The sequence below is a fragment of the Cavia porcellus genome, unplaced genomic scaffold (assembly GCF_034190915.1).
Source record: "Cavia porcellus strain 051 isolate PalLab524CR breed Dunkin Hartley unplaced genomic scaffold, mCavPor4.1 scaffold_16, whole genome shotgun sequence".
Lineage (NCBI taxonomy): Eukaryota > Metazoa > Chordata > Mammalia > Rodentia > Caviidae > Cavia > Cavia porcellus.
The window spans coordinates 50,535,527-50,679,705 of record NW_026947499.1 but is presented as its reverse complement, the minus strand read 5'-3'; the positions used below and the strand labels follow the sequence as shown (position 1 = coordinate 50,679,705).

The 144,179-nt window shown below is 40.5% G+C and overlaps 1 protein-coding gene across 1 annotated transcript; it reads right to left on the bottom strand.

Moving 5' to 3' along the window:
- Window positions 1-33,215: 33,215 nt before the first annotated feature.
- On the bottom strand, window positions 33,216-123,326 carry Hs3st2 (heparan sulfate-glucosamine 3-sulfotransferase 2). Its single transcript, XM_003477813.5, has 2 exons — window positions 122,842-123,326; window positions 33,216-34,550 (listed from the first exon to the last, which is right to left on the bottom strand). Exons 1-2 carry the CDS (start codon window positions 123,324-123,326, stop codon window positions 33,932-33,934), a joined length of 1,104 nt encoding a protein of 367 aa, XP_003477861.1. The 3' UTR covers window positions 33,216-33,931.
- Window positions 123,327-144,179: the final 20,853 nt, after the last annotated feature.

Below are 144,179 nucleotides of genomic sequence, written 5' to 3'. Positions count from 1 at the left end.
TTTGTGCTCAATTTGTAGATGAGTTATTTGCATACAAAAGATGAGAAATTTCCAGACCACTTGAATTATTAGAGCAAATAAAAAGAAAATAAATTTCTCAAATCATTTTATGAAACTACCAAAATTGATAGCAACATCTCAAATATGTACATAAAAAGGAAAACTATTGCCCAGGTAAACATCCTTATGATAATGATTTAAAAATCAAAAATTAACTTTCATCATATTGATTCTAATCTAGATGATTCTAACTCTGTACTATGATTGTAGTAAAGGATGGTTCAACTAAGCTTAGTCTTGTAATGCCAAAAAGGCTTAGTATTAAGAAAGTTATTAACATATCTGGTTACACATGTGAAAAGCAAAGCCAAATAATCAACACTGTAGGTTTAATTAGGAGCATGTGATAATAATCAATATTCATTTATCTTAATATTACTAGGTAAAATTGAGTTAAAAGTACACTTTAATATGATGAAGAATTTCTACCCTCAAATAATATTCACTTAACTTAAAGTAAAATAGAGATAATCCCTTATGGGTAAGAGCAAAAAGAGATGCCTGTTATGATTTCTACATCATTGACATTTAACACAGTCAGTTTTCTGGCAAATATTTTCAAAGATAATAATATATAGCCAGAGATGTACTGAGACATGAGAGCTGTTGTGGGTATGTTTTTTCAAACCTAATTTTAAAATTTAAAATATGAATAATAAGAGTCATAGATGCCTGTGGAAATGAGTTAAACCATTACTGCCTGCTATTCAGACATCTAAAATGAAGTTAATAATTGTTTCTTCATCTGTCCAAACGTACCCTAATGGTATGCTTTCCTTCTGTATCTTCCCTTGCTTATATAAACATATAGAAACATTAGTACTTATGCAGGTTCCCCTTTGTTTTTACGAAGTGGAGAATACAAAAGATATGGTAATTCAGCCTGATTTGGTCAGTTATCAGTTTATCACGGGTAGAATGTCTCCCAGTTAGTACACAATACTCTACATTATTAAAACTGATGCTTATTAGATGTTTGCTCAGTAGGTATAAAGCAGAGTGGCTGAGTCCTGGGTGATGGTAGAGAAGAAGGCTTCAGCCTTTCCACCAGTGCCCTAACTATTCAGCTCTGGCCCTGAGCTTGCATACACCATTGAGCAAAAGTGACACCCTGCAGTGATGTGGGCCAGTCTCCTTAGACATGACTTTAATGATTATTTACTTATCTTGTTAGGGGCCTCACCTCTTTTCTGCAAGTGACTCAATAGCATATTCCTTTCAACCACCTAGGAACCTCTTCTAAGAAGAATTGATGCCTCAAATGGCCAAGCATCTTGCTACCTAATCCAGCTCGAAATATACAGAGGATCTGGGGGAGAAGAACAAGCCTTCACATATTGTATGTGGAAATTTGATACAATCTTTGCGTTGGGCATATGCATATCAAAATTGCATACCATTTTATCAGGTAGTTTAACATAAACTAATATAAAGATTTTGTTCTAAAAATAAAATAATTGGAGATATAGGTAGAGTTTTCTGGACAAAGATGTTTACCAGTAATTTATTTAGACCAAAAATGGAAGCAATTGAAATGGTCATTACTGAGAAATGTAAGTATGGTATATGGATGCAATGGAATTCTATGTGGTGTAAAAAATAATGTTATAGAAGAATATTTTATATCCTAAGGAAATATTTATAGTATTTTGAAAATTGACAGTTACTTTAGGGCCTGCTTTTCACCAGGGCACAGAGGTTGGATCCCGGAACACACCAGATAAGAGCACACTCACTCCTTCCCAGGTAGTTTACAGCCCAGTGAGACCTATCTTAACACAACAGTAGCATGAATGGAGGTGGCCTAAAGCAGAGGTCAACTTTCCCCAGCATGGAAGCTGGGAAAACAGGCTGGAGTATCTCTCCTTACCCAGGACCGTCTGGTCCACCACCCTCCTTGTCCCAGCAGCCAGAGCAGGTACCTGGGAAACCACTAGTCTTTTTGAGACAGGGTTTCACTGTGCAGGTCAGGCTGGCCTCGAACTCATAATGATCCTCCTGCCTCAGCTTCCTGAGTGCTAGGATTATAGGCTTATGCTCCTGCATCTGGCAAGCCACCAGTTTTAAATCCTCCATGCTTTGAAGTGCCAGGGAATAGGTAGAAGAAATGGTTTTCCGTTTTTGTCTGAGTACCAGGGGATGAGTAGGGCCTTTGCTAATGTCCCTTTTCACTAGTCAAACACAGGACAATCAGAGCAAGTGTCCCTGTCTAAGAAGAAGACCTTCATCACCCCATGCAGTAAACAAACACGGGAGAAGGCTAAGTAGGAAGAGAAAAGAGAAATGTCCTAGTAGAGGGAAAGATCTTGGGATGATTTCAAATCATCTGCAATTGACAAGTGTTCCATAGTCCAGGTTAGGTCTGTTTGTTTTCCAGCCTCTCCTGAAAATCACAAGATTCTGGCAAAAGTGTTTAAATGTGTTTAAGGTGTTTTCTCAGGTTCTGCTCACAACCACCAAGCACAGCTGCTCAAAAGGTGCACTGCACAAACTCAGAGGATGCCATTCCTTGTAAGCTAGAACGTGAAAGGTGCCCCTCAAAGTCATGCAGTGTGGTGATCCTGCCCTGCTTTTACTTGCATTTTGGGTCTTTGAATTAGATATTTTAACATATAATGTTCAATTTACTCAAAGCCATATTTGAGAAAGTCAAGGATCATCTGTCCTTCTATATACAAGCTAGTGGCTTCATGACTTTTATTCTCTTCCTTTTGATTTTTCATTTTTTCCAGTTCTTCTGCAATGACCACATTTCTTTTTTTAAGCAGAGAACAGGGAGGAAATGACAATAAGCATTACATAAAGAAAAAAGTAAACGAGGTGCCCTCGGCATCTGGCAGACAGCATAGCAGTGGCCAGCATTTACTTGTAAGTGAGCGGCTGGAAGCAGGCAATGAGAGGATTTCTAATGAGGCCAAGAGTCCAGGGAATGCACCAGAAGGGGCTGTGATTACCATCTGAGTCTAACAGGCTTCTTTAGAAATTGCTAAGTGCACAGCGTCCTGGGAACACAAGGAGACACGGAAACCCGCCAGAGAGCAGGGTATGTTGCTCCAGGAATGAGGATTGAGGGTTGCTTTCCTTCCTGCCTCTCCCTGAAAGGAAGTGAATGGAAGCTCTGAGCTGGGGAGAAGATGCTTGATTAATTGCCAAGCTGTGGGTAGTGAATAAAAGTTCAATTAGAATTGTGCTTGCTAATGAAATCCAAACGCCTGTGCAGGAAGCTGGCAGGAGCTGCTCTGTTTTCTATAAGCACAAACCAGGGAGCTAGGGAGAGTGGGCTTGGGGGCACCTGGCCAGAGCAGAGAGTGCGTCCCCTGGCTGGACTTGTTGCCAGCAAGAGAGGTTTCACTCCAGCTCCAGCAGAAACAAAGTGTGTTCAAGTGTGTAAGATGTAAACCACTTTACACTTCATTTTCCTCACCTGCAAAATGAGGATAATAATACCCTCCTCACAAGGCTATCGTAACAATTAAATCAAATTATATTAGTCTCCCTTCCCTTTCTCCACAGCTAATTCACTGTCTAGTGCAAGGCCAGCACCCGCAGGAGGCAGGCACTATGTGGGCTCCAACTGGGGGAGTATTTGAAGGGATTCATTCCAGTACCACATTCTTTATGTATATCTCTTCCCCATCACTATGACCCCATGAGATACGTATTTTTTATAATAAATCCATTTTAACTCTTTAGTTTGAAATAGTTTGAGACATACAGAAAAGTTGAAAAAAATAGTGTTGAGACTTCCTACAGGTTCTTGACCCAAGTTCCCCTCAGGTCAGCCAACATCTGAAACCAAAATCCAGTTTTCAAAACCAGCAAATTAACGCTGGTGCAGTTCTGTTACATAAACGACAGAGCTTACTTGCATTTCACCAATGATCCCCCCAACATCTTTTTGCTGCAGCAGGAATCAATCCAGGATCTTGCCCTTCATTTTAGTCATTGTGTCTTTTTGGTTTCTCCCAAGCAGAGCTGGTTTCCTGTCTTCCGTGACCTTGACACTTTGATGAGCTCTGGTAAGTTATTTTTGTATAATGCTTTTCAGTGTGGGTTTCTCTGATGTTTTCTCCTGATTAAGTTGAGCTTCTGCATTTCTGGCAAGAACACCATCTAAGTGATGATGTTTTTGTGTCAGTGCATCCTACCAAGAGGTTCGTGATGTTCGTATGCCTTATGATTGCTTTTTTAAACATGTGAGTTAAGGAATTATGATGCTTAAGTAACTCCCCTGAGTCCTATAGTTTTAAACCAGGCAGAGTCATGAGCCACATCCCACTGCTCCTGAGAGCAGGAAGGATTAATAGGTGTTAGAAATACAGGATTGAAATTCCAGTGAGAGATCGTGATTGCACTGTGGCCTGTACATATTCATGAGCTAAGCTAAGGAGATGCCCAGGTGAGAACACTATGCTCCTAAGTCCCCTATTCTGTAGCAGAAGTAGCACTAGTAAGTCAGGTGGACACAAGGTGTTGGAAACACCTGCTCCAGCTGCAGGAAAGCTCTACTCAGCTGTGCTGGCTGAAGCCACAAAGGAAGGTAGGCCCTGTGTGGCCCAATCTTCTAATTAATATTGAAAAGAGCATTGGTATTTTGTGTCCCCGTGTGAAATAGCCTGATTACTACATGCTGGACACACATTCAAAACAATAAGAGCAACACTGTTTGGACCAAACGAGACATATTTTGTGCTGCTGAAGGTTCCATGTCACCTCTGGGCAAAGAGCAGAAAGCAGGGCAATGAGTTTTGCGATGAAGAGGAAGTAGGAGAAGGGGAAGGAGGAGAGGAGAAGGGGGAACAGAAGGTGGAAGAGAAGGAGGAAGAGAAGAAGAGAAAATCAATCTCTGAGACCCAAAGTCTTGGCCTGAAGTCTGATCTAGCAGGACAGGGCAGCCCCTTGAGGGAGGGCAGGAGGAGCTAGGGGTGTCCCCTGAACACTGTAGCAGGAGTGCCAGAGGTCCACTCTGTCCTCTCCAGTAATGAAATACTGGCATTTAATGGGTTTCATTGCCAGGTAGGTACAGCTATGGGACTAAGTTGTGATCAATGAGATGTAACAGGGAGTGTTATGTATGAAATTTTAAAATATGGTGAATGTCTAAATTTTAAAAAAATGTATTATAGTCAAAGATATATTGCCATTAATCCTACAAGTAATGTCTCTCACTTCAAGTATGTTTATTACATTGTTTGTGCCACTTTCTGGAGCAGTATTGGAAATTATTTTTTTTCTAATACCAAGAATCAAACTCAAGACTTCACACTTGCCAGGCAGGCCCTGTGCTGCAGAGCTATAACCCCAGCCCCGGGAAATTCTCTTTGGAGGTGTGATCAACAATCACGTAAATGCTGCTGCTGAGTGTTGGCCAATGGAAAGACAGGCTCATAAAAATATTAGTGCTTTCTCACGGGCCTCAGTCACCAGATCTGGCATTGTGTGGCTTCTGGCTCCTCCCCCAAGTCAACATAACATGGAGGTAAATGGTTTGAATTAATTAGGACATTGAAGCAGCACCAACTAAAGACAGAAAAGATTTCCAGAACTGCTTCAGAAAGTGGCAAGAACAGTGGGTTAAGTGCGTTCAAAGCAAAGATGCGTGTTTTGAGGGGATTAGTGGTGGTATGTCTTTTACTGTGACAATTTTTTTTTGTAAATGTGAACATTCACCATGTTTTTCTGTCACACTTTGTAGGAGTTCCAGCAAGTCTCCTTAAAAGGCAAAGAGCCCATCCTTTTTTCCTCCTTTCCTTCCACTGGCTGCCTGCAACATAGATGTGATGGCTAACTACAAAAAGTCATCTTGGGCCATCCAGTGATGGAAAGGACAGTGGAGCATCAGGATAGAAGGAGACTGGGCCCCTGGTGACCACAGAGTCACCAGACCAGTCCTGAACATCTTACCTCAAGGCTTATTCTTATAAAAGAAAAATACATTTCTATCTTGTTCAAGTCACTGATATTTTAAGGGATTTTTGTTTGTGTTCATGTTGGGTGAGAAATGAGAAAATATCATCTACAGGAGCAGTGATGCTAGCAATCTGGCTGTGCCAAGGAGAAGCTACAAAGCTCTTCCTTTAAGTGAAAAAGTAATGATGCAATAAGATATTGAGAGGGTGGTAGAGGGAGAACATTCACACAGCTTTTGCTATAATCTACAGTACTGTTACGATTGCTGTATTTTATTATTAGTTGTCATCATTAACTTCTCATTGCTGTGGTTTAAATGTGCCCCCCCCCCAAGTTTAATGTGCTGGGACCTCATTGTGGCAGTGTTGGAAGGTGAACCTTGTAAGAAGAAATGCTCAGGAATTGATTTAAGACCTTCTTTGCAGACCTGGATTGGTTACAGAGAGAGCAAGTTGCACGGACCTGCTCCCCCACCCCGCCTTCTTGCCATGAGTTACAGCAGTAGGAGGCTCTCTCCAGATGCAGTCACCTGATTAGACCTCCTAACCTTCAGAAGCATGAACTAAAGTAAATCTCTCTTCTTTATAAGTTACCTATTTTTAGATATTCTGTTATAACAATAGAAAATGGACCAAGACACTTACTGTGCCTAATTACAAGTTAAAATTTATCTTAAGAATGTATGTATAATGTATACAGGTTGCAATATTATCGGTGGCTTTGGATGTCTCTGGGGGTCTTGGAGCCTGTTTCTTACAGGTCAGTGGGGCACTGCTGTCCACCCACCTGACTTGCTGAGCTCATGCAAAGCAATGAGATTTGCTTTGGTCAATGCAAGTTATAGCATCTAAGCAGAACCAGTTAGAGGTAGTATAGAGTTTACCACCTCTTAGTAGCATTTCAGGACTATTAGCAGGGGACATGGAAGGAAGATAATATAGAGCAGAGCTCCAGCCAACCCATACTGAATACATGGAGTAAGCAGCAGATAACCTTTGCTGTGTTCACTGACGGGGATTTGGAGGCTGTTACTTCAGCAGAACAGAACCCATTCTGACTGACACTATCTAATTTCTCTAAAGTTAATTCATCTGGTTGCCTGTTCACTTAATAGAAGGCTATTTTTTCCCACTTTTCCTAGGGGGATTTTAAACTTAATTTTTTAGTTCTTTGAAACAGTTTCCAAATTTGATCCATTTTGTGCTTGTGGATGCCTTTTTCTCTTCTGTTTGCTGAATAAGCTTTCTTGAGTATATTTCCTCCGGTAAATATTTTCAGACCTGTAGAATTTTGAACAGGGTTTGCCAAACGCATTTTCATTACTTTTGTCTCCTTGACTTCTCTTTTTCTACTGCATATGCCCAAGTGTACTTCATGAGCTAAACCAAATTAATATGTTGTCAGCGTTCTCTCCTGTTGAAGGCGGCATTGGCACTTTGACAGCAAGAATGATGGCACAAGATAGATGGGTTCAGGATTATATTGAATTCTACTCTGTTTTATTTTTCAAGATATTTAATTCATAAAGTAATTCTGGGATGATGAGACACAATGATACATGCAACATCACTACCAGCTGTATTTATTACTAAATTATAAAACTTTGCAGTAAGTGTCACTAGACAAGCTGGCAAAGAGTCATTAAAGGGTTTAAGCACTCACACAGTCAACACATGTTTATTTTGTGCCTCCCATATACCAGGGATACAAGGAATAGGACAAGCGGCTGTGTCTGAGAAGGGTCCACCAGGACACATAAAAGGTCCCTGAGTAGTGACCAGAAGCAGATTTTAGGGTCACTGGTAAGACTGAGTAGTTTATTTCATCCCTTGACCTCAGTCTCTCTATCTATAAAATGAAAATGATCATCATGAGGTGGCTGTGTGACAAATAAACTCATGTGTCAGGTGACACTGAACTGACGTGCAGAAGATGCATAAAGAGTGGTCACCTTGCTGGGATTAAACAAATGGTCCTGGACAGAATGAGAATAGGGGATGTGCCTAGAAATACACAGTGTGACAGTGGAGGAAAAGACAGCCCAAAGGATGTTGGCAGGGAGGGGTGGGAAAGGTTGCTTGATTAGTTCTAAAATTTATGTCCACTGGCAGAGAAAGAATGAAAAAAACATTGAAGTTGCAAGAGAGAGACAGGACAATAGGAGGAACTAAGCCTTGGCAACCCCAGGCTAAGGCAGAGTGCAGGATACAGGCAGAGAAGTTGTAAATGAGAAGAGGAGGTACTTCTTTCAGGGCAGAAGCCCAGAATGAGAGCTGAAAGATGTTCAGGAACCCTGAGGAGGAGAGGCAGAATGTGGCAGGTGTCAGCTGCCAGGAGGCCCTGGGTCTGTGTGGTGATGAGAGTCTTGGAAAGAAACTGTTCATTGCAGAAAAAGTGAGTAGCCAGGGGGTGGCATTAGCCTGGTCCCTCCACTGTGGACCTGCTCCAGGGACGGGGGTGCCTGTAGACTACTGGGATGACATTGGGCAGAAGTCTCCTCTCCTACTTTGACTCTTTTGGAGCTGGCCTTCAACGTGCACAGGGCCTGTGAAAGGAAGTCCCATGATTTCTTATCTAAGAAGCAGGCATCTGTGGCCCAGGCTTCTCACTAAGCCCTTAAGCTCTTGCTGTTTACTAGGAGCTTGAGAAAGGCCAAGGAGATAACCTGACTTCCGGTACCTGTCATGAGCTGCCAGCTGCAGCCGCCCTCACCCGCAGAATCTCCCAGCTTTCCCTCTCCCCAGGGGGCTCAGGTTTTCCTGTGGAGAAAGGAGGGCTCCTGCCTCAAGCTGTATTTGTAGAACACTTTGCACAAGACTGGGGCAACCTCCACTGTTCATCTCCAAGAAAGGAGGAAGCGGGATGCAGCTCCTCAGTTTGTGTGTGATCCCGGGAAGCCCGACTGATGGCTGGGAGCCTGTGCTCCACCGAGAGCTTCATTCAGGCTGTTCCAGTACCTACCCGGAACAGCTTTCTGTCCTTCTTTTTCCTTTTCTTCTTCCTCCCCCTCTTCCCTCGGTGCTCTCCTCTCTCCACCCTCTCCTTCCTGGGTCTCAGACCCAGCAAGGGCTGAGCTGCGTTTTAAATTTTTTATTCTGAGATAGGGTCTCACTAAGCTGCTTAGGCTGGCCTTAAATTTATGATCTCCTGCCTCAGTCTCCTGGGGTCATTATAGATGCCACTGTGCCTGACTCTGGAACGCACTTCTTGAACCTTCTTTGCTGAGGTGCTTTCTGCTTATCCTTCAAATTTTAGCTCGTGACTCCTCCTCCAGGAAGCCCTCCTTCCCTCTTTCTCTCTTCACTATCCCTTTATCCCGTACTTTAATTGCCTGTGTAAAATGTCTATCTCCCTCTCTAGACTGTAGATATCTTGTGTCTTCTACTCCTCGAAGCCCAGTTCCATGCTTTGCACAGAGGCCCAATCAAAAATTGCGGAATAACCGAACGTCCAAAGAATGATTCAACGATGCCCCCCCCAAACAATGACCAGCACAACCTGTAGGTGGCAGTGTTTGAAAGGCAGATCAGAGCTTGAAGGGCAGTGAGGGTTCAGGTTCCTGCAGTTTTGCCCTTAAACCACGTGCTGCATAATTGTGCTGCTGGAGTTGGTGGCTTATCTACGGCCTTGTCTTTGCTAAATATGGGTGCTGGGGAGACATCGGCGATTAAATTAAGATCACTGGCTTTGGAATTGTACTGTCTGCCTTTAAATTCAGCCCCTGCTACTTTCCCACCTGGAAAGCCGCAGGCAAGATACTTCAGTACCCTGACCCCCGACTTTTCCCTCCGAGTAATGGGCACGGATATTACAGCACCTCCTTCCTAAAGTGGAAGCGGAAGTGGGGCGTAGGCCAGTCCCGCCCAGAGCAAGGGCGCAGCAGCTGCGATGGGCAGCAGCGTGAAGGTCAGGGCTGGGACTTGGTGGCTTCTTCCTTTCCTTTCTGTGGCACGCCCGGAGCTGCCCCGGAACCCACGGAGCGGGTTGCAGCAGAGGTTTCAGGGGTTCGCAGCCCCACCGGGAGCTGGAAGCCCTAGGGCTGTGGGCAGTGGCTTCCGCCGCCTCCCTCCACCGAGGTGCAAGTGGCGCTGCGGCTCTCAAAGTAGCCTTTAAATGGCTTTTATAGCGGTACAAAAGCGCCAGCGGGCGGCCGGGCTCCTCCGCGGTGACCTCTGAGCTGGTGGCAAATTGCAGCTCTTGGCAGAGGCGGCTGCGAGGAGCGCCAGGATCAATATCTGAGTCCTCGCCCCGCGAGGGGCAGAGCCTGGGAGCTGGGCGGCCGCAGCGGGGGGCTGATTGCTGGGGCTGCCTGTTCTGCGAGGCGAGGAGAGGACCCCAGCCAAGGCGCCAGACTTGCTTGCTTGGCCAGCAAAGCCAGGCTAGGGTGGCAGCCCTGTGCCCCTGTGACCACGGAGGGGAACTCTGCCTGGGGTCTCTAGTTCTAGGAACTCTTGGGGTTGGTGAGAATGTTTTGGGGGCACGACAGGCAGATATGGAGCTGTGGCCCCCACATTATCTGCCAGAAGCAGCTGTTCTTACCTCTTTTCTGCTTAGGAGCCAGGCAGGAGCTGGTGTTTAATTGGTGGGTGGGTGCTATAAATAAAACAGTGGTTGCTCCAGCATTAGCCCAGGGCTCCACAAACTTAGGTATGATTCAAGCTTTGCCACTTACTGTGACAGGGAAAATGACTACTTTGTGCCTCAGTTTCTTCATCTGTGCAATGGAATTGCAAAGTAGCTTTCTCAAATTGTTACTGGTACAGGAGTCCCATGCATGGTTCGTTGCCACCTCCGCAGCCATGGAGACATTTCTAATCAACAAGAGCATCCTTTCCAGTGTAGTCCCACTTCTCATCAATCAGAGTTGGGATTCAAGAAGAAATGTACAACTCATCACTGGCCTTGGACTTCTCAGATCCAGGGCTTCAAGCTATGTCACCTCTTTAGTCTCATTTAAGAAGGAAGAACCTACCACAATTGCACGAAAGCATATGCCAAGCTTGTGGCACACTAGAGAAGTGTGTGCTGGGTGGTATATTTATAAATAAATGTGCGTGTATTCTGTGCCATTATTTAGAGGAATGTAGTGCATCTAGGGACATTTTATCACCGGAATCTAATGAGCTAAACATTATCACATACTTACATAAATCTTTCCCAGCTCAAGGGACTACTTTGTGGGAAGCTAAACTATAGTCTAGATTGTCCTGAGTAGGCAACCAAGAGCTTGAGCATTCATCCTTCTAGAAATTTCTAAGGCCAGGTAATAAGAAATTGGTCCTTCACATTTGGAAAGAATAAAGTATTTTACAAAAGCTTCATACAGCGCAGATTGGGAGAATAATCATCCTAAAAATGTGAGAGTGTGAAGCAGAAGAGTCTTTGATTTCTACTTTGTATGGGAGTGAAGATGGATTTTTTGTGGTCTAAATTCTCTAAAATAGGAACAAAGTCTTAATCATGTTGATTTCTTCTTTCCCTTCATGTCAGTATCTTGTGCTTCAGCCTGACCTGCTGTCTCCAACACCCAAATTTACTGTGTGCTGTGAATGTTTATCCCCCAGAATTCATGTGCTGGGAATTTAATCCTCAAAATCATATGTAAAAGGTGTTTTTGGAGGCGTCTTTGGGAGGTAATTAGGGTTAGCTGAGGTCACGGGGTCCCTGTGATGGCACTAGTGACTTTGTAAGAAGAGGAAGGGAAACCAGCCGTGGCAGGCTTGTGCTGTCTGGTCATGTGATACCTCTGCCATGTCATCATGCAGCAAGAAGGCCCTTACCAGAGACTGACTCCACGCTCTCGGATTTCCCAGACTCCATAACTGTCCCCTAAATAAACGTCCATTCTCCATAAATACCAGTCTATGGCATTCGCTAATCATAAAAGAAAACAGAGTAAGACACTCTGAGTGTATTCATTGCTCTCTGTCTCTGCTGTCCGTACCCTGGTCTACTCCTCCAGCTTCCTCACAACAGGGGTCACACATTGATCACTTCTTCCCCCATGACCCATTCTACACACTTGGGTCTGTGAGATTTTTTGAAATGTATCATCTTCCTCACCTGATTACAACTCTCCTGGTTTCTTCTGGCACGTAAATTTGGAATTCCTGCTATGCCTAGAGGCTTTTAGCCTTTTCATATCTCACTGACTTCAACTTCTACCCTCCTGTCCTCAGGACTTATGATCAGCCACTACTTTACTCAGACATTCAGTTTTCACCCAGCGCAATCCCCCTTCCTAGGTGTTCTGTTAGGAACGCTTTCCCCAACCCCAGGATCTTGTCATTCGTGTTGCTGCTTAAAGTCACTTCACCAGAGAGATCTTCCCTGGTCAGCCTGTGAATAAGGACCCCTTCATCCTCCATCCTTTATGCCTTCCATTATTTTCTTCTTGTAACCAACCTATTTGCTTATTTGTTCATCTTATCTCTTCCCCCCACAATATTATTTCCCTAAGACACCTTGACTGTCTCCTTCTCTGCTGTAGCCCCCCAGTTCAGAACAGTGCTTATGGTAGGGAAAGCTTTCAAAAGGTATCAGTTAAATGAATGAAAAAATAAATGACTTTCTACTGTAGCTCCCCTGACCTCTAGCACAAACCTAGACACAGAGCCAGCAATCAGTAATATTTCTGAGTGACTAATGGCTGTGTCATCACTTGGGTTATGGTTGTTTCATGTTTAAAATGTGGTGATTTTGTTCTTCAAAGCAGAGCCCGCAATATGGTGAAATGAGGCACAAACTGCAAGACAAGATCAGTCCGTGTGAGGTCCTGCCTGGCATCCCCCTTTCCTCTGGCCCACCTTATACATACTATGCCAGCATGAACAAGTGATTTAGGCAAGCAGCCAGTGGGCGAGTGAATATCTCCAGGGCTTGGTTAGAGCAGAAAATTACTACTCTGAATGTGTAGGCTTATGTGTGTTCCAGAAAGAGCACACTGCCTATGTAGACAGAACATGTGGTCAGCATTTTTAAAATGCTGCTGCCTGAATACTATTGTGAGATACCAATTTCTATTTTCTCACTTTTTCATCCATGCAAGCAGGTGGTCTGCTTGGTGTTTGATTGCCTTGTGTTAGGTATGGAGGCAGAAGTGTCCCTGATATTTCTGTCATTATCGTGGAAAACTCAAATCTGTTGAAAGTGGGGTTGTGGGAGGAAGTAGAGTGGGCTTGGAAGACTCAGAAAGGAGTGGAAGGTGCTTCTTCATTCCGAGAGAGAGAGATTCTCTGCACGAGGCAGGATGCAGGAGAGAGGCCAGTAGGCCTCCAAAGCAATAGGAAGACAGGAGGACCCGAAGGAGAAATGGGCGTGTAACATGTCCAGGGATATAAGACCACGGAGACTTGGATCCTTAATCTTATAAAGACACTTGTGTCACACTAGGTTAGAAGTGGTAGAGAACCTGGAGCTGAAGTCACCACACAGAGAAGCAGAACAAACTTTCATGGGTAATTGACACCAGAGGTCATGTACTCTATGACTTGGTCTTGCATAAGTCTCCAGGTCCTTGACAGGATAACCTGGCTGAGCTGAGGAGCATGCCAAGTCTGTTCCCTGAAATCTTACTTTCTCTGGCATCTTTGAGGAACTCTAGAGGTGCTGCTTCCAGAGGGCTTTTGCCTTCATGGTTAAGGAAGCAATCCGTGGCTAATAATGCCATAAGCACCATCATACTTTCTTTTGTGTAAATAATGTCTCATAAAATGAGGTGTGAGCCTGCTGTTGCAAAGAACACTTAGCTGTTAAATGCCTTCCTTTCCACTCCATTGACTTTCCCTATTTATAGCTTTTCCAGCAGAGCATTTGTGTCATAATCATTTCCTGCCAGCTGCGGGTCTCCTCATTTTAGCTCTAACAGGACACGTAGGGGCACCTGCCTACTACCACCTATTCCCTATGGGCCTGGCCTCTGCTTGCACCAGGAGTTAACAGAGAAAGTATAGGCCAAGATCTCTTCACTCTTCCTGTCTGGACTTGATTCAGAAGCATCTTCCTCAATGGTGATAGTAACAATTCTTTGACCTGGGTTCACCTGGCCAGAGGTTAGGGCCTTCTACAGACAGGAAAGAATTAAAGAATATGGATAAGAAACGGCCTTTGTCTTGAAAGAAGATGAAGTGTATGAGAGAAACAATGAATGTAAAGACTCCAGTGAGGACGGGGAGAGATTAATATTAACACCAATATTAATATTAATAATAATAGTGGTAGTTATTCTTTACTGAGTTGCTCATTATTTGCTGAGCACCATGCTAGGAACTTAAATGCATTATGCATTTAACCTTGCCTCAACCCCATGGGGTAAGTTTTGAGAGGGCGGTATTGATCAGAGGGGAGCCTGCTTATAGGAGGAATACGATACTGTGGCTGCAGGGAACAAAGAAAATGAATTGCATGAGTGCACTCCAGAGAAACCATAGAGGTCAGCTAAGTGCTGTCTGTAGAAAGACAAAACAGGGGAAGGGGGCAGGCAGAAGTTGGGACATTTTTGTTCTTTGACTTCTAGAGTGAATTTGAATCCAGTAAAATTTGTGTCTCAGTACAGATTAAATTTGCACAAACTCCACTTCTGGTTGCCCTGGTAATAAGGTACTCACTTTAGGACAATAGCATTGTAATTGGAAAATGCAAGTGAAATAAACAGTAATTAGAGAGAGAGCTGTGTGTGGCCTAGTTAGCACTATCTTGGGGAAAAGTAGACAGTAGATGGGGGCAGATAGAAAACATTTGTGTTATGTGTAAAAGTTACCTTGAAAGAACCAGGTAGGTATAGCTTGTACCTCTGAATTCTCTCACAGAGTTTGGTAAAAAATCAAAAGGCTAATAAAGCAGGCACTTGCTTATTTTATTGGGCCACTTTCTTCCAATGGGATAGCTGCCTGGAGAAACATTTTTCCTGGGAAATTGTAAAAGGACATTTTTCTAGCCCTCTGCAGTTCTGTATTTGGCTTCAGATACTGGGGTCACAGCTGACCTGGGGTCTGAGATGGCAATCACCAGGCAGCACCACCAATGTGCTGCTGACATCTTCTTTCCTGCTCTTCAAAACACCACAGTGTCTGGCACACCCTAAAGGAGCAGTGGGAGGTGAATGGAGATCAGTAATTCTTGTAGCTGACATTACTGCATAGAGGAGATCGAGATTCAGAAAGGCTAAGTAATACATGTAGAGTTAAAACTCAAATATTTGATTCCAGTCTAAGCATGTACTCTCTCCAGAATCTTGTCTACCTTATCAAAACTGAAGAGATTTAAGGAGTGCAAAGGAGTGGATTGATTACCAAAATGGTCATAATTCTCATCTCTAGATCTGTTTTTCTTGCATTGACTCTGAAGTTCCTCACATCAAGGAATAGTTCATGTCCTTACTCCCTTGAAACTGGGATGTCCTTATAACTTGCCATACAGGAATGGAGGGCCAGTTTTGACCCCAGGCGTCAAAATTCTCGCTTGGAATCCTGCTATTGTCACACAGATAGCTCAAGGTAGTCTGCTGGAGGATGAGAAGCCCCATGGAGTAACACTGAGGACTCCATCTGTTCAAAGATGCCAGAGATAAGTTTGGCCAAGCTCAGCAGAATGGCTTAACCACTCCAGACTCACAGTGTTGTACACCCCTGGAGTTTTACGACTACTACACACACTACTGTGACCAGGGATACAAATACAAAGGGTTTTTGAGACTCCATCCTGGAAAGAGGCACAGTGGAATTTCAGAGCACAGGAAGGCAAAATAGATTTGGAAGATCACAAGGGCCCCAGGAACCTGAAACCCTTTGAGGACTGTACACTCAGGGATGCATAGGAAAAAGTAGATACTACCTAATACCATTTTCAGAGATGCTGCCCTTGGAGAAGGAAATAGGAAACCAAAATCCAGTGTCAAGTAGTTGAGATTCACTTTTTCATTTTCTCCTTACAGGCAAGGGAGGGGAAGTGACCCACTCGAGGTCATATAGCTAAGAAGTGACAGAATAGGAATTCTCATCCAGGTCTGATGGACACCAAAGAATGTCTTCTCTTAATTGATTCTGGGTGTTCTAACTAGTCATTGAGTAGGCTTTCATCATGTAGGGCCTGGGACTGGGATTTCCTAGTGGGGTAGAAGAGATCTCTACCCACAGAGAATTAGAAATCCAGGTGTTTGGGGGATAATGCAGCAAACTTATTTGGCATGCAGTCTCTTCCCAGAAAGAAATGCTGGGTCAAAGGATTCTTGACTCAGGTAACAGTTAGTGCACACAAGTTTTTAGTAACTTAGTGCTTTTAACTCTTCTCATCTTGAGACATTCTTGGGATTTGGGTCTCAGTGATGAATTTTAGGTAAGACAGAATTCAAGACTACTTTTCCATTGGCTTGACTGTGTTTTAGGATTGGTTTTGGAATGTTATAATTTGGAGTGTTATAATTGAATTATACTTTGACTTGTGCTTCAATTGTCCTGAGAAATGTTAGGTTTTCATGTAGTTTTGGCTTTGGCTAGACTTCGAATAAAATTTCGTTTTCCTTTGGTCTCTGTATTTGTCTTTGGACACTGTGTCTTGGCAGAGCTGGGAATTAAGATAGATAAAACAGGTGAGCTCAGGAGCCCCATCAGTGGTAACATCCTGGTCTGCTGCTTTTTGATTGCCTTTTCTTTCTTTTGTTCAATCAGTCCCTAAAATCTTATTGGGGAGACTTTCTTAGCCACACTGCAAGAGGGCCATACTTTCTCCTTCACCTATAAGTGAAAATAGAAAAAAAACATGTTTTGTATGGTTTCTTAATCTATTTGACACTTCCAAAAACAGCTATACCACTTTATTAACACTTACTATTGATGGACCCTGTAAATCTTATGTCCCAGAGTCTAGAAGAACCCCAAGGATAGATACTGACTGCAGAATGTTGAAGTCCTTTTTCTAAGGGCTCATGGCCACTGGGCTGAAGGAGTCAGGTATTCCTTGTGGTCACCTTCTGAATGGTGGTGGCCACCAGGATGTGCTGTGGGATTCAGTATGTACAAAGTGAAAAAACCAGTTCCTGAGAAAACCCAAGGACTCGGGGTCCTTTTTGGCCAGATGTTTCAGGGAGTGGGGTAAGAAGTTCCTAGTCAGAAAAGTTGATATCTGCCCTCTTTTTTTGGTTTTATTTTGTAGAATTCACACTGGTGATTGGTTGTCCATCTGTACCCACTGAAAAATCCAGAGTCAGAAATTGGTTTATAGCAGTTAATTTTAAGATTCTGGTCGAGGGAAGACAGCAATGACGGAGAGAGCACACAGCTGGGAGCCACACTGAGCGAGAATACAGGAGCAAGGAGATGGGAAATTTAATAATCATATTAAAAAATTAAACACCAAGCCCCAGTGGTTGTCACTTTCCATCCGCTGAGATTCACAACACTTGACATCCAATTATAATTGTGGGTTCCTATAAAACAGCCCATTAACTGCAACTATAAATTATTATTGCTTCTGTAGAGTAGGCTGCTGGTTTAGTGGCTGATAGTGAGGATTATGGAAATTATTAACAAGCAACAATGTCTCTTGCAGTCTTCTTGCTCTGGGGAAGATATATAGACCTGGGGGGTTAAGACAGCTGCTTTGGAGTTTGGACCACATGTTGTGACTCAGATTACTACAGCCTTTGCATTCGATGTTGGGAGGGTTTCTTTCTCAACTGCTCTCAAACTTCCTACATAGTCACTTTCCAGAGATAAAAAGGCCCTGTCTACACTTGATGGCCTGCTGCACAAGTATACATTTACACACACGCACACCTGCACACAATCACAGATGTTATTAGTTACGTTTGTTGTATGCTTTCCATGTACCTGGAAAAAGGCAAGTAACATTGGATATTTCCATGTCATGTCATACCTTTAAGGAATGGTAACGCTATTAATCCCATTTTACAAAGGAGACAGAGAGGCACAGAAGGTTATAAGGAACTTGCCGATGTCACAGAGCCAGTGCATATGAGAGAGCTGATTTAAACCCAGGCAATCTGACTTTTGAGTGTGGCTCTTCACACCTCCCCATGCCACTTGCCAAAAACCTCCTTTCACACATAGCTGCAGATGCATCTGGATAGTAACAGACTTTCGCAAATGTACTTCAAACACTTTCTAAACACATAGACCCCTTTCATAGACACAAACACACTGAAGTGCAAACACACACCCATGTGCATCCCTAAACCACACACACACACACACACACACACACACACACACACAAAAACATACACACACACACACACACTCAGGAAGCCCTGCCAACTTCTGTACCTATGAAAGAAAAAAGTCAGCAGATATGAGGGATCCAAGGACATAATTTTAAATTATTCTAAAAGAGCTAATTTGACTTTTTTTGGTAGTACTGGGGTTTGAACCTGGGTTTTCACACTTAGCTACATCCCAGCTTTATTTCTTGCTGTGAGACAGAGTTTCACTAAATTGTTAAGCTGCCTTGAATTTATAGTCCCACTCTCGTCTCTCAGTGCACTGGGATTACAGGTATGTTAAATTAGATCTGGTTTGCGTTTCATTCTTAGAGACCTCTGCGTGGGCAACTTCTCTCTGCATTCATCCTCTGCAGGGAGCACCACTTCCTGAGAAAGGAAGACAAAACAAGGAGTCTTGGAGACCTGAGGCTGGTCTTGCCAAGGACTTCATGTAGCCCTTGCTTCCTACAATGGAATATTCTGTCGGTCTGACTGCATCATTTCATATCTTCCCATAATTTTCTGGGGCTTCCTGTCTGTTGATGAAACCTTTCTCTCTCTTCCAGGGTTACTTGGGTTGCAGGTTTGTGGTTTTTATCATTTTAGTTGGCATTTGGGGAGAAGGAATAGAGATATCCGGAGTCACACTTAACATACCCTAGATTTCGATGAGGCAGAAACTATATTATCATCCTTTTGTGTAGCTGAAGAAACTGAGGCACAGAGGGGTTTTCTTGGTGAAACTCACACAGCTAAAAGAATGGCAGAGCCAAAATTTGAACCTGGGTTATGTAAAGCCGAAGAAAACCTGTACTTTTAACCTAACTCATGCCTTCTTTCGGCTGAATGCAGTCATTTCTTAAGCATCTTCTTTTTATAAATGCAATATGAAGCCTTGAGAAAACACGCACAAGGAATAATTGCAAAATGCTTTTTCATTTGGCTTAACTTTCAGAGGAATCTTTTAGCTCAATTCTTTTTAAACTCCAAAAACGTAGTTTATTTTTTTTTATTTTCTATTTATCTGCAGTGTTTTCCTCCTTGGGCATCTTCACACAGGGAGATCTTGTCTGTTTCTGGGTTTTAAAAAATGTCAGAGAGTGTGTGGGTCTTTGTTGAATCTTTTTGTCTCAGGCTAAGGAAAGATGGCAAAGCTTATATTTTTGTAGTTTTCTTTTTCTAGACTGGGGTTTAGGTTGCCTGTGATGAGTAGGAAGTGAATTTCCAAGGAGTCAGCATTGTCCAGGAGAAGTTTCCTGCTGGGCAAAGCAGTTTCCTTTCTGGGTTTATTCTGGCAGCAGAAGTGAGTAGGGTACTGGCTGCTGCATTAGGAGCATGCGGAAATGCCTCCGCTGGGTTTGGCACACTTTCCAGGGAACTGCAAGGGCCAGTGGCTCTGTGGGCCAGCACCAGTACCATCCATGTCAATACCCTAAGTCCTGCACTGTGCCCATCTCTCTGAGCTTGGAGTTCTTGGTGGACACCTTTTACTTTTTGGCTAGCTTCTCAGTCTCCTGATTTTAATGGTGCTCCCTCCTCATCCATTTATTTTTGTATCCATTTCTGCAATCATTTCAGTTGGAACTTGTGAAGAAAGAAGAATTGACATCATGAGCTTAAATGATTATAATAAAAATACAAAATTTAAATTTCCCTTTTAAGAAGAAAAAAGACTGAAGGAACAAATATTCAAAGGTATCTCTTTCTGGATAATAGAATAACCAATGATTTGTTTTGCAATTTTTCCTATCTCTATTGGATCTTAATTCATAAAGAGTCAAAAACAGAAAATAACTGATATCCACATACCCACCATAAAATTTAACATGTTATCATTTGCCTCATTGGTTATTGCTCTAATTTTTCTAAGAGTATTGATTCTTTTTATAATCAAAGGCTTCAATACCTGGAGAAAGTTAATTAGGGAACTTGCTAAAGTCCTTCTGGAGACAGTATATTTCTTGACGGTGGACAATGCAGTGAGCATTATCAGCAGGAGTCCTGGTCCCTGGCTTGCAGAATGACCAAATCCGATTCGATGATAGTACTGCTCTTGCTGCATATGTGGGGAGGGAAGTTGGGGTGTGTACATAGGTTTGATGCTTGTGAACCCCCTTCCCCCATTTCTGCAGTCTACAGTGTGTGCTGATGAGTATCCTCTGGCAGTCGTCTAGAAATGCACTGGGCTATCCCACCATAACACCCATATGAATCATCTTAGAAACATTAAAATGCAGATTCTGATCTAGCAGGTCTGGTGTAGTGTTTCAGGCACTTTCCCATCTCTTGATGAAATATCTGAACCTGTAGCTTAAAGGAGGAGAGGCTTATTTTGGCTCACAGTTCACCCCAGTCATTGGGCTCCAATGGAGAAAAGGCATGGTGGGAGAACACGGTGAGGGAAAGCTGCTTTCCCTCCAGACCAGTCAGGAAGCAGAGTGAAGGGAGGAAGCAGGAAAAGAATGCACCCTTTCAGGTCACCCCATCCCACAACCCCAGGACTGACCTTGTACCAGCCCCACCTCCTAACAACGCATTCACTATTGAACTCATGAATGAGTTCAATACTGCAAAGTGTGTAGCACCCCATGATGCAGTCACCTTCTAAACACATGAGATTTCTGGGAGAAGTTTAGATCTAAACCATAACATGAGGGGCCCAGGAGTCTGCGTTTCAGCAAGCTCCCGGGTGCTGCTCTGTAGGGCACACTTCAGGTAGCAGGATCCCAGGAATTTTGTGTTGTCCCAAATAGAAGGCAGCTATGCTGCTTGTACATGTCTGGAATCTAACCCATTGGTCAGTGTCAAGGTTGTACTGTTTTTATTATTTTTAAAAAACTATTATTCTATTCTTGGAGAAAATGTCTGGCTATTAGATTATTTTAGGCTTTGCTCCCAATTTTGAGTGCCCCGATTATTGCAAATTATTTTAATTAACCCTTTGAATAGAGTCCATCAGGGTAAACTTAAAGTAAGATAGAAAGAAAAGAAAAGAGTAAATTTCTATAACTCCAATTTATTACCCATACTTTGTATATCTTAAAGTGAGATGAATTAGCTCATTGTTGGCATGTGAGAAAATCTGACATAATGCATTGACTTTTTGATGTTTTTGAGATAAGGTCTCACTATGTAGTTCAGACTGTCCTTGAACTATGTGGTATAGGCTGGCCTCACACTTGCAGTGATCCTCCTGCCTCAGCCTCTTGAGTGCTAGGGTTATGGGCATGCACCACCATGCCTGGTTGATAATTTTTTAAAGTGTGAATATTTTGTTGGAATTTGACTAACACAATAAAGTAAGACCCTGGTTTTCTTTTTGAATTCTGAATGAATTGAGCAAAAGATAAAAGTTGAGAGTAGACGGGAGATGACAATAATATAATTATTATGATAAAAGCCAAGTTGAGATCTGATTTTTGAGTCAAAAGACCCTACTTATGTTCTGCCATCTTGTCCCCAGCTGGAACAGATGTGCAGGTCTCAAGAGGGAAAGCACAAGCCTAAGCAATAGACTTAACCCAGTACTGCCTGACTGGAGACTGGGAAGGGAGACAAGAGACAAAAACTATGATTTTTAATGTTAGCTCCCCACAATGTGGAAATGTGGCTCAATAACTATCTATACCCCCCAACCAGGTAAATTCTGTGAGAAGGAGAAAGTGCAGGCAGAATCTGACAGCATTTGGGGGAAAACTCCTTCTCTAGGAAACAGATGAGAGAGGAAAAGACATTCTCAGAGCAGTTGTGAGTTTTTTGTGTGTTCTAATTAATCAAATTTAGTGGAACTGATTTTCCATTTATGATAGAAACATAAGGTTTTCTTTTTAAGTGAAACAAATTAAAAAAGATGAGATTAAGGTAGGAATAGTACAAATAGTTTGTGGATGTGTCAGAAGCTTTTAAATGAACCCAGGGCTTTCATACTGAGATACACCCCCAGTCCTTTTTAACAGTATTTTAAGTTTTAAAACAGGTCTTTACCAAGTCAGTAAGCTGGTCAGGCTGGGACTGAGCTTGTAGTGCTCCTTTATCAGCCTCCCTGTGTGCTGGGATCATAGGTGTGTGCCACCATGTTCAGCTCTCACATATAACTTTATTTTAATATTTTATTTTATAGTTTGCAATGCTACGGTCTTAATGTCCTCTGTGAAGGATGCGAGGTTTTAATTCAGTTATTCGATCACTGGACATGGTTTGATTCAGTTTCACTTAATAGAGTGGTTAGAACAAATAAACTCAGACCCTTGATGTAGTATTGGCTTTGATTTCATATATATAAATCATTTATAGATCAAGTCATACAATCTTAACAGTATTGATCTAAGGCTTTTAATTCTCTCTTTTCTTTCTCTCATTTTTCTAAATTCACTCTGAGAATCTGAGGGGATAGGAGAGCAAATTCCATTTTTTAGTGGTATGAAATGAGGACTCTGTCCTTTAATAGATTGGTCTGGTTTGCAGGTGAACTATAAACACATCCTATGGCCATAGCACACTGAGTGTCCTTTTGCCCACTTGTATCAAGGCTATGCTCACAGGTTCCAAAAGGCAATGAGAAATAGCTGAGCCAGTGGCTAACTGGTGCTGGGTAGGATTTGCTATGTGTGAAGAATGCCAAAAAGGAAACCTGTATTTGGGAGAAAAGTCCTGGTATCCAAGTGGCAAATATTAGTTTATTGTACCCCAAAAGTTTATTCACTCTATTACTTGGGGACCATTTTGCTTCCAAATTTTCCCCGAAGGTTAATTGCTATATATCTGTACTCAAAAATCAAAGCTAGTCTCCAAATATGCTGGCAGCCTCTCCCCACTAAAAAAGTCCCTCAGAAAAGATAAGAATCTGTTCTATTTGAGTCCTTATAAAGTTCCCATGTTTAAAGACATTCTGAATTACTTTCTTTTGAACCACGATGTACTGTTTGTACAGCACACAATGAGAAGACTCAATACTAATTCGGGATGTTTATACAGGTTTTTGGATGGGCTTGGTAACAGAACAGAGAAGGCAAAGAAATTTGATTTAGTCCTCATTTGTGGTGATGTGAACTCGTGACTGACTTAATTCTTTCCTCACCAATGTCCAAAACACCAGCTTTCCTAAGGCTTTGGGAATGGGCATATGGGGCTGGGACAAAAATCTTCTTGGTGTCACCATACACAGATTTGTAAAGATGGACTTCCCGGACAATGGTGGCAGAGAACTTCCAGCCAACACAGAACAAGATTCTAATGCCAAAGACTAATGAGCATTTAAATACTATTATGATATAAGATATAAGGGGGGGAAACAACACTTTAAATTCATATATTATCCAGGTAATGTAATTTTCAACATATTCAAGTCAGTAAAATAAATTAGACATTACAAGTAGTTAGTTAACTATGCTATCTAAATTTCTAGAAGTTTATATACTAGAAAGAGCCATAGAACAGTGCCATTTTTGTAGGTCGACACAGCTAAGTATTGGGAATTTCATGTGGTTCAATATCATATACTCAAGTTGGCAAAATGCATTATAAAATATCATTTGGAAGATGGTGGTTAACCTTAACTATGACAGATATTTGTGCTACCAGGTAAAAGTGGAGACTTGGAGCTTTCTAACCTCAGAATCTTCAAAGCGGGGGCCATGATATTTTAGAGACTCAACAGAAGATTTGTTGAATATTTTAACTAACTGGGAACCATTTTTGGAGGCATATTCTTGGTCTTCCAGTAGTTTCTTAGGTAATCCTCATCTTTGTAGAATAGTCAAGCTTTTAATTGTTTTTATTACAAAGTATAATTTTTGTTGACCATATGCCAAATTTCTTTATTAAAGGCATCTTTTCTTAAACACAAAGTCATAGAATAGTTGCCTTTTATATGTTTACCAATGACATCAGTGACAAATCCTTTTGCTTACTGAAAATGCCAAAATCAGATGGTTGAGGTCCTAGGAGGGATAAAACAATCATTACTTTCTGAATTCTACAGGAGCTTTATTTCTCTATCATGCTAGACAGTTCCCAATTTATAATTTCTGCATTGTATCATCTTGATCCTCTACAGAATCATTTTAAGAAACCATTATTGCATGCCCCTGATAATTCAGAGTTATCTTTATTTTATATAGAAAATACTAATATGTGGATTATCTTAGGATTTCCTGTAGAAGTAATTATGTTGACTAATATGTCTTATGTAAAGCTCTCCCTCATGATATTGATCCTGTCTCCATTAACCTCACATCATTAGATCACATGAAGCACATTTTCCATCAATTTTTTTCTTTAACAGCTAGGAAACTCAGAGCTATATTTGAGTGGAATTGTCACAGAACATTTCTCATTATGGTATTTTTGATATGATTCTATCATCTTGTTACTTAACTTTTTAACCTGGAATTTTGTCTTGACCTCTGGAGCAGCAACTCTATTCCCCAAAGGTCAGTTTAGTTTTGAAGAGCTGGTTTAGTCAGATTCCCACACCATATCGTTCAGTGTTTGTCCTTCATGTCAAAAACTAGACACAGTGTTAAGATTTGTGCTAATCCCTTATTATTATCTCAGCCTCTCAGATAACAATATCTGTAAAGACTTAATGAATGCTATGAAAAAGACAATGTATATCTGTTTTCTTTGTTTAGGTATAACACAATTGATGGCCAGTTCTTAGAAGACAATTTAAATTTTAGGGATATAACATAAATCCCTTTATGAAGACGAGGAATTTAGACTTAGAAGTTATAGATTTGAGTCCAGACTGTAGTCTCAGACAATCTACTTAAAAAATCCCTCAGCTTCAGTTTCTTTCTCTGCAAAACATGAATAAAAATCTCAGTTATTACAAAGAGAAAGTGATATAAAGTATGTGAAAGGACTTTATTCCCCTAACCCTGTGTGCAAAATCACATTGTTATTCAAAGACAGGAGTAAATTTGAAGCCCTATCTAAAATATCCTTGTGCTTGAATTCCTTACCTCTGTTATTTTATCTTGCCTTTCTGAATTGCCCAGAATCCCATTGCTGTGACTCTGTCCAAGCACTCTGAACAAATAGAACCTCCACCATGGCACTTCAGATTCTGAAAGTAACATAAGATTACTTTAAAGCCACTCTGAAGCATGTAGAACAGAGCTCTACTACCACGAGGTTTCTCTAGGTTTGGTGAGCTCAGGGTCCAGGCTGGTGTGTGCCACAGCATAAAGGAAAAGCTGGGTCCCAACTGAGGTACAAGCATATCAAGCTATAGATGTATTGTTACATCCTCTCTCTAGGCCTAGTGAAACAGAACCTATTTCAAGAAACTTAAAGGCAGTATGGCAAGAGGTCATCTATATGCACTGCACACTGAGCATATGTCAGTCAGGCTGGTGATCTCACATAGTCTCTAGACTGAGGTGGGTCATGTCCATGACACCTGTCATCCAGCCACAATTCAATTAGCCATGTGGAGTCAATCATGCTCCCATCAGGTGGGCATCAGACAGAAACATGTCAGCCATGCAGATTCATCTTTAGTCCTTCAAGGTACATGGGAATAAAATGTCAGTCACACACACACGCCTGCTGTATGCATTTTCTTCAAACACTCTGTCGAGTGAGGAAGAAGCACAAAACAGGTTCTCCCAGTAGCAAGCAGAAGGAAAGTTTACATAAGAATTCAGATGTTTTAGAAGTTGCTTCCTTTATCTCCTGTTTTCCTCTTGCATATCTCCTTCATGATCCCATTCCTTTTTTCCTGCATTCTGGTGATTACTACTTAAGTCTGAGTGTGCCTTAAGGGTAAAGTGCTAAATAGTGGAGACCAAATGAAATGGAGTTTCATCTTACTCAGAGATGAGGTTCTAAAGTCAACAAGTCAGATGACAAAGGGGCATAAAATTACCCTGAAAAAATCCCCTTAATCCAACACTTCCAGTTTCAGTGTCCATCTTAGTCCATTTGTGCTGCTAAAATAAAATACCACAGACAAGGTATAAGTAATAAACAATAGAAATTTACTTCTCACTCTTCTGGAGACCAGAAGTCCAAGATAAAGCTGCCAGCAGATTCCGTGTGTTGTGAAGACCTGGACTCTGCTTCCACGATAGTGCTTTGAATGCTGTGTACCCAGATGGTAGAAGGGACAGATGATGAAACACGACTGATCTCAGTCCTTTGAGCCCTTTTATAAGACTGCTGATTCAATTCATGAGTAAGGAGCTCTCATGACTCAATCATTTCTGAAAGACTTCATCTCTTAATACTGTTTCATTGGAAATTAAGCTTCAATATCAATTTTGGAGAGGACACCTATTCAAACCACAATTAGGATAGTTCATCATTGCAACAGATTCCTATTTATCCAGTGTGTCTCTGAGGAGTGAGGTGACTTGTTTTTAGGGACCATGGATATAAAAAGTAAGCAGTGATTTGTTAGAATCCTAATTAATGAGGTAAAATGCCTGTACTGTGAAGGACGTACATGGAGTAGGAGAAAAAATCCAAACCTCCTATCTTGTAGTCATTCTATTGTATACACATATTTTATCTGCAAAATGATAGTTTAAATGGCTTATACTGTTTTAATCATCTCTTTTTCTCTGTCTAACAGAATGGAGTTGACTGTAGGTGAGTCAAGGACTTCCTAAGGTGAACTGATTGCATCATCTAATGAAATACAGTGTGACTTAGTGTTGAAAACTTTTTCTGTCCAGTGCCCCCTGCTCAGCATAAGCACCAGGGACAAGCACATACCAAAACTCTGCAGCCTCTGATTTATTCTGCCAGGTATTTCCTGGCAGTCAAGCAGGGAGAGGAGAGATTCTGTAGTGGTGTGCTAGACCTGGCTGGTTTTGTCTCCTAGAGCTGATTATGTACAAATCTTCATAAGTTTGCATTCAGCAGAGCTACTTTGGCAGCCTGAAAATTAGCCATGATGAGCATATTTACACCAGGGAAATTGGAAGGTGCTATAAATCAGATAGATGTCCCTGCTTCTCTTGCCAGATCCTCAGGAAGCCAGCTTACTAGGTGGAGATTAAGACAAAGAGAAATTAGAACAGGAGTACTTACATTGAGAAGCCAAATAAAAAAGGATAGGATGACCAACTGGATATCTCAGATGAGGGAGGTGGTAGAGAAACTTTGAGATGAGCTGGAAAATGTTGGTAAGCTAAGAGATAGCTTTTCCAAACAGTTGGAATTTCATTGTAACAGAGACTACTAACTGCTTTCTAATATTCCTTCTCTCCTTTTCCTCAGCATCAGAATCCTCGGTTGTTAGGAAGGCTGTGTGCTCAGCCAAGAAGCTACATTTTCTGGCCCTCTTTGCAACTAGAGTTGTACATGTACATATAAGTTACTGGTTCAAATTTTAGCACAGTCTCCTCAAAGGTGGTTGACTTGGTTAGTGGCAGTATTTCCTTGGCTTCTTTCTTCCCCTTTTCTTTCAGACTGAACAAAGATGTGGTTATTAGAACCTGTTATGGTTTGTGTTTAAATGTCCCCTCAAAGCCTCATGTGGTCATGGGGGTGGGGTGGGCCAACTGAATCTGGAGTTTGTGATTGGTTCATTGTCTAGCACTGGGATTGATGGTATCAGTGCACCAGCCCAGGGGTGGTAGCTGGCATACAATAGAAGGGCGGGAAGAAGGCATGCTTTCCCCTTTTTCTCTTTTCACTCTTGTCACTCACAGCTGCCATGAACAGCTGCCCCTTAGCCATACCACTGTGCCTTGGAGAAGCTGAGTATAGACTGAAACTTCCAAAAACTGTAAGCTAAATCAATCTTTCTTACCTTCATTTTGGACATCAAGTATTTTGTTTCAGCAATGAGAGAAAAGTAACCAAAAACAAAGCCCTAACAGCCATTCTGGCATGGACTAAGGGCTGTGTAGCAGAAGGACAGAGGGAGCCTGAGTTCCTACTAAAATAATAGAGTTGCTATATCAACCCTGGGCTATCCAAATGCAGTCCTTTAAAATCTAAGACTAATTATTTAATTTCTTTAAGCCATTCCTGCCAGTTTAAGAAGTCAAGAATACAGTTCCTAAATAGCACATTTGTATGTTAATTTCGCACTAGAAAAAAATAGGGTAGGATTTGTTATAAGTTTGTTTGGGGACGTGTATTCTTGCTCCCCTCCCTCTGATGATAGAAATAGCATATTTTCCATATTTAGCGAGAAACTCATTGTCAAGGTCATTGTCAAAATATGAGGAGGCCACTGAGATACCCAGTTTAGTCCATTGGGCTAAATTGATTTTTCAGGTCTGTGGTGCTGGATCCTAAAAGGAGAGGAGATTGCATAAGTCCACTGAGGAAGAAGACTAAGTCAACCAGTAATTCATTTTATCCTGAGAAAAGAGTGGTGTGTATTTCTGTACAGGTAGACAGGACCGAGCACAACCTTGGATATGTGGGAAAACTGAGAGTGGGATGGGAATGTCAAAGAGATGGGTTCAAAGTCAAGTTCCATAACTGGTGTCCTTGGTCCTGATCACATCCACTTTTGAAAACCATACCTGCTGGGATTTTTATACTGTCATGGAACATGTTTCTCCAGAAGATGACAATTCTTACTCATTTCATCTTTTAAGACATTCTTTCTTTCCTGTCTCCTCACCACATAGTTTCAGTTTATTACATTATATAACAATTACTCATTTGTGTGACTCTCACCTTCAGTAATCTTCAAGCTTCATAGACGGGCCAAAATGAAGGCTGACACGTAATGCATTTCTGGTGCCTGGCCAGAACACCAAAGTGTACATTAAGTGTAGGCTGGATGGATAAAACCCTAATGATGACTCTTTAAAAGATGTATTTCTATTTTTATCTATCTATCTATCTATCTATCTATCTATCTATCTATCTATCTATCTCGTCTACTAGATTCTTTGTCCAGGTAACAGAACAAACCACATTATTCTTTTCAGCTTCTTGCAAGATATAACGCTATTTAAATTCTGGTGTCTAAAAAGCAAGCTAAAATTTATCCTCACACTAGAGACAATGGATGTTGGGTTAATTTGGTCAGAGACTGGAGCCTAGAGATCAGATGAACCAGTTGAGAGTATCCAGTTGAGCCTGGGCTATAATTGACTCAAGGTACACTGGAGGAGAAAGGATGGAGGAAATTGCCACAAGCTGGTTTGTTGGAGCTGCAGTTGATCTAAATTGACAGGAAGATGGGATCCATGGTAGATTCTACTGCAGGAACCAAAAAGCAAGAGTTTCCTTTTAAGAACCTACTTTATGCCAGGCAAGTGTTTTCTCACTTAATTGTCACAACAAGCCTCTCACCATAAGTACAATTTTTATGCCAATGTACTGATAATAAAATTGGTTTAGAGAAGTTGCATAATATGCCCAAAGTCATGCAGCTAGGAAAGAGCATAGGTGGGACTTAAAATCCCTCTTGGGCCCCTCTTTGGGCAAACCTCTACAGCATGTTGTATGTAGACAGAGACAGAGAAAGGTGGAGAAAGGCAGGACTGACACAGGGGTAGAATTCCACATGAATGGAGAATTTTCTTTTGTGACACTCCCAGAGTTACAGAAAGGGCCAGACATACCCGAAAGCTTTGCTATATGGAGAATGGTCTATGACCAAGACCAGGTATACGTCAATATCTGTTCTGCACTTGGTATGAGAGGATCATTTGCTTTAGCTGAGCATGGTGCCACCCAAATGAAAGACTACATTTCCCAGCTTCCCCCACATCTAAGTGCATGATCAAAGAACTGAGTCTCCCCAAGGGATGTAGTAGCACTCCTTTGCACCACTCTAGAGGAAGGATTCACAATACAAGAAATCTGTGGATAGAAATGATGGTGCAACTTCAAAAGGAAGAAGTGTGTTCATCTTGTGGCCCTCTTTACTTCTGAGAGACTGAATGTGCCAAGGGAAAAATGGCTAGATGAGAAGACAATGAAACTTGGGCCCATATTCTCTACAGCAAGTGGCCCAGAATGGTCAGGACTTGGTTATGGACTGCTGTCTTCCCTCTATGTGTTTCTGATTGCAACTCAGAACCCACTAGAGAAAGCCAATACAGACCTAAGCCAATCACAGAAGATGGCCCACTCCCAATGAGCCTGCTTCCAGCTTCCACAGCAAAAGGTCTCACACTGACACACCTGAAGCTTTGCCTTTATCCTGTAAAGCTTTCCCCTCCTCTGCCAGCCTTTGAGGTTCTGTCAAATGAAAGATTCCTGCTGTAGCAAACTTGGAATCAGTAGCTCTTGTTTGTTCCCTTTTGGGTGGTCTCTTCATTTTTCATTCTCTTTCTGCTACAGTCATAGAAGAGCCATCCTGAATCACTGGCACTTGGAGGCAAGGATTCTAAGTCTCTAGCTTTGTGGACCCACACACACTTAGTCAGTGTTAGTGAACCTTGCATAGCGTTCAATGATACACATGATCCACTGAGGCACACAAGCCATAGGTTTACCACCACTGCCTGAGCTACCAGTGACAGAGGATCACACTTCACTCTTCTAAGGCACTGCTATTTTGGGTCTCTGCTTCAGCAACTTAGCCAAATATGCACACGCAGTCACAAATACACCCTGAGGAGCCTTTTTAGTCTCAGATTGAAGTCTCAGTCAAACTTCATCTATTTAAACCTTACTAATTTGGAACTTATGTGAGTTTGCCCTGGGGCACCCTGGGTGATAGGGTACATTTGCACAGGATTAAAAATCAGTTTGCTGAGCAGATTCATGGACTACAGATTTCACTCATTTAAACTAGGATTTTTAAGATATTTTAGCATCTTCTATTTGCATACAATGATTGATATGCTAATTATAAGAAACTCAACCTATTCATTAAAACTGGGAAGCTACTCAGTCTGGGAAGTCTGAGAACACTTTAATGCAAAGGAATAAAGCTGTGTTTATTCACACAAAATCCAGAATTTTCATCAATTCTGACTGAAGTCTTCCCAATCAGAATAAATAGCACATATATCACTAATTTTTTACAGGGTGCTTTCTTATGTTCCAGGATGGTTCTGCTTCCCTTTGGATAGCTATAGCTTTGGTGATTACATGGATCAGTACCCCAGGGTGCCAAATGCTTTTGATGGGAATATAGAAGGGTGATTTATTAACGTCTCCAATATAACCCATCTTCTTTTAATCACCAGGGGTTCAGGGGCCCAGATTCTAAGCAAAATGGTTTCACTTCCTTCTCTATCCTTTCTCTATACCAACATGGGAGGCATAAAGCAGCAAACTCAAAGAACTGAATGCTCAATACCACAAGCCCAGTCATTTGATGTCTTGGCTCGAAGATGCTTTGAGTGTAGCTACAGGTCAGAAAGATAGGACAAGACACAGAATTAACACTAAGTTTTTGTATCATCTCCCTTATAAGTAGTCAGATCTTGCTCATGCCTGACAGAGCAGACAAAAGCTAAGAGGCTCCTGGGGTTCTGTAATCCTTCCCTGGCCACTTGTGCTCTGAAACTATCTGGGAAGCAAATCCCAGAAATGCAGTTACTGGGGATGCAGTTACATGCTTTGCTGTCAGGTCTCCAACATCTATTCACCTCTCCATTCATCCACCAAACAGTTCCTGTGTGCCTACTCTAGGTGAGCAAGAGTGGCTTAATCCTCTACAAGTTCAGTCTATGGTAGAGAATTTACACATGAGTATAATCTAGTGTAATAAATGCTGGCATCAAGTTATGTACAGCTACTAGGTGAACACAGAAGAGTGAGTAGATAAGCTAGGGAAAGCTTCACAAATACCAAGCAAGTGATACTGGAGAGAATCCTTTCTAGGAAAGGGTCTTGGTCAAGACTGGAGGTAAGCAAAGGCATATAATTCTGTGAGAGAAGAGCAGAGGATGAGGAAGAAGCAGGAGATGAGCCAGGAATCATAAGTTAGGGTCACATTGGGCACCGTGTTGGAAAGTTTGGACACTATTCTGAGGTTCTCCAACACATTCAAGGTTGGGAACTCAGATGCCTACAGGAGCCAGGCAGATGGTATAAACTGGGAGAGGGAAGCAGGGAGTGAAGGCCCCACCTAAAGGTGGTAAGTCATGCTGGAGTGCAGGCTCTGTGTTGCCAAAATACCACTTAAAACATATAAGCTGAGCTGAGACATAGTGTGCATAGCTGTAATCCCAGCTACTTGGAAGGCTGAAGCAGGAGGATCAGAAGTTTAAATCCAGCCTGGGCAATTTAACAATTTAGTGAGATCTTATCTCAAAATAAAAAAAAATTAAAAAGGATTGAAGATGTAGCTCAGTGAAATAGGCCCAAGGTTATTCTCCAATATGGAAAGAAAAAAGAAAAAAACAAAACAAAACACCAGAAAGAAAGAAAAAAATGCAGCAGCAGCTGAGGCTAGGCGTGGTGGCACATGACCGTAACCTACCTACTAAGGATACTGAAGCAGGAACTTCGGCTGGACAAGTTAGCAACACACAGCCTCAAAATTTTTAAAGGGCCTGGGAATGCAGTTCAGTGGTAAAGCACTTGCCTAGCATACTCATGGCCTTGGACTCAATAACTGGTACCAAAATGGGGCGGGGAAGAGGTGTCCATATTTTTATATAAATGTCTCTAGCTTTTCTAGTTTTAAGTATTTGTAGTTATTTCAAAGCATCATGCTAGCCAAGCAAAAGATAAGATTGTCCCCTCAGCCTTCAGACCTTCCATTTGGGATTTGCAATCTAAAATGTCTAAGTAAAAATTTTACCAGTCAGATGTATGTTTCAGAAAAAAAAAAAATCTGTGCAGATCTCTATGTGATATTTCTTTTTGTCTTTTTCCTTTTTATCGGTACCGAGGATCGAACCCACAACTGCCTTCTTAAAACATAGGCGCTTATGCCACTGAGCTAAATCCCCAGCCCCTTCTGTGTGATATTTCTGAGCCAGGCTTCTCTGGGCTCCTCTACCCCTGTACTCAGGCTTCTCCCTCCTGTAATTTGATCTTTGTACTGCTCACTACTCCCTCAGACTCTCTGGGCACCAGCTACACCTTCTGGTAGGAGGAGCTGAATGAATGGAACATGGAATATGCCTGGCTTACAAAGTTCAGTGTTAAGGACACGAGAGAGCCATATTTATTTCACATGGACAAGCATGATTCCGTCGCATGCTACACACGAAAGCTCGCATGAGGAAAGTACCCGTAACAGCAGTTATGTGCTTTTGTTCACAGGGAGCAGGGTGAATCACAAAGTGGTTTTCAAAGACAGTATCCTCCAAGCACATTGACACCACAGGTTTTGAAATCACTGCCTTATATCATCATCAAAGGGGTGCTTCTAGCTTTGCAATCTCTGCAAGATCTGAGAAGGACTGAGGATGCTCTCCCGTCCTACCACCCAGGGCTGCTCTGGGGAATTAAGCTCAGAGGGGAAGTACATGCCACTTGGGATTAACAAACCCATTCCTGGGTGGGTGGTGACAGGAACAGACAGTTGTGTTCATAGCAACAAAACCATCACCACTTATAATTTCCATGGTCATTGGAAGATCCACTCAAGGCCTCTTATTGATGGAAGGGAGACAATTTGGGAATTGAATGGATGTGCCAGAAGCAGATCAAATCTGCCTGGAGATTGGTGAGAGCCAGTGGCAGGGAACCTCCTGGTCTCTTGGCCTTGGCCTTGGGAACTTCCTGGTTTCAAAACAGTGGACCCTAGGATGGGCAAAGGGACTGGAGGTGAAGTTTGTTAAGAGAGGAACATCAGAGGCCCAGGCAGCAAACTTCATGAATGAGATGAGGGAAGAGCCCTTTGGTGGTTTATTCCCACCTGAAGTCCTGCCCAACGGTTTCATAAAATTTAATATTATAAGGTCTATAAAATTCCCGGAGTTGATCTATCACTTCGGGATCGATCTGTACATGAGTTCTCCCTTTGGACTTGCCCAGGCATCGAGGCAGGAGGCTCGATTGTGTCTTTTTCAAGCAAGGGAATCCTTTGGTCTTGTTGAAGTAGAAGTGCTTGTCCGTGATGAACCTTTTGATGCCCAAGAAGTCCTGGACGCGCCCCATCTCACCCGCAGGGTCAGTGATGAGCCTTTCGCCACTGACGAAGTGGATCTGGGCCAGCGGGAAGTAGCGCAGCCAGCTCTCCAGATGCAGCGCGTACATGCCGATGCGGATAGCATTCCAGGACACGTCTACCAGGCCCAGAGTGCGGTTGCGGAAGGAGAGGCCCTCGAAAGTTGGGATGTCGGGCTTCTTGGAGAGCGTCTGTGTGTAATCAGAGATGGCACGGGTCACTGGGTTCCGCACCACCACGATGAGCTTGGTGTCCCGGGACATGTTGAAGATCCGCCGTGGGGCCTCTTGAGTGACAAAATAACTGGGCGTCTTCTCCAGTGTGATCTGAGTCTCCAGGGTCCTGGGCATCAGGCTCCTGCAGGCAGAAGCAATACATCATTAGATGGGGCTCCCAGATGACAGGAGGCCCAGGCTCTGCACCATCAGCTCCCTCCCTCCCCTATTGGCAGAGTCCTGGCCTCTGTCACCTGGTAAAGAATTCACTTTCACTCTTGTTGGTTTTTAGAAATATCTTTTACAGATTTTCTCTAAGATAGAAAATAACCCATAGAATGGTTTAAACAAATTGTGGCTTAGCCCATTAAAAGAGTCAGGTAGGTCTCCATGCATTAATACAGAATTTTTCTTGTCACTATTACTTACTTACTTAGCATTTACACTGTATTAGAAATTATGAGTAATATTGAGATGACTTAAAGTATACAGGAGGTTGTATATAGATTATAGGCAAATACTATGCAGTGGTATCTTGGTTCACAAACTCAATTCTTTCCATGATTCCGGTGGCAAACTAAATTGGACACGAACTGAATCAAAATTCCCCATAAGGTCGACAGGGAACCTAACCACTGAATTTGATTCCGTTCTTGTCCAACTAGGTTTGCAACCAGAATCATGGTTGAGTTCTCCAACGGACATGCCATCGGTACGTTTTATATAAGGATTTGAACATCGGTGGATTTCAGTGTCTGGCTGGAAGGGTGGTCTAGGACCGTTCCCCAGTGGCTACTAAGGAACAACTGTGTAGTTTTTAATATAGAAAGGCAAGGTATAGCATGTTTATCTCAGGAAGGATACACAAGAAACTGGTAGAACTAGTTGCCTCAGGGTAGGCAGGTTGAGGTGGGAGTAGAAGTGGGAGATCAAGGATAAACGAGAGTTACTTTTTATTGTATAATCTTTTATACTGCTTGAAATTTTTAATGCATTTATTGCATATTCAAAAAATACAAAGTAAGCACTGAATATTGTTTTGGCAAAAGATATTGCTCCAAATATATTAAGAAAATCTTTTTTATGGGGGAAGGCTTGTTTTGCATGAATAGCAACTGTTACAGAAATGATTTCTGGCATCTTCTCCTGTTGAAAAAAACATCAGAAACAAATCTGTAGTGTAAAATACAGGAAGCATAGAACTCGAGGGTCATGGGGCCCTCAGTCAGAGTAGGTTATCCGCTCTTCTCATCCTCATTTATTTGATCTCCTGACTCTGCTTGAGATTGTAGGGCTGAGGCAGGAAGCAACGCAATCTCCTTCCCATGTGGACCTCTTTCAGCCCTGATGGAGGTGAATACCTTGTTTCCCAGCCACTGCTTTTTGCCCAGCAAGGTCATGTTTCTCTGTCAAACTAGTATTTCTTGATTTTGGCTGCACATTCGAACTATGCAAATAGTTTTAAAGATTTTTTTTTTCTCTAAAATAAAGTGTCTAGGCTCTTTCCTAAAGCAACTGATTTAAACTATTGAAGTTGGACACTTTTTAAAAACTCTTCTGTTAATAAGGCAGAGCTAAGAAACACTTTCCTCAGTCCTCTTTTTCCAGGTCCTAATACTGTGATTACCAACACTTGGCAAAACATCTATCCTTTCACTCCTCAGGAACGCAGACTTCTGCTAGTCTTCTGCTTCCCTGTTCTTGTGATAGACGTCATCGCTATCTAATAAGCTGGCCTCTTAGTTATGTGATCTTCTTTACCACAAATCGCTCCATTTCTTTTCCCGTTAGCATTTCTGACACATGGCTATTTCTTGGCTTTTGTCATTGAAATTTCATAACTTTGAAATGGTTAACTGCAATCATTCACTCAAAGACTATGTAGTGAGTTGAATGATGAACCTCCAAATGTGTCCACCTAGAACCTGAGTGTGACATAATTGTGACCGTATTTAAAAAGTCTCTGTAAATATAATTAAGATCTATAGATAAGATCACTGTGGATTAGGGTGGGATTCAAATCCCATTCATCAATGTCCTTTTAAGAAAAGAGACACACAGGGAAGAAGATCACCTGAGAACAAAAGCAAAGTGTAGAGTAATAATCTGTAAGTCAAGAACACCGAAGATTGTCCCCAGAACCTAGGTGACAGGGATAGAGTAGCTCTTCTACAGAGCATCAGGAAAATTGGACCCTGCTGAGAAGTTTGTTTCAGAAGTCTGAACTTCGGAACTGTGAAAATTCGAATAGATACACGTTGTTTTCTGTTACCCGGTGTATAGTGATTTGTTATGACAACCATAAGAAACTACAGATCACAACTTTCTACTTTTACCAAGTCTAAAACTCATTATACTATTGTCATATGCACCTATGATTCCTGCAATTTCACTTTTTTCATACTTTCCTGGGCCCAATTAACAATTATTTCAATAGCATCATAATTATCATTAATTTCCTTGTATTTCTTGCTCTCTAATAATGCATCATTCCAACCTTTCATCATTCCCAATTCTGTCCCGAGGGCACCAACCAGCAGTGAACAAAACTGCTGCCCCTTTATATATTTATTAGGTCTGCTCTTTAGTTGAATCCTTAGTATTGCCAAATAATCTTTTTTTGTTTTGTCTTTACATTGTCTCACATCATTCGTCATAGTAATTGTTCCAATTTCTCAACAGAAGCTCCCACCCTGCTCCTGTCATCCACCTCTTTCCTATATCTAATTTCCAGTACAGTGGAAAGGTATAAGGTGTCACATCTGGATTTCTTCAACTTTCCTCTTCTGCAGTGGGAGCTCAACCTTTACCTGCACCCATCCCGAGCCCCTCCTACTAGCTTCAGAGACCAAGCGTCACAGGGGCTCCCTTTTGCACCTGTGCTGAGATTCCTCCTGAAAACCCTGAAAACCTGCCAGTTAGCTCTGTGAGTTCACAAAGGCACCATGCAACTAGGTTGATACAGGTGATATATTGCCTCTGCCTATGGTCTATATGGATGTTTGTGAACAGAAAGCCTTAATAGTGTTTAGTAGACTGATTTTTAATATAGGATATCATTATGAACAATTACACTTAAATAGACTTCTTTGGCTGATTTTCTTAGAAGTTTGGTTATACTACATGATGATCTTGGCACTCAGTGTTGTCAGGCATTTACAATGACTGTAGACAAAGGTGTACACAGAGACAGTGTATTTAACTCTATTTAAGGACTTTTTGACATCAGCCTCACAGTATACAGATGTAACTAACTTGATAGGCCAGCAAACGGATTTCTTTGCAACAACCTTCTGTGCACAAAAGAATTGTGTGTGCAGCATTTGTCAAGTGTATTTGACTATGGAGTCAAGAACTTTTACTGGGAGTATCAGTTAATGCCTCTCTTTGTTACCAGTTTGGAAAATTCTGATAAATTCCAATGATACCCAGAGTAGCACAACATTACCAAGCTGGGCACTGTTGTAAAGCTCGCTCTACCATTCAGTTTTCTAACTGGCAAAACTAAAGACAAATCCTAAAATATAAAACCAGACTAAATGTAACTAGTCACAGACTAAATGATTGATAACTGGTGATCAACTTGAACACCAGATCAACTGAATCAGTGTAGTGCTGAGAGTGGATGGCCCACCTGAGGACTGTTGCCAGCATAAAAAGGAGACATGGAGAGGAAGAGTAGTGTTGTGGGTTATCCTAAGTGGTGGTGTTATTTGGAGCCATTGGTTCTCCTAGAGGAGCTTATCATGCTGGCTCCCCTGATATGAACTAGGCTGTTATCAACAGAGGAACTTGGAACCTTGTTGCTGAGAATGGCTGCAGTTCACTTTTTGTGAAAGAGAGCTCACCTCCTGGCTGGGGGTGAGGGAAAGATGTTTGCTGTTTAATTTCCAGGATAAGCTTGTCATGGTGGCTTCCTGATATGAACTTGGCTGTTCTCATCATCAGAGGAGCCCAGGACCTCATTGTCGCTGAGGATGGCTGTGGTACTTTTCAGTGGATCCTTGGTCCTTATTTTAAGTGTTGCTTCTTGGCTCTACTGCAGAATGCTCAACCTACTGGCACAGATCCTTCATCCTGCTGGCCTAGACTTTCTAACTTCCACCTTGCATGGGTCATTGTCATGGGCTCCAAGTTTTTAGCTGAACTCATGCAGGTTATTGCCACGGGATTCAGGCCCTTGGTTGTGCTTTCTAGATCTTTAGTGTTGTGGACAGATTTCCTGCACTTTCTTTGTATTGGATTCCTCGGTGACCATTATAAATAATACTATAAATTATGTGTCCTGTGTGTAATTGTTTTCTTTGCAACCCCTGACTACAGCACTAAATAAATTCATAGTAGTCATGTCACAAATCAAAGGACTCCTGTGCATGCCGAATTTTTTCTATTCCACCAGAGAACACACTCGAATATTTATTTCTCCTTCATCCATTGGAATGGTATACTGGGGATTGTCAATGATGATGTACATATACTCCTTGTTCAGTGTGCCTGGGAGTGGAGTGTTAGACTGTGCCTTGAGATACACCTTTTCTCATTATGTTACAGATTAAATTCTGTTTACTTGCTTCCAGCTGCTAGAAAACAGCTGAACTTTTCTCTCACCCTGTAACCCTCTTAAGCTTCTGCCTCTTTTCTTTTTCTGTGTAGCTCTGCAAAAATTACAGGAAGAATAGCTTAACACTCACTGTTTGGACTTACCTCCCATCTGTTGTTTTAACTTGCTCAGCAACAATTTACATCTGGTCACAGCCCCCAGATTTTTCTTTGAACTACCACTCATACTTTGGACAAAATTTTGGTGGGCTGAAGAGTGGGTAGATGATGGAAGTCAGGATCAATAAATGCCAGTTATGTTACAAAGACTAAAAATGTTTCATAGAGACTGAAAACGGAGCTCTTCCAACCAGACATGTTGCCCTGGAAGAGATTCCCCATCACAGTTATCAAATTTCTATGGCCCTCTTGGTACTTTTTTTGTGGTACTGTGGACTGAATGCAGGACTTCCACACTGAACTACATTCCCAGGCCTTCATTCCCCTTTTATTCAGAGAGAGGGTCTTTCAGAGTGCTAGGATTATGGGTATATTCTACCACATCTGGTTCTCATTGTTTTTATACTTCTGAGCTGTTATTCTTCAGGATTTTGTGTTACTACAGTCATTCCTATAAATTATTGTGAATTTAGGTTAGAGTTGGTTTCCGTTGCTTGCACCTCTATCTTTCACAATTTGGCTTCTCCTTTTATATGAAAGCTGCATCTACTTCTCTTAATCATAAACTGCATGCCATGGCACAAATAGGGTCTCCATCAGTATTTCTGAGGTTTAAATGAAACAAAAAAATCTGTCTAACCCAGTCATGTTTTGAAGCCCCCACAACCTTTTCCAGTTCCTAACCCCTTCCAAATGATTTTGAATCTTTGCAGTGATCAATGTCCAACTTTTCCCATTTTATAGATCCTCTGGGATGACTTCTTCCCTCTATAGCCTTTAACCTCACCTGCAAGATGCCGACACACAATTCCATAATTGAATGCAATGTGCAACTTTTCCACAAATGGAACGTCAAACTATAGCTATGGACCAAATCCCTCACCTCAATAGTGATCTCACTATTTGCCTCTCCAAATTTACTTTGCTTTTTTGCCTACGTTTGTGAATAATATTACTACGAAAAGCCCCGGAGGCAGTCTTGACTCTTCTGCACATCTCTTTCATTCTTGTAAGTTTTCTCTGCCCAGTTTCTCAACTCTCCATCCTTCTCTCCTAGTCACTCACACAGCCCATGGCCTTTCTTTAAAAAAAAAAGAAAAAAGAAAAGAAAAAAAATAACAAAAATTCAAAACAAGATAATAGGAGGGTAACAATGGTTAATACATTACTTATTGCTATCTTTAAATTAATTACTCAGAGTACAAGATATCGGCATTTTATTGTCCAAACAATATGAGCACAGACCTTTCTTTTAGCCCATTTCTATGTAGTTGAAGACAATAGATTTTCCTCCGATTACCAGGCTTCTACTAAGTTTTCCTTTTCAATCCATCCTGCATTCTATGGTCACCCGGAAAAACTTTTTAAAGCAAAATCTACCACGCCAACCATCAACAATTCTTTTGAATAAGACCCATGTTCCTTGAATATGAATATCTTGTTTTTGTTTCTAGAATTAATGCCTTCCCACTTCCTGGTAACCTAAAGCTCACATCTTTCTGAACACATCTTGTTCTTTCATGTTTATTTTGCGCTTGGTGAGTTGTTTGATTTTAAGATTCTGGGTCATCTTTCTTGTCTTTCTTGCCATGGGGGATGTCTATTCATCTTTCCAAGTTCAAATAAAAAATGATACCCTTTGTGAACCTTGCTTGTGATCTCATGGTGCTTTGTATACCTGCAAGCACTTTGTCCCATCTTGTGGTAACTATTAGTTATGCCTCCTTTTTATATCAACACAATATTAGCAACAAGAATATTTCTTGTTTATTTTTTTCCTCCTAAGCACATTACCTAGCACACCATAGTTAGTTAATGGGTTCAAGATTAGAGGCAAGCACTGACTGAGAAGAGGCCTGTGTCCTCAGCTTTCCAGTAGTGAAACAAATGGCTGATGTAATTAATCTATAAAGAGGAAGGACTTATTTTGGCTCACTGTTTTGGAGGTGCCAGTCCCTGACTGATTGGCCCTACAGCCTTTGGACCTGTGATAAAGCAGTGTAATATGGCAGATTGTATGTGGCAAAACAAAACTTTTCACTGCATGGTCAGAAGCATAGAAGAGGAAAGAGCTGAGGCTCCAATACCCCCTTCCAAGGCATCCTCTCAATGACCAGAAGACCTCCCAACTGGCTGCACCTCTTAAAGTTTCTACTACCTTTCCAAACCACAGCAAACCAATGCTGAAGCTTTTCCTTAGTGTTCTGGCCTTGAGCAGAGGAAGGTTTTGGCAGATAGTCTCGGAGGAGATATTTTTTCATCGTTAAGAATTCATTGTAGACCGGGGTGCTCTGGTTAATAGATCAGCAAGTGTGTGTGTGAGGGGTGCATCCAAGGTCAACTTTGACCAAAACCTCGGATGGTAAAGTGAGATTTAAAGGTGCACCTCTCATGCCATCACTATTTTGCCATCTGCTCATGGCCCCTGTCCCAAGGTTCTGCAGAGTGGCTGCGACCGTTTGAAGAGCTTTTGGAAGAATGCAAATGCTTGGGTCCCAAGCCAGACTAATTAAATCAGAATCTCTGGGCACAGGGCCCATGAACCCACAATTTTAGAGCTCCCCAGATGATTCTAGTGAGATAAGAAGCATTGCTGTAGACAATGCATTCCTTAAGCCGTAGGTCCTTTACTGCATCATGGCTATCAACTAGGGTGTGGCTTACAGAAAAAAATCCTCGTGCTCCTCTCCTGTACAGTTCTTTTCAGTGAGTTGCAGTTGGAGTCCACAAATCTATATTTTCAACAAACTCCCTCATGATTCTTATAGTTAGAGAAATTTGGGGTGCACAACTTTAATAAAGGATACTTTCATGACTAATGTGGTCACACTCATTCCCATCGAATCATTGTACACTTATTTGTATGTTTAGGGTCCCTGTTTTCCACTGCCAGGATAGACTGCAAATTCCAAGAATAAAGTCTTTTTCTGTCTTTTTCACTGGTGTAGTCTCAGTGCCTAGAAGGGAGTTGGCACTTAGTAGGTGTTCTGAAAATATTTACTGAAGGGTTAAAACTAAAGCTTGGGCTTTCATCTGTGAATAGTGAGGCAGAATCATGGAGTATGAACTAGCAGAGATGTGTTGCTCTGTTCCAAGGTTCAGAATTCCATACTTTATCACCCAGAGGAAAACATCACACACCTTCAATTGTATTTGTTAGAAAAAAGTTCAAATACTTTCTCATCATCCTGAGGCTTTCTGAAAAACATTTTTAAAATTATATTTTTGACCCATATTGTTCTCCTGCTGGGGTAGACACAGTTCCTTTCGCCTCTGCTGTCCACACAAGCAACATCCTGTGTGTGTCTGCACGTGGGAGCCTGTCTGAGCAGCCACTGGGGGCAGCTCACGGAACCAGCACACCTCTGATTATTACTTGATAAAATGCTCCGGAAAAGTTCATTTCCTGCTAAATTTGTATACTCTGTGTATCTGTCCTAGTAGGCCTGGTTGCCTGGGGGACTTTGGTGATTTATGAGCTCCTAACTGGGCAACCAGGCTCCTTGAAAATCGTTGCAGTCTCTGGAGGGATAATTAGGAGCAGAAAGGAGGGAAAAGGCCTTATTGAAAGGAACTGATTCTTAAAACTGAACCTGCTAATCCCACACGTGGTGAGCTGAGTGCCAGGCACAGCACCTGTGACCATTTATCTTCATCTAGTTGAGTGTAGACTGGAGTCGAGTATCATGAGACTATTGCCTCACAAGTCTGCAGCACCCTGTCCTTACTGTTACGTGACTCAGGAGCAAGATGTGAAGTCCTAGCTTATACTCCATCACTCACCCTTCACTTGATACTAGGATTTCTGTGGCTAGAGAGGACTATTCAGCGTTCAGTCTCTTCTTCCACAAATACTTTCTTTTTCTTTTTTCTTCTTCTTTTTTTTTCTGGTACCTGGAATTGAGCTCAGGCCCTCATGCTTGCTAGACAGGCATTGTGCCACTGAGCTAAATCCCCAGCTCTATTTTATTTTTCATGCTAAATAAATGTTGACATGTGTGATTTTAATAGAATCCCCCTTAACCTATCTGGCAAAACTTTGTTCTCTCAGTCCACTGTAGAGCATTCCTGACTGTGCCCTTATTACTAGTGCCTGCTCAGAAGTGTCAGGGACTTTTTAATTTTGTGCATCCATGGTACCCAGTATAGACACAATCCATTTTTAAAAACTCTTTATCTGAGTCCCCTAGAGTATAAGATCTCTGAAGGTAGGGATCATAACTGTCACATCTTTTACATCAACAATGCCTAGCATTGTTCCTGGTATGTATTCATGTATTCATTCAGTAGGCAAGCATTTATTTAGCACCTTCTGTAGGCCAGGGGTAAAAAAAAAATACATGAAGTATAGTATTTTTTCTCGAGGAGTTAACAGCTTTGTGGAACTACTGGGATTGAAAGGAATGTGATCCCCATTTTCCTGTGTAAGGGGTTTCAGCTCAACTCAGCTCCCCACAAGAAGTGTCAGCTAGCTTCCTCCATCTGGCAAGAGGGTCTAGGGAAGAACCCAGTTTTCCATAGGTCCTCAGGATGTGCAAGTGGTAAGCAGCTAGGTAACTTGTAAACAGCTCAATTAGTCATTTGATTGTCTCCCTATGGGCAAGACTGCTCTTATCCCTGCCTGTAAAATAAAAGGCATTGTCACTGTTGTTGTTTTTGTCTGTTTTCCACTGCTGGGGACCCAGCCCAGGGCTGTGCTTGTGCTAAGCCAGTTCTCTACTACTGAACTCACCCCAGCCAAGAAAAGAAGTTGTGTGGAGGGCGAAGTTCCTTCCCTAGACCATCAACCCACAGTTGTCTACGTTCAGAAAGGGCAACCCTGCCTTCCTTTCTCTTTTATTGTGACTCTTGGCTTGCAGAAGCCCCCAGTAAAACTAATTCTTTCACCCATACCCTGTGCTGTGGGATTTGTCTGGAGTCCTGCTGCATGGTAAGAAGACACTTCATTGTGGATCTACACCAAGGACCAAGGGCTATTTTATGGCTGGTTATGCATCTGGAATTGGGAAACAAAGAGTCCTTTTTGCAGAAGTCCTATCACTTGCTAACCATAAGAAATGGGCATGCAGCAGACATCAGACACATACATGATCATCGACCCTGGACATAAACAAAGAGCCAACAGTCGTGCGACGAGTGGCCAGGCACTGGGCTGAGCTCTGTGTGTGACTCATCTCACTCTGACTTCTCAATAACTCTACAAATCAGACCCTCTGGCTGTTCCTGTTTTAGGTACAAGGAAACTAGGACACAGAGAACTAAAGCAAACTAAACCGAAGCAACACAGTTGCAGAATCTGGCTTCAAGTGGGACTTTGGCACTAGAAGAAAACGTGAGAATATAAAAAATTAATCTTGGCATGAAGACAGCCTTTCTGGGCATAAACAAGGGAAAGATTGAAAAGTTAGACTACATTTTAAAAAATGCAAGTTGTTGGAGTGGAGAAATATCATAAATAAAATAGGAGGAAAATAATTGGAAAAATATTTGTAGCATATATGCTAGAAACACAATGGGGTGGTTTTATATGTTTATCCATATATTTATAGAGTTTATATATTTTTTCAGACTTCCTGAAGATCAGTACATAGAGAAGAGCCAGCTAATAAAAGAAAGGAAAAACAGGCTATGAGAAAAGAGTTGACAAAAAAGCCACAATTGAAAAACATGAAAAACTCTCAGTGTCACACCTGAAAATTTCTCAATACATTCTATCTCTGAAAATTAAAAAATGCAGATTAAAATCACAATATCATATTATTCACCTAAAAGGCTAGGACGTGTATTTTCAAAATTTTAATAGTTGCATTTTTGGCAGCAACATGAAGAACAAACACCCCCTTATATTGGTCGGTATGACCATCAATGATGTTTTAAGAGGCAATTAGATATGATCTATTGGATTAGAGCAAACATACCTCTAAACCCAGAAATTCTGCTTCTGGAAATTTATTTGGCACAAATGTGTATAAAGAATGATGTGCAAAGATGTTCACTGCAACATTTATGGCAGAGACAGGGAGGCATCTACAAACAGACCTGCTCTTCCTTTCATAGTGTAGTGCTGCTCCCAGAGGGTGGCTGCCAGTCACTAGCCATCGTTCCCAGCACCCTCTGCATCTATATTGGGAGCTATGGCTAACTCTTGACAGGAAGAGTGAGCAGAAGTGCAGGTTTGTTACCTCTAGGCTGTTTTATTTTCTGCTCCACTAGTAGGGCGCAAGCACTCTGTGACCCTAGAAGGAGGCAAGTCTAAAACGTGAAAGAATAAAAGGTTTCCTAAAAATAGGAACCATTTCTCCAGACTAGTGAGAGCAGGAAATAAACTTTTCCTTGGGGGCTTATTTGTTACAGCAGCTAGTGCAAACCTAACTACTGCAACCTGATAATAGAAAACAGCCAGAAACAACCCATGTGTTCATTAGTAGGTGGCTAGTCAGAGAAACTATAAGAAGGACATACAATAGATTATCACAGGGTTATTAAAAATGGAACAAATTAATATAAATATTGACACAAAAAGGAGTGTAGGATGTATCATTAAGTGAAAAAAGCAAGCTGTAGTGAGATTAATAAGTCTATTTGCATACAAAATATCCATATACATGCTAGAGTATGCATGCATAAAATTTTTCTAAAAGGATGCACAATTAAATGTTAGCAGTGATTTTCTTCGGAGAATGACCTTGGAGAAGCAGAGATGAATTATAATGTAGAATAAGACTTTATTTTACCCTTAGCTATCTGTACCAGTCATTGAAGCTTTATTCTCCTCACAATGAGCATGTATCCTTTGTCATTTAAAAACTAGCTAATAAAATGTCTCCACTGATGTTATCTAGGGAAAAGAGAACCTCCACATGGAGGAAGCGGAGGAAAGCTGTTCAGTGTGACTGAGCTGTGTGGGTGGGTGGCAAGGACATGGGAGGCTGCGGATGCACCGCTCCTTTTTCTAGAGGTGGGCTTGGAAACCAGGCAGGGCGATCGTGGGTGAAGGGTGAATGTTCTGCTGCTGTGTGTACAGCTCTAATAAGTTTCCAGGCAACTGGACCTTGCTTTCTCAGGTTCCATGTGTGGCTAACACGGAGAACCTGGAGGTGACTGGACATGTACCCTTTCTCAGTCTGGGCTTAGCTTCTCCTCCTCTCCCTTTCCCTTCTTCTTGGGACTGTGTGACTTAAGGCGGGGCTTCTCACACTGTAATATACATGTGGGTAGCTGGGAGTGGGGTGGGGGCTTGAAATGCAGATTCTGATTCAGTAGGTCTGAGATTCTGGTTGGTTTGTTTGGTTTTATAGTACTGGAGATTGAACCTAAGGCTTTTGCACTGAGCTACATTCCCCAGCCCATTTTAAAAAAATTTTATTTTTGAGCCAGTGTCTCACTAAGTAACTAAATTATCCAGGCTGGGCTTGAACTAACAGTCCTTCTTCCTTTGCCTCCTAGAGTGCTGGGGTTACGGTCCTGAGCCTCTAGGCCGTGCTGAGATTGATTCTGAGTTTCTAACAGGCTCCACAGGGAGGCTGACCTCTTGGTCTTTGCCATTTGAGCAGCAAGATAATATATACTGGCACAAATTATACATTTGGTGCTTAGTGTATTCAGTGGAATGACTAATTAACGTTAGGTGAAGAGTTGTGAATGATCTGAATTCAGAACACCTGGATGTGAGTTGCAGGGTGTCCATTTCCAGGACTTGTGACTTTGTATTAATCATTATAGTAACTTCTCCTGACGGTTATGAAGTCTCGTCTAGGTAAGGTGAGAATAGCATGTAGATCATAAAGCTCTGTGCTCACCATGAATGTTTTCTTTTTTTTAAAACTTAATTTCCCCCCTTTAATTCTAGATTTTTCATTTCAGCAAGTTCATCATCCATCCCTCCACCCTTTTCTGCTACAGCCTAGTGATTCCTATTCTATCCAGCCAAAGTTCTGTAAACAAGGCTCAGTGTCTCCAGTTCCTCACCTCACCTACACCCCTGACTTGTTACACAATCTGACTCCTATCCTGCCTACTCTGAGACAGCGTTCTCTGAACACAACCCTCAGACACAAATTCCACTTTTGCCTCTGGTCTTATTTCGCCTTCCTGTGACATGTGAGACATTTGCCCACTCCCTACTTCTTGAAATTTGTTTTTTCTTGGCTTTGGGAGTACATGGTGGTGGTCTTCATGCACATTTTGCGCACATATATTTCCCTGACTTACCATTGGTCTGTGCATGTCTCAGTTAATGTTCATAGCCCCACATCCACCAGTTGCCTTAGCAACACCCATATTTAATTTACAGCCAGATCCAACTGGTAACACTGTCTTCTGATGTCCATCCCAGCCAGCACAGGACCATCTCAGTTTTTCTTAACATTGCCAAAGCTACAGGGAGCTACTCACCACCTTTCTCTACCTAGCATCCATTTGATGCCAACTTACTCATGTGTGACACTTCCCCACATGACACCGCCATCCAGGAAGAAAGATGGTACTTGCAGGGGGCAGTGAAAGTACTTCCCCTCATAGTTCCTATGAGCCCATGTAAGTGATCCAGTACATTAGCAATTCTACAACAAGCTTTCAGTCCTTTCTCCAGTGGTTTGCCGCCTCTTCCCTTCTCTCCACATGGAAATTTTGCAGCCACCACTGCTGGGCAGAATGACTTACCATCCTTCAGGATTGTAGGATACTTTCAAAAAGCCCACAACTTGTCTAACAAGCTTCCTGAGTGATACTGGGGGCCAGGCTACTGTTTCTCTAAATCTGCTTTCAAACGACCCAAGCAGAGGAGGTGTTTAACAGAATACCTTAAATTGGCAGGTTGCTTCCACTACAGATACCTGCTTGTCAGCCAACGTACTGGGGGCCTTTAGCACTCAGTTGGCAAGTCCACCATATCGCGCTGGACAGCTGGCTCTGGCACTCTCCATGATCAAAATTTCAGACTTTTCCCATTGTCTGTAAATGACTCAACCCTCCTCACTTTCTGTCATACTTTGCAGAAAGCTTTCCTCACATTCCCTGGAGAACACAAAGCCATTAAAATGGTTTGTACTCACACTCCTGCTACCAGGCACATAAAGTTGCCCACTCTGAGCAGCAGGAGGAAGAAGCTGGTCGACCCAGCAACCTTCTGATGCCAGACTCCCTGATCTGAGCATCTTCAATGACTAGTGTCCACTGCCTGCACAGTCCACACTGTACCACTCTTCCCCTATCATCTGTAATGAGATCCACTTTAAGCACTGGTCAGTCCCCATAGGTTCTGGATGCTTCCTAGGCACTTGCAAACTCTCTACCCAAGAGTCTACGAATTTACTTCTTTTTTTAACACCAAGTTTTAAAACCTTAACCTCCCGAGTTCCCAGAGATATGAATGGTTTTGCAGGGATGAGTACTGCAATCCTGCTCCACTTCCTGCAGGATAGCAGCGCCCCCTAGTGCGAGGTGGTTCAACTACGGGGATGAAGCAAATGCCTATTTTCTTGGCGATTATCCGTTGCTTCCCTAGGAGAAAAACACTCATAAGGGCCTTTCCATTTTGTTTCTTGAAAGTTGAGGGTGCAGCAGAAACATTAAACCCATAGCTGCATATTATTGTCAGAAGTTGGATTTCTGATTATATAGGGAAGGAGAAATGGTTAGTGCTGCTGGGTGATGAGCTTGGATGTTAGCTGGTCCCATATTGTCCAGGCCTCAGATATGCTTGAAACCACACAAACGGTTGTTGGGTCATCAGTACTTTTCCCATCTCTTACGTCTGCCTAAACCATACAAATCTAGATTCTTGTCTGGGTTTTAAAATGGAGTGGTCCAGCTCTGCATTCGAGTTCTGAAAGGCATTTAAGGAATTCAAGAGATAAGTGCTAGCAGCTGCTCCCAAGCCACCAGTTCCATCATTCCCCTTTTCTAGGACTTTGTTGCTTCTCTTTCCTGGGACACTTTACCCTGGCCAGGCCCACGGGTCAACTGCTACCCTCAGGTCTCAGTTTGAATGTCACCACTTGCCAGCATCATGCTCTAAACCCCAATGTTTTCCACATTGCTGTAAGCACAATCTGTAATTATCTCCTATATATGTTTGTTTATTTATTGTCTTTTCCAACAGTGAGTGTCAACCCCAGCAGGAAGGGATGGTTTCTGCCTTGCTGGCTGTAGTATCTTTAATCCTTGTCACTGTACCATTCCATCATGGGCAGCAAAGAGAATAAATCATAACCATTGAACATTTTGCATGTCAAATGATTAATATGGGAAGGGATCAAAGCCTAAATCAAGGAGACACGGGCTCCTCAAAGAAATGCAGTTGCCTAAGATCTTTAGGAAGGATTTCCCAAAGTGTGTTTACTTACCATCTCTAGTATACAACTGATTCATGGATAATATGTACATTTTTGCAGTTACGTGTTTATTTCAACATATTTTAGGAAATTGGAGCTAGGACACCCCCTTTGTTTACTAGATTTTATCACTTAGAATGGGGTTAAATATATAGTGAATGTGGAAAATGTGAAGTGATCTAAAAATACAGTAAATAATAAGTATCCATGGTATATGAATGCTTTAAAAAAGTAGCACTTCAATGACTAAAGTTTGGGAACCTCTGGCTCAGAGCAGCATTGGTACAGCAAAAGGGAATCAAAACCAAAACAGTGGCTGTACTATACATTCCATAAATACTTACCGAGCATCTAATGTTTGCTAGCCATTTTGCTAAGCCCTGAGGTCATAGCTATAAATAAAATAGATGTAGTACCTGCCTTTCTGAAGTTTCTGGTTTGGTGGAGATAATGAGCAAATGAAAAATATTTCACTACAACTCTTTATAAAAATAAAGAAAGAGATCAAGAGTAATGAATACATTAAGTGGTGAGAGAAATCCTCAAGGGTTCCGGGGAGCAGAGGCCCAAGTGGCAAGCATAAGTTTGGCTGAAAAGTTGACAGCGTGGCATAAAAAGACAACAAGGTTAGAAAATGGGGTAGGAATGAGGTAAGATGGTGCTACAAAGAACCTAAAAATTCAGGAGCACACTACGCTGACAGCAGGGAAGAATAGAATTAGTGTTGGAAAATGAAAGTCAGAAAAAAATTTGAGCCTAATCTTAGGTCTTAGAAGCTTATACGTAAAAGAGCAGAGAGAAAGACAGAGGCAGAGACAGAGACAGAGACAGAGACAGAGAAAGAGAAAGAGAAGATGTGGAAGACAGAGTAGTTATAGGCAATATGTAGTTTATTTATGTGATTAAAAAAGATATAGGAAACCAATTGCCTAGACCTATAAGCAAAATTTTCATTAAATAAATATTTATAGCAATGGATATGTGAGTAAACTGAAAGGCTGGATTAGTCCTAATGAAATAGAACTATAAGCATGAATCTACATCCATCCATCCATCCATCCATCCATCCATCCATCCATCCATCCATTTATCTATATAGAAATGGATCAGAGCAAACATTTTAAGTTATAGATAAAAGGAAAATGTTCTAAAACAGTTAAATTATCTAAAACAGGTAAAGCAAACAAAATAGTTTTTCTACAAATTCAAGCCAGGTAAAAACTTTGCAGAAGCATTAAATGTTAGAAAAACAAAAACTAACATCTATAGAGTTTTGTAGAAAAGTATTGTTGATTTCTAATCCTTATTAATTAGCCAGTTAATTGCAAAGGCAAAAGAAAAGCATTGAACAGCTTGAAACATATTACATCTCCAAAAAGTCCCTTGACAATAAAAACAATTGCCCGTGTGTGACAGTGCGAAAGAATTTGGGTCTGAGAAAATAGTGCATAAAGGAAAGTAACTGGGAGTTGACAAGGTACTGAAACCCAATGGGTAATGCACGCAGCTTCCAATAACAAATACTGTGTGTTCTCACTTACATACAAAATTTTAAAATTTGATAGAAGTAGATTAGATAGTGGTAACCAGAGTCTGAGAAGAGTTGGAAAAGATGAGAAGATAGTTTAGTGGGTACAGGGAGAAGAACTTGGATAGGAAAAACAACTTCTAATATTTTATAGCATAGTAGGATAACTGTAGCTAATGACAATTAGCTGTATGTACCAAACAGTGACTAGAGAGGACTTTGCATGTTTCCAACACAAAAAAAGATAGATGTTAGATGGAGATGGCAACTATCCTCATGTGACCATTACTCATTACTCATCACATGCACACATGCATTGAAATATCATTCTCTACCTCATATAATTATTACGTGTCAGTTAAAAATAAAATCAAGCAAAGTTTATGCGTCACAAAATTAATATTATGATAAATCAAATTCCAAATCCTAGATTAAATTAATAAAGATTCAAAGATTGGCAGCAGAGGAAGAAAAGCAGAGAAGAAATAGAACAAAATTATACAAGACTCTTTTAGTCTTGTATAAATTGTATAACTGTCTACTCATTTAGTGTCTTATAAAAATGTAAAATGGACAAATTAAAACCAGGGCATATAACTTCTAGCACAATGGAAAGTATAAAAACAGAGAAAATGTTTTTCATGCAATGAAAGAGATAGTATAAGAAAATTGTTACAGCAAGATGACAGAAATATAGGTGATTGATATTATTAACATTTATAATAATTGGAAATAAGCCAAGACCATAATTCTTAAAAGTGACAAGGATTTCTTATTCTAACAAATTTAGTCATGATTGTGTGAACAAGATCACTCCCCAGGACACAGGTACAGAAACACTTTATATGAAAATAGAGAGGTTAAGATATGTTAGGAAAATGTCATCCTCAAGAAAGCTTGAGTCAGAATGATAATTCCCAGGAAAAGCAGAATCCACGGCAAAAGACTTTAAATGGAACAGAGTAACTCACTGAGTATTGATGAAGGGCCCAGTGCACAGCTAGAAGTTCTAGGCCACATGGTGAATCAAGTCTACTCCCTCTTGGATTACCACTGAATTGATAAAAGATATACATTCAAAATGTCAGAGAGACATGAAGGAGAGTTGCTGACAGACAGTAAGTATGGAAAGACGTTAGAAGAAGGAGGCTGACGTATGAAGGGTATTGTTCTTAGAAAAAAGAGAAATAATATTATTATTTACCCAGCTTTGGGAGGCAGGAGATAATAATGGAGAGAGGTGGATTCTTGCCACGACTTTCCCCAAACTCAGGAGTGGGAGGCACCAGGGATCACAGAAGGAATACGATGTACAAGTAAAAACGCAATCAGTGTCTGAGGTCTCTACAGCGAGCAACCAGACCCACAAAGCCTCCCTGCTACCCCCACAGCCAGGCTGCCAGTTCGCTCCCCCTGAAGCAGACTCGGGAGATTATCCATTCGATATATTGAATCCAGGAACACCCAGACTCCGTGACGGGGCAGGGTGAAAAATGAGGTAGCACCTGAGCCAGAGTAGATATGTCTGTTCCCAGACAGCAAGTGGAAGGTGCCCCTCAAGACAAACTGAACATTCAAGATGGCAGGTTCTATCTATCCCAGTTTACTTTTGTTAAAGGTCTCACTGAGATCAATATTATTTCATCAAACATGGAGCTAAAATTCAGTGTAGAAACAGGTCAAAGAAAAATATCAACAGGTTCTGAAAAAGCACTTAGTAAAGGCAACATCCATTACTCATTCAGAAAAACATCACCTTAAGAAGGGAGGAAGCTGCATCTTCAAGATGAAACAGAAAATTCATCTCAACCCCTGAGCACAGTACATGAGGGATGATGAAGTAGTACACAGACGAGGTGTGATACAACATACAATGAACGCTTAAGCAAAAATGTTTTTAAAGTGAAGGACACACTACCATTAACGCTCCTGACTACCTCGCCCTTTACTTCAAGTACACGTATGCCATCATTCTTGCCCCTTCCTGAGGCTGTTCTGAAGTCCTCCTTTGTGAGTGGCTCCACAGGTGTGACCAAAGTAGCTGCTGAGGCTCGTAGGACTTTACGGTGTGTCCTTGGCCCCCAGATCTCGCCCTGTGTGACTTCTGGCTCTTCTCCAAAGTTAAAGTGCCCACGAAAGGCAAACGTTTTGAACTGATTCGGGACATCAAGGCAGCCACACTGGCTCACCTACAGATATGAAAGGGCACTTCCTGAACTGCTTCACAGGAGTGGCAAGAACAATGGGATAGGTATGTTTGAAAAGAAGAGGAGTATCTTGAAGGGAATTAAGAGCAACGTGCCTTTCACTTTATTTTTTAAATTTAAGTACTCATAGTATCTTCTGATCCTACCAAGTAATACTTCTTGTGGGCTTTGGGTGGGCATAGCTGTATGTGTTTTCTTTGCATGTCTGTATCATTTAAACCTCCAATACCTCCAGTTGGCATCACTATTATTTTTATAACTTTTTTTTTCACTTAAGGAAATTTGGCATAGAAAAGTGACCTGCTCATCTGGGCATGGCGGCACACATCTTTAATCTCAGCACTCTGGGAAGCGGAGGCAGCAACAAATTCAGCATGAGTAATTTAATGCCTTACAGAGGCCTTGTCTCTAAATAAAAAAAAATTAAGGGGTGGGAATGTAGCTCAATGCAGAGATGCTGGGGACTCAATACTATAAAAATAAAAATAAAAATAAATAAAGAGAAAGAAAGCAACCTGCCCAAGGATCTCAAGGTACTGAATAGTGAAGCCAGCATGCGAACTCCAGAATTTTAATTCCAGTGCCTGCTCTTGCAAATTCCAGGCTATGAACTTCATTAAAGTTAGGCAAGATCAAGATGCCTGCTAACGTAATTAATATTTGATATTGCTCTATAATTTATAGACAACTCAATTAAAACTTTAATAAGTGGAGAGCTAAGAAATCATAATATTAGAAAGACATCAATTATTCTCAAATTAGTCTATAAATCAAGTATAATTCTAATCCAAAACTCAAAAGGATTTTTAAAAAATTGAATTTGGCAAAATAATTATAAAGTTTCTATTGGATTAGTAAATTAATCAAAACAAAATGGATTTAGTTACAAGAAAGAGGAATAGGGAGAAAATTGCAGAATCTTGTATTAGCATATATATATATATTTACATATTGTAAATCTGAAGTAATTAGAGTATTGGGTTATGAATAGGTTAATAAAATATAATACAAAATAAAAAACACAAAATACACAAAAGGTAAACATTTTGAACTGATTCAGGACATCAAAGCAGCCACAATGGCTCACCTACAGATAAATATGAAAGGGAACTTCTATTCATAACACACTAATTACTACAGATTTATAATATGTAAATATATACATATGCTAATACAAGATTCTGCAATTTTCTCCCTATTCCTCTTTCTTACAACAAAATCTATTGGCTCTTTTGATTAATTTACCTTTTGTGTTAAAAAACACAAAATAAATGTGGCATTTTAAGTCTTTTGGGAAATTATTGATAACCAATTCTCTGTTGGGACAATTAATTTACTATTTGCAGAGAAAATGAAGTTTCCTAGTTAACAGCCTACCCTAATATTAGGTCAAGATGAGTGAAATAATTCACTGTTAACAAGAAATCAGTGACATAAAGAATTAAAATACTGCTAAATATGTGCATATCCTTGAGAAATGAGAGGCTTTATAACCAGGTTATCGTAGGAAGAAAATAAACAGTTCAAGAATGGATGTGACAGTATAAGAATCTTAAAATTATGAAAGACGAAATAGCACTCTAAAGTGAAAGAAAATGTAAAAGATGTGTAATAGACAAGTTTTTCATTTCTTTAATACATCTTTTTATAAACTATTTTTTTAATTTTTGTTATTGGTATGGGGATCGAACTCATGACCACCTGTTTGCAAGGCAGGTGCTTATGCCGCTGAACTAAATCCCCAGCCCCCTCTTTTTATAAACTATTAAGATAAAACCCCAATGGAAAATCAAAGAAAAAACATAATTCCTGGAAAAAGATACAAAATTGGCAACATATTCAAATTCACTATATGTCAAAGGAATATAAATTAAATCCAAGTAAGACAACATTTTGATGTATCACTCTGATAAAAGTTACTTAGTGTTATCCATGGTACATTGAAATACGTACTCTTGTGCATACGTGCATAGGTACTCTCATACACATGCTGTCTTTGTTATTTCCTCATCATGGGTGCACAGTACTCAAAACCTACAATTTAAAGGAGGAGAGGTCTATTTTGCTTTACAGCTTCAATCCATGGTCAGCTGGTTCCAAGACAGGAGCAGCTTGGTGGAACAGCCTGGCAGAGCATAGCTGCCAGCGGCCAGCAAGCAGAGAAGGAAGGGAGGAGCCGGGGAGGGAGACCCCTTCCAGGTCACGCCCCAGTGACCCACCTCTGCTGACCAGACCCCACGCCCTAACTGTGGATTGCTGTGGACTCTTCAGCGGATTAACACACTGATGAGTAAGGTACCCCCATCACCCAATCACCTTTCAAAAGCCAAACCTCTGAACATAGCCTTTTGGGGGACGTTTAGACTACACCATAAGAAATGCTAAGATTTCAAATAAATTTAAATTTCATGGAAGGCACCTTGTGGAATGTACTATGCCAAAATATTAATAGTTCCAAAAGGACATAGTACTGTTTATTTAAAGTGTAAAACAATAGAAACAGCATAAACATATATAGCACCGATTAAGTGATAGTACACTCATCTAATAAAATACTATGCTGAAGTAATAAATAGCATTTTAGAAGATATTTGAGACACAAGAGAAAAGGCCAGTGTTAAACCGGTGAGTTAAAAAAGTTAAAAAAATACTTTTTACACATGAGAACAGGTCTCTGTCTGCACATGTTTGGATACAAAAAAGAAGGACATAATCTACTCCATGACAGTCTGGTATCCCCTACCTATTCCAATATATATAAAAACGTATCACTTGTTGTTCCTGATGGCTTTTCCTGAAAGACCATTGTAGAATGGTCTGTTCTTTGTTGATATTCATATTAAACTCTTCACTACTTCACTCCCAATGCGCTTGTAAATTCGAAATAGGAACAGAGTTATAGTCCATTTCTGCCAAACAACGTGTAACTGCAATTTAAAGAGAAAATAAGGTGTAGCTGCGTAGAATATGTTGGATGAGGTATAAGAACATATTAGACGGGACCCCTGGGAAAGGAGTCAGGCAGCTTGGCACTGGAAGGAAACTCATTTTTCATTATGAGATGTAATTCCTGTGAGAAGATATCAAATTTGCAAAATATTTAAATTCATTAAATACAAAGAAATACAAGTTAGAGTCTTGGTAATTTTAATTTTATAGTTAAATTTAAACTAATTAAATTTAGTTTGATTTAATTTAAATGAAATATTTTATAATTTTAGTCCTTTGGAATATAAATTTTATCCTTTTTGCATCCTTAATTTTTTGTTGAGTCCATTTTTTTTTCAAATGAAGAGGCTAAAAGAGGAAATTTTGAACTCTTGCTTTACTACTTGTGTAGCCTCAGGAGAGTCACCTAATCACATCCTGAGTCTCAGTTTCCCTGTTGAAGGAGATAAAATCCTAAGATTGTGGAAAGTCTTAGGAATGATGTACAGAAATTTCCCAGCATGTTTCAATGCACAGTAGGTGCGTGTTAGCTATGGTTACTATTATTAACCTTGTACCTGCCTGGAACTGTAAAAAGAACCAAATCAGAATGCAATTATCCACACTGAAATAAAGCCAGAATACCCAAGTCTTGCAAAACATGTGGCTGAATGTTCAATCAAGATATGTAAGAGCCCACAGCCACAGAACATACCCAGTGCTTTCCCCCAGGGCATGAGAGTAAAATGCATTTCACCATGACACATCTGCTCATTTTTAAAAATTCCACAACTAATTAACCAGAATCCTCATCAGCAATCTCTATGTGGATTAACTAAACATGTCAGCAAACCCTGGTCCCTTTTTGTTAAACATGAGCAATATCTTCTTGCTACCAGTGCCTCCAGCAAGATACTAAAGCTAGGAGAATTGGACAGTTAAATTGAACTTTTTTTCAAGCCACAGAAAGGCATTTTTTATGCCGTAGGTCCGTGTGATGGCTCTTTCAATTCAGGAAGGCACAGTGTATTGGCAATTAAGACTATGGATTCTGGGGTCTGCCTGATATGGCTTCTAGTTTGGTTGCAATCATAGGTAATTTATTTAAGGTCTCAGTGTTTTCATCTGTTAACAGGGCCAGTTATATCTATTTGAATTAAATGAGAAAATATACTCTGTTCAGTGCCTGATGCTGGGTATGTCCTCAAAAGTATTAAAAAAGGAAGATGTATGTGTTTCTTAATTAGAAGATCTGGAGGTAATGATAGGTCCTCATGAAGACAATGAAACAAGGAAACCTATTGCAGAAAAGTGTACATAGGTGAGAGCTCTTCCGGAAACCCTTTAACAAAAAAAAAAAATCTCAAGGAAAATTCACATTGTCCTCTGTGTTAAGCATATAAATAACTTGTTTATTAGATAACCCCAAAAAGAAAATGTGAAAAAATTGTTTGAAAGTATGATTCTATGAAGGTCAAAAACATTTCAATAGCTATGAAGAAAAAAATGTTGTTTTAAGAAAAAAATTTCTTTAGAAAATCCTGAAGTCTAGTTTTTATTGTGACTATCAAGTGAAATCTCTCATATATCCACATTTCAAGTGACAGTCTATTATATAAATAACTGATCATTATTTATTTCTAAGACCTTGTGTGAAAAGGTATTAGATAACTGGATTGACAAAGAGGTTCAAAATAGAAATATCATCTTTTGTTTTTCTGGCTGTACAAGATTGTCATGGAGTATACCAAGAAATGGATCCAGATAGTCACTATTTAACTGTTACATTTTGAGCTCAAGCTTAAGGGTACTCATGGCTTCAAAGGGAGATATTCACACTGCTTCATTTTTTTACTGAATATTTAAGTAAATATTTTGGCAAAAGCTCATTATTTGCCAGAAATTGGAAAGCAGTTTCCAAAATTTCAGATCTCACCTCACCTTCTAGTTGTAAAAACCTATTCAACATGTAAAGCATACATTCCACCAGAGACTATTTCAATGTGGTGAAAAGCCCAGATGTAAATTGTAATCTAGTCTTCATCACTTAAAAATTGGGGAATACGTAACAAGTCACTTAAACTCTTTGAGTCTCAGTTTCTAGACATACAAAATGGACAAAGTAATGTTTCCTATGAGGATTAAATAAGATGCATGAGGTGTTAGCAAAGTTACCTGCACATAAATGATGGAATGGCATCATAAATCACCTTTGTCACTGCAACTGTTTAATTTTCATCATAAATTTATCACTGATATTTTTCATTGTTGTTGATGTTTGCTCTTATTTTTATTTAGATTGTATATACAAGTATTTGTGTTTGTGCATGTCCAAGTACATGTGACTTTTCAGGCAGATATATTCATGTGTGGCCAAAACATAAAAGGAAGATGGGTTGATACTGATGTCCATGATGCATTGGATATTGCAGTTTTACCAACTAGTTCATTCAACACTGAGAAGCTAACTTGTTTGTGCTGCACACTGTCCTTGGTGCTGAACCAATTTTTAAAGGTGTTAATTAAGGAAATCATAAGCTAGCACATAAGACAAATGACTGTTAAATAATAAGTAGTGTTAAAGGTAGGCATGTATCAAAGGTTCAGTGAGTACAGGTGATGAGGTAGAATCTTACTTCGTTCCAGAGAGTCAAGAGCATCTTGAAAAAGCCAACATCAATATGGTTAAGTCTGCATCCCAACTAACAACCACAATAGCAGAAAATCAAAGGATAGTATAGTTTCCATAAGAAGTAAATAATGTCCAATGCTGTAACTAAATAAATTCTTAAAACCTAGTCCTTGTATTTAACAGATCATGGGTAGCAATAACAAAAGTGAGCATGGGAGCACACATCAGTTAATCACCCTTGAGTGAGAGATAAAACTTTGATGGTGAACTTAGATAGTATCTATATTTGCTGCCACTGAAGTAGATTGAGACAAGATTTTATTTTAAGAGAAAAAAACTAGAAAAATCAGAAAGCAAACAAAACAACAACCACAAAAGCAAAATGAAAACGGCAAAAATGATAGTGATATAGGACTGCAAAACAAAATGATAGGAATTTAACAATGGTTGTTACAAAATGCATGCTCAGGCTACCAGATATAGGCATGTAAAATTGATCAGACAATATGGTTTCTCTTTGAACAGTTTCTTTCCATTTCACTGTATTTATTGTGATTTTGAATCTTATTGACTCTTTCAATTCCTTATACTAGTGAGACAATATGGTGTTTACACATGTGAGTCTGATTTATTTGAATTATGAACATGGTTTCTAGTTGCATTCACTTACCTATAAAAGCCTTGAGTTTATCCTTCTCTGTAGCTTAATAGTACTCCATTGTATATAAATGCCACATCTTTTTGTCGATTCCTTAATTGATGAGAATTTGGGTTATTTCCAAGATCTTGCCATTAAAAATTGTGCAGCTATAAACATGGGTGCACATATATTGCTGTGGTATGATGTTTTTAGTTCTTCTGGGAAAATATCCAGAATGGTAGCTGGATTGAATGGGAGCTCCAATTCTAGTTTTTGGAGGAATCTCCACACTGATTTCCATAGTAATTGTACCAGTCTACCCCCCATCAACAGTGGAGAAGTGTTCCTTTTTCTCTACAACCCCACCAGCATTTGTTATTGATTGATTTCTTGATCTTAGTTATTCTGTCTGGAGTGAGATAATATCTCAGTGTTGTTTTAATTTGCATCTCTTGAATGACCAGTGATGTTGAACATTTTTTCATATAGTTATTTTCCATTTGTATTTCTTCATGTGAGAAGTGTGTATTCATCACAGTTGCCCATGTTTAGATTGAGTCTTTGAATTTGAGGGGCCTGATATTTTTCAATTCATTATGCATTCTAAATAGAAGTCCTTTGTCTGAGGGAAAGTTGGCAAAAGTCTTTTCCCAATCTGTGGGTTTTCTTTTACTCTGTTGGTGATTTTTGATGTGCAAAAACTTTTTAATAAGATGAGATCCTAGTTGTTTATTCTTTGAAGTACTTCCTGTGCAGTTTGCTTTTTGTTCATGAACTCTTTGCCTACCCCTATGTGAGACAGGATTTTAATACAAGAAATTTATTTGGAAGGTGGTCTTAGGAAACACCAGTGTGAAGACAGAAAAGAAGTGAACAAAAACTGAGCTGTTGTCAGTGACTATTCTGGAAGATAGTGTAGAATATGATTTAGAGTTGTCCCAAAAAAAGAATACTGGGGCATTTATTCACCAAGTCTTCGTCTGCCATCAGTAGAAGGGAGTTTCCAGGGCAATGAAGTCTTTGGAATTTTGGCTTGGCCTTCACAGGTGAACAATCCACTGTTGGCTGTGGCTTTCATTGTGAAAGGATAAAGCCCAAGGCAGATCTGATTAGAGCATCACTAGTGTCTGCTACAGGAGCATACAAATGTTTAAATAGGTGGAGGTGGTGCTACATACTGAATATTTGTGCAGCCTCCACATCCATATATTGAAGCATAATCTCAAAGGAGATAGTATTTCAAATGGAGACTTTTGGAGATAAATAGTTCATAAGAGGCCTCATGAGTGAGATTAAATTTATATGAGAGACCTCAAAGAGATTCTTCATCTCTTCCACCATGTGAGGATCCAGTGAAACAATGCTCATCTATTAACCAGAAAGCAGACATTGAATCTGCTAGAACCTAAATCTTGGATTTAGCCTCTAGAACTGTGAGCAATAAATGCATGCTGTTTGTAAACTATCCAGCTTATGGTCTTTGTTATAGCAGTGGTAATGGACTAAGTGGGAAATGGAAGGGTTTACAGCAACAAGATCACTGCTGAGTGGCTGGCAAAGGTGTATCAAAGACGTAAGGTAGAATGAAAGGTTTGAAGTATTTGAAATGGCTTAAGGCAGGGATGGAGATGGAAGGTTGCCAGGTACACACACACACACACATACACACACAACACACACACACACAATCACACTGAAATGATAGGAATTTGGACAAATGATGACCCATAATTTTAAAGTTGAATCTATTTATAGTATAGCTTTTAAATTGCAAAGTACATATCAGGAAAGGAGAGCAGATCAAATGTCTCTCTTCTTTAATTTTTAAGTTTGTTTTTCAACTTTATGAAACAGGGGTCACTTTCTGTGTAGTGTGAGAGAGCCTGCATAGGTCCCTCTATTTAAAATTTTGTAAATTGTTTCCTGTGGGGTGGCCAGCACAGGGAAAAATGGAAGGTAAATCAAGTCTCCATTTAGTTTAGCAGGCTCTCTCCCGTGTAGCTGGACTTACTTGAAGGTGGCATCTTTGTTTACTTTGCATGAGCCTGGCAGTGGCCCTGAGATTCATACAAGGAGGCTCTTTCATTGGAGATTTGGACAATGTGGACCTTCAAAAGTTGATCAACCAGGCCTTATGCTAAGTGGAGTGATTCCATGCTCAAGCTGTACTTTCCTGGAAAAGTTTTCTGTCCATTAGTATCAGAGAAAGAAACAAAAAGCTATACATCAATTTGTTCATTGCTCTAAAGCATCTGTTACTTTGCTATGTTTTGCAGGGAAACTTGGCATCTCATATTCATAAATGAGTTGCTTTGGGTTTAATTGTGCAGCTAACTTGAGCTATAAAGCAGAAACTGTGGCTGCCTGGAGAGGATTCTGAGAGAGAAGCAAATGAGCCTACAGGGCTACTTTTCTTAGAAGACAATCCACGTGCTAATGACACTGCCTGAGAGTGATGTGCAGTTAGCTCTCAGTCTTGGGATGTGAAGGAGCCTGGTATCCCATAAAAGCTGGAAATAAAACCTGATTTCTGATGGCCAGGCCATCAGATAGAGACTGAGAGCAGAATCGGGTTAGACTGTGAATTGAACCCTCTGATCTCAGATTTCTGGCAACCAACAGCCATGGGAGGCTGACGATCCCACTGTGAGCCAGGCCTGCAACTCAAGCAGCAGTGAGTCTTTCCCAAAACCCACTATGAAGGTGTTTCCATGGGAAAGGGTCTTCTCTTTCTTCCCAGGAGAAGGCATCTCTGGTCAAAATCTAGGACAAAATGGAATCTACAGGTACACACTGTGAGACCATTCTAGGGAATGAAATTTGAGGGCAGTAGCCCAAGGGTCAAACATTCTCCTTGTTACAAGTTGTATCAAAATATTTCCCAAAAGGCTCATTTGTTCAGAGGTGAGGTTTTGAGAAGGCAATTGGATTATAGAGGTGCCAACCTCATCCACGGACTAATCTATTAATGAGTTCATGGCTAAATCTTACACATTTTCAGAAAACTGAAATGTAGATGAAGTTTCTGGTCTTCCTACTTTCTTAGTAAGAGCTCCAATTTGGAGTCAGATAAACCTGGGTTTGAAATGTAGCCCAACTTCTTACTAGTGTTTCCTTGGGCAAGTAGCTTAGCCTCTCTTTTCATGGGGTTTCTTGTCTATAATATGGCCACAATAATAGCAATGCTTTTTAGAGTTGTTACAAGGATTAAATGAGATAATATAAGGAGATAAATGAGATTATAGAAAGCTCTTAAAGTGGTTTCTAATACAGAATAGGTACCCTGTCAGTATTCGATGTAACAATTAACATTTATATGGTAAACTTTGGGTCAAGTATGTCCTCCCTTCCTTCCTGACCCTGTATTTTTCCTTTTCCCTCCATGTGGGACTTGCCTATTACAGAGCAGTGATAGATCCCTTGTTCATCTCGCATAGGACTTGCCTATTCTGGTCTCTAGAACCAGGCCTGGAAGCCACCTCTCCAGTGTTCCTCTCCCAGACCTAAAGGAAGTCCAGCGCCCCTAAGTGGCTGGCTTCATGGGTGCCTTCACTTTTCCCAAGGCAGATCCCAAGACGCTTTCAAGGGATACCTGTAGAATAGGACATTTTGGCCTTGAGTTCAAGACACACTTTTCAACCTGGCTTAGTCAAGAATACAAGAAATGACATTTCAGCTTCTACCTGTACCTATTTTTCCAGATTTTAAATTTCAGGACCGGGAAATGAGGAAGGGATGTGATTAACTGTTGACTTATACACTTCAATCAACTTCTAATATTTTATCCTCAAGTCAAATGTAATGAAATTCAAAAACAAAGATTCAGTTAAGCAGCTGATTCCAGCCACTCTAGTGACTTTCAAAGACAGCTCACTTCATTTTATCTATAGTGTTAATTGTGACTCCCTGACCTTTCTACTCATCCCACGTGGCATGGATACAATTTCTTTTCCAGATCCTAGCTTTTCAAATACTTCTATCCTAATTTATGCATCCTCACAAGATAAATATGACAAATATTTTTATCTTAGATAACTTTTGTGTCCTGACAAAGTAGCTCCAATTCCCTTCACTCTTGTTCATTGTGCCAGTTTTTATGGTTTTCTTACCTTTCTGGCCTCTTTCCAATTTTGTCCAACTCTCTTAAAAGTGTGTCACACCCTTAGGTCAAGGTGCTTAGTTGACTTAGCCGAGTCATCTGGTGGGGCCTTCCCTGAGCATCTTTGCTATCATGTACTTTCACCCTGTTATTCTTAGAAACATGAATGGTCAGTGTGCTCAGGAATTGGTCTGTTTACAGTTCATAATATTCTCAAGCACTATAAAGTGATCTGAATTTTCCCCAAATGGAGCATATGGATAGTAGGAATATTATTGCAGTCTGGGAATATCAGTGCAGCTAAGTTCACCTCCCTTGCTGATCTCGAAGACTCTCCTTGGAAATCCCACATATGCTAATTTTTTAATGTGAAGTCAGAAATAAAGATTTTCATGTGAAGTTTCTCAGTTATAAAATGTTGGCAAATGTTTTTAAAACAACATCAACAGCTAAAAAAGAAATACAAGGACCAAATAAAATCTGTCTCCTGTTGCTACACTCTACTGGCTGCCAGTTTACAGCCTGTGTGCCTAGGCAACTGGCATTTTCAACTTTCTTTTATTGATGTTTACAAAGGCCCTACTGAATACTAGAGATGTGGCAGGAAGAGAAGCAAAGGACCGAGAGTTCTTGCCCTTGAAGATGTAGTTACACTGAGCTAAGAAACACTGGCACAAGGTTACTAGATGTTATGAAGTGTTTTTGCCAGCTTTTCAAGGCCACTGAAAATTTTCGCATCCCATTTTTGTTGAGAAGGGTTCTGTGTCATGGAACTCATTAACAACCTCTTTGTAAACCTCTCTGTTCTACTCCTGTCAGCTTCATGCAAGCTCTGCTTTCTCTCTACTGGCTTCTTCTGATTCTTATCATTCCAATCTGGTGAGATGTGCATTTTGGTGACTTCTTTAAAGAAAGGAGGGGCTGGTTGCTGTGGAAGATGGAGAAACAAGAAAGAACAGACAGTGCAAGAGACTACCTCTAAAAGTAGCCATTGGAGTTTGCTGTGTTTACACGGATTCTACCTTATCTTCTACAAATATCTGGTGCCAGTATCTGCACCAGTCAGCAGGAGTAGCCTGTTCTCTAGAGTAGCCCTCTACATCAGAGAAGGAAAGCAACCAGCTTTCTTGCAGTTAATGCCAAGGAATGGTCAAGAGCCCTTACATGTATTCTTGTTAACCCTCCCCATAGCCTTATAGGACATGTACATTTTTTCACCAGAGGAAAATGTCTTTAAGGACATACTACATTCTTTCCCTAAATCATAGAATGAATAGACAGCAGAGCTAGAATGTGAGTCAAGTTCAGCTGTCTGCTGACAAGTCACAGGAACTCAGCTCAAACAACAAGAGAATTTATTGCTACACATGCTTTGACAAGTCCAATATGTCACCTATTCTCAGACCCATTTGGATCTAGGGTATCCAGTAGTGGTCTTATAGCCTCCTGACCACTTGGGTCTCCTGTTCTCTAGTTTACAGACCAATTTTTCCATGTTTTTGGGCACATGGGTTCATTGGCACTTGCAGGGATTTAGGGATAGAGGGTGAGGGAAAGGAGAAGAGGAGAAGGAAAAAGGATTAAGATACTATATGTACATGCACCAATTCTCCAAAATGAATTCGTCATTATGGGGAGTTCAGTCAGACTTCTCAACTAGGGTCACAGAGCACAAAAAAAGATTCCCCAGTGGAAAATCAAGATTTAGTAAGAGCCAGAGAGGACAGTGGATACTGTGTGGGCAAAATTAAGATATTGTACTTTGTGACATCAAAGGTTTTCCCCCTAACTTTATTGGAAAGAAGACAAATGCAAATAGGATATTTAGTGAAAAGACCATATTCTCATGTCATTTGGTTATTCTCTAACTCCTAGACTAGCACACAGTCTTTAAAGTAGTTCCAGAGTCTGGTTTGTGGACCCAGGGGTCTTTCTTGTTCTATTCTTATCATAATTCACCCAGTCTCTGGTTGGCAATCCTGGTCTTCTTCCTAGGCCAATGACCCTTGAGCCTTGTTTGGTGTTCAGAGCTGTGGAAAATCCCCACACTTCGATTGCAGAAGGTGGAATTGACTGCCTTATCCTCTCGGGGAGCCCAGGGAAAGATTTCAGACACAAACATATTTGGAGGAAGAATTTGGCAGTGGAGTTGCTACCTCCAGATTAATTTATAGTCTGGCAGCCCCCAGAGAGGCTGACAGACTGATGGATAGCAGTGCCTGCTGGGTGTGCAGCCGCATTAATGCTGCCAGAAACTCAGCTCATTAGCTCTAAGTTCTTCTTCTCTGGCCACACCTTGGACATAAATCTCATGTAAAATGGGGCCAGTTCACTGAGACCATAGGCACTCACTGTCAAATTCCTCAGGTAGATTCTCAACTGGTTTACCAACCAGTAGAGGACATACAACTCCTCACCCTCATCACCACTTGCTGTCACCTGCCCAAGAGCATGATACAGGCCACGCAGGACACCTTGGAAGAATGTAGTTCACAGAAGTATTCAATTACCTTCCTTTGGGGAACTTAGTGACAGTTCCAAGATAGGAGAGCTCATGACATCAGCAGTCCTGCCTGCAGGACATTAGGTATGTGAAAGCTGTGGGGATAATCCATCAGACCCTGAAACTTGTGGTGAATTCCTAGGAATCCAAAAAATAATAATTATCATCATTTGAACTGATCATTCGCTCATAAAACAGAAATTGAGCTTGGAGCTATCTGGACAGAGATGTTGGTTTAGTGAAGCATAGCACCAATGTTGAATTTGTAGACAAAACCCAGGAAGCCCAACCTCTCACGGTTACCTCGTCTTCTTTATCTTTGCTATCCTGGTGTTGTGATTAAGAACATGGGCTCTGGAGTTAGACCACTAAACTCAGGCATGGTCATTATCCTTCTACTTACCCTTGTCTGAGTCAGTACAAGTGAACTCCGTGCCTCAATTTCCCTTTAAAAACAGCAACAATAGTAATATAGATTCTGCAAGAGATGGTGCTGAGTATGGTGCCTGCTATACATAATAAATGCCCTGTTGATATTGGTTGCTTTTAGGATTGTTCTACTGGGACATGTTTCTGCACCCATGGCCCTGACACTCTCTTTGAATATGACTTGGCATTGACTCTCAGACTACACACACTGTCAGTCTCAGGTAAGTCATTCTCACTGCATGGATGCCACTCTGGTGGACCCAGACAGGGTGATGTAGCCCACATAGCCCTTCCACAGAGTACAAGGAACAGGTGAGCCCCAGATTGTCCAGATTCTGGTAAAGTCTCAAGGTTTAAAACCTGATGAATCTCTTTTTAGGATCTTCTGGACTCAGAGGATTTCTTGGTACTAGTGTTCTAGGGGCAGAACATCTAGAAATCTGAGAACCAGGGCATTTATCATTGGGTCATCTGGTTCAACTTCCTGGAGCCTGGAGGTACACTGGGTCCCAGTACTTATCTTGACTGTGACAGGTCCCAGCCCCAGCAGATGCCTCTGCCAGGTCTCAGCAATGACACAGTGAAAATGCCTTTTCCCAGACACCATATGGCCCTGGCAGAGTCTGGCATTCTAGAGACACAGAATCACAACCATATGGAACCATTTCCTAAGCTACTCTGGTCAATCCAGGCCACCAAGGGAGGCATAGATTAGGAAGTCTCAAATGGGGATCCTGGTGAACCAACTTGAGGAGAGCTGAGTACAAAACTCGCTGGAACAAGTTCCCCACCAGCTGACTTGCAGATACAAAATGAATAAGGAAAACTCACCTGCGTTTTCCACTTAATAGAAGTTGAGTTGCTTTCTAGCTTAGTTTATGGTCCTGGTGGGATCATCATTTGAAGATACAGCTATAATAACTCAACCTCTAGTATTAACTCCCTTTGGTCATGCCACTGCACACCAACTCAATACTTGGCCCTGTGTCTTGCTTGGGCCAAAGGACACCAATGAATATGACACATGCAGATACTTGCAAAGCTCTTGCACAATGAAGCTTTTCTTTCTGCTGCACCTAAAACCCCATAGCAGTTATTGGGCAGGCCTAGGTATCCTGCTGAAGGATGAGTGACCATATGACCTCATTGTTTTATGTATTTTGGACTTTACATTGCCCATCTGACCCATTAGTTGACTACAGAAACATGAGTGGAACCAACCAAGTTCTGCTAAATCTGGCCCAGACCAGAAGAACTTTCCCAGTGAACTCAGGCCAAATTGTCAACCTGCAGAGCTGCTGGGCTCAAAAAATAACCATTGCTTTAAACTGCTAAGTTTCAGGGTGGTTTGTTAAACAACAGCAAAGTGAAACACAAGGCCTTTGTGTTGCTGGAGACTGCTAGATGAGGAGATGAAGATTACTCCAGCTAGACCAGGACATCATTCCTGAATGGTCATTACCAAGATTTATACAACAGAATTTGGGTATTCAAATTTACCTGGCCCAAGAGTAAGACACTGTCTACTAGTGCTCCTCTTTCCAGTTTACGTTATCTGTCACCTAACACTTTTAAGTGGATAAGAGAAAATGGTCCAAGATTTGCCATTAAAGTGAGATAAGATCCAATGAACATTTAAAACTCCACCAAGTTCTAGGTTTTGAACTTGATGTTTTAAAAAATACCTTGGTTTTGTTTGCTTCTGGCATTACTATTTAATAGCCTATAAAATAGATTCTGCTTTCACACTTACTGAAGCCATGGCTCAATGCAGTGCTGTTTTCTTTAGGAGTGGCACAGCCAGGTTCTAAATTTCCCTCTGTGAGCACGATGTGTGCTGGTTTTCTTGACACCACAGGATTCCTATTTCAGCAAATATCTTTTTGACTACTACTTGTATGCCAGGAACTTTTCTGAATGCTGTGCATGAGTAATTTATTCCTCAAGTCTAACCCAACAAGATAGAAATTATTGCCACTTTGCAGATGCAGAAACGGAGGCATGAAAAGGTTGAGAAACTTGTTCATTGCTGAGTGGCTGAGGGAACCTTTGGCCCCTGGCCAGAAAATGCGTATTTCCGGGTGGAGAGCTCGCTATTAGTGGCTGAAAGTAAGAGCTCGTGCCCTTGAACACAAAGGCCACAGGCAGAGAAGTTGACTATCTGATAAATCCATGTTTGGGTTCTTTGGGGGTAAAGTTATAGAGTCTTATGAGTCTTAGAATCTGGGTCTGGGTGCTGCTGTCTGTCTGTCTGTCACTGGGCAGCCCCCTACTGAGAAGTGGAACCAGGGTTGCTGGTTCAGGCATAGCATGACCAGGTAACAGTGAGCGGAGTGGACAGGGTGGGCTTGGTAGGGAAGCATAGGACACACACCCCATCTACAGAGAGACTGTTTTTCTCCTGTTGATTGTCAACAAGCAGGAATATTGTCTAATGTCCGAGTTTTCCATCTTTCAGGATAAGACAGAAATGTAATTTTCGAGGTATGTTTGAATTTTTAAATTGCATCCAATATATTTTCCCCCTCAAAATGCTATGTGAGCCCAACTTCTCTGGACCAACTAATGGCCAAGCACAGCATTTGCTGTGTTTTGTATAGGAATAAAACTCAGGGTAAATGACAATAAAAATCAGAATATATTTAAGTGAGAGCTTATCTCCCAGAAAATAAGTCTGGAATAACTATCTTTAGGGTCGATATGAGAAGTGAAGGGTAGATTATTAAATAGTCTTTTACTTGGGTTTATCTTTAAGGCTTCCATTTGACATCCTAATGCTTGGTTGACAAATCACAAGACTGCCCTACTTCTGGGTAGGGAGCAGATTTACAAGCCAAATTGTGAAATTTTCATTTCAGCGTCGACTGTGCTACTGGCTCTTTGGGTATCTAAAGTACACAGATCCCATTTCCATCCACCGTAAACAGACTGTCTGGAGAAGAACAAGCACCATCTGTAATCATTACACTGGCACCCAAAGAAATGTTGCTATGCCCGGTCACTTCCCTACAGGGCAATTCCAGGCCTGTTCACCCCTCCCAGGTGGGCCTACTCTGGCCCTGGAAATGTATCTTGTGCCTGCCAACCTCAGAGTCTGAGTCACACAAGTTTCTAGCCCACGTGGTGTTACCACTAACAGCTGCTATCATTGTAGGAGTTGTGTTGGCTTTCTTTGGACTTTCCATAGCAAATCCAAGATACTCCAGGAATAAAAGGGTACTGGGCCAGGTTCATTCATTTAGCAAATATTTACCGAGCATCTACTATGTGCTAAGTACTGTTCTAGAGTGCAGTGATAGACTGGACAGAAGAGACAAAAATCTCTGTCCTCAAGGATGTTGTGTTGTTGTGGGGAGATGGACAGTAAACCAAATGAGTAAACTAATTTTCTGACAGTTAAACCATGTTAGATGGTTGTAAGTCTTAAGCAGAAAAAATAAAGCAGGGAAGGGGTAATGAAGGGCTAGGGAGCTTTAAATTTTGTAAAGGATGACTAGAGAAAACTTCCCTAAGAAAAGGATGTTTAAGTGAAGACATAAAGGCATTGAGGAAGCTGGATTGAGTTTCCCAAGGAGCTATTGTTGGTGGCGGGGGAGAGAGTGTTGCAGGTACATTTGGTGTATTTAAGGAACAACAAAGGAACCAGGACAACAAAGGAGCATCAGGACAGGAAGTCAGAGAGACAAGAAAAAGAAGCAGGGGAAGGGGTGGAAGATCTTGAAGTTATCGAAAAACCTGGACATTTTCTCTGACAAAGAGAAGAGGAGTGACAGGATCCAACTTCCTCCATGTGATCTACTTTAGCAGATATCATGGGTTGCTGTGTTGGGGGAAGAAAGATAGAAGCCAGAGTCAGCCCAGAGGTTGTCAATGGTCATTTACAAAAGAGACAATGATGGCTTGACCCAAAAGTAGGTAAGACTTCATCAGATTCCGGATACACTGAAATCCTTGAACACTTGATTATTACTGGCCCGGGGACTACTGAGCATTCTTGGGGTGGGGAGAATTATTTATTTCTTGGAAAACTGTCTGAAAATGCTGCCTTGGGTATGGTACACATATGAGCAGTTAGGGTACCCCAGGGGTCAAAAGCTGTACCCTGCCGTTCAATGTCCCAAGTTCTTTTCATGCCTGCTGCTTATTCTCTACAACATTAAGGCAGCTTTTAGACCTCCCAAGGAATGCTATTTCTTCACGCATAAATCCAGGTGTATTTACAGTTGTACCTACCTTTTAAGTTCACTGAGAAATATTAGGCGTTAGATTCTTCATAGCTCAATACATGTTAGCTACTTTTATACAGTTTCCCCACTGGGTGAGTGACTCATTGAGACGCTGAGGCTTTTTCTTCAACCTGGGCTAGATCACAGGTTAGATGCCTAGTCTAGCTAGGGAGTTCCTTTAAAAAAGATTGGCCTGGAATTCTATTTTTGCCTGGGTCCTTTTATTGTTTAGGAATTGGGATAATGCTTGCTCCGAGGAATGACTGTGGGTATACTGCTTCCTTTTCATTTTCATGAAAGGGTTTGACGAGCTCCTTTTGACAATTAGATCCCTGATCTAAATTAGAACTTCATTGAAGATCTTGAAGTTTTTACACAAGGTAAGCTTCATAATCTTGAATTAGGAAACTGAGCCTCAAGCTAGCTAAGTTTTTGTAAATTGAAGAAACCTGCCCAAGATTACAGAACTAGAAAGAGACCAAGCTGGATTTGAACACATAGCTGTTGTATGCCAAGGCCACGCCTTTCTCCATGATACCATGCTGCCTCACACATGTGCTGGAAGGCCTGCTGCAAAAAGACTTCCAGCAGACAAGACGACCGTGGCCTCGATCAGAAAGCCCAGTCAGAATCAGCTCTGCATCTTAGGGTTATTTTACAGAAGCCTGCTTTTCTAGTGGCATCAGACTTCTAATTGTTTGGGCAACAAAAATAAATCCAACTTGCAGTTCTTGCTGTTTAATACCTGTTAGAAAAACGTTAATTTCATCATAGGTCCCGCTGCTGTTCAGATGTACACAAACAGGTCCATCATAAATCTGCAAAGGACAGCATTTATAAGTGATTTCCTTGTAGCTGTACTAGCACGGTGGAGTCTCCTGGAACTGCTTTCATTAATGGGCCATCTTCATACTTGTTAATGTCTAATTACTGGCGCTAATGGGTCCATGTATTTTAAAAATGAAATTATGAGTTTTATTCAATTAGGAAAAGCACTTGATACACCGCTGAATAAATCTGGCAAGGGACACAAAGGACTGGTAGTTAAACAGGCACCCCCAGCTCAGGGGAATCTCAGAATGCTGCGGCAGCAAAATTAACTCCAGAAAGAAACAAATCAACGCTGGAATTGTAAGAGGGAGCACAGGCGTGCATGAATTCATCTTTAGATTAACAACAGGCCTGGGTAGGGCCCACACTCAGAAGTGGATCTAAAACTTAACTGCTGCTGACTTTAAAGTATTTCCTGACTTTGCATTCTCTGGCTGATATACATGGAAAAAAACACAATAGATAAAACAAAACAATACAAAACAACCTCATAAGCAAACAAACAACCTTATACAATTCCACATGCAGATATTAAACACTACTAATAGTATGTTGTATATCCTTCTAGACATTTGTTTCTATTTGTGTGTGATTATGTGTATGCATAGTATTTTTCAAAACATAAATAGAGCTGAATATGGTGATGTGTGCATGTAACCCCAGCTCTCTGACAGCATGTGACAGGAGGATCACAGGTTCAAGCCTAGCCTAGGGAATTTAGTAACAGCACAAAACCTTGTTTGAAAGTCAAAAATTTTTTGAAAAAGGGCTGGGGATATAGTTTAGTTTGAAGGCTCTGGGTTCAATGCCCAGAGAGAGAGAGAGAGAGAGAGAGAGAGGAAAGAAAAATCTAGTCACACTAAATGAATGCATCATTCTGAAATCTTTTTATAGTTGATCATATATCATGAGTAATATTTCATGGGAACAGTTTACACCGATTTACTTCATCTTTTTCAACAGTGTAGGTATTCCTTATCAATCTTCTGTACAAGGATCTGTTTGCATTTTAATATTAAAACGAAGCTATATTAAACATTCCTGAGATTACATATGCAAATACTCTTTATTTCCTTGACATTGTTTTCTAAAACCAGATCCTGAATGTGACTGATGTAAGAGGTTTTGCAACAATGGAGACAAATTTCCTTCCAGAGGATTATACCAACACAGGACAGCACTGCTTGGGGATCTTTCGTATTTCCCAACTTCACAGGTGAAAAAATGCTACCTTTATTTTACTTCATTTTTTCCCTTCTGCTTACCCCCACTTAGTATTTCTTCTTTCATTTGTTGACTGTCCATTTGTGAAGTTCTGCCTTTATACATGCTCATTGCTCAACTTGCTGCTTGACATTTGTCAATTTTTAATTATATGCAATAAATTTTGCAATTTAAGGAGTTAAACCTCCACTTTATTTGCTCAGTATCTCATTACTCATTTTATTATCTGCTTTGCCTTTATGATTTTTAAAATATACAAATCTTTTATATTTTAATATTTCATAGAGTATCACATTTTCATTTAGTCCAATTTGTTATCTTTTCCTTTATATTCTCTGTCTTGGGCACCATGCTGACAATTTTAATCATTGTATAATAATTTTTAACATGTGATTCTGTAACCATTTTGAAACTGATTTTCTTATATATGAGGTAAGAATTCTTTCTCAAATGGCTAGCCAGTTATTCCAACATTATTGGTTGGTGAATATGTGTTTTCTCCCAATTCAAATGCCAGCTTGTTTATTAAACTCCAATTTTTTTATTTTTTTATATTTTGAGACTGAGTGTCACTATGTCATCCAGGTTGGACTTGAACTCACAGAGATCCTCCTGCCTCTGCCTTTTGAGTGGTGGGATTATAGGCATGAACCACCATGCCTGGTCTAGAATTTTTCTGTTTCTTTCTTTCTCTCTCTCTCTCTCTCTCTCTCTCTCTCTCTCTCTCTCTGTCTCTCTCTCTGTGTCTCTCTCTCTGTCTCTGTCTTGGTCTCTCTCTCTCTCTGTCTCTCTCTCTCTCTGTCTCTGTCTCTCTCTGTCTCTCTCTCTTTCTGTCTCTCTCTCTCTCTGTCTCTATCTCTGTCTCTGTCTCTGTCTCTCTCTCACTTGGAAAGATAAAGATTTGGGTCTTTACACTGAGCTACATACCCAGCCCTTTTTATTTTTGTCTTATTTTGAGACATGATCTCTCTAAATTGCTAGGGTTGAGTTCAAATTGTGATCCTACCCCTTCAGCCTCCTTCTAGAGTACTATGATTACAGATATGCGCCACCATGCAGGGCTTCACTATTTTTGCTTATAGCAGCATTATTTCTGTAATTATATACTTATTAGGCTTTAATATAATAATCTCCCTCTCCATGTTCAAAGTATTCTTCACCGATCTCCAGTTAACTGTAAAAGTAAAAAGTTTCTTTTCCTTGCATGTTCCATATCACTGAGTAAAAAAAAAAAAACAGATTAACTTGAAGAGAACTGGTATCCAGGCACTTTCCACTTCTTCAGGTCATTTGTTTTCATTATCAAGTAATGTTTTACAGTTTTCTTGACAAAAATTCTTCCTGCACATTTAAAAAAAATATTTAAGGGCCAGGGATTTAGCTCAATGGCATAAGTGCCTGTCTGGCAAGTGCGAGGTTGTGAGTTCAATCCCTGGTACAACAACAAAAGATTAACATTTTTGCTTCTCTTGCAAATAAACTTTTTCCAAACTCCTTACACACCCAGTATTGCCCAAGTAGTTCTTATGTGTATGCCCATATGTATTCTTTTTCCTGCCAAATTATTTTTTTTAAATAATGTGAATGATTTCTGTCTTTTAGAGATTATCAGGTTTTAGAGATTACCACTGATGAAATATATAGAGCATCAGTAGGTGTCAGGCATTGTGAAGAGTACACCGACTATTATGCCAACTTTTATATATAGCTGTTGACTTATTTTTTTTCCTCCTAAATCTTGAACATCTCAACTCTTGGTGGAGGAAGAACTGTATAGTACTTTAAACTAGCTCATACTTTCCATGAACAGACACATACATGCAAACATGCATAACTAAAACTAATTTTAAATGGTCTTTTGCTTTGTATTGCATCTGTCAACAAATTCTCCTCCTTCAATTGAAAACATAAAATAAAAGGCTTTACCAAACTCTTAATTAGTTCTAATACTTGCTTTTCTTGTTTCGTAAGTGGACAGTGCTATTGGCTGCTAACCATGAAAAAATGACTTCCATTAAGGATTTGTTTGTATTTTCTTTCTTTTCTTATCTTGTTACATTGGCTATACCTTCCAGAATAATAATAAATACCTATTTCATGATTTTCTAGGCCTTACATGCTGCTATAAGCAAAATATAAGATAGGCAAATGCTGACATGAAAGCTATTCTCTTACCCTAATTAAGGAATGATAATTGTTTTTAGAAATGACTATCAACTTCGATCAATTCCTGATTTAAAATTCATCCAACTGATTGTGTTTCTTCCCCTCTGCCAGACCACTACAGGATTTTAATTGTATTGCTGGGCATTTTAGTAATACTTGGGGCATTCTTGGGAGAAATTCTATTCAACCACAGTACATTACTCCTGTGTTCTCTAGATGTGCATTTCACTTTGCTGACTTAGTTGGATACAATTTTCTCCTATATTATTTAGACTTTCTGCACATGTATTCAGTTCGTTATCAGGGTAATCTAGGTACTTGCTAGTAAAATAAATAGGGAAGTGTATTTTTGTTAGCATCTGGAACAATACAAATAACCTGGTTCCCTGAAGATTTGACTGAACTCACACCAAAAAAAATCTTTTTCATCTAGTAACTTTTAAAAACTACTCACTTTAAAAAAATACGAACTTAAAATAAATCTGAGTGTTGGAATAGTCTATCTTTTCTCAATCAACTTTTTTTCTTGTAAAATCCCTTTAAATGAGGTTTTACCTCTTAGTAAATATAACTTTAAAAAATCTGTTTCATCTTCATAGTATAACGTGAATTTGAGTTTTTCTTCCTTTTTTCTCTCCTTTCTTCCCTTCTTTCCTCCCTTCCTTCTTTTTTTCCTCAATTTACCTGACCTGAGATCAGTCTATTTTGTTGTTTTAGGTATCTGATTTTGTTAATTACAGCGTCTAGAGAGCACACTAGTCCTAGAAGCACAGCATGTCCTGAGTTTTGTACTCAATTACTAGAATGGAGTGTTCTGGACTCTGCCTGGCTCTTGTCAACTTTCCTGTGAACACCCTCTTTACCTACAAGCCCTAGCAGCTACATTTGTACTGAGGAACCCATGCCTCATGACATGGACCAGATCAGCTATGGACATTTGGCTCAAGCTACGCCAACCAGATCTCTCCTGGGAACTCAGATTTGCAGGTCAGACAAGCTAGCTAATGTCTACCATTTTCTCAAATGGATAATTACTACCTTGGTTCCTGACTATGTTTCTTCATGAGGATCTGTATTTCTTGTTCCCTGAAATAACCTTGTAACTTTATAATAAACTACCTCTTTCTGTTTTATGTAAATGCAGTATATTTCTGCCGTTCACGATCAGATGATACTTGATGAAGATAGTCTCTAAGGGTCTGGTATCTTTCACACCACCTTCTCTAGTAGGAGAAATTACATACTGATTGTGTTGCTATAATGTGGACTGCATGACTGTCAGTCCCTCTATATTGTTAGTTAAATTTCTATGTTATGTTGAGGCTCCAGTTTTCCAAACTACTTGCTAAGAAATTGTTTATTCTGTATCTTGGAGGTGACCCTGCTCCTATGAGCTTTAGGGTAGGGGCTTTCAGATAAAGAGAGAGAGCTTCTGCAAACCAAACATAGGAAGGAACTATGAAGCACTGAGGATAGGGAACTTCAGAGGATAAAGATAAAGAGTAGTGGATGTTTTCCATAGCTTCAGGATTCAGAAGAATGAGGAATTGTACTAAAAGAGCCAGGACAGCTGTCTCACATTGAGACTGCTGAGCTCTCCATTGTGTGTGTGCCTTGTGATCAGAGGTGGCTTGCTGAATCAGAAGCAATGAGGCAGGAACTGATGACTTCAAGGGTATCCAAAAGATGGGTCCTACCTTGAGAAGTCAGAGATTGGAGGGCTTCCGGAAGGAATGTCAGGAAGTGTGTGTGTGTGCATGTGCATGTGCATGTGCATGTGCGTGTGCGTGTGCGTGTGCGTGTGCGTGTGTGTGTGTGTGTGTGTGTGTGTGTGACAGAAGTGAGATGGCTGTTTTTATGAACACATCCATAATAAGAAACCCCAACGGGACAAATAGGCAATAACATCTATGGCATGGTATCTCAAAGGGCTACATTCAGGAGGCATACCATTCTCAAACACCTGTCATGAGCTCTGGGCATTGCAGAGTATTAATGGGGGGGGGTACTAGGAATCCAAGACACATTTATGAAAGCTCTTTATTGTTTCCAGAGCTACACAGGGAAGACCAGATGTAGTTGGCTGAATATGGACTCCAAAGATTCCAGATCATCACCCCTGGAACCTGAAACTGTGGCCTCATTGAGGAAAACTGTCTTAGCATATTTGATTAGGTTAAGAATCTTGAGTTGGGGAAATTGTCCTTCACACTCACTCTCTTATTAACTGTGCTGGATGCTGAGGATGCGAATAGTGAACAAAACAGACCAGTTCCTCCTCTCATGGGCTGCCTTCTGTATCCCTGTGAGATGTTTCAAACCTTTGTTCTCCATCTCAGCTCACATGCCTCTTGATTGACAACTGTACTCAAGTTAGTGTATATGGAAAAATGAAAGGTATCTGCCATACCTTGCCACCCCCTGAGCCAGGAGAAGTGATGGGTATGTCACAGGCTAACAGCCTAGCTGAGTCCCAGATGACTTTGTCGCCAGCCGGGTCCCTGAGAATTGACTCTCACCCCCAAGGAAATCACCCAGCACTGGAAATCACAGAAAATTTAGTTGGAGTCCCAGTGATTCTATAGTTCAGGATGGGTAAGATCAAAAGCTACAGATCTACATAGGTAAAAGAAATGGATAAGATCAGGATGGTAAGATGATTGAGGCTGAGCAGCTGGAAATGCAAGTGTAACAGGTGCCTGGTTAGCTTGCCTTTAAAACACTGTGGGAGGCCAATCAAACCACTTCAACAAATCCACAGGCTCCTTCTATCCCACAGTCTACCAGTTGGCAACGTTTGCTGCTGATTCTTATCAAAGCTTGACTGTAAATGAGACACACACCTACACAGTTGCCTTCAGATCCTAAAATGGGAATGCCTAACTGGCCTGTTGGTACATTCATTCATTCACTCACTCATTTATTCATTCCACAAGTGTGCATTAAGTACTTATGAAATGCAGCCAGTACACTCAGCATTAGGGCTGCAAAGGTAAATGGACCGGAGAAAAGATGCCCACATTCATAATGTTCACACTCCCAAGGCAGAGGTGGGGTGAGAGACAAGCAGTGGAAATTGCACAGTGAATTGGATTTGTTCCATGGAGAAAGTAAACAGAATGAGAGGTCTATTTTAGATGGAGAATGATTTCTCTCATGGGATATACTGGACTGAGGTTTGAATGATAAAAGAAGGCCCAAACTGGGGAGCAGAGGACTCCAGGAAATAAATGCGAAGTCCCTGAAGCAAGAAGTAACTCAGCAACCTCTTACGGCTGGAGTGTGGTGGGAAGGTGGGGAGACGTGGCCACGGAGGCCTGCAGTGGGAATAACCATGTACGAGCTTGGAAGCTATGGAAAGGGGTTTATATTTTATTTTTTTAAATCCTCATGGTTCTTAGAAAGTGGTTCCCTCCCCGGCTCTGGATTATAAGTTATATTCCTCTTAGTTATCATGCTGTACACATTTCTCATGAATACATCTCTGTGCATCACTGATGATTCAGATGATGGCTCCATGGCCCTGAAGAGGGGAGGATGACACTAGTCTCAGAATAGCAGCTCCTCCAGGTCCCCATTGCTTCATCTGCCCACTCCCACACTGAGCACAGGCCCAGTCTTCCACGCCTTCTGGAAACCAGAACCAGCTCCCCAGCAGACACAGAATTTCTGTGCTGTTGGTGGCCAATCAGGCCCAGCTCTGGGTCACATGCAGAGCTGCTGTCTGCAGGCAACACTAGAGATCAGGGTGAGGAGATCATCCCAGGAGTCCAGGGGCTGACATGGAGCCGTGTGAACCATACATGATAACTTATAGATTGTAGTTACATAGACATTTGTGACCATCTTTATACATATGTCTATAGTGTGTAGGTATACATACATACAAATGATAGACATGCATATGATAGTCTCTATAAATATACAACATTGTGTGTAATATATAGACCTATATATCACATAGGTATAAATGTTACAGATATATGACACATAGTGTATAATATATAAATTGTGTATATAATGTGTTTATGTATATATGCACTTGTATATATGTACAGAGGCATGTTATGTTTATGAAATATATACATTTGTGCATGCCATTAATGTGCATATAAACATATATAGTATACTTGTGTAACTAAGATATATAATAGCAAGTTATACATATAAGATAATGGTTATTTCATTCATTGTTCTCCTAAATATTTCCTACGAACTTACAATTCTGTGAAGTAGTCCTCAGTGACAGGAATTGCAATAGTAAGCATAAAAGATGGCAATTCCTGCCTAGAGGGGGAAAGTATAAAGCCCTACAAAAATAAATGACATAGTAAAAAATGATAATTACTGCAAGAAAATTAAATCATCAAAGTGAAATGAGACTTCCAATGAGTGTGTGGGGAGAAGCAGCTATAATTTTTTTCAGTTTTTGTTTTTTACTAATACATGTTTGCAGCGTATGATGACATTTCTCATGGGGTTGGTACATGCACATAACACACCTCAGTCCTCTTCTCACAGCTTTGTGCTTCCCTTCCACCTCTCTCCTTCCATCTCTCGATCCCCTTCCCATTTAAAAAAACTCTATCTTCCCACTTCCCATTATCAGTCTTTTATTTTGCTTTTTATTTGTATATTGGTTTTTTCTTTTAATATGAAAAAAGAGAAACCCTGTGATATTTAAGCTTGTGTATCTCATTTACTTCACTAAACATTACAGCTCAAGCGCATCCATTTTCCTATAAATGATGCTAGTTTATTCTTTACAGTAGAGTAGTACTCCATGGTGTATAAATACCACATTTTCTTTATCTGTTCATCTGCTGATGGACACACGGGCTGCTTCCAGGATTTGTCTATAATGAACTGTGCTGCTATAAACATGAGTATGCATGTATCACTGTGATAGGATGTCTTTAGCTCTCTTGGGAAGATACTTGGATGGAAATAGCTGGGCCTGCAATTTTAAATGGAATGGTTGCAGAGAGTGTCTTTGTCTTTGAAGCAGAGATGCACACAAAAGAGGAAAGAAGAGCGAGGCCCCTGGCTAACGAGGGGAGAGTGGGATGAGAAGACGCATAGGCTCTGTGCAAAGGGCATGATAAGGGAGAGCAGCAGGTAAGCAGAGGCTGATGGCACTGCAGTGACATCATGTAGGTTTTCTTGTTCTGCATCAACTCCATTGTCACCCACTCATGGCTTCCCACCAGGCTGCAGTTTAACCATCATTTTCCTGAGAAGCCCTCTTGGACTAGACCTATCAAAAGACTTCTGCTTCATAGTTCTGGCATTTATTGCCTACGCCCTCATTTTATACTGCTCGGCTAACTGCTGGAGATGAATATTTGTAGGTTTCATTCATCATAAATCATAGGTTACAGATTGCTGAAAATTTCCATCAAACCTAGAGATGGGGATTTTGAAGGCAGAGACAGAGACTTCCTGTAGGACAGACTAAGAAATAAACTTGGACAGGAGAGAACTAGTCTGGTTAATGCAGAAAACTTTGAGACAAGAGAAGGGTGGCGTGGATTCTTAATGCAAGTCCCATAAAAGATGCAAGTAAGTCTGGCAGCTGTAGCACTGCAAATAAAAGTGAGTAGTAAATTATTGATTCAATTACATTTTCAGCAAATAATAACAGTACATGTACTACATCCAGTTGTCTTGCCTTCTGCAAATTGGTGAGTCCTTATTATCTTTCCTAAAGTGTTCCCTTTGTGCTGAGAATTATTAGAGGCTGTTGCATTCTTTACAAATAAGAATAAATTGTACTATGAATACTGCAAAAATACTTTATGCTTGTCTCCAATGTGAAGTTTTTGGCTGGGAGAGTTGGGCAGGGAGACTAGCTCACCAACATAAGGACAAAGTGGCTTTTATGATATCTCTGATTAGCGAGACTTTGAATTTTCCTTATTATACTGATGCAGCACCTGGTGATCTGAGTTTATCATGTACATTATCCCAGAAAAGCTCAGCAAGGGGGCCACTTCCCCATTTTACTCGGTAGAAAGTAGCACATAAAGGTAAAGAGACACAAGGTCAAACAGTGCTAAGCAGGGACCTGAACCCTACTGACTGTCTGACTGTGAATTTAGTCCCTTGTACTCCAACCTCCTTACTAAATTGACTCCCTCCCCAGAATAGCTCACTCCCTCAAAAGAAATTAGTTCCAAAATAGGCCTTTCTAGAATTATGTTTGTAACAATATAGTGATCTAATTATCCCATACGTCATCATTTGGGAGCATATAACATCTTGGTTGTCTCAGCAGCTGAATTTTCTAGTAAACACACAAGCACAATCTTCATCATCAGCATACGTGTTTATGTATCTTCCTCAACAGTCCAGGGGCTCTTAGGGCCAAAGCATGTCATCCTTTTACCTCTGGATCTGGCATAGCTCATGGTACATTGTAGACATCAGTAAAGCTTTGTAAAATGAATGAATGAACAACAGAAAAAAAATCCTCCTTAAGAATACCTCATAGCTCTCCTTCAGCTCCCCTCCGATGCACCGAATGGCTTATTAATTATAGATGGAAATGGAAGCACTGAAACAGAAGCTGATGTGGGTATAATCACACCCTGTGTTTGCATGATCATAAGTAGATTATTAAAAATGGATAAGGCAGCCATAATTGGGCTCCAGCCTACCAGAAATCTTAGAGGAAGCAGATGGAGCATTTGGGCATTTTCTGTGCTTTAATCTAAACCAGCAGGAAAAAAAATTGATTAGAAGATTGTCTTTCACATTCCATTATTGATGTCCGGGCTATCATTAGCAAATGGGTCACCCTAAGAGCTTCCTTCAGCGCAGAATCAAAGACACAGGGAATTTATTTAGAGAGTTAAACTTTGTTCTGTTTGTCAGGCTGTCTTCAGAGTTTGGGCATTTGGCCAAACTTGTAAGTGAATTTTTCCCTAAACACATTTCCCTTTCATTTTGAAATAAGACTGCAAAGGAAATTATATCAATGCATTTTCCACCATTTATGCTTTAAAACCACCTCAAATACTCATCAAGAGGCTATGGAAAAAAATAACAGGGAGGGGACTTTCTTAAAAGGAAAGGGCATCTGGCTTGAAAGAAGACAACAGTGGTCAGTAACAGGTATGTGCAAAGACACAAGGAGCATCTTGTGACATAAACAGTTCATATTTTCCTGTGAAAAAGTTATCACTGTGGAAATTAACATTATTATAATTTGCACCAAAATCACACATCAAGTTACAGGAATAAGCCATAACCGATGTTTTTAAACAAAGTGTCTTTCAGCCCCTCTAAGCCTCATTCTCTTCACTTATAAAATGCAGGTAATACTTAACATACTTCTGTGGAGGTCTTGATGGCATAGTTACACAGGTCCTGACTTTCAATGGCTTGACTAAGGATTTTTCAACTTCATGATAGTGTGAAAACAATATGTACTCAGTAAAAATATACTTTGAATTCTGACACTGGTGATATTTGGTCCTGTCTTCTCTTGCTATGCTGAGACTCAGCACCTGGTCAGCCACACCACCACCGACATGAACAACCAATGTGCAACGGTGCACTGTTGCTAATCTAGAGTGCTCAGTAGGTTATGCATGCATTTGCAACATATATATATTTTCAAATTGCAGTGGGGTTTATTGGCATATAATAACCCAATAAGCTTCATCTGTACCCAAAACACCCAGAATAGCAGCTCATGTACATTATGGCTAGCAATGAATGGAAGGTTTTTGGTTGAGCTTATGCAGCATCCCTTGGAAATGTTTTAATTCATACCACTGAACACCTACAGGCATCCAATCTGAGAGTGGCCACACCTGCTGAAATGATCCAGCTCTGTTTTCCAGTGGAAACGCTCAGGGAAGAGATGAAACACACTTGAGATAGAGGAAAATATCAAGGCTAGAATGTCAGTGTGGGTTTCTCTTGGCAAAGACCTGCTTTCTGGGGGCTTCGAGGTCACTGCCAATTTGATGATAATGATTTACTAAATAGGAGTAGACAGGTACTTCACCTGCTCCTCCAGAGTCTAACCCATCTCCCAAGGAATGGACTTCGTCACTCCTTCTCATCAGAAATGCTCAAAACCAAGAATGTAGTACATGGGGAGAGGTGGGTTTCTTAATGGAAGTGTATGTTTTAGGGGCATCCAGGGAGCATGATATGTGTTTAAGTTTTGCATCATAATCATACATTAACAATGGGATTTCTATTTCTGGGAAAAGAAAAAAGAATGAAGACTTACAAGCTTCCATATGTAAAAATAATCTAAAGAAACTGCCTCGGGACTGGCCATTGAAGGCAACAAATCACAGCCTGCAGAAAGAAACACCGAACAATGACATCTTGACAGGATTGCCACTTTTCACAAGTGTACATGGCACCTTTATATAATTAGCGAACATACCCCTTTCTCAAACCACTACTTTCATCTGTTGAAAAACTGTAAGTTATGCAAATCCATAGTGTGATTTGAGTTCTCTTAAATGTGCATTACTGTGTTGTGCACAGCCTGCCAAACCTTACATGGCAGCCCTGCTAAGTCAGTTCACAACTTACCATGCTTAGGAAGCAGAGAATTTTTGCAGAATTAAGTGGAGAAATCTTCTTTAAAACATATCTATTTTTTGTGAGAACCATCATCCAGTCTCCCAGTAGTCCTGGTATCCAAATGTTTCTTTTTAAGGTTCTAGTAGGGGCAGATCTAAACCCCTATATTTAAGAAGTTAGCAAAGGATCCTTCCTTAACCAGGCAGAATAGCCACCCTATACAAGTGATGAGTGCTTCAAAAGATGAGCACGATTCTGTCAAGCCAGTGATTGACCACTGGACTTTATCTAGGGAAGCTGGGAGGAAAAAAAATCTATTATTTTTGGAATTGTAAGGAAACAAAGGATAAGGACCAAAGCTGTAGCAGGTATAATGCTACCATAAGAAATGTGTTAATGAAGGAAATAGACGAGAGAAAGAGGCAGAGACGGGGATGGAGACAGAGACAAAAACTGAGAGCAATTGTTTTTAATACCCAAATACCCCATTTTTTAGGTATGATGGACAAAATATACCTCATTTTTGCTCAAACCAGTCTGGGTTTTTTTTTTAATCACAAGAATTCCAAGCCCCACTGGTGGGCCCTGATTTAAGGGGAAGGCTTAGCAGTGATCAAGGAGAAAAGACTGGGAAGGCTCATCTGCAGGAGGCTCATCTTCAGTCTTCTGAGTTTCTCTGGAGTTCAGGAGTTTGGAGGACCTTTTAGTGTTGGGGAAGCAGTGGAGTCCTGTTAGGGTTAGGTGGGAAGAGAAATTTCCCACAGTGGCAGGGCTCCCTGGGGAGAGACAGGAGGCTTCCAGGTGGGGGAGGTATGCAAACTTGGGATGTTGGAAACTTGCCATGGTGGCCTCTGATATCAAATGGCCTCCATAAAACTAAAATATGGATGGGTGAGAAGATAAAGAGATGAAAACAATTATGGTGTAGAGGCAGAAACAAGCCCCTTAAAATGCATTTGATACAGTAACTGCTAAATTAACAGTGTAGTAAACAACTCAGTGAGAACCAGAACAAGTTTAAGAAGGTCCCACAAGATTTAGAAGAAAAGGTAGAGGTGAAATGAGGAGAGATGGGAGATACGAGACAATGTGGATACACATCACAAATAGCTGACTATATTAATGTTTTTGGATCATTGAACACAGCTGTTTGCAGTCTCTCCGTTTGAATGTCTACTTTGTATTCTTTGATACTGTGATTTGAGCAACTATTTCCAAGATGATATTATGTAATCTATTAACAGGTGATTTCTTACTGTTATGTTTTTTTTTTGTAGTTATGTATTATGTGTAACCTTACACTGCTTTGTTTTGTTTTGTGTTTTTCTCTTTTTCCTCTTAAATAAAAAAAAAATGTATCCCTGTGTTCAAAACAAATGCAACAGAAACAATATTCAATATGAGAGACACATTTCTGAGTGAAATAAAAATCTGCATCTGTTTCAGAAGAGTACAAATCACATTAGAAAAAAAACTTATAAAGAAACCTAATCTATGCAAGCATACTGGTAAAGTTATAATTTCAAAGAGATTAGGGATTGAACTCACAACCTTGCTCTTGCCAGGCATTTATACCACTGAGCTAAATCCCCAGCCCTGAGAAGAACTTTTAAAACATTCAGGGAAAAAGTTTATAAAGAAAGAAGTAAATCAACCTCACCTCAGACTTTACCTGTATGGCATTAGATATCAAGACAATGTCATATTTTGAGGGTTCTGGAAGCCACACCCCCAGGATTCTGCACACAGCCAAATTACTGTTCACAGAAACAGCAAAACATTCTCCAATATTTGAGAACTCAGAAACTTTAATGCAGTCTATGCTCTCATAGTAAGACACTAGCCAACCATCAGTTGATTCAAAATACAACTGTGAGACCACATGCCCATGCTGAGGAATTGAAAAGTTGGATGAAATTAATGCTTTCCTAGGAAAAAATAAATCAACACAATCATAACAAATCACCAAAATTGACTAAGGGAGAGTCAGTCTGCTTAGATTATTAACTGTGCCAGGCTTTTCGCTTGACCAGACAGCAAGCCTCAGATGATACCCAGTCTCAGTGGATTTTATTTGTTTTGTCTGCCAGCATTGGGTAGATGCCTTCTGTGGTACTCTTGGGCTCATGGCAGCCTTCCAGTCTTGGAGAAAACCCAGCTCCACGCTGGCTCCTGCTTTGGGTTTCTCTGCCTGTCCGATGGCTGACTGCCAGGATGGGGAGTGAGCATCCTTCCAGGGTACCTTCCGCCCAGTCTCCTCTCATCTGGACTGCTCTAGAAAAGATGCCTTGAGGTTTCTACCATACACTGGAAGCCATTTCTAGTGAAGTTTGATTTTTTTTTCTTTTTTAAAATGCTTGGTATCAGAAGTATTTCTGATTTGATTTTCTTATTTTGGAACATTTGCATATACATAATGAGATATCTTCGGGATGTGACCCAAGCCTAAATAGGAAATTTATTTATGCTTCTTTATACAACTTTCACATCAAGATAAAGTCAAGCATGGAATTTTCATATCATGAAGCCAAGCATGGAATTTTCCACTTGGGAGTATTATGTTAGCACTCAAAAAGTCTTGGGCTTTGGAACAATTCAGATATTGAATTTTTGGATTAGGGATGCTCAATCTGTTTGTAAACGTCAATGCAGATTTTCCTCCTGTTGTCCTGTGCTGGTCATTGTCTTAGGAGGGAAGAGAAATGATGACAGAAGATTTAGATGCCTATGGAAAAGTGCCTATCACTCCAAGAAGTCTTCAGTTCCCTTTTCCAGCTATTCATGACGTATGAAACAACAGTGGTAGAAATTTTATTAAATTTTTTCTTTTCTGTATGGAAGAAGCCATTCAGATATCTTTTTGTTGTGATCTCTACAATAATTTTTGCGTAGCAGGGATTAACTGCCCCTTGCCGGTTTCATAAAACTAACTGGGTCTTTTTAGCTTGTCTGTTTTTCTCCTGAGTAAATTTTAAACTAAAGTATTAATTTCTTAAATTGTTATGAACATATTCAAGATTTCTGCTTTTGTTGAGTTTTGAGCAACTTCTTCTTCCAGGAAGTCAGACACTTAAGTTTTCAATGTATATATATATAAAGTTTGCTTGTGTTCTTTTCATATTATAGATCTAATACCTACTGTATATGTCTGTATTCTTTTTCTTCACTGCTAATAGTATTTATGTTTTGTTTTTTTTCCTCCTTCTTCTTTTTCTCTTGTGAGTTTATGTGGAGACTTGCCCCTTAATAGTGTTTTCAAAGAAAAGCAAGGGAAAGGAAGGAGGAGAATGGTAAGAAAAAAATTAAGATGTATTATGTACCTGGTACCAACTCCCCTCCAGACATGTAATCATGATACACTATAGACATGTGATAATAAAAAATAAAACTTGAAAAAAATGAATGGCATCAATACAAAATTGTTATCAGTGATTATCTCTTGTTAATTTCATTATTTTCCTTATGTTTTCATGAATTTTACAAAAATTTCCCAAATATTGATTTTGAGTCCCCTCACAAAAATACTTGTAATAAAATGATACACTAAAAAAACAGGTTGTAATTCAGTGGTCCCCAACCTTTTGGGCCTGAAGGTCAGGTTTCTGGAAGACAATTTTCTACATACAGTGAAGGCTGAGAGTAAGGGGTGGTCTTAGAATGGTACATGCAAGCTTGATCCCTTGTACACGCAGTTCACAGTAGAGTTCCCTGGCCTGCTTTGAGAATCTAATGCTGCCGCTGATCTGACAAGAGGTAGAGCTCAGACAGTGATCCCAGCAGTGTGGAACAGCACATTTGCAAATGAACTTTGCTGGTTTGCCTGCTGCTCACTTGTACTGTATAATACAATTCCTAATAGGCAACATACTAGTACTGTTCAGTGCTGCAGGGGTTGGAGACCCCTGATCTATTTGGTACACCCAGTCACATGGCTGGATTCCAAAAGATAGAATCTGAAAGAAAGCCTGACACAAAGGAGCCCATCCTGTAAGATCCTGCATGATTCCACCTATATAAAATTCTGAACATAAAAAGTAAATAGTCTTTCGTTTAGAAGAAATAGTGTTTTGTGGGGTTGTCTGGAAAGCTGGAGGTGATGGAATGATCTAGATCTTGAGCTGAGAAGTGGTTACACAGGTATACAGACGTAAAAGTGGACAAGATATACTGATTTGTGCTTTTTTTTTACTATATGCAAAATTATGCCTCCATTCTAAAAGACCTTCCAAAGTGGATGTAACAGCAAGCTGATGTATATACCAAAAACCGTGTGTGTGTGTGTGTGTGTGTGTGTGTGTGTGTGTGTGTAGTTGTTGTTGTTACTATTAATTATTCATTGCACAGTTCTTTTCTCCGTTTAGTTTGGGGACAAGGCTTTGGGGAAAAGAAGTCCTGAGGGATGTGAAGATTTAACAGAGGACCAAAAGGAACACTTTTCACCTCCTCTAAAAATGTTCAGAATGAATTAGCTTCCTTGGGAGACAGGAGTTGCCATCAAGATATGTGGTCCTGAGGGCTGGAAAGTCTAGGCTGGATTGAGGAGAGAACAGGCTGAGCTTTTCAGCGGAAAAAACTTGGCCACCAGCTGCATAAAATGTTCAAATTGAATATGAAAGAGAGAGGAAGGGGCATTTCTTATGAGGTACAGAGTCGTTAAAAGCTTTGGAATGAAAGAAAGAGGAAGCCAGGAAGCTTGAAGAAGGAACCTTCAAGGTCTAAGGAGATACCTTTTTCTCCCGAGGGGGTCTAAGAAGTAGTAGAATGTGAGTTTAAGCCAACACAGTGGTGCATGCCTGTACTACCAGCTATTGAGAGTACAGTAGAAACACATATTTGAGGGCAGCCTGAGCAGCTTAATGAGAACCTGTCTCACAACAAGCATTTTTGTTTTAAAGCTTGGAATGTAACCCAGTTCTCACTGTGTTCAATCCTCATAATCATAATCAGGGGGAGGGGCAGGAGGAACTGAATTTATCCACAGTCCCTCTCATACCTTCGCTAGAGAGAATGACCAGGGATGATGCCAACAAGGAGACTGGGAATTTTATCTGGGAGGAACTGCTTATTGTGTTTGCCTCATAAAACATGGTTCGCTCACATCTGCCATTATAGCTGCTATTTATTATTATCACAATAATGTTGCATTTAAAACCTCCCACAAAATTCAGAGGTTTCAAATAGTAATCACTTTAGCTTTGCAAATGTGTCTATAGGTAGGCTGGAGGTTTGCTGATCTAGGCCAGGGCTTCCTAACCTCCACAAAATTGACATTTTGAGCCAGATAATTCTTTATTATGGGGACTGCATTATGGGATGTTTAGCAGCATTTCTGACTTTTACCCACTAGATCCCCATATTACCCTACTCGAAGTTGTAATAATTAAAATGCTTCTAGATATTGCCAAAGGTTTTTCAATAGAAATAAATTCATACTTGATGGAGAATCAATGATCCAGGCTTACTTGAGGGCTGAATGGGGCTTTGGCCCAAGCGTCAGGTTGGGTCTGGTCCTTTCCTGCGTCTCCAATCCTTTTTGAATCAACTGCCTACCTGGGACATGCTCTTCTCAGTGGTAATTTCAGAAACACAAAAGAGCAAGACCAACTACACAGCCACATTTCAAGTCTTTGATCATATTACATCAGTTAATATTCCCCTGAACAAAGCAGACCACATGGCCAGACCCGACTGATGGTGTAAGAAAGAAGATTGCTCCAGCAGAGGGGAGGTCAGAGTAATATTTATGGGATAATAATCCAAACTATCACAGCCATCAACACTATAACTGCTTTAAATTGATATTAGTCTAGGGCAATGTTTTTCACCTTTTATCTTAAGTCATCCTAGAGAAGATCCAAGGTATATAATAAAACAAATAATGAGTAGGAAACTCCCACAAATCAGGAGAAAATGGTTTATACCTGAGAACATCCTCCTGCAGGAGGATAGATTTTCAACCTTATTCTTAAACTCATGTACAACAGCTGTAACATCAGCCCTCAGTATCTTCAAGTTTGATTGCACAGATTCAACCAATCATAGATCAAAACTATTGGAAAAAAGTGCCTCTGTACTGAACATGCAGAGTCATTTTTCTTATCATCATTTCCTATATAAGATAGAATATCTATCTAGCGTTAATATTGTGTTAGATAACATAAGTAATCTAGAGATGATTAAAAATGTATGGAAGGATATATGTAGGCTACACATAGATACTGTGCCATTTTATGTAAGAAGCCTCCATGAATTTGGGTGCCGGAAGTGGTTCTAGAACCAAAACCCTGTAGATACAAAGGGATGACTGTTCCACTCCAAAGGGATGACTGTACCACTGGGATGCAGTGGAGAAAAAATAATACTGATTTGGAATCAGAGCACCTAGATTCTAGTCCATTCTTTGACACTTACTGGCTTGGATTTGGTGCAAGTCTCTTGATTCCACTAAGACATAGTTCCTTGTTCATAGAGTAAGCAAAATCACTTTCTCCCAAATAGTGTTGATTTGTGGGTTAAGTTACATTATGCATAAAATACATATGATTGATAATCTCCAAGACGGCACCACAAGTCCTGTTATCCTATAAGTATATGGACTATGAGTTTCTAATTTCCTTTCTCATGAATCTAGGTTGGCCTCAGTGCCTTGCATGGTTAATGAGGAAAAGTGATATACTCTGAAACTCCTGAGACCAAGTCTTAAGAAGACCTAAGCTTCTGCCTGGACTTTCTGGACAATTTGCTAGTGAAAGCCTCCATCTCAGAAGTCAGCTGCTCTGCTCTGAGAAGCCTGAGCCATATGGAGAATCCCTGTGTAGTCACTCTATTTGATAGCCCAGTCACATATTGACATTTATCTCCGTGAGATGTTCAGTTGGTTACAGCCCCAGGTGACATGTGACTGCAGCTGTATGGAAGACGTTAACCAAGAACTGTTCAGTTGAGCCAAGTCATGCATAGAATTATAAGCGATAATAAAGTATTGTTTTAATTAACTAAATTTTGTGGTATCTTGTTACATAGCAAGAGATAATCAGAACAGAGTTATACCATTACAAGAAATTATTTTCAGGGTAAAGTGCCTTGGAGAGGACTACAGCAATTCATCATCATAGTTAATAGAATGAACAATTGGGATTTATGCCTCTCAGTAGACATTGTCTCTCATTCTGCCAATAAAGCCATCCAAAATGGTATTAGAGCAACTACCGTTTTCCTACATGTAGTTTTGGAATGGGCTTGTATATTGGGTTCCCAGTTTTAGCAGGTAAAAATATAGGCTACCCAGTTGTCATTTTAGTATGGCTATATTACCCAATGTAAGACAATAGGAGATGAATCCTAGAATTCATGTGGGAACTACATGAGGGGCCCCATATCTCTTTTGCTGAACTGAGAATTATGAATTTATCAAGCAAAATTTGAGGGTAGAAATAAGCAGTTGAATCCGATTTTCAAGATGGAGCATAAGAACTTATTTAGGCTTTTATCAAGCCTTTCCTGAAATTCCAGGTAGAAACGTTAAGAGGTAAAATATGTTACCATATTCCCTCTTCACTTCTGTATCAACAAGGAAGCAGATGTTAAGATGAAGCTACTGCCAGTTGGGTCCCTGAGTGACCACAGCATACACAGATCACCTGCTTGCCTTGCAGGGCTTCAAGCACCAACAAGAAATACATTTTTGTTGTGCTAAGTCATTGACATGTTGGGAGTTGTTTGTTAATGCAGCAGAACATAGACTGTCTAAAGAGAGTAAGAATTAGAGATAGATAATGAAATAGATGGTATTCCTTCACATGTGCAAACTGAGCTGTAACATATCTGTGCTGTAAACATTTTAACAAAAGATTTGTCTTCTTTAATATATACTTTTAAGGCTCTGGTGGGCTGGCTTATTTTAAAGTGAAAAAAGTTCTGGGTTGCATAAAAGAGGTAAACACATATATCGGTGAGCTTCTGTTGGCCAGCAATGGTGAGATAACATGGCCAAATTCCTAGAGAAGTGGAGGAGCCCTAACTACCAGCGAGCAATATAACATCTGCTAAACTTACTATTTAGGGCACATTACCTGCTTCTTGTCTCTCTGGGTGTTTAAACACATGGTAATGAAGATCATTCCCATTTCCTAGATGAGAAAAACAAGGCATACAGAGGAAAAACACCAGTTCAAAGCATGGTAAGTCAGTGGCATTGTCCAAATCTGCTGGATTTAAAACGCTCAAAATGTGAATGCTTTTAAAGACTCTCAAGTTGAATGCAACATTTTAGAAAGCAGCTGGATAATTTTATACCGTGTGTAACCTGCTGCTAAGATGAATGCAATCAATCTAAAGGCCTCAGAAAATCACCACAGTCCATGGTACAGTGTCAGATTTCTGCACTCGGCAGCCAGGGTGGGGAGAATCATACAGCCTCACATTAAGTTGCGGACTTTCTAACAGACGGCGGAGAACAAAAGCAAAGGAAAAATAGCTTGGAATACTAAGAGTACTTCTCCATGAGACCAGCAGGGAGGAAGGTGAGTGAGAAGTCACCGAGTCCTCCAGCCTCCAAGCAGAGTAACAGAGCCAGGCAGTGGGACGCTGAGGCCCCTGAAAGGAGAGAATTCTTCTCTAGAGGTATTCAAAGGAGGATATTTTGCAACTATACTCAGAAGCAATCCTGATTCCTTTTTAAAATGCTGTATAAAACTTCATTTTTTTAGCATGTGCTAAAGCTACCATCTTTTACTTCAGTCTGTAGTGAACTTCAGTTAATTTATGTTAAAAAGGAAAAAAAAAGTCCTGACAAAACACTTATGTGTTAGATGGTATAGAAAATACAATCCAGGAGAGGATACTAACAAATATTGAGTATCTACCATAAGCACTGTCCTGCAAATACTTTATATTTTCTTATTTGGTCGCTATAACACCTCTTAGAAGTCCACTTGCCCTCATTTTCCCAGTGGTGAAACTGAGGCTCAGAAGACAAAGTGACCTACCTAGGGTCAAACATGAAGTGGAAGAGGCTCATGTAGCTCCAAACATTGGCTCTTTTAACTACATCTTGCTACATCTATACAACAGTGAATAAGACACAATTCTTGCAATGAAAAATCTTCCTAGAAGATGAGGGGTACATATTTAAAATAAGAATTATGGGATTCCAGAAAACACAAGTGGCTGAAGTGATCAGACAAAATTCAAGAAGAAAATGAATCTCTCAGCTGAACTAACGTTTTCTCCTTACTAACACTTGGTATTGAGAGTTAATCATATTTTAACTCTGTAGCTTATCATCATCATGTTGGTCTGTGAACAGTCCCTTTTTTATGCATTTATTAATTAATGAATTCATTTGTATCCTCATTCCCGCTCTCCGACAGACAATCCGCTTCATATATTTGATGGGTATCTTTTGGCTAACGTCTGCTTTTGCAAAATGTATATTGTTTTGCACGTGGGCTTTAAAAAATTTACACAAATGGTGTTGCGTTACATATCTCACTGCCTTTCTTGTGCTTGCTTTTAACTCAGTGCAGTGCTTTAAATTCCATCCACACTATTTTGCATTTATCTAATCTGCTATTTCTACATGCTACAGAGAACTCCATGCTGTGTATCCCACCTTTGCCCATCATCTTACAAAGATGATGGACATCAAGATACTCTCCACTCCTACCATCATGACTACTCTGCAATTATGTTCCTCATCCATGTTTTTTATGCAGCTTTGTGACAACATCTTTGACCTACATGCCCACGAGTGGGGTTTGATAGGTTTTATTTGACAGTAATGTTGAGCCGCTCTTCAGAATTTTCCCAGTCTACTTTCTTATCATCAGTGGATGACAATTTCTTAACAGCTGATCACTCTAGTACATGGCATTTAAACTTATTTTTGCTAGGTTGGTATGCATGACCATAATTCCAACACTCTGGAAGGTTGCAATAAGAGGATTTCAAGTTGCAATAAAAGGATTTCAACTTGGTGACTTAGTGATTTAGCAAGATCCTGTATGAAAATAAAAATGAAAAATGCTAATGATCTATCTCAGGGCAAAGGTCTTGGTTTCAATCCCCACTGCTGGCAGAAAAAGAATTTGCTATCTAATAAATGTGAACTGACATCTTTGTTAACTTTAATATTTCTGTTTACAAATGACTTCATGTAAAATATACAGATTTTAAAGTACTTACTGTGTGTTCAGCAGTATAAATAACACACAACAAGTAGATAACTTAGCTCAGGCTCTCACTAAGGCTCTCATGAGGTTATAAAGTAAGACCAAAATATAACAAGGGAGACATGAAAGGTGTGAGCACAGCAAAGGGTTTGCAATGAGTCACCACTGTCTGGAACTGAGACCCTATACAGAGCTGGGAATCTTATGAAACTTGCCATTTTGGAGAGGAAAGACTAGAGAAGCTCTTCCTACTAGCCCAGGGCAACTAACTGTAAGCAACTTTGTTACTCAGAATTCTAAGAGAAAAACTGAGGGTTTGAGAAATCAAATCCCTGAGCTTGTATCTAGCATGGTTCAGGAATCTCAAAGCAAGAAATTAACACAAAAGTCTGTCCCAATGCAGCTGAAGCAAATGCAAAGCCACTTGGTGGCTTCCTCACCAGGACACATGGTACTTAAATGACCAAAACAACCTCATCAAAGATAAGCTCAAAATTTAAAACATACTAGAAGCGATCCATCATACTGGACAATAAGGAGACATGCCAAAAAGACAATGGGCTTCTTGGAAATTTGAAATAATACTTAAAAGAAATTATAAAATAGATATGCTTAACAATAAAAGTGATTAAAAGTGACTAGAAACACTAGTAAAAGAACAGCACCTTGTGGAGGGCAGGCAAATCCGAGTTTCAGCAGGAGTTCTAGCCTTTCACATGGCACCCTTTTGTGCTGAAAAAATGCTCTTGGGCAAATAAAAAAATACAGAAGAAAATTTCTATGGTTCACCAAAGGGAGATTAAAGGATGAAAGACAAGAGAGAACATTAAGAGATGGGAAAATGTTTTAGAAGGTACAACATGTGTCTAATGGGAGGTTCTCTATGAAGAAAGTAGAGAAAATGGAAAAGAAAATATACAAAGAGTTATCACTGAGGATTTTCCAGAATTGACATAAAACTCTTCAGAGTTCTCTTCAGATTCTGGCAGCAAAATGTGTTCTGATCAAAAGCTAAAAAAGTAGAATGGTGGTTACCAGAGGCTGGGGTGTACAGGGTAGGAGACTGTTAGAGACACACTGATCTGAGAATATAAAATTTCGAGTAAAGAAGGAGGAATAAGTTCAAGTTATCTGTAAAAATGGTGACTATAGTTCATAAAAATGCATTGTATTCTTTATTTTCTTTTTCTTTTTCTTTTTAGACGCAGGGTCTAACTGTGTAGTTCAAATTAGCCTTGAATTCACTGTGTAGCTCAGGATGGCTTTGAATTTATGGTGATCTTCATGCCTCAGCCTCTCAAGTGCTGGGATTACAGGAATGCCCATGCTCAGACCTGCATTGCATTCTTGAGAAAGAAACATAAGGCAAATCTGTTTTTGGATACCTTGTATTAAGATTGTACCTACCAAAAATGGAATTTAAAAAAACAGAGAAAAGATAGGTTATTTAGATTAAGATCAGGTTTTTAATAACTGTAAGAAAGTTCATAAGACATGAGAATTGTATCTTCCAGCATCTGAGGGAAAAGAGCTCAAACACAGAATGCCGCACTGATTTACTATTAATTAATGTAAAACTAAACTAGGGACCCCAAAAACCAATGAAAAAATGACTGAAGATAATTGAGCTGAGGAGGAGGAAGTGGATAAAAGATGTAATGGTGAGCAAAGGAATTAGGAAAACGTTTAAGAAGGGAATCAACACTGATCATATGATTAGTGATGGTACGAATACCATGTAACTAAAACACTGGATCACGGTATGGGAGGTGGGGGTGGTGATAAGAATCAGTGTGCTAAGGTGGTTGCATTATTCAAGAAGAAGACAAAATACTAATATGTTCTAGTCTAAGTCAAATTGACATTTTAAGGATAATATTTCAGGGATTATAAATAAAACAGACAACTTTCAATGTAGCTGAAGGTGAGCTGGTGAGCAGGCTCGCAGCTTATTTCAGAAGAAGAAATTCAAGTATCACCGTCAGAGAATGTTGTCTTCTGCAGAGCCCCATCTCGCCTAGCTGCAAGCAGGTCATGGAGAAAATGACCATTGTGCTATTCCTCTAGCATGCAGCTGGTCGAAATTGCTGCCTTTTCCTGGTACACCCAGCAACTTATTTTCACCTCTTATATGGACCCTGGAACCATCAAAGAATTCTTATTTTGTGAGTTCCTTTTAGTAAACTGCAAATGCCGATGATAACTCTGGAATAATGAAGTTTCTTTGCCCAGGAAAAAATATGCAGACTGGGTTCAAGCTGACCTGTTTGACATAAGTACAAAGGAAAAGATGTGGCATGAATTTCACTGATAGTTCTGGAGAAATTTCAGGCTCTTTGACCAGGGTCACCCTCATCAGCCAAAGCTACTTATGGAAGCTTCTGATTCCATTTGCTGCTACTTATCCTTGTGAATAGGTGCACATTGTCATCAAAACCAAAAGTCAGACTCTACTGAATTTCGAGGATGGCATGTGCAGTGCAGGACAACTTCAAGTTTCTCTGCAATCTGAATATTGGGAGCATGATTTTTGAATTTTTTTTCTCTTTGTGAGACAGGGTCTCACTATGCAGTTGAGGCTGGTTTGTGTTCATTTTGTAGCCCACAGTGGTCTCGAACTCACAACAATTCTCCTGCCTCAGCCTCCCGAGTGCTGGATTACAGGCATGCACCAAAAAAAAAAAAAAAAACTCTTTTAAAAAATAAAGCTAAAGTCTACTTTTTGACTTAATGTTGAGTTTATATTTGCCTCTATAAAATGATCACTTTTATATCAAAAAGCTGCAGTGAAAAGGTCTAGATAACTCTGCACAAAGATTACATTCATATGGCACAGATTTGAAGGCAAATGACTTCCATTGCAGTAAGTTAAATTCTCTGCAAAGTGTTGCATTGGCACACACACATACACCCTCTACACACACACACACACACACACACACACACACACACACACACACACACTACACACACACACACACACACACACACACACGAGGAGGATGGAGTAGCAATATAGCTTTTCTCCTATTTGCAGAGAAATTATGAACAAAATGTAGGTAAGAGATAGCTAAGATATTAACTCTAGCAAGAACAGCAAGTAGGAAATATATCAGAACTTCGGACGAAAGGGGGGAAATTGTGGTCATCTCAAGAAAAAAATACACTATCTTGAGTTGAAGAAAAAGAGTGAAATTACCACTACCCAGGGAAGAAAATTTCACATAACTCACAGAAGTTACCTACGCAGCAGCTTTTGTACCAAGAAAAAAAACACCAGCACTGAGAAATGCTCCTCTAAAGTATGATTTAATTTATCAGATATGATTGACAGATCTTTGAAAATTACAACTATTCTAAATCTATAGGCAGGAAGGAACACTGCTACACTCCTCCCTCACTTACATTTTTGTTCTTGTCAAGAGCTCCTTCCAGGTTTCCCGAGCAGCTTTTCATTTTTTCATATATTTGCAGTTTAAGTAAAGAGTCTGATGGGCTTGCTGTGAGTTTTTCTGAGTCCTGATCTGCTTATATGGTGCAAACTATGATGCATACATTCAGCAAATATTTTTATACCTTCTCATGTGCCTGACACTTTTCTAGGAAGAGGAGCTACAGGCATGGCAAGGCAGTGACTCAGTCTGCAGTAGTGCATAGGTGTGCTCAGTACAGCAAGGAAGTAACCATGTTACAGAGGGCTTCCAAGGGCAATGTGCATATGCTCTGTGTTAATCACAGCTTAGCACAGTTCGCAGATGGAGGAGACAGTGTTGGCTAGGGTCGTGCAGGTTGAGCATTACAGCAAAGTATCAGAGTGGGTGATTGTAACTGGACAGTGAACAACAGCACTGGGCAAAGCTGAGACTGTGTGGTGAAAATGGAAGACAATGAAGCTCAGGGCAGGATTTCCCAAGAAATAGCATCCCCTGAATCTTTTCCAGCCAGAGGAGACAGCAAGGCACAGCCTAGCATATACTTATGTGACCTCCACTAGTATCCAGCATAAAGAAGAAACGACTTCCCGGTAGCTGCCCGACTTCACACACCATTGTCCTTTAAACAAATTGCCTCCTCACTCTATCTCATTCTTGCCCTTCACCATGACCCCTGCCCTTTCATAAATGCAGCTCCAGGAGCTTCTGCTGCTGAGTTTCAGCAGCTGTGGACACCTAATCGATAGCTCTTCATAATGATTTTCTCCCCGGCCAGGACTCTGGCTCAACTATTCAGCTACAGCACACCTGTACTGAACTAAACAAGGACGTCAAAGCGGCCAAAGAAGCAATTTGTCATTTATGATTTTTAAGGACTCATTCTATAGCTGCTGAAGGAGAGAGACCTCCACCAACTGTCGAAAAAGCCTCTTGGATCTAGTGTGCCAGACATGCTGCGCATGGACGGTGCTGCTCAGCATGTCAGCTATGAGCATATTCCAAAGACTCCCAAATGGAATATTGCATCCCGTCCCAACTGCACAGACAGATTTTTGTTTAAAGAGATTCTAGAACTAGACAAAGGAACTCTAAATCCATTTTCTTCAGAGTCCTTCATACACAACTTCACCAGTTCGTTCTGTATTCGCCTGTTGTTTTCTTCACAATTCACTTGCTGTTTTTTATTTATCTAAATCTGGATTTTTGGGTTTCCCCACTAAAGCCTTGTTAGAAACACAACTGAAAAACGATACCTCCTGCTCCAACAGTAGGTAAGTATAAAAATAAAAACAGAGAAATTTAAGATTAAGATCTAACTAGAGTATACAGGTGATAGAATGTTAAAGAGCTATTAACACCAAATGGAAACCTGCTCCTTGACTCTGTTAGAATGAGGGAATGAAAGTTTAAAGAATGTTTCCCTGTGTCCTTGACATGTATAACGTGGGTGTGAAGCATGCTGTATCACTTCAGGTATCAGCTAAAACTACCCAGCTTATGATAGGTTATCCAATCAGGCTATACAAGTGTATCTAAACTGTCTAATTCTTTAAATAAGAACACTGACAACCAAGAGTACACAAGATATTGACTCAAGGTCAGAGGCATGTTGATGAATTCATTGGAACTACAACCGGGACTTCTGCACTGAGGACCAGAGTTCTTCAGACACTGTTGCTGCATGAGGCTTTCTTTCCATCATGGTGTAGTATACCTTAGCGCCATTCAGGTCCCTTGGAGGACCAGCCCTGTGTCATCAGCTTAGTGAGGCTCAGCTGTTGTCTACTCATCTGAGGCAACTATAACTGAATACAGTGTAGCAGAAAATGCACTGCTTCACCCCCAGTATACTTCAGTGTGTTAGTTGCTTGGATAATAGTTCCTGTTCCAGTTCTAGTTGCTCTTGTCTCTTAGAAACAGCTGGTCACTGTGATGCACAGCTGGTCATTATGATGCACATTGTACAAACCAATCCCCAATTGACAAGCCATTCTCCCTCTGCACTTCCTGCTTGCTTATGACATATAAGCCCTAGACCACCAGGGTCTGATATTTTGGGAATGATCCCACTCAGTGCCCACTGATAAAAACTAAATATGCCTCCAAATCCTGGGCATCCTTTCAGTGTTTCTCCTTGCTGTTGTAACAGTAGAGGGTCAGAGACCTAAATATCACTCGTTGCCATGCCACTGAACCTCCACATACCTCATCCCAAAGGAGAAGGCCTTGTCTGAGGATTCAGAGCAAACTAATTTCTGATATACACCTTTGATCCAAGAAACCCAGGATGGGACTGAGAAACTGGTCTTAGACCCTCTTGGTCCAGAGCAAGATCAGTTGTAAAACAAAGATTTGAAAGTCACTGCTGAATCAATGAAACTGAGCAGCAAATTAATTCTTAGTGAGATGCCTACTTCCTGGTCCTGGGTTGTTCTCTGTATCTGCTTCCGAAGAAAGACTCTAGAGGAGAATGTGGTTGGAGAAAAAGTGCAATTTCTTTCTGAGTTCAAGGGCTCTGCTCTGTTGTACAGTAGACACAGTCTGCGTCCCTTTTTATATTCAACTTTCCCCACCTTTAATTCAGGTGCAGCTGGGTGAACTGTTCCTGTGGACTCTGACTGCACCCCTCCCTAAGAATTTGTGTGGTCTCTGGGTTTTGCTCAGAGCTCTATCTAAAGTGTGGTTACTTGCCTTTCCCTCACACAGGGTAGACCAGAAGCACAGAGAATGAAGCATCCCTTGGAGAAATTCTCTACCAACAGGTTCCTTGCGTGGACAATTTGGAGGCACTTTCTTTATAATTACTTGGGTCTTCCAGCAGAATTGAGTCCTAACCATCACAGTAATAACCAGTGACCTCTGAATGGCTTTTCTCCATTTTTCTTGCGTTCATCCTCCCTCTTCATTCATTCCTGCTTTCAGGAATCTCATTCTAAATAAACTACCTGCATGAATATTCTTGTCTCTGGCTCTGCTTTTCAGGAAAATCAAGCATGCCAATACCTCATCCAATCCAGGTATAGCCCAGGGGAGTGCCAAGAGAGGGGAGGAAGTCTGCATAGAAGGGATCAGATCCTGTCCTTCTCAATAGAGGGCACTCTTCCCTGGGGACAAAACATTACCTCCATCAGCATGAGGGAAGAGGAGAGATGATTCACTCATTAGCAAGAAGCCTACATTTAAAATTCAGGCCCTACTGCACAGACCCAAACAAACAAACAACCTTCAGTCCTTCCAGGAGATAAATGATGATGACAAAGCTAGTTTCAGGATAAAGGGGCTCTTTGCATTTTCAACTTTTTCCTCCCAACCTTCCTGGTATCTCCTAGTAATGACAAACAGGAAAAATCTGTGTCTGCACTGAGAACTGGGGATGCATTTAACTTATATACCAAGATTTTTCGGGATTTCATTTTTACAAGATACAATAAAGATGAGACCACACTGAGGGAAGACCCAACCAACCTGTGATTCGCAGCATGGGATATAACAGCTTGCCTGAGATATATGTGGAAAGGAAGACTTAAAGAAGGAAGCATTCTGGATTCAAAATGCAGGGGGTAGAGAGAGAATAGCTACAGGACAAGCCAAGGCAGAGATAGAGATGCAAAGCTCAATCTTGCTAATGTCTGGGGGCTCACCAACTACCAGAGGCCTCAGAGAGCAGAGATGCTGCAAAGCACTTATCCCCAGTGGATTCCCCGGATGCAAGGGTGTGCCTCAAAAGGAAAAGGGGAAACTAATCTGACAGATCATTAATAGTTGCCATCAGGATTATAGAATATCCTTTGGAAAATTTCCTTGCAGGTGCTCAACTCCTTAATATTCATAGGAACAAAGAAAATTAATAGTGAGATATGATCTAAATGTTTAGTAGTAACAATAATATTAAAATATAAATTCCTGTAGTCCTTGTTAAGGACTGTATCTTCTTCTAAGCACTTGGTTAATTTATGTCGGTCTTCATATTTTCCCTATGTGGTCAGTATGATTCTCTCTCTCACACACAGCGGAAAATGAGGTACAGAGAAGTTAAGTAAGTTGCTAAGGAGGATGCTGCCATTAACTAGAGGAACTGAGACTTGAACTACGTCAATCTGGCTCTAAGCCTCTATTTTTAACTTAAATAGTAGAGAGAAATTCTGTAGGCATCCAGGCAGACAGAACAAAGCAAAACAAAACAGTGTTCCTACCAAGAGATCAAATGAATCCAGGCGACAACCAGAGTCCCCTACGCCACACACACAAAAGAAGCCCTATGACAACTGAATTCATGTTTCCAGAGGTGCTTTTAAAGAGATTTTGACCTAAAACAAAAAAAAATAATTTTTTTGGTATCAGAGATTGTCCTAAAAATTTTAAATTTGTCAAATTATTACTTGCATGTGAGAGAGGCAGGAAGATATTCTCTAACCTGCAAAGGGCTTAGGTTAAAACATTAACTAAAAATAAAAACAGGTGATTCATAAAAGTGCATCAACTAGTTGAGAGAGAAATAAAAACAAACAACTAAAGAAGTTATAAACTAAAGAAGAAAGATGAGGTCTAGAATGAATAGAGATTTATGTTGTTAATATGCTTACGGAGATTAAGTGCAATATCAAATGTAATATTTAAAAAATATTTATACATAGAAGCAAAATCCAGCAATAATCACTGCCACCACACTCTATTCTCTGTGGCTGCCAGTGACTTCCTTTTCCTTAGTTCTGGGGTAAGATTTTTGTTTTTATTTGTTGCACTGTGTCTACCTCTTCTGTGATCAGCACTTTAGCATTTCTGTGATTTATCAGCAAGAATTTGGAGGAAGCGACACCCACATCAGCTCAGGATGCCATCCATAAATCTCTATTAGCTTGAAAAATCTTTTAGAAATCATATTCAGACAATATCTTTTACATATTTGCTGTGTCCTGTGAGGATTAAATGTTAGATTTTTACCTAATTCTTTTCCAGTGTCATGATGAGACTTGAATCCTTCAGATTTTTTTTTTTTTTTTTTTTTAGTCTTGCACCTTTGTCTTCTTTTTCACTCGCGATGTTCTCTGATTAGACACCATAGATGCTTGGCTATCTTATTGATTTTTTTAAAGAACTAGTTCTTGGATTTAGTCTTTAAAAATCAATGTTACTGTTTTCATCTATTCACTAGTTTCTGTTTTTGTCTTTCTAAATGACTTTCTTGTTTTCTTGTGTTTGTTTTATCATTCCTATGACTTAGCATGGAATCCTAAGTCAATTCATTCTCTTTATTTAATGAAGAAGCTAAGTTGTTGCCTAATATAGCTTTGGCCACACCTGACTAGTTTCAATAACTACTGTATACATTATCATTATTTTCTACATACTGTGCAGTAGTGGTTTTGAAATTCTTTTTTACCTGAATGACTGGCAGGTGAAATTATAATCCTCAAGGCTGTCCTTTTTGGAATTTATAAGACACAGCAATATAAACATGTTTTTTAGTAATATGGAAGAACATGGAAGTGAGAGACAGAAGAATCAAAATTCGGTTGCTTCCATTAAGCAAGAATCGGAGGGCACAGGAATCCGGGCAAGGGCTCCTGATCTGTACTAAACCTATGATATTAACTGCTGGAACCATGTAGACACATTGTTTTGATGAAAGCAAAAAAATTACAAAGACAGGGCTGGGGATTTAGTTCAGTGGCCAAAACGCCTGCCTGGCAAGCATGAGGTTGTAAGTTCGATCCCCGGTACAAAAAAAGTTTACAAAAACAAAAAAGAGCAAAATACCTGGCAGCCACTCTTTGGAGAGTATTGAGGCAGGAGGAGGCTTGGAAACACTGTTGTGTTACTCTTGATTAATTTTTTGTTTTATTAGATATAAAGTTACCTATTAGAAGTGCTGAATTAGTTACTATAACTTCCATATTAGAGAGGAAGAAAAGGGGAGTAAAGAAAACTCCAACAACCCAGTAGCACAGACTCAGGAGAGGATAGGAAGAAAGGCAATGACATCGAACAAAGGAAATTACTTTTTAAATCCAAATTTATTTATAAGTTTAAATTTTCTTCTTTTTCAGGTTGCTTCCATTTATTAAAGGGGAGAAACAACCTCAAGTTAATATAGTGTGACTTCTTCCCGAGATGCATGGAGGGAAGGGCCCGCAGGCCCCAGAGAGAATTTAGAGAGCAGGGCTTTCAAAAAGATTTGAACATTTTTTATTGAAAGATGCAAATTATCAGGTTGGATAAAATATATAAAATCCAACCAAATTCAACTCACCAGAAATATCAGGAATAACAGCCATAGAAAGATGAACTCAATCCAGTGTAGTAATCATTAGTCATTGTGCATTGAGAGGATTCATTTAAAAGTGAAAAGAAAAATATCCAAAAGGAGAAAGAATAACAAAAATTTTCAAAGAAATACATTGCATGTGCGATAAACATTTTTAAACAGCAGCAAAAAGTTTTCAAATTGTAAGAGATAGTTTTATGCATTAGAATGGTGTAGGCAAATAGGTGAACGGTCAGTATTGACAAGGTTGATATCAGCTCTTTGACAAGTGAAAAAGCCCTGGCAGAGTGCGCTGCTGGAGTACACCTGCCCCATTCATATTGTCATAGTGATAGGGAAAAGCTAGCAGTATGAGGCAAAATTGATACTTTTTTAAAAAGATGCTTATTTTTAAAGCTAAAAATTTCTCCTCTTGGGCAAAATGTTTGTTGCCAGCCTCTTTTTTTTTTTTTTTTTTTTTTGTATTAGGGATTGAAACCAGGGTCTTGAATATGATTAACCAACACTATCTCAAAGCTACATCCCCATTCCATCCTTTGATAAAAAGTTAGGATAATTGAAACGTCTACCAATAGGTGATTTGATTAAATAAATAATAATATATTTATACAACTAAATGCTGTACAAACGTTTAAATGATTCTGTAAACTCATGGCTACTGGCATGGAAAGATATACATGTAACAATGTTAAATAAATTGCGAGTTATAATACAGCATGTAAAATGTGTATATATAAAATATATAATATATATACATATATATTATATATGCATATATATTTATCAGCATAAAATGATATACAACGTATGCCATGATTTATCTGGAATGGTAAAAGGCAAAATTCTAAAAATGGTTACAATTATGAGTACAATTTTGTGTAATTTTTTTTTGTCTTTTTCTTTTTTATTGGTACCAGGGATCAAACTCACGACCACCTGCTTGCAAGGCAGGTGCTTATGCCGCTGAGCTAAATCCCCAGCCCCAATTTTGGGTAATTTTTAAAATCCTTTCACCTGTTGCTTAATCTTTCCACAATGCACAATTACCATTTTAATTTCTCAGAGAATACATTCATATAGCACAAAAATATACAAAGGATATAGTGAAAAGTCACTCCCACCTCTGTTTCCTCTCCAGCCAGTTTTACCCTTAGAAATCTGCTGTTATTAGTTCTTCTGTAACCTTTCAGAATTTTATGCAAAACAGAGAAAATTTAAATATATATTATTCCTTTCCCCTCTTGTGTACAAAAGGTAATATATTTTTCACTTTATTAGTTTTCTAGTAAAGTTTTCTCAAGAATTTTTCATGTAAATACTTGTATGTCTTTCTTTATCACAATGCTATATTCCATCTGGATATATACCTTTATAACCTTGTTTATTTGTTTACTTTTACATCAATTACTCTTGTTTGTGTGTTTTGTCTTTTTGTGAGCCAGGGTCTCACTGTGCAGTTCAGGCCGGCCCTGAGCTCACTTTGTAGCCCAGGCTGGTCTTGAACTTGAAATGACCCTCCCTCAGCCTCCCGAGTGCTGGGATTACAGGCATGAGCCACCACACCAGGTTTAGATCAATTACTCTTAAAGCAGAACAAATAAAAGTATATTTTGGGAACAAATATCAGATGTCCCGATGTGCAATGTGATCATTTTTAGTACACATAAACACAAATTACCAAAGCCAATACTACAAGAGTACAGAACAATAACTATGAGGAAATGATAAAATTATAAAATATTTACTGTCTTTCCCCCAGAGTCTGAAACAGAGTAAGAAATGCTGAAGGGAAGGACATCTTCAGCACAGCTGATGCAACTACCTCCTACTGTGTCTTAGGAAATGGCATGATCCTTTGCCCCTCTTCATCCTTTTCTGGTCACACTAACTGTGACATTCTCTATACAAGCTCTTGGGTTACTGCAGACACTCCATTAATTTAATTACTGTCTATAACAACTCAAGCAAGGGAGTGACAACCATCCCCCTAGTGTCTCAGTTATCTAAGAAACAGTAAACTATTTAAACTAATTATAGTAGAAAGTGGGGATTTTGAAAGGATGCTGAGGTATCTTGTGGATACAAAGTGCAGGCTTTACTGGCTATTTTCTCTCTTATATACATAGTCATAGTGTCTCGTTCTAGATGACATGGACAGAGAGAGTGTGGTCAGTGGCCTATCTTTATCAGCGTCTGTGGAGTGAGACTGTATAGCACGTGAGGCTGTGGGACACACAGACTCTCTACTAGGAGGGAAGAACTGCGGACATCTCTCGCCCAGGGTGGATGTCTCTCTAGCTCATGAGGTGCTCTGGCAGACAGTGCAGATTAGGGAGGTTTTCAATCCTGCTCTGGCTAAAAACACAGGGTGGAGTAAGCTGATGAGAGGCTTTTAGCACAGCCCATAGGCTTTCTGGTGGTTAGGACAACATGGGTCTGTCAGTGGATCCTAAATTGTTTTGTTTCAAGGAAATCCTTGAGTACTCCTTCTACTGTGGCTTTCAAGACACATCTTCCTTATCCTGCATCCCCTCCAACTTTTACCAGGACCTCAGATCAATGTTATCCACCAGCAATCACTCAGGCTACCAGCTGCACTGCCCACTGCTGCTTCCCATGTCTTGATTTCACACCTTTGGGTCTGGCTGGATATCTGTGCCAGCTACCTGGTCTCATACCACAAGATCTCTCCGGCCTGACAAATCCCACTTTACTCTGGGAATGTGGGGCATCCTAAAAGCTACCCCATCATCAATTCTAACTCACTCTAAAAACAAAGATAAGGAAGTCTGTGAACTCCAAAAAACTTGAGTGCTGAGTCTCCAGCAGTAGGAATCACACTGTACTGAAGAGCATTAGAATGCTTATCAGTCACAGTGAGCTACATTTATATTCAAAACTAAACTTTATATTCAAAAATATTATACAGCAAAATTGACTTTATTGGTGTTCTGCCATCTGTATCTATAGCTATAGCTATCTATATCTAATTTCTACAGTGCTGAGCATCAAGTCCAGGGCTTCACACATGCTGGGCAAGAACTGTACCACTAAGCTACATCTCTAATCCCCACTCTGTGAATTTCCACACATGGAAAGGTTCAAGTGGCTACCGCCACAGTCAGGATACTGAACAGGGTGCTTAGGGTGTCCATACAGAATACTCCTCAGAAATTCCTTATCTGCCTCTATGGTCGCTCCTCCTAGCTTCTCTGAGCCTGGTACCCTCTGATTATTCCCAAACACTTTGATTTTGCCTGTTTGAGAGTGTCATATACATGGAAACATTCTGTACATAACCTTTCTTTCACTCAGCATAATGCCTTTGAGATTCATCCAAGTCACAGTGTGTTTAAGGAGCATTAAACAAAGGCTTTATATAGGTGATTTAAATTGGAATTGTAAAGAAACTTGGGTTGCACTCAGGTAACATGTTAGAGAGCAGATATTGGAACTTATCTAACCTAAAGTCCAGATACAAATTATGCAAAACCAATCTGGGGAAAAAAGATCTAAAAATACTGCAGAGCTGGATCTTTTCCTCCCATTTTTCATGTCTGCATTTGCTTTCCCGTGATGCCCCCATTCATTTGCAATTTAAATTGGAATCACAGCTTTTTAAACCACTCAGACTTTGTAATGTCAGCCAGTCCCTCCCAAGCTGTTGATGGACCATGACAACCAAATATGATAAAATAATACAATGACATCACATTGAGAGAAATCTAAAAGGGAAGGTCAGCATCTCCCAAAGTGTGAGATATGTCCAACCAGTGGCTAAAAACAATTAATTAGATGGTTGACATGGTGACTTTAAATGTCACTTAATCACCTTTTTAGAAAATAATTACCTTTCCTTTTCCACTGTATTTAAACCACCGGATTACATCATGGAGAAAGTCTCAGTCAGGTGCTAGAATGTTCTTAACACCTCTCTAATTGTTTTTGATCTCCCTCTGTAACAGAGAAAGGGGTCGCTTCAGGCAGCACAAGGCACAGCCAGAAGTGTCAGGCTAGAACTGAATTGCATTGTTTAGTTATAACAGCATTTTTAAACTTATTTCTATTTATTTAATGAGACGAGGAGTCTCATCCAGGATAGTACTACTGGGTTTCATTTTTAAATAAATGCACTTGAATAAAAGTTATGAGTGGACTATCCTATGATGTAAAGTAAATGAAGACATCTGTAGATATGATTTAAAAACTAATTGCGAAGATGGCACAAAAATGGCTGAAGGTTGGAAAATAATGATTTATTTATCTATTTATTTATTTCTTCTACTGGGGACTGAACTCAGGACTTTCACACTGAGCTCTACCACCAGTTGTACTAGAATGTGTCATTCTGCCCTGCTCCTGCTGCCACCATATTTTGACACAGGCTGGATAAATTGCCCAAGCTGGGCTCAAACTTGCAATCTTCTTGCTTCAGCCTCCCAAGAAGCTTGGCGTAGACACATGCATTGCCAAGCCTGATGGTTTCAGAAAGAACAGTGACGGCCTCATGATTGAAGAGACCAATAGACAGATTGCCCCAAAGTCAAAACAAAGCTTGGCTGATCTCCCAGATCTTTCACCCACAGTTTATAGTGTGGATCTCAATACCAATCATTAAACCAATGCCACCAGACTCCCATGGCATCAAAGTTTGTCTTGGCTTTAAAGAGAGTTGTATTATTTCTGAGGCAACCCTGATGGGTATTCATTTTCCCAGAGGGCGCTGCTGTCTCCACTCATTACATTCTCTTCCCTCCAGTTTCCTTTGCCCCTACCCCTCAATTCCAGTGTTCCTCTATCTTTCTAGCAGATGCCCAGTACTGATCATGGCAGGATGTAAATTCATCCTGCTGATTTTTATAGCCCAGCCTTGCCTTGCTCATTCTGAACCTCTCTTTGTTAGCAAAATCTCCCTCTTTAGCTTAGACCCTATAAACACCAAGCTTTGAGAATTAGAGAAGCATTCACGTTCTGGAGAAGAGGAGCGTCTCCAAAATGTGAACCTCTGAACACTTCTAACCCACCCAGAAAGCTGCTGGCAAGAAAAGAATATAGAAGAATGGAGAGGTTCTGAATTGTTCAGAATATTGCATAGAGAGCTGTCCACAGGGACCAAACTTCACAGAGCTCTATCCCAAGAAGTTAGAGCAGTGACAGCACCACACAGTCAGCACCCTATAGGGATTCTGTGGGGACCCAGGATGAATGACAATAAAGACCAATGGAAATTGCTAGTTTCTTTCCTGGGTTCAATTCTACAACCAAATGGATTTCTCCTACCTTGATTCATCCTGGCTCCAGATTATTTCCCACCCCATTTGTTGAGTTGATCAGACCCCAGCTTTCCTCATATTGACAGAAGTTCACTTATGACAGAGATTATCTCTTGTCTTGCAGGCACCACGGCCACCAGTTTGTCAATGATCATAGCTGTTTCAAACACAGCCTGGGAAGGGAACCAACAGCAGTAATAAAATCGAACACTGTCTTATTATGTGGAATCACTATAGCAACTTATGAAGCAGGAACACTTGATATTCTCATGTTGCATGGGAGAAACCAAAGGTAAAAAGATGAAGCAATTTATCCTACAGTGAATAAGTAGCAGAAGTTAGGTTAGAAGGCAGTAGTACTCATTTGTAAGGTCTCATTTGTAAGTACTCATTTGTAAGATGACAAGTGACAGACCATAGGCCAGTCCTATAAAAGTTGTGAATCAATAGAACACAATTACAAATACAGAGCTCACTTTTAAAAAAAAAAGGCCACATTTGAAACTTTTTCTGAAAAAAATAAAAATCAGATGGGAAATACAGCTAAACAGGCATTGTAAAACATCAGTTGGGATTGATATAGTGGTCATCCTGTCTGTGGGAATTTTGTAACTGGGGACAAGTCCCTACCTCTTCTTTTTGCCCCATAGCCGACATCATTTAATCACCTATATGTTCGCAGAGTACCTCCCTGAGTCTTTAATGCTTTTCTTGTTGCAGGGACAAAAGCTCTGTGATGTTTAGTCACTACCCCAGCTCTCAACATCATATTTATAAAGGCTGAGGGCATCTCAACTTTCTACATACTTCTGGCATTGGTGTAGAGGTGCTGAGAGGTTTACGTATTAGAGATGACCCTGTTTGCACACTTGTCATTTGAGTGACGCCCAGATTTGAGAACCTGTAAATGCCTTTGACAGAGGTATCCTCCCAGAGTCATTTATGTCAATTTTCTCCTCTTTACCCATGTCAGGGAAAAGGAGATGAATTAAATCAAACTCTTTTCTCCTAGAGAAGTGACTGACAAAGATCGGGCCAAGGTATCCTAGAATATCTGGTTCATGAAGATGTTTGTGCGAGAGAAAACACACAAAAGGGTGACTAAAATAGGGACTGTGCCCCCCAGAGCTCTGCAATGACTTAACTCATTTTTCACAGAATTAATAATTCAGAATCCCACACTGTTTCAGTGAGAAGTGGCTATAAACTGCAGAGAGTTTAACCAACCACTTCTGAAAGTGGGGATTGATCCTGGGAAATGCTATCTCCACTTTAAGCCATCTTGCCTGAGCAAAATGAAAGCTGTTAGATGATTTCATATCTTCATTAAAACCATCAAAGCAGAAACACGCTTCAAAGAGACTGCCAAGCCAGAGAACATTTCCCTATGCTTCAGCAGCTTTGGGAAAGTTGGGGAGAGTCAGATTTTGGAGGAAGGCATGCTAGTGTTCAATTCTGTTGGAAGGGAATTACACACACAAGTCCCCTAAATCTGGTAATGGCTTCATAACTGTTACCTGATCCTGCATCCTGATGGAACTGGGACAAGTGTGAGAAGCTTGGTGGCACATATCATGTGACAAATGCCTTTTATGCCCCTTCAGAGTTGGAGCACAATTAATTCAATCTTCAAAGGATCTCAAGAGATTATCAAAGAACCTTGCATTTATAAAAAGGGCTTAGAAGGGAGGGCTCTGCCACCTTCTACCAGTTTGGGAAGGCCCCATTCTACAGTTGAATATAACATTGCTTTCTTTGTCTAATTCAAGGAATCCCACAAATAGATGCTTGGCCAATCAGGTTAGGGCTGGTCCATCAGGGACAGAGCATTAGGTTCAAATCTCAGACTCATTTGTAAGGACCTGAAAGCTTACAAATCCTTAATAGATGGAAACAGCAAATGTAAATGTCCCAAAGCTTAGGTATCACCCTCAGGAGAAGCATGACCATCATCATCACCTGCATTCTCCTTTTTGCCTCCTGTTTCTCCCACCTTGCCTCTATGAAACCTACCAGCAAAACTTGCGGATGCATCTTCAAGCCACACCCAGCATCTTACCAACCCTCTTCTAGTCCCGTTACCATCATCTTTTCCCACTTTTCCTGCTTCCGTCCTTGCTCCCCTTTGCAGCAGCTCAAGAAGCCTTTGAAAATATATGAGATGGCTGCACGTGGTGGCTCACGTTTGTAATCCTAGCATTGGGGCGACTGAGGCAGGAGAATTTCTGTGAGTTTGAGGTAAGCCTGGGAAACATAGTGAGTTCAAGCCCAGCCTAAATTACACAGCAAGACCCTATTTCAAAAAAAAAAATCAACAAAACAACAAAAATGAAGGGTGTGATCACAAAATACTGTGAATACTTAAATTTAAAAAATTTACGATGGTAAAAGCCATGTGGACATAATCCCTTTCAAAACACTCAGTGACACCTATTCCATTGTCCTTGCCACTTTCTCCAGAGGTACTGAAGGTCCTCTTTCATGGGTATCTCTGGTGGCACTGTTGCAGGAGCCCTGTGTCCTGAATCAATTCAACACTTACCTTATGGTCATTTTGACTTTGGCAAAGAGCTAGAAGTTTCACTGTGCCAGATCCAGTGCACAAGGTGGAGACAAGGACACCCCATAACGTTTCTATAAGCTTGAGTTTTCCTTGGTGGGCACTCAGCAGTAACATTCACTCAATCTGTGACTGCACCTCATAAGACACTCATGAAGAGGACTTACAGAACTGCTTCAGAAAATGACGAGAAGGATGGGATAAATGTGTTTGAAGTGAGATGATTTAATGGTAATGTGTCTTTTACTGCAACAAATTTTATTTAAAAGCTTGCAGTGTTTTGCAATCAGCCTTTTGAAGTCACATCGCGGGACTCTTTAACTCCAGCACACCCAACAGCTCCTCTTCTACTCAGAGTAGAAGCCACAGCTTTGCAGTAGTTATAAGACCCTGCTTGATCAGGACCCTGGTCCCCCTCCACATTTATTTTCTATCACGCCCCTTCTTGCTCATTCCACTGTAGCCATACTGACCCTGAAGGTTTCCTCCATCGTCCCAGTTACTCCCCTGGAATCAGAACCTTCACATTTGTTTTCCCCTCTGCTATAGCATTCTTCCTCCAGCTCACAGCTCACTTGACCCCTTCTGCCCCTCTAAATCTTGATCAAATACCAACTCCTCGATGAGGCTTTTCCTAATCACTCTATTCAAAACAGCAAAACCTTCCACACATTGAGTACTCTCTAAAGTTTCTCCATAGCACTTACCAGCTGATACAAATACATTTTACTTATTTATTGACCATCTCCTCCCCACCCCAAAGAAAACAAACACCATGAAGACATGGATATTTGTTTGAGTGTTTCACTATACTCTCTCCAGTGACTACTACAGTGCCTGGAATATAGTACATGCTCAATAAAGATCTGGTGACACTCTAAGTTGTCAAAATCCGAATTATGTATCCTATCCGCCCATCAAAATGAACATGATAAACCGAATAAAGGGATAGGATGACTGGTGACCTCAGAACAGGCTCAGCAATTGCTAGTCATCTTTCATCCTAAACCTATTCATTAGACAAATATTTACTTAGCATCTGCTATGTGGCAGACACCATTCTGAGCTTCAGGGACACAGCCACAAGCAAGACAAGACAGACAAGTCTGCTCTCAGAATTTTGATCTACTGGGAAGATATCACAGAAAGAAAATCAAACAGAATGATTTTGAATTGCAAGAATAAGAAGTGTGGAGTCAATTTTTTAAAAAATGCACTGATGAGAGGTAGAAAGGGATAAAGAAGGAGAGCCAACCTACCTTGGGCAGCTGAGGAAGGTGTCTTTGAGGAGATGACAAGTCTGCATGACAAAGAGCAATCAGATCTGGGACATTCTGGGGAAAGAGGGAGCTCAGTGGAGAAAACAGCAGATGGAAACCTTGGGCGTTGCCTCTTTGAGTGCATCTCTGATCCTTCCTGGATCAGGTTCACAGTCTTTCTCTCCCTCCCTCCTCCCCTCGCAATTCTTACTATGACTTGTCTGCCTGTACAGCACCTTAAAAGAGAGATTGTTTCTCTGTTGTTCATTTGTCTATGGCTTAACACAGTGTCTGGCATATAGCAGATAGTCAATAAATGTGTGCAGAACTGAAATGATCCAAAATAATTTTGTTTTGTGATTTGACTCCAACCAGGAGTGAAATTATAGAATGAATGTATTTAGCAACAGCATACCTCTAGGCCCACTTCACCATCCTCTTGCAAAAACATCTCTGTCTAAAGAAATCCTATCTGCCTATTGTAACCCTAATAATATACCACTGCCTTCTAGAAACCCTCCAAAATTCTGCCAATTACATTTCATTTGCTTTCTGTTCTACTACATTCTCCTTTCTGTTCTTCCTTGTATCCCTGTTATGGTGCCTACTCCTATCTGATTTGTGTATAAATTTTCCTTGTATGTCTCAACTCTCCCCCACAATTGGGAAGAACTCAGAGGCAGGACTTCTGTTCCATTCATCTCTGTGTTCTCAGTAGTGAGAGAAGTAAAGAGTTAATGGAAGAATCAATGGGCAGGAATGACAACTAACACTTATTAGACACTTATATATGCCAGACATGTTTGGAGCACTTCTACGTATAATTGCTCATGGACTCCTCCCTGGGATCTAACACAGTTAGCTCAGTGTGCACATGGGAAATGGAGCCACAGAGAACACTAGTTGGTGGCCACACTCCTGACAGGTGGTGGAGCTGAGCTTCCTACATATTCGTTCCAGTTCCAGAGCCTAAGTTACTAATTGGCTGTGCTACAATTGCCTCATCTGACAGTTCTTTCTCACAGTTTCATTTTTCTAGTTTCTTTTACCCATGGTCTGCTGTGACCCCAAAATACTAAAAGGAAATAAACAACACAAAAATTTTTTAATTGTGCAGTTGTAAACAGTGTGATAAAAATGTCAGGCTGTCTTATTCCATCTGCTCTATTCCACTTAGAAAGGGAATCATCCTTTTATCCAGTGTATCCACTTTGTATATACTACCTGAACATTAGTCACTTAGTAGTTGACTCAGGTTAATAGTTGCAATATTTTAATTTATGTATCTGTGCTACCCTTATTTATTTAATAATTGCTCTGAAGCACAAATTGATGCTGGCAATTCAATATTCCAAAGAGAAGCCCTAAAGTTCTTCCTTTAAGGGAAAGTATAATGATATATTTTGAGATACACATCATTCATACAACTTTTTCTAGTCTATTGTTACAATTGTTTTCTTCTAATAGTTATTATTGTTGATCTATTTTTGCATAATTTATAAATCAAATTTATCGTATGTATGTGTGTATATACAGGAAAAAGTATAGTGTAGATAGGATTTGGTACTCTTTATTGTTTTGGACAGCCTCTGGGGGGTCTTAGAACAAACCATATCCCTGGCTAATAAGGGGGAACCACTGTAGTTTCTATTTTCTTTTTTCTATTGTGAGGTCAGCACACCCATGCCTTTGAATCTCAGTCTGTGTGTCTGTCTGTTCATCCATGTCTCTTTCTCTCCTATCTCTCCCCTCCCTTTCTACTTCCCTCTCTGATAAGATCATCTTTTAATTGCCTTTTAATTCATCCTAAGGGACTTGTTCTACCACAAGGCATTGCTAGGCCTGCTCATCTCCCTTTGGACCTGAAGGTAGATCTGAGGTTCCTTTGCCTGGCAGTATACACCAAGGCCTGTCGAACCCCAAGTTAGCACTTCCTCATTAGTATTGATGACTCTATTCCTAATTATAAGCAGGTATGGGAAGCCTTGATATCACAGACACCCTCTAACTTACATTTTGTAACCAAGTATGGGAAGTCCCAGGGACCATTTCCCCAGTGAGACCTCTTTTTAAAAGATATATGAAGAAACTACATTACTTTTTGTTCCTGAATCAGTGAAATTAAATTATCTAAGAAAGCAGAAATGACACTCTCCCCGACTCTATATGTAAGCCCCATATTATACACTGTATTGCAGAGAAACGGAACTCTGCATCCATAGATTTTTAAAAAGGAACATCCTGTTTCACATGGTCCTTAAAATTACAACAACAACAACAAAAAATCCTTAAGCCCCTTTTCTCATAGGTTGCTGATTTTCCAGTGAAGAGAACTTGCTCTCTGATCTTTGAAACACTGACACCTGCAGGTATGTGACAATTTACATAGGTGTGACAGTGGGGGGGGGGATGACTGCAGACTTTCCACCAAGAGAATAATGAAGAAACTCATAGTAACCTAAAGGGATGTATTTTTTCCTTTAAATACCCACCACACCCTTTCTTTAGGAAACCTGCCCTTTTAAAGGCTCAAAACCTTCAGAGTATTTTAAGTCCAAATACTTCTCTTAATGCTCCTATTTGTTCCGGAGTTTTCCTCCAGTTTATCTCACCCATTTATTAACACATCAAAGGAATCTGAAAAGCTCGAGTTACCATCGGATTTAGTTAAACTGAGTTTTCTGCAAATTCTAGCATCTCTTGATGTCCGTGGTTATCTTTTGGGTTAAGACATAGACTTTCTGAATACCATTAAATCAAAGGGGAGGAAATTTATCATCTTTTCCACTGCATTTTCATTCCTTCTGCTTGTATCAAGGAGAAAAGTCTCATACTGATATCAATACTTCTTTAGTCTCCTAGTAATGTCTTCTCATATACTGTGTCAAACAAAGATACAGACACTGCAGGCTTGGAACATTCTAGCACTTCTATTTAGCAAAAATTCAATAACACTGTTTTGCTTTCAATCTATCTATTTTTATGGTTACTTTCTAATTATGGAAAGTGATTCTGGCTTTCCATTTAGGGTAGCTTTAAAATAAAGTTGCTTTGTAAAACTATTTCAACTGTATTTGTACAGGGTAGGTTAGGTTTACGGATGCATAGCATGTCTTTAGAAGGATGCCCCCTCAAAGGAGTGCATGTCATTGCTTCTGGGAGGAAGAATGGTATGGTCAAAAGATGGGGCAAGGAAGAGGAGAAAATTTTTCACTGAATAACCTTTGTCACTTCTGAATTGTATGATATGAATATATTACAATATATTATCTATTCTAAAATATACAAACTGAAGGAAAGGTGAGCTGAGTTTCTTATGGAAAAGTGTAATCTGTAAATTTACTTTTTAATTGATACATAAAAATTGTGCACATTAATGTACTGTAGTTTGTATCTGAAAAATGTCCTCCAAATGCCCATGTGTCAGAGGTTTGGCCCCTTATTTGGTGGTATTGGGAGGCAGTGGAATCTTTGAGTTGTGGGACCTAGGGGAGGTCAAAGGTCACTGGGGGTGTGGCCTGTAAAGGACTCACTCAGCTCTTTCTTAGCTGTCTCTTCCTTTTCCTTGCCAAGAGGAAGGCTTCTTCCCACTTTTTCCTACATGCTCCCACCATGATACGCTGCCTTACCACAGACCCAGAAGCTAGGGGTCTACTGGCCATGGATTGAAACCACCAAAATAAACTTTTCCTCCGTTTATGTCAATTATTATAGATTTGGTACAGTAATGGAAAGCTAATAACAATGGGGCACCATGAGATGTTTCAATATATGTATGCATTGTGAATGTTTAAATCAGGTTAAATGTGTGTACCTTCTCAAGGATTTATCATTTGATTATGGTAAAAAGTCAGACTTCTTTCTTCGACCTTTGTGAAAATGTACAAATCTCTAGTCAAGTCTTTTATCTCTAGTCAGCCTCTGAACTTTGTGTTCCTATCTAGCTGTAACTTAGCACCCATTGATCAACCTTTCCTTATTTTTCCCACCCCCATATTTTCTTGAGCCCCTGGAAGGGGCTTATAGAATTTTTTAGTCTCTTTTCTATTCATATGTCTGCAATGCATAATACTTACATTCATTTTGGGGAGCTGATATATATACACATCACATCTTAATTATTTTTACTTCCCCTTTACCTTCCTACACTTCTGCCTACACTTGGCCTATCCTGAGGTCCCATCTCCACAAATCTACCGTGCTGTTTCCTATCATCTGACTTTTTATTTTGCTCTTTAAATTTTTATATTTTGGGTTTCTCATATAAGAGAAGACTTGCAGTATTTAACCTTTTGTGCCTGATTTATTTCATTTAACATTATGGTCTCAATAATTAACTTAAAAATATTCAGAAGACAATAGTTCAGGGTGTTCTAGGCTTTAAAAATATGAAGGTGGCAGAATGATGGAAATCTAGAAACTACTTTTCTCCCAGAGAATGTGGGAGCTGTGTTACTAATTGGGAAAAGGCAGTGAGAGGGACAGGTCCTCACACACCGAGAGCAGATGCCCTGCTTATCTTCCTTGAGAAGCACACATGGGAGCCGGTGGCCACGGGTACAGAGATGGAACCACTCTTAGCTCCTCTAACATGAAAAGCTTGGGAAGACATGTCCAGCTCACTTGTGCTCAGGAAACCCATGAGATGTTCAAGTCCCTGATCACCGAATTAGCACCTCTGGCCCGTGTCTCCCAGAAGACTGTGCTCGAACAAAACTCCCACTCCTCTTCCTGTCCCATTATCTTATAGGAGAGCCTTGAGGAGTGCAGCAATGGACCAACAGTCCAGCTGTGTATCTTGACAGGCAGCAATTACCTCTGAAATGCTAAGTTATTTCCGCTCATTGGTGGCTTTTACCTACCTTGTCAAGCTGCTCGTGGACTACAAAGCACTCCAGCCCATCAGTGCAGCCCATTAGGAGAAAAAGTGGCAGCAGAACCAGCTTACAACAGGCTGGCACTAAGCCTGGCAAATGGTAGGCGTTTGACAAATAAATGGATTAACCTGCCTCACAGGGAGCTCTGGGGGAGACAGTGAGCCCTCCAAGGTTAGGTTGGCTGTGTGACCTTTCAGACCCCTCCAGCTTGACTTACAGTGGCAAATCTGCTTGTCTACCCCCTGGCCACTGAGCCTTGACACAAAGAAACAGCTCCCCCTCCAAGCCCTCCAGCAGATTCAGATCAATAGAGAGCTGTGCGCTTCCACCCCCTCCACACCCACTTTGTCACTCAATCATTCAGAAATGATTCATGGAGGTCTAACCAAAGGAAGAAAGCTATTCTACAGTCCTGCATGCCTGATGCACAGAACATTACAAACACACAAGTAACAGCACCTATTGGCACTGACTGTACTAAACTATTTGGGACTCTTGAGTGTGCCTCCATGTATGTAGGGGAGGAGTAAAGTGAGTGCTTCTGTCCACCAGTCTATGGAGAACATGTCCATCATAGTATCTTATCTCCACAGTGAGCATCAGCCCTGTACCTTCTCTGATTTCTAGAATGGACGTTTTCAGGGAGATGGCATGATGCACCTTGGCCAATCAGAAGAGACTTCTGCTGATTAGAGAAGAAGCTAGTAAGACATCCTCCGCCCTTCAGAAGGTCCAGTGGATTTCAGTTTAACTGGAGAATATACGTTTGTAAGGGAGAAGGCATTTTGGTATGGGAAGGGGTGGCCTCTCCAACCAATGTGGAACCAGTATATCACATTCAATCTAGGGCATTCATCATCCAGCGTATGACACATCCTAATCACAGAGGTAATAAAATGTGAAAAAATGATTGTGCTACTTAGGTTCCCTGATAAGGCATACTGTCACACAGCAACACTTAAAACAGTCACGACAGTGTATGTCAGCTGAAAAGCTCAGGGGCTGTCAGGTCACCATTTCAGATTTCATATCTGCAAGGCTTTAAGGAACTCTTGTTCATCATTCCACACTTTCCTACTGTCCCTTCCAGCTCCATGAGGAAGTGAAGCCAGCTCTTTGAGAAGCTCCCTTGAGCAGTGACAGTTCTACTTGCCCATTCTGAATGTTCCTTGGTGCCTGACAAGAACTGTACACGTGCTGGAACTAACTATTGTATCTCCAGTGTGCTTCAAGGCTGACAGAGAGCTACAAGGTAGGTGGGGGATTTAGGGACTCAATGGTTTCATTTAATCAGAGTGTGTGACATTCCCCTGGACCAAGGCTGGAAAACTCCTTAGAAAGATGTAAATCTGCAAAGCATTAGTTGTGCATGCAAATGCATGAATGTGGGGTGTGCACATGTGTACACCTATGCACCTCCAGTGAACATGGGCCAGTCTACTTCATTTACAGATCAGTTTGTTATAAGATAATAAACATTCTGCGTTCTTTCCTTTAGACAGGAGTTCCCTGCATCATCTGCCTTTGGTTTATATCTTTGTAATGTTTGTCTTTCCAGAGCTTGGATTTGTTGCTGGAATATGATTTCTTGATTGAAATGAGCTTGATAATATGATAGATTTCATTCTGTGCTTTTTATTCTCTATCTTACTTAGACTATTGCCTCTGGGGCAAACACCGTGTCTTTTTTTGTCTTATGCAGTCCCAAGAACATCACTGACGCTGAACAAATAAATAGCCAGAGTTGTGAAATGGAGTTGAAAATTTATAGCACAGGCTCATCTATCAAAATTTGGACACCAGAGCACAGAGTCAATTATCATGTATTAACTTGCTGTTGTTGGCGTTTTAATGCATTTAGAAAAGATTCACTTCCTCTTCACACACACAACCTGGAGCACAAGCAAAACTGAGAATACTTCAGACAAAAGTCAGTTTTCTCTTGGACTCCAAAGACTACTGGACACAGTATAACTTCCACTTCTTGATAAAAGATGAAGACATTGAACAGTCTGTCTCACAAACTTCAGTAAAACAACAGTATTTCAAATACGATCTTAGACTTGGAGAACCCTTGTCACACAGATTCTCTTACATGATTTTTACAATCTTGGGATTCAGATCAAGCATCAGCCCACTTTAAAGATGAGCACACTGATATGCAGAAATGTGAAGTGACTTTTTATCAAAGCAAAAGGAAGAAAAGAAAGCAAGAAAGGAGGCAGGTAGAAAAGCAGTGAGAAAAAGGAAAGAAGGGAAGAGAGAGGAGAAAAAGAAGACAGAAAGGAAGTATGAAATCATTTTTCTAGCAGTTAATTCCTCAGCTACATTGGTAACAGCAGCACAGACAAAAATGAATAGTTTTAATATTAACAGTGTAGTAGTGCTGACAGGAACATTCATAGGAAAGTCAGAATTAGTGGCACTGCTAGTTATTACTGCCTTATCTTCCTGTATGAAAGACATCTTCCAGGGTACTCCATATTCAGGATTCCAATTATTCCAGGATAGTTACTACAGATCTCCTTGTATGATAAGGCAGCTGAGAAGTGCCTTTTTTCATATCGTGCAGTGTCTGGGAGACGATCTCTGATCTTCTGACACAAGTGGTCCATTCTGGTTTTCCCCAACTCCCTAGTGTCATTTTGCTTCCAAGTCCGAGCAGTTCTAGTGGGTCTTACTCTGCGTCTGTTCACTTGGGGGGGGGCAGGATTTGGAGAAGGGAACCTAGACTATATGCACAGGGAAAATAAACATCAGAGATCACAAACAGGTATCAAGTGAAAGGGAATCCTACAGCACAAGTCTGGAATCTCTAAGGACCTGGACTGGGCTGGGCTGATCCTCAAAAAGAAACCCAGATGGGACAAGGAAGGTATGGGTTCTGTCTCCTTGTCCCTCTGGTTGACGCCTTTTCTCTGGCTCTTATAACTCTGCCTCTGGGAATCATATCTCAAGTACACACAGAAAGAAGTCTCACCTGTGGGTTAAGACAATGATTTTGATTTTCTCATTGTCAATCTGGATTTAGATCTCCTAGCCTGGGAAGAGCCATCAGGAAACTGAATGTGAGCACAGCACTGTAAATCCTCTGCCTGTAATGAACTCTGCAACCTGCCCTTGGAAAACACAGCCCACCACAGTGGGTTCAAGGGCTCCTCCGCCTTGTCTACCTGGTGGACACTGGCTTTATGATGGCAAGTGTGAAATGATGAGGGCTGAACCTACTATCACCCACTGTACCTACTCATGGAATTCAGAAAGAAAATGAAAACATGGGTTTTAAAGAGTCCCAGAAATCCCCTGTTTTCTCACTTAGTGCATATTACTTGAGTGATAATAAAGATAAAGTACACACAGAGAAATGTTCTGGAGATTACTGATAACAGCTCCAAATGGGGCAGTATAAGCTTGTGCAGAAATGACAACTGAAACCCTAGACTCTGGGTGTGCTGATTTGCAACCGAAAGAAGCACAAACTACACAGTGTTTTCCTGACAGCTGTAGGCTGGGCAGGTGATGGGGATAGTAGTTTTGACCAAACCTCAGGGCTAATCCCTTTTTTAGCTATATAAAGGAGGAAAGGCCGGTGGGGTGTGCGGTGGGGGGTAGAGTAGAGAAGTGGAGCTGTCAGTGTGCTTGATGTTAAATAAAACCTACCAAGATTCAGCTGAGAATTTTAGCAGAATCCAAATGTGCTAGGAAAAAAAAAAAAAGGCATGGCTCCCATCTCTAAGGTTCACAGCTAAGCTGGCTTAGAATCACACATGCCAAGGTTAAAAATAAAAAGCAGCCATCCCTGAATGACACAGACTCTGGGAAGGAAGCCTGAGGTATGCTGTTTGGTGGTGGAGGAAAGAGCAGGAAAGGGGAGCCTGGGTTCCGAGCATAGGTGTTTATTAGAGGCATATTACCTAAAAGCCAGATGCTCGGGATTTTGTTATTTTGCATTTAAAAGGCCCTGCACCCCTGCAGAAGCTCTTATAATGATCTTCAGGTTTTCCATCAAGGAAACCCTGGCATGCATTTGAGTTTGGCCATGGCTGATTGACTTGGGCAGGGCGCTGCTCTCCTGCCTCTGCCTTCCGCACTCTGGCTCGACAGTGTTCTCATACATCTAGACGGGATGCCTGTGAGCCAGAGCACAGAAAGCACAGTGAGCCATCAGCATTGGCACTAGGGGCCACTTATTTCACTCAATAGACATGATGGTGCTAGGGACATCCATTAGCCAGCTATCCGCTGCTTGGTTTCTGCAGATATGTTTGTCCCTTGAGGATAATACATGCCCCTTATAGCCACCGCCACTGCAGGCCAGGGGTAGCTGGCAAAGGTGACAAGTTGGCCCTATAGCCTCACCTTCTTGCAAATCCAGGGCTCTCTGTTATGAATCCAATAGGGTCTCTTTCTAATAAAATTATCCTATGTCCAATATGCTATGACCTCTCCTGTCTAAAGGTTTACTTTCATAAAAATAATAGAATTGGCATCAGCTACTCTGCCAACTACTCTGGCACCCCTCTGCACTTTCATTACTATGCAGATGTTTCTAGAATGTCTTCAAGAGATCAGGGAAATGGTTAAGAATTCTGGGATCCAGGTGTCATGAAAGACCCTGACTCAGCCCATTTGTGGATGTATCCTACAGTTCCGCACCACACAGGGCTTGGAACTTTCACTTTACAGAAGTGTCAGTCTATGCTCAGACACTACCAGCAAGTGCAATGGAGGAGCAGCGAGTCTATATCCGTCTGCCTACCCCTAAGTCCCTGACCAGCCTTCACCTGAGTTGCTCACCTGTACCCCAAATTCCACACCTTGGCTGCTGGTTTGGAAGCACTGCCCAGTGCAGCCCAATGCAAGGTGTCCTGTTCACACCTTTAAAGTGCTTGGGGAAAACCTTGAGAGACAGACAAGGCAAGGACTGTTTGCCTGCCCATTGTGATGGATGAGAAAAGAGGCAGAGAGCCTTAAGGAACTTGCTCAAGCAAGTGACAGAAGGAAGACTAGAATCTAGGATTCTTTCAATTACTCCAAGACCATTAACCCAGAGGCAGAGCAAATGGAGGGAGTCAACTCCATACCTGAGGCGCCCTAAGAGGCCTTCTCATCCAAAGACCTCAGGGGATGGTCTCTCATTACGGGACCTTTCTCAAACAGAGCCCCCGCCCACGGGGGTTTCTTTCCTGACTTCCCCTTCGTCCTTCAGGTGCTCTGAACGCGGGGAACACCTATTTAGGGTCAAGAGATCGTGGTGGTCTTGCAGCTCCGGGGCTAACCTGTTCCACCCATTCTAAATCAGTTGGACAGGGAGCCAGCCCTCCACCTGGAAATCCCCCTTCCTACCAGAGACTCCAGGGACTAGAGGGAACGCCCTTTGCAGTTCCAGAAACCGCGTGCCCGGCTAAACATTAGGAAGTTCTGGGTGAATCTTTCTGGTACATCCCCACATCCTACCCCACCCCTGTGTGTTGAACCCACACAACAGACCTTGGGAAGAGAAAGCGCAGGAGACGGCTCAAAGGAGGTAGCCGACCGGAGCCCCTGGGCGCGCAGTGGAACCCCCCTCCTTACCTGTACCAGTCCAAGCCGCGGCCGTAGTTCCTGTCAAAGAAGTGGGGTTCGGTGCCCAAGGCCCGCACGTCCGGGTGCACGCGGATAAACTCCAGGACGGCCCGGGTGCCCCCCTTTTTCACGCCCACGATGAGGGCCTGGGGCAGCCGCTTGGTCCCCAGCTTCGGGGAGCCAGAGTGGTTGGAAGCCGAGAGGCGGGGGGCGGGCACCGCGGCGGCGGGCGCGCTGGGAGCGCTGGGCTCGCTGGGCGTCGGCCCGGGGGGATCACAGGGGCGGGACTTCTGGAGAAGTTTCTGGCCGCTCGTGCTGGGGCCGCGGAGGCAGCGAGGTGCCCCGAGGAGGCGGCTACGGCCGAGGTCGTCGCAGCAGCACAGGAAGCTGTAACACAGGTAAGTGCAGGAGAGCGAAAGCGTGAAGGCGAAGAGCAGCCTGCGCGCCCTCCGCGGCTGAGGTGGCCCCGCGCGGCCCAGGACCCTATAGGCCATGGCTCCATGGGCCCGCGCCGGGGGTCATGGTTTCCGAGGGGGCACCTGCGGCGGAGCGGCTGTGGCCCTGCGGTCGCCTAGAGGGCTCGCGTGCTGCTGCCCGGGCCGCGCGGGTCGGGCGTAGGGGGCGCTGTCGTCTCCCGGCGCTGCTGGCCCGGGCGCGCACCGTACCCGGGGATCCCGGGGGCGGCTCCTCGAGGAATAGGTGGCTGCGTCCCCAACATCTCCAAGTCCTAGGCGATGGGGCTCCGGGCAGCGGGCGGCTCCTGGCGTTCCACGGGCTCAAGTGCGCCGGCGTCGGAGCGCGCCCAGCGCCGAAGCCCCATTCCTGAAGATCCGAGCGCCGCGCTCAGAAAGATCGGCGGCGGCGGCGGGACTGAGCGGGTGCGGGCGGACCAGACGGTGGCGCTAGCGCCGGCCGCGCTCCGGCTCCGCGGGAAATGCAGAGCGCGGAGAGCTGCTGGCTCTATTTAAGGAGTCGCCTGACGTCAGCCGCGCGGGTCCCCCGAGCCAGCGCCGCGCCCGGGGACCTGGCCCGCCTCCTGCGCCCCCACTCTCTTACTCTTCTCAGGGACCCGTTACCCCCAGGCCTTCCTGCATACATACTGCTCCTGGAAGAACCCTAATCAGCTTGGGCGGCGAGGGAGGCTGTCCAGGAAGACCCTGTAACCTGCCCCACCCCCCCACCCCCCAGGAGACTGGACATTCCTTCCACGCTGGCCTCTCGACACAACGCCCAGGGGTGGAAACACAGGTCGTGACTGCACCAGCATAGACATAGACCTGAGCGCAGACGCTAGCACCCTGCCCTGATGCGCAATCCCACTACGCTGACTCCACAGTCACATACACAGGACACGCAGGCAAACCCAGACACATCCCCACACCTCACAAGGGGTGGGAAGGAGAAACCTCGTAACCTGGATTTACAAAAAAGAAAAAAAAAAAAATAGAGAGAGAGAGACACACCCCCTCTCCCTCTGTCTCTCCAAATGGACCTCACAGTCTGGCTTCGGACCTCGCGCAGTGTGCTCACACACGCCCAGGACTGGGACGCACTTTGTGAATGGGATGGGTGGAGGAACTGAGCGGGAGTGAGATTCCGTGACTAGTCATCGAGCTCCTTGGCCCCCCGCGCGCTGACTCACACCCAGGCGGCTTGCTCTGTCTCACACCCGCGAGGCAGCACCTCCACCCTACTCCCTCTCCACCTCTTCTGGGGCCTGGCTGGAGAGCGAGGACCAGAGTAGCTCGTTCTGCGCCGGGCGGGCTCTTCTTAGCTGTCGCCCCCTAGCGGTAGGACGCTCCCGGGAGCTGTCCAGGGTATCAGAGTATCCTAAGGGTCAGAGTGCTATCCCTAAGGTAGTGGCTCTAACTAAAGGAAACAAAGGACTGAGAAGACTTATAGGGAGCAATTTTAATTTGAATAATTCCTAAGTGACTAGTTATGCGACAGTTCTCAGGGGTCATGCCCAGAAATGTCCCTAAGGGACCACATTAGTACCATATAGTGAATCAGGTTTGAATGACTATGACCAAAAACAGCTGAGTCAGTTCTGGACAATGTTAAATTGCCATGACCAGATATTCCAAAAGCTAGGATCCCCCATAGTATGTCTGGATGACCCTTCCTTCCCCATCCTGCATTCATGCTGCTCCTGACCTTATCATAAGGCTCTGTGGATCGTAACTCAAACCAGGAAATATTCTGTCCCCAAACTAGGCCCATAAATAGGAACCTCAAACCATTTCTTCCACTGTAGGTAATAATAGCTATCAACTTTGTGCCAAGCATTTGGCACATATTAACTCACGTAATACTTACTATAATCTATGAGGTTGTTACCATAATCCCCAAGTCACTTTGCTTTCTTAATTCTAACAGTAGCTAACATTTCTCGGGTGCTTGTTTTATGCCAGTAATTTGTTAATCATTCAATAGCTCTACTTCATTTATCTTTGGAGATAGATATTATTATAATTCATAATTTACAGACAGTGAAAAGGAAGTTTTCTGAACACATACTCAGTAATCAATCAATTAAACCAAGGCAGCTTGGCTCCAAGACTTAAGGTCCTAGCTATGCTGCTGTGAAGCTCCCTTAAACCATTATTCACATGATTCCATCCTAAGCTTCACTCCTGGATGTGAGCTGATTTTTCTAGGTTTCTACTAATGTGTGGCACTTGGATTGAATGAAAAAGTCAGTGACAGAGTGGAAAGTGTAACAGGATCCTCATTTCCCTTCTGTAAGTTCTTTTTCTAATAATGCTGTTGTAGTTAGGGGTTGTGCAGAGAACAATTACAATCAGGATATGGAGCTTATAATATATTTATAATGGTCACTGGGAGTTAACACAAGAAAATGCAGGACATCTATCTGTAACACCAACAACACAGAATATTTAGTCAAGAGCCTAAATCCCACAGCAATGTCCCACATGAGTCCAGATAAAAACCTAGAGCTCATGACAATGCCTCCCAGGAGTCCATCTGGAGGTCCAGAGCCCACAAGAAGGACTCACGCCAGTCTCTTTATGGATCCATGCCAGGAAGGCCCAAAGGTCAGCAGTGGAAGCCAGAAAGCTCATGCCAGCGGGGTGAAGGAGCTGTGCTGGTGGGATGAGGATTCTACGCTGGAGCGGAGAAGTCACACTCACAATAAAAACCAGGGCTGTTCTGAAAGGCACCACAGCCATCCTTGGTGACATGGAGGCCCCAAGCTCCTCTGATGACAAGCACAGTTAGGTACATGCCAGGAAGCAGCATGATGAGTTTATCCTGGAGACCAAGGGGCACATGTCTTCCCCTCCAGAGCCAGGAAGCAATGCTTGATGTGAGGGCCAAAGCTTCTCCAGGAGAACCAGCAGCTCAAACAGCAACTTGTGGGAGAACTCACAATGCCTCAACGCAACAATGCATTAACACCTCAACGCCTCCACATCTCCCTTCTTCTCCACTTATTTATGCTAGCAACTTTCCTCAAGTGGAGCATCTTCTCTCAGTGCAATGCTGATGTAATCCAGCTGGCATTAAGTTGACCACCAGTTCTTAATCCATAACAAAGGCCATCTATGATTCCATTATCTTCTTCATGTAGCCACATCACACTGCCGACATCTCAGGCTTGAAGCCAAGTGACATCTGTGTTTCCTAAAGTGCTGCTGATTAACGTACAGCTGCCCCACACTGTGCTTGAACAGTGGGCTTTTTTGGACCCAACACGAAGGTCCTTACACATTTGACCTGATTAAATTCCATCTTGCCTCATCAGTTCACTGCTCCTATTTTTTCAAATATCTATTTAAATCTCAAGTCGTGATGTAGCTTTCATATATTTAAAAAAGAAAAAGTATAAATATTGTATCCCAGGTGTACTTTGAACAAGTCTGTCACTCTCTCTGAGCCTCAGTTTCTCAAGCTATAAAATAAGGAGTTATGTCTCTGTGGGGTTCTGATGCTGTGTAGTTTTATGATTTCATTATACACAGCATAAACCAATCTTTTGGCATCATGTCATCTCCACATTTGATTACAATTTAATTAATTCTTCACTCAAATTGTTAATAAAAATGTCAAAACAAATATGTTGAAAGAAGTTATAATACATACTTTCAGCATTTTTTCACATCACAAACCTACTATTTCTGCACTCCATTGTTAAAATTACAAGGTTAAATATGGAGTAATCCACTCTGACAGGTGCTTTTTTTTCTTGGAAAAAAGACATGCATACAGTTACGTCTCATAACTCTGAGCTTGGCTCAATTTTTAAATTACTTTTTAATCACTGAATTTACACACTCTGAAATTCCAGGTACATCAGGGCCAGGCAGACTTTCTTTATCCAATTTCCAACAGAGTAATGACCATGACTTGGATGGAATTTTCCAGGAAGTGAGACAATGAACATATTTACTTATCGCTTTTCACTGGTTATCATTTTAAAGATTCTTCTTTGAAAGTGTCATGTTATAACTATGAAACGTTATATGATAGATCAAGTAACACTCATAAACAGGATATACCTTTTTTTTTGTAATCACATCATAGTTCAGTAGGAAACTCAAGACTCGTAGTGAAGCTCCACCAAGTAGGGACCCAGGCTCCTATCTTATTGTTTTACCATGTTTCTTCCTTGCTAAAGTCACTGTGTATTCTAAGATTATTTGTTCATCTCCAACCATCATGTTCATGTTATGGCAACTAGTAAAGAAGAAATGTACAGAAAAAGACATACTATATCCCTTTAGGACATTTCTTGGAAGCTGTCTCTATTATTCCCACATCTGTTCAGTTGATCAAAATGCTGACACAATACTTTCTAGCTTCAAAACATCCTTCAAAATGTAGTCCTGGCTTTGGATAGCTATGCATCTGGCTAAAGTTGGAGGATTTATTACCAAGAGCACTTCTGGAGATCATCTCTGCCATCAAGATGACCCTAAAAGTGAAGCTAACAAAGAGGGAAATGGGATGGAAAGTTGGAGATTCTGATTCTTTGAGCTTCTGAATCTTCTCATGATGGAAGCATTATTCCTAGACTTTTTTCCCTTTAGCTAATTAGTTATCTTTATGTGACTTATAATTGAAAGACCCTTGGCATTTGCAGGAAATAGAGACCATTTTAATAAAAAGTGTTAGAGATGAGTAGTAGTATATTTTATGGATATGCACAGACTAAGACTGGAACTCTTATAAATTTGAGACGATCATGGGGTCCAGCTCCTTTTTTCATTTCCCTTACTTATCTTTGTATCTTATTTATTTTTCCTTCAATTCTTAACTGTCAATTTTTATTTATTTATAAATCAGGAAATGTCACTAATTTTTGGATAACAGAGACTGTTGATTATTATAAGCAAAAAGAGAAATTTTGGATAGCTCATACAGGAAAAGAACTTTCAGATTACTCACAGAATTAAACAGAGAAGGCCAATGGACTTGCTAAAAATAGCAACTACTTTCTCTTCCTCTTTCTCTCCTGAGTCTCCTTTTCTCTTTTGCACAAGTATTACCTTCATTCTTCCTTCCTACTGTAATGCCCTGCACAGAAACTCATAAATTCAAAGTTATGAAACAAGGAAACCTTCTTCCCCCTAAGTTTTTGGATTTTATTAAGCCTTACTACTCAGTTTTATTTTGGTGTAAATTTTGAATCTTCTCCCAAGAATAGAGTTTTGTAAAGTGTGACAAAATGTTCCAAAGATGGTGATTCCAGAGGCAAAGGGCAGTAAAGTGGAATCACATAGCTGATTGGTTGTGTGAGGTGCAAAGGTCACACATGAGCCAAGAAAATGTATGTGAATGTTCTATAAGAAAGAGTGGGAGATAAAGACAAGAGAAACTTTTAGTCACACACTATTCTCTGGATACATTCAGAGGGCAAAGGTCGAGGTGCTTCCAGATGCTGCCCATAAAAAAGAGGCAAATCTAGAAGGCCAGGACCATAGTTGATTTTTCAGAACTTTGTAAGATTCTAGACTCTTTGTCATTTCCCATATTACTTACTTCTGTTATTGGCAATAACAACAATCATAAAACAGACATCATTTATAACACATTCACTCGTACCAGAGGGGGCTAAGAATTTAGTTGCATTACTTAGTTGAACCCTCCCAATAAATCAGTAAGATATACAGTATTACTATCACTATTTTATAAATAAGGAAATGACCTCAGGTGAGGTGAATTTACCATATTTCCACAGATCCTGGAGGCTGGGAAGGGGAATTTTTTTTTAAAGCATGAAGAAGGGTGTGGATCTAGAATCACCTTTGCCCAGCTCTGAATCTTTCCTTGGATCAATGCTGTTTAGCAACCCCAGCTCCCAAATTCTAAATTGTTCAACAACCTATGATATCTTATCTCACATTGTCTTAGAATTCTGCCTTCCTAATGAGACATGAACTCCTTAAAGACAGGGATTAAACAACTACTAATTCTAACTCAGTCTAGTACTTAAAATTTGGACTGTGTATTCATGTTTGAATTCCCATGGTATCTTTATCTCCTTCTTCCTTCTATGATGGGCCACTAAATAACTCCCTTGTTAGAGATTCCAAGGAAGGACTAATATTTCACTTCAAATATATCCAAAGTACATTGTTTGAAATGTGGGTGAAAATACTAAGTCTGTGCTTTTGCACAATAATATAGTATGGCTAATCAAGTAAGGTTGTCTTTTGTCTTATTTTCTTTAACCTCACAGAAGCAAATAAAAATGGCATTCCTGGTAGTGTTGCTCCCAATTCATCAGTTTCCCGAAACACAGACCTCATATATATATATATATATAACAATCACCTGCTTGCAAGGCAGGTGCTTATGCCGCTGAGCTAAATCCTCAACCCCAAGACCTCAGGGATATAGAAAGGCATGAGTGCGAGAATATATAATTACAGAAAACAGGGAGATAACTTGTTTTTTACTGACTTTTAAAAATTAGTGCATACCAATTAAACAGAATATTGAGTTTCATTGTCATATTTTCACACATGTATATAACATACTTGATCATATCCATCCTCCATTACCATTCCTCTCCCTCCTCTCCCTCTTCCCCTGAACCTCTTTCTCCTCCCTAATCATCTCCCTTCTCCTGTCATGTCATCTTTTCTTCCCTATATTCCACATGTGAAAGAAAATACATGACTGTTATTTTTTTGAGTCCTGTTTTGCTTCATATAGTAAAGACATTAAAGAAAAACTTTAGAAATCAGTAATCAGTGTGTTACATACTTTAAAATTTTTCCTTTACCTTTTATTTTGGAAAGGGAGTTTTGGAGATTGAACCCAGGGCCTTGCAGATGCTAAGCATGCATCTGTCACCGGGCTGCACCCTTCTATTTAATGTTTTTATTGCACAGATAATCTAGCCTTAGTGTAGAGACAAATTAAAATGCTGAGAAGTACAAAGAAAAAATTTCCAAATCATAATAACCAGAAATTTGTTACTATTTTCTATTGTTGATTTTGTCAATATTGTTAATACTTTGTTTATATCCTTCCACTTATAAGTGTATTTATTAATCTGGTTGCTTGTGGATCAACCCAGACCTACTATTTGATGAAGTGTCCTTTTCCCTTCACAATGTTGTGAATCTATTCTATGTCATTAAATACAGACTTGTGTGATAGATCTTTCTTTCAGAAACAGAAAATAACTTTCTTCTGGAAATGCTAGATGTACGGATGGTGTAAGCCCACAATTACAATGAATGGAGAAAACCTAATCTGAATGAGAATGAATTCAACACAGAAGCAAGCAGAGTAAGAGTGAATGAGTCCTAATAATAATGTTTGCATCCCTAGATCCAGCTTTGCCTGAAGTTATCTTTTAGAGGCAATAAAGCATAGTTGTTAAGAGTACAATCCATGGACGCAGACTACTGGCAATTGAATTCTGGCTCTGCTTCAAGAATTTACTGCATAATAATTGAAATGCACTTAAAACAGAGCCTGGTTAACAATAAGCCTTCAATGAACAATGGCCATTTTTATGCTGAGAACTGTTTGATTACACCTGCCAATAAATGTTCTTCTTGGCATATGTTATTTTGATTGATACAGATATGTACTTTTCAACTAGATGTGCCTCTCTCAAGCAACTTGAGATCTGTATAACAACACAGTGAAATCAATCTCTGTTCTCAGAAATCACTTAAGACGCCTCCTGCTTTGAATCCAATGTATTTTCCTGATACTTTACATGTTCCTAGGGAAATAATCAAACACTCTTTCTAGATACAGGTGCTCAGTAAGTTTCTATTGGATAAATAGATAATATCCTCAAACAACACTTTGTCTAGAGAACATCTATTTTAAACGAAAGAATGGTCTAATTTCAAGAATTGAACTGTCTGTTTATCAGTCACTCCCTTCATGTTCTCTCTCCCATCTTTATTCAGTCTTGGTTTTATAGTAAACATGATAAGCACATTATTTCTTATATCATCAATTCCCTTGACTCTCTCACTTATGTATTTCCTGGTTAAAATAACTTCCATCCGTGCTTGCACCCACACTGCTGAACACGGTGAATGTACAAGCACAATGACTAGTCTCACTTCAAATCCAGTGTTTCTAATCTCAAGTGGACCCTTAACATTTCCTAGCAATCATACTACATTTTCTTGTCCATTCATTCGCAAGTCTCCCTATGCAAGTACTTAGCACCAGTCCTCTCAAACCTCTAGCACCTCTTCCCTATTCCCTAGAGCTGATGACCTTGCTTCCTGCTGCACTGGAAAAATGAAACAACCAGAAGAGAACTCCTCCCAGTGCCTCTTCCCACCTACCTCCAAATATGTATACATACTTCGTTTCCTCTTCTATCAAAATGATTTTATTAACTGTGTTATACTCACTGAATCTTATGTTTCCTTTCCCTTAAATCTCAAATGTGAACTTGCTCAGATCTCCATTTAGATGTCTAATAAACACCTAAAACTAAACACATTCCAAACCTGAACACTAATTAGCTCCCTAGAAATTTGCTTTTTAATCATAGCCTTAGTCTTCTATGTAAATGGCAAATGCACTCTTCTAATAGCTTACATCAAGACAAATCTTGTTAGCTTTGACTCTTCTTTTTCATAGCTCATATCTGATCTGTGATGAAATCCAGTTCATTTTCCCCTCTAAATATGTACTAAATTTAACTGGCTCTCACTACTACCATTGTTACTATACTAGTCCAAATCACCATTGTTTTTTATCTAAATTCTTTTTGCCCCTTTTCATTGAAATTTGCAGAAGCTACTGTCAGTCATTTTTTTTCTCTTGGTTAGTTTGCTACTCTCCCCTGCTCACCTTTGGATTGCAAGTTTCTCGATGTCTGAAAACCACATTTCCCAGAAACCCTTATCAGCTGATTTCTAGTTACAGTCAACCCAGGGGAGGTCTTGGTAGGAGACTTCAAACAGAAGGAAGAAATTATGTTTTGCTTCTAGAAGTATCTTTTACAGCATTAGTAGCCACAACAGTGGTGGTTAAATACAGGCTTCTAACTCTTGTCCACATAGCATGGTAGTTGAAGCAGTTATTTCTATAGACTCGGCAGCACACAATTCATGGACTTTGTCTCTAGCACTGTAACAGACCCTTGGACCCTCAGACATTTGGGGACACACAGAAACTTGCAGTGCTAGTGGAAATATGACCTCCTGCTCCCTGCAAACTAGATGTGGCCTTGATTCTTGGGGAGCAGTAGCTTATGCTTCAGCAGTCACATGATATAACAGTTTAGGGCTCTGTTAACATCATTTTCTCTTCTGTTCCAGAAGACTAGAGGTAGTTCCTGTAGTTACTAATTTATTAAGTGACTTTGTCCTTTTTACTCCTCCAGTTCTTCCATCAATTTTGGAATCAATTCCTTGATTTAAATTATTTTTATTTAAAATATCTAGAGTAGTTCTGTTTTCCAGAGCAGACATTCTTAGAGACCCCTAACAAGTCTTCCTAAACCCAGTCTCAATAGCATGAGGGACCTTCTATTCAAAACTGTGACTTTTAAGCTCACTCCAAAGATCTACCCTTGAAGCTAAAGACTTGTCAATCTAGTAAGAAGCAGTCTGAAACAATAAACAAAAATAGCATCACCACTGTCCAGATCATTTCCCTCCATCATGTCCACCACACTATCCTTAAGCAAGTAACAAGCTCAGAACTGGTCTCATTCAATAATGAGAAATAATCAAAAAACTCTAAATGGGAACAAAGAATGATTCTTTTGGTTTGTTTTTTAAAGGACAGGCCAAATGTATTGATATAATAGAATTAATTGTATACAGAAATCACTTAAAACTACTTTTCTTGCCAGGGATATAGCTAGAAGCATATGAGTCTGTCTGGCAACCACAAGGTCTTGAGTTTGAAATCTGGTACAAAAAACTACTTTTCTGTCAGCTTAAACACAATATCACCTAATGAGTTGAGTTAAACTTAATAAAGCACACAATTTCAGAGATTGTCATAATTCTCAAAAATATGTTGACTTTTGATGACTTTGGTTTGAAAATTATTGAATAATCTGCTGAAAAAAAGTTTCAAAGGCTAAATACAATCATTTTACTTTTCAGAAGACCAAATAATATTGTGATAAATAGGTTTTATAGCTGCCCTGCAGCTTTTGAACACTCTTGGTATGTTTGACAATTTTGAATTTAGTACAAAGAATGATCTTCAATCTAATTCACCTCAGTTTACATCAGCAGTCTACCCCTCCCATTAGTCTGTTTGAGATCTTCCAGCCTAGAGTCTATCCTAATTTCCTGATGAAAAAGTGACTAAAGAGCCACATGCACTTTTTCCTGGCTATGTATGTGGCAAGGGGTACTCGGGGGTCCACTGCTCAGCCCCATGCCTCTTGCCTGGTTTGCAAGGTATCCGATGCCTCCAGGTACTGAGCCTGTGAAAATTCTTTGAAGCAACGCTTCCTATTTTAGATGCACAGTTACAACTTTCTTGGCTCTGCTGTGTTGGGTCGTGCTTCCACTTTTTTAAAATTGAAATCTAATGCTTACTGTGGTGTCCTCTTACTTTCTTTGTTCTTATAGATTACTACCTTTATTTCATTTCTCTAGGCAGCGATATTGTGAAAATACAGTGTGTGTGACAGGGGGGTTCTCAAAGAACCTTGAACTTCTCCAACACAAAGCTCTCAGGCGATAGCTCCTAAGCTAATCTCTCTTTGCCAGAGATGCTGCTTCTGCCTGTCTGAGTCTCCAGCTCTGACAGTTTTCAGTAAGGTCAGCTGCTAGCTATGTGGGAAACCTAATTAATTTGTACTAGACAAGTAGTACATGAATCATTTCTTTATGCAAAAATGTAGAAAAATGTAGACAAAGATAAGATATGCTTTGACCATTCCCCAGTATGTTGAGGGCTGTCTTCTTTTCCCTAAAATTTCCTAACATTACTACAATTTAGGTAGTATATTTACATACTGTTAAAAATATTTTGTTACCGGGCTGGGGATTTAGCTCAGTGGCTTAAGTGCCTGCCTGGCAAGCGTGAGGTCATGAGTTCAATCCCTGGTACCAAATATATATATATATATATATATATATATATATATATATATATAGAGAGAGAGAGAGAGAGAGAGAGAGAGAGAGAGATTTGTTATATAGAAAAACAGGAAAACCCTGGGATATATTTTGTTAGAGGTTTTGAGCAGAGTATACATATATGACTATGATATTCTGTAACTTGTTTTTTTTCACACAGCATGCTGTGACTATAGATTTAACTGAGTTTCTACAGTGTTTCCTCAGGTATATGATGCCTCTAGGTTTTCCAGTTTATGTTAATTTATATATCATGATATATTTCACCATTTTATTGTTAGTGGATATTTAGCTTTGTGTCCATTAGGATGAAATTTAGCAGTATATAACTGAGAAACCAAAAACAACAGTAGTTTGCATGTGATATGAATTTATCATCTTGTTTAAGGAAAGTCCAGAAGGAGGCCATCTGGGCTTCTATGGTGGCTCAATGAAATTATCAGAAATCCAAGAGTCTTCAGTGTGTCCCATCTTCCTATCTTCCTGTGGTTGAAGTCTCCAAAATCACATGCCCATTCTAGATTACTGCTTGGAGGGAGGGGAGAAGCTTGCTCCACCTCCCTGTTAGGAAAATTTCCCAGAAGTTTACACTTGTACCCACTTTGCATTAGCTAGAATTCAATCACATACCCACATCTGGTTGCAAAGAAATCTGGGACATGTACTCTTTTGACAGACAATAATGTTGATAAGTTTTTGTTATTTTGAAAGAGGAAGTGGTATTTGGAAGGCAATTAGAAATTTCTGTTTCAAATTGCTTATATTCTGTAATTCTTACAAGACTTTCACAAACCTCGTTTAATACAGAAATCGGTCAAAATATCATCAGCCCATTAGGCCAGTTCCTGTCTATAAGGCTGAAGGAGGACTCCCAAAACTCCATTTCAGCCAGTCATCAAGCCTGTAACTGCTGGATCATGAGAGGATGGGGCTCGGGAGAGTGTAACCCAGAAAGTTAGGGGTCAGGGTGCTTTCAGGACCTCACATTATGACTGTCACCAACCAAATGAGGAGAATTTCAGCTTTAGCAAGTAGTGTAGCCCTTATTCTTGCCCTAACAGATTTCACACGGCAGTGTTTCACTGCAGTGGACTGACTGGGTCATAGGATGTGATGAGCATGTTTCTAGTTCAGTGAATTCTCTGAAAGTGCTTGGGCCCACACTCTGCCAGGAATTTCATTTCATCTTGTCAGATTAAGAAACTATGTTTTAAAATTATTTTGTTAATCATGTGGAAGAAAAATAATTATATCTAATTGTATTTACTTGCATTTCTATATTGCCAAGAGTGAGAATCTTTTTGTTTTGTGGCCATTAGGATTTCTTGTCTGTAATTTGATTACTCACCAACTTTGCTAACTTTCCTAAAGTCTATTTTTGTGTATAATCTGAGGTAATGCTCTAAATTTTTGGATAAACAACTGCCCCAAATCAATTACTGAGTAATCATCTTTTCTCACTGTTATCCACATTTCTCATCTCTGATTATCTCTTTGATTCCACAAATCCATGCATCAATATTTAGAAAGAAAATTTCTTCATATACTTTGATTTATTAATGTGATATTTCTTAAAAATAATACTTCTTAATATTTCTTAAAAATAATATTTTAAATTTTCTTAAGAATACTATTTCTTAAAAAGTAAGAAGTCCTAAGAATAGATGAAATGCTTCTGAAAATAAAAATAAGAATGATGTACTTTTTGCCAGATCTTAAAACATATTATAAGATTATGCTAGTTTTAAAAGTATAGTATTAACTCAAGAAAAATCAGATACAGTGATGAGAGAGAGAAGAGAAATCTAATAGATATGTCTTTCAGCTTGCATATGATGGAATAGGTGTTGGGATAGTGGCAATTTATTTGCCAAAACATATTTCAGATGAATCAAAACATTCAATATTAGAAATTAAGCCATAAAATAATTACAAGATATTTTGGGATAAAGAATAACTTATAAATAGCATAAAATAGCAGAAGATATAAAGGATAACACTGATAAATGTAAGCTACATAAATGTTTTACACTCATTTGTGTAAAAAGCCAAAACCAAAACAAACACCTTAAGTAAAATTAAAAAGCAAATAACACTAACAAAAATATCATCCATATATAAGAAGCAAAGCTTAATACTCTCAATAGGCAAAGAGTCTTTTAAAATTCAGTTAAAAAATGAACACTACAAGAGAAAAATGATCAAAGTACAGCTACTTCACAAAAAAAGGCATCAGTCCGGCATAGTGGCACATTCCTGCAATCTCAGAACTCTGAAAAACTGAGGCAGGAAGATCACAAGTTGAAACCCAGCCCGAGGAACTTAGTAGGATCCTGTCTCAAAATGCAAGTTGGAAAAGGGCTGGGGTGGGGGTTGGCTCAATTCAAAGTCCCTGAGTTCAGTCCTCAGTACTGCAAGAAGTATACCTGTAATCCCAGCACTTAGGAGGTTGAGGCAAGAAGAAGGTTGTGAGTTTGAGGCCAACCTGGGATATATAGCCAGGTCAAGGCCAGCATGAGCGGAAAGCAAGTTCCTGTCTCAAAAATTTAAAAAAAAGGAAAAGAAGGAGAAGATGAAGAAATGACTGACTAATACACTAATATTACAGCAGTTTAAATAAAAATAATGTCAAGTAGAATTTATTGACTATGAATTTGGCTAATTTCTTCTAAATGATAAACTCCAAGCTATTTAACATATAGAAAATATGTGATTGGAACTATAGTTCTGGAAGACAATTTGTATTAAAAACTTACGGAAGCATTCGTACCTTTTTATCCAGCATAGAAAATTATCCTGAGAAAAAAGATCACAGATACATTCATTAAGTTGTATAAATAAAATGAGAAGAATCCTGAAGGATGCATTGGTTAATTTTTACTTAATTATAGTCTCTTGCTCTCTCAGTGCCAATCTTCTGTCTCCACTGTGTTGACCAGGAAAAGGCAGGAGATGATGGATTAGAGAAGGAACAAAATTGGTACTAAGCATGTGTGTCTAAGCTTGTTCCCTCAATGATCCAGACTAGTGGTTGCCACTCTGGGTTTCACATTAAAATCACCTAGGGACCATTTTTATTTTTTGGAAAAAGCTCATAACTGAGGCCCCTCAAATTCCAATATAAAAGATTCTGTTTGAAGCTTATGCATTGGGTATGAGTTTTTAAAGTTCCCTGTATAATTCTAATGTGCAGCCAGGGTCAAGATCCATTGCTAAGCAAAACCCCGTTTAAGTTGATTAATTACATAGGCTATTGACCAAAGCTGGAACTAACAGCCCTCAAGGAACTCCAGGGAAGCTGGCCATTGCTTGAGTCTGCCTATCCATAAATGGGCAGCAGCCAACCTTATGGCCCAAGAGACTGACCTTGCTACCCATGCGAGAGCCTGGCCAGCCTGATTAGATTTAACACCAAAGAGGTCACGAGTGACCTTGACAAGCGCACTTACGGGGAAGGATTCTTGACTATTCTGTGACAAACAGCCAAAACAAAGCCACACTCTAGTTCTCGTTTCCATTTTTAGCCTCTTTATTACCTCCATCTGTTGATGGAGATGGCAGCTCACGCACAGAGAGTGAGCTGCAGAGCTATCTGGTATTGTATAAATAAAGGCAGACAAACTCCTACAGAGACTCCCTCCCACTTGCAATGGGGTAGGTGGGGATAATGCTTCCTAAGTGGGTCCCTCCTGTCCACACAAGCCATTCTACCCCCTTGTCTCTTCCTTCCCTTCTCCCACACCTCAATAACAAGTTTGCAGTTCACACTCCATTTCACACAAACAACTTTCTCCTGCTTCTTGGCTCACACAGTGATGGCTTGAGGCTCAGCAGCAGACCTTGAAACCCTGTTTTATTTTCATCAGCCACTGCCTTTTCCCTAATCCCCCCAACTACCCTCTCTCTGCCTCTCATTCTCCCCATCTCTCATGATGTGACCTGCAGGGATCACAGGTCATCTCAGATAATTAACATAATAAAGGAGATGGCTCATTAATGTCAAGAATTTCCCTTTCTAAAAGGAAAGAATAAAACAGAAGGGAAAGTGACAGGGATAATATTTATTGGGGATCTTTAATTTTCTGTGCCCTTTTCACCACAGTAAGATTCCCAAGAAAGGGAGGAGGGAATGGGGGGGTACACCAGGACACTGTTTCCCAGAGTCCAGTTACTTGTGGTGAATGTACTCTCACGGTCTCTGCCCCACCCCTATCAGTAATACAATTAGTTCTGTAACATTTCTTTATATCATCTCTATTAACACTTAAATACATATACCTATTATTTTAAAATAAGCCTAGTTATTGCTCAAAATAAAAAAAATCAGTGTCCTTTTCCATATTTGAAGGTAAGCTTGAACACATAAACGATAAAGACGAAGCAATTGTTATGATATTCTACAGATGCTCTTGCCTGCTGAAAGCAGAGTTTGAGACTTGCTCTTTTTGTTTAAAAGGTGAATAGGCAAGAGAGGTGTTAAGGATGTTTTAGCACTGACTGATATTTCCCTTTTGTTTCAGTACATGCTGGCTGTACATGCAGTTTACCATCATCTTGAGTAGTGGGTACATGTGCATAATACAGATTTTTTTTCATTTTTCTTTTTTAATTCCCTTACCCTTCCTGCCCCCCCACTGATTCCCCTTTCCACATTTTCATTCTTATTAATATTATAAATTTTGATCTTGTTTATGATGTATTCATATTATTAGGTTCCTGTACAAGGTATATCTTTATTCTACTTATTTCCCCTTCTCCTCTCCTCTGGCCCTTAGTCTCTTGGATTCCTTTCCTTCTGCAAGAGATCCATACCTTGCCTTCTTCTACTCATCCTTTATTATGCTATTCTTTTAATGCTTTGCTTTACTAGAATGAGAGATACCACACAAGTATTTAAGGTTGTGCCTGGTTTATTTCATTGTTTATTGTAATTATTGTTTATTTCATTGTATCATTGTATTTTCCAGATGCATCCATTTTCCTACAAATATCTCAAATTTGTCCTTCTTTATAACTGAACAACATTCCATTGTGTGTAGATATGTATTTTTATGCAATCATGTGTCAATAGGTTCACAGGCTGCTTCCAGGATTTAGCTATCTTGAGTTGTGCTGCTATAAATACTGATGTGCATGTTGATATTTCTTGATATAATTAAGTGGACTGAAAGATGTTTGTAAAAGAATAACATTCTTTGCAAATTGATGATTATATTTATGACACATGATATCTCAGTGTGCAAAAACACTCATCTTAGTTGTATGATTACTTTTATTTCTACTGAGAGCCTCTATCTGCCTCTTTTCCTGTTTCATCTGGAGCCAGAAATAATCTTGACTATGATTTGGATCTTTTTTTTTTAAGCCCGACCAACCATCTAATGACCAATAAATCTCCCCAAGAGATTCTAACTTGACAGGTCTAGAAAACAACTCAAATCTGTATTTCTAAAAAGTGCACCAGATGATTCTGATGGGAAGACAGGCCAGGGAAACGTTGGCTTAGGAGCTACCTCTCTTCAAGCAACAAGATACCTCTAAAACCCCTAGAAGCACCTGAGTTACCCAACTCTCTCCTAATCACTCAGTTAAAAAAAAAAAACCAAAGTAAACTACCCCAAAGCTCTTCCACCATAAAAGGTCCTCTCATCTTTTGCCATCTTCCTACAAACCTGAAAAGCATTGTCTTTGTTAATAATCCCTAGAAACATCCCACTCTCGGCCTGCACTTGAAATATGGCAAAGAGAGGAAGGAGGGGAAGAAACAAGAGGATGCCTACTTTCCCTCCACCACCATGGAGACACCGGCTCCATTTCCCAGACATCTGTCATCTATTTTCCATTTCTACTGGGATTCCTTAGTCCTAGTCTTAGTATTCCAACTTCGTGAATCCTTGATCCTAAAGAAGCCTGGTGGGGGGAGAGAGTGGGAGGCCAACAGTGTTAGAATACTCTTGAACTCAACTTGACTGCCTGTCCCAAGGGACACACCGTGCGGTGAACTGTCTCTGTAGTGTGTGTCCTGATTCAGGATCTGTCATGTGAAGAGAACACTAGTCAGGCTTTCTACGGTCAAGACTGATAGCTGCTAACATACATTTTGATTTTTAGATTCAAAGTCATCTGTCCCAGTCTACCTTTCAGAGATTATCCAGTTTGTAGGTCTAGGAGCAACTTGCCCGAGGGGAGATTAGACCACAACTAGGGGCGGTTCTCCCCTAGGGAAACTTGAATCCAAAGGCTATATTTTTTAGCTTGCTGACCAAGTGACCTTGACCACATTTTTTTTTAACCTCTTGGTATCTTAATTTTCTTATCTTTTTGTGAGTGGCAATAAAAGGAAATGAAAATTTGCTGTTCTGATGATGAAGAAAATATATGAAGAGATTTGCATAGTGCTGGCAGAAGTGAATGTTCCAGAAAAGCTGGGCTTCATTATCTTTGTTGTTATCATCGTCATCATTATCATCACCAACACCATTTATAACTCTCTGAGTTGATCATAGATAGCATCTAAGTGTTAAAGGATCACAGTGCTGTGTGTCTACTATTTCCGGTGTTTATGGAATTGCCTACATTCAGAGTCTTGGGGTCAGGAAAACTGATCCTGCACCTGGAAGCTGAAAGTATCAGATCTCACTAAGTAGAGTTCTTTTCAGCTAGGGAGTTCTAGACACCTCCTGTGTCCTTTTGGGGGGGGGGGCAGGGGTGAGGAGTCTACTGGGCCAAGGAGATGGCCTACCTACAGTTTCTCCTTATAGGCCACATCCTGGTAGCCTGGATCCTGGAATACGTGGCAAAACAACGCTGCCTATTTCTGAGACTTCTTTTCACCAGGTTCATCCTGCCCATTGTGGACTGCATTGCCAGTAGGCATAGCTGGGACCCTCAGGGAGTCTGAGAAATGGCTGTGTAGGGGTGAGGCAGTGTGTGAGTAGATCTTGGATATTTATACACTTGTGCACAAGGCAATTTAAAGTGGAGGAGGACCAGGGAGTGGAAAGAAAAAGGGATTAGACCACAGTTAGGGGCTGGTTCTCCCCAGGACCATCACCTTCATTTGCAGTAGGTCTGTCTAGGATGTTATCAGTGTGGAAGTCTAGAACATACTTAGTACTTTGAAGGTTTGGTTTATTACTTTTAAATGTTTGGATATGTAGCATGTTAACCTCTATTTGGGCTCTTGTTCTAATTCCTGAAAACATTCGGAGTTATCTGTGCACCTATTCCAAACTTTGTGCCAGAAGAAAAGGTCACAGGAAGCATAGACTATAGAGAGAGTCTGTCTGTCTGTTTCTACATCTCTCTCTCTCTCTCTCTCTCTCTCTGTCTCTCTGTGTGTGTGTGTGTGTGTATGTGTGTGTGAGTGTGTGTGTGTGAGTGTGTGTGTGTACATGTGTGTGGCAGCAACAGCTGCACCAAGATTAAGTTCTAGACCCAGTGTAGCAGGGATCACGGGAGCATCAAACGTCTGTGATAGGGATGGGGGAGCAGAAGTTAATCTGGGTGCAGCAGCAGTAATATCGCTGACAGATAACTCAGACAGACCTGCCCAGAGATTCCTGCTGCCAAGACCCTCCTGGCTCTTCCAACTTTCTCTTTCTCCAGACATCTCAGTGATTCTATGAAGCATAGCCTTTTATTCTCTTTTAAAATGCTTATAGGCCGGTGACATCGCTCAGCAGTATAAGCAACTGCCTGGCAAGCTCAAGATCCTGAGTTCAATTATGGTACCAAAATAAATAAAATACTTATTTTTCATCCCACTAACCCATGTGTCTAATATTAAAAAGCAGAACACACAAAAGTAGTAGAAAGTTACAATTAAAATTATCCAAAAATCTATCTAGAAGAATTCACCATCATCACTTTGGTTGAAAACCCTCCAGATTTTATATGTGACTATTGATATAAATACACAAGATTATAAAAATAGATCATATCATCTCTTATGTTTTTGCAACCTAAATTTCTCACGAAACTCTGTACTGTGGACATATTTAAATAGCTATATATTTTTATTTTTAATTAAAATTCTTATTTTGAGGTATTTATACAGTCATAAGCAGTTGTAAGAGATAATGCAAAAAGATATACCCCTTTCCTGCTATCCTCAGAGGACATCTTGGAAAATTATTATACTATATCACAACCAGAATACTGACATTAGTGTAATCAACCCATTTTACTCAGATTTCTTCAGTTTTGTTTGTGTTCATTTGCATGCAAATACAGTGACTATTGTGCTGGTATATTTTTGTGTATTCACTGTCATAGTCAGAACCCAGAAGAGTTCCATTATCAGGAGGATTCTTTATGCCACCCATCCACCCAACTTGTCCTAACCACTAATCTGTTCTCTAGTCCTAAAACTGCATCGTTTTCATAAGTGGAAAATAAATGTAATTATGTGGTGTGTGTAATGTTTTGTAATTGGCCCTTTTCACTCAGGGTAACTCCCTGGAAACCCAATCATGATATCTTATTGTGGTTTTAACATATTTTTCTGATGGTTAATAAAGTTGAACACGTCTTCATGTGCTTATTTTCCAAATGCATGTCCTTTTTGGTAAAATGCTTTTTTATGTCTTTTCTTTATTTTCTAGTCTGATTTTTTTAAACTACTGAGTATTAGAGAATTCTTTATATATTCTGGCTGCTAGTCTTCTATCACACAGGATGGTTTGCAAGTATTTTGTTTCAGTCTGCAATTTGTCTTTTCATTCTTTCACAGAGTCTTTGTAGAACAAAATTTTAATTTTTTTTGTACCAGAAATTGAACTCATGACCTTGCACTTGCCAGGCAGGTGCTGTACCACTGAACTATACTCCAGTGAAAATTTTAATTTTAAGGAGGTCACATGCATCAGTATTTCCTTTACCAGTAATGCCTTGGGTGTTGAGCTAGCAAGGCAAATCTGTAATAGTTTTCTCATTTTTTTCTAAAAATTTTGTATTTATAGCTGAGTGTGGTGGTGCATGCCTATAACCCCAACACTCTGGGAAGCTGAGACATGAGAATTTTAAACCCAACTTCAGCCTGAGCAATTTAGCAAGACCTTATTTTGAAATAAAATAATAAAAAAAGATAAACTGACATGTAGCTCAGTGTTAAATATACTGGGTCAGTACGAAAAGAAAAAAGAAGAAAAGGAAAATGTTATATCTAAAAATACATCTTGTATTTAAGACATATTTAAGACCATGATCCATTTTCAATTAATCTTTTTAATACACCATGAGTTTAGATTGAGGTTCAGGTTTTTTCCAGATTTTTTATGTCACTAATTATATAAATTAATATAAATATATGCTCCCATAAAAATAATTTGTATCATATCATATGTCCTGTTATACAGTTTAATTTTCTCAGAAAGCCCTACCTTGTAGACATTTTCACACAGCAATACAGTTTAATCTGTTTGATAATGTCTAATGGCTGTGTAATAAGTCACTGTATTGCTGTATCACAAGGCAGGCATATTTTAAAACCTGCTTACACTGTCCCAATATCCATTTAATAGGATTCTTTATAGCTTAAAGAAGACAGCAGCAATATCTGTTGCTTAAAGCTAAGAAGTCTCATGCAAGTACATAAGCTGCTTTCTGAAAGGTTATTTAAGCAAACATCACATGTCGAGTATGTCAGAAAAAAGAGCTCGAAAACTGGAAAACAGTTTTTTCCTTGAGTCCTTTAGGCTTCAGTATTAGACCAAATCAGAGAATTGTGCAGTTTCTAATCTATCTTCATCTTTGTACATGATAAAACACTCTCAACCC

Excerpts from the sequence above, each read along its gene's own strand:
- Hs3st2 (XM_003477813.5), bottom strand. The coding sequence starts at position 123,326 with ATGGCCTATAGGGTCCTGGGCCGCGCGGGGCCACCTCAGCCGCGGAGG. Across the intron at positions 34,551-122,841 it reads CGCGGCTTGGACTGGTACAG|GAGCCTGATGCCCAGGACCC; the intron begins GTAAGGAGGGGG and ends TTCTGCCTGCAG.